Source organism: Amborella trichopoda, chromosome 5, assembly GCF_054954075.1.
Source record: "Amborella trichopoda isolate Santa Cruz 75 chromosome 5, AtrichopodaSantaCruz75HAP2 v2.0, whole genome shotgun sequence".
In the NCBI taxonomy this organism is placed as follows: Eukaryota; Viridiplantae; Streptophyta; class Magnoliopsida; order Amborellales; family Amborellaceae; genus Amborella; species Amborella trichopoda.
The window spans coordinates 39674699-39804962 of NC_142340.1; the positions used below are offsets into that span (position 1 = coordinate 39674699).

At 35.3% G+C, this 130264-nt stretch overlaps 2 protein-coding genes, 1 long non-coding RNA gene and 2 pseudogenes across 27 annotated transcripts; 2 read left to right on the top strand and 3 right to left on the bottom strand.

Moving 5' to 3' along the window:
• Positions 1–11943: 11943 nt before the first annotated feature.
• Positions 11944–44558, bottom strand: LOC18433037 (uncharacterized; annotated as a pseudogene). Of its 18 annotated transcripts, none has more exons than XR_016056264.1 (5): positions 44209–44558; positions 30608–31529; positions 13235–13385; positions 12972–13015; positions 11944–12424 (listed from the first exon to the last, which is right to left on the bottom strand). The product of XR_016056264.1 is annotated as an uncharacterized LOC18433037, transcript variant X10 (transcript). The 18 variants fall into 18 exon arrangements; XR_016056261.1 differs by lacking the exon at positions 13235–13385 and adding an exon at positions 33324–33367 and having other exon boundaries at positions 44209–44432; XR_016056263.1 differs by lacking the exons at positions 13235–13385; positions 44209–44558 and adding exons at positions 12722–12860; positions 38031–38232.
• A 7140-nt stretch (positions 44559–51698) lies between these two features.
• Positions 51699–55896, top strand: LOC148782087 (uncharacterized). Its single transcript, XR_016056679.1, has 5 exons — positions 51699–51821; positions 53107–53274; positions 54985–55074; positions 55191–55257; positions 55497–55896. It is a non-coding gene; the product is annotated as an uncharacterized LOC148782087 (long non-coding RNA).
• Positions 55897–67070: 11174 nt separating this feature from the next.
• Positions 67071–87946, top strand: LOC18433041 (U-box domain-containing protein 34). 5 transcript variants are annotated; one of them, XR_016056274.1, is made up of 10 exons: positions 67094–67480; positions 68773–68894; positions 69011–69126; positions 69537–69658; positions 69954–70351; positions 84127–84216; positions 84503–84976; positions 86168–86316; positions 86463–86917; positions 87429–87946. XR_016056274.1 is itself a non-coding variant. In XM_011624612.3 (9 exons), the coding sequence occupies exons 1-9, from the start codon at positions 67303–67305 to the stop codon at positions 87618–87620; spliced, it is 2397 nt and encodes a 798-aa protein (XP_011622914.1). In that variant the 5' UTR covers positions 67071–67302; the 3' UTR covers positions 87621–87946. The 5 variants fall into 5 exon arrangements, 3 of the variants coding, with proteins under 3 accessions (XP_011622914.1, XP_088723998.1, XP_088723999.1); XR_016056273.1 differs by having other exon boundaries at positions 84548–84976; XM_011624612.3 differs by having other exon boundaries at positions 67071–67480; positions 84548–84976; positions 86168–86917.
• LOC148782088 (putative indole-3-pyruvate monooxygenase YUCCA5 pseudogene) lies at positions 82440–83050 on the bottom strand (annotated as a pseudogene).
• A 2154-nt stretch (positions 87947–90100) lies between the features above and the next one.
• Positions 90101–100352, bottom strand: LOC18433043 (U-box domain-containing protein 34). 3 transcript variants are annotated; one of them, XM_020666477.2, is made up of 9 exons: positions 100128–100352; positions 97184–97290; positions 96841–96962; positions 94629–94850; positions 94175–94556; positions 93771–93872; positions 93241–93669; positions 91304–92023; positions 90101–90515 (listed from the first exon to the last, which is right to left on the bottom strand). In XM_020666477.2, the coding sequence occupies exons 1-9, from the start codon at positions 100315–100317 to the stop codon at positions 90342–90344; spliced, it is 2448 nt and encodes an 815-aa protein (XP_020522136.2). In that variant the 5' UTR covers positions 100318–100352; the 3' UTR covers positions 90101–90341. The 3 variants fall into 3 exon arrangements, with proteins under 3 accessions (XP_020522136.2, XP_020522137.2, XP_088723997.1); XM_020666478.2 differs by lacking the exons at positions 96841–96962; positions 97184–97290; positions 100128–100352 and adding an exon at positions 95014–95158; XM_088867871.1 differs by lacking the exons at positions 96841–96962; positions 97184–97290; positions 100128–100352 and adding an exon at positions 94972–95153.
• Between the last annotated feature and the right edge of the window lie 29912 nt (positions 100353–130264).

Below are 130264 nucleotides of genomic sequence, written 5' to 3' on the forward strand. Positions count from 1 at the left end.
TTTTAAAACCCTTCATCAACATATATTGCACGTATAAATTCTTAGACACGAGGTGATCGACTCTCGTGTCAACTCAAACGAGTCCGTTGCAACTCGTCGATATTTAAAACCCTGCATCAACGTGTATTACAAGTATAAATGTAACGAGATAGAAGAATGACAACAACACTTCATAGAGAAAAATAAATCCATAATAGATTTTAATATAAAAAATAAGCCGATGAAAAAAAATAATAATTAAAGAATAGAGGAAATAAATAGCCTATAAAGTCAATACCATTTACTTTGGGATCAGATGATTTGTCAAATTAATATCATCCCCAATGGAACATGAAATACATATCATCCCCAATGGAACATGAAATACCCGACTGTGATGATTATGCATGATATTTCGAATTTTGACTCTGAATCACCAAGCAGCATGCCTTTCTCATATAACAATATCATTTACTTTCGGGTCAGAAGATTTGTCAAATTAATATCATCCCCAGTGGAACATGAAATACATATCATCCCCAATCGAACATGAAATACACGACTGTAATGATTATGCATGATATTTCGAATTTTGACATAACAATGTTTCATGTACTTAGTGTTATCTTCTTTATACGCATTATGAATGTATATCATGCTAAAATCTCTATGTATCAATCTCTATTTCCATTTTATCTTTGTTCTCGATCTAAATATATCTTTCAGATCCCATGTATACTATTAAGAGTCGAATTTGAATCCAGTATTCTGGATCTGACAGGTTCTAGATCCAAATCCTAATCCCTGTATATTTTTCAGATCCAAATCCTAATTGATTCGGACCCAATCCGACCCATTCTCAGTCCTACCCTAGCCGAACCGCTCGGGCCATTATTTGTAGCTCAGGCCCTACTTTTTTTTTAAGAACCCGGCCAAACCGTTGCAGGCCCAGGCCCAAGCCCAGGCCCTATGACTAGTTTCTTTATAACTTCACCGACCAACGCCGAACCCGGGAAAATGTGATTTCCGTGGCTGTCAGAGAGAAACAAAACTAAGCGCCGGAGAAAATGACGTTTATGCCCTTACAAAAAATAGTTGGTACTATCAACACATGTTCCGATATTATTGGTTGAATCTCCAATCGTTGTTACCGGAGTAACCATTCGGCACCGTCTAAACCATCTCATCGCCGCCACGTGTCACAGAAGACCGACGAGGAGCTTCGATTGTTTGACACGTGTCACGAGCACAACTCATCTGGCACCCTCGAGAATCCGTGTTGTAATGGAGTGACTTAGGGCCGTTGATTTCGACGGTACGTTGAGATAGTAATGATTGGGAAAAAATGTCTATTATACCCTTCAATGTATCCGTCATTTACCATGGGGTCCGAAAACCGGTACTTGGGAAATTACGTTTTTGACCTTAATTTAGGAGTGAATTACTAAAGCAAGAAAAATTTCAGTTGAGAGTGACGGAAATGGCCCCACGAATTCACCTCTCTCTCAATAAAGAGTTAATCTCTCTCCGGCAACGGGACGGGCTTCGATTGGCCAGATTCGGCCCTGACCCGGCCCTTGTCAGCATAGGTCAGGTCCAACCCTTAAGGATGGGTTGGGTCAAAAATATATAATGCAAAAAACCAATAAAATAAAAAATAAAAAAAATAAGAGCATGGGGTTGGGCTGAACCGGGTTGACACTGGCTCAAGCCCACCCCTCATGCCACACTATGTGACCTAGGCCATAGTATTCTAAGGCCGGGCCAGCCTAACGACGCCATGGGCAAGAGAGAGATATCAAAGAAACTTCTCTCTCTCTCAAAAGCTGGAACCTTGTCAAATATTAACTGTGCTTACATAGGATGCTTTGACCCCTTTCTCACTCAAGCATCTTTCTCTCTCTAAAAAAGATGGATTATTAAAATTTTGATCAAGTCCCTTTCCTATAAAAGAAAGTTATATAGAGTCGAGGCTCTAAACGGTCAAAATTAGGGGTCACGGCAAATTTATTATCTCGACATCAAGATGCTTTGACATTAGAAAAAAAATAGATTTCAAGTTTTAAAAATAATATATATTGTAGCATATTTTTGAACTGTCAATTTTAAAGATTTTCAAGTTTTCATAATATGTTCGATCCACACTACTCTTTAGGCTTTAAATTTTATAATAATGATAAAATTTTATTTTAAGGTTATCACAAATATTTTTAATATTAAAACAATATTTTTCGATACTATTTGAAAGTGTGCATACTTTGACTGTTTAAAGCAGTGGCTCTATACAAAACGCACCCTTTCCACTAAGCATATCCTCTGCTTTCTCTTACATGCTAAACGCACATATATTGTTTTCCCCTTTTCTTTTGTCATGATTTGTGCATTCACCATGATTTATCATGACCACAACTTTCCTTTCCTAAGTTTGGAATGTATTTTATCCATTTTCCCTTAAGTTCTAATATTATATAGCTCCACACACGTGTAGACAAATGAAAATGGTTGACATTGGAATAGAAACGCGTTTTAAATGATCATCAAGTCTACTATATAAATCCCTTTAATCATGCTCCCATAGAATTGCAGATTGTCCAAATACAAAAGAAAAAAGTATATATAAGGTCTCAACCTTATTTTGTATGAACCCAAAAAACCCCACTAGTGAAGGTTGTTCTTGTGCCGGAAAGCCCTCAATACGATCATCTCGACCTCAAGATTTATAGATATGAAAAAAAGAGGATTTTTGGTCTTAAAAATAGTTCATTTTCTAACACATTATCTAGACAGTCCATTTTCAAGAATTTGAAATGTATATGGACATGCTTGATGGTCATTATTTTTGGAACTTTAAGTTTCATAATTGGGAACAATAATAGACTTTCATATCATCGCAAGACTTTATGGCATTGAAACTGTATTTTTTAACATAATTTTGAGGTGCACCTTACTCAATAATATGAGGCTGACACCTTATACAAACCTCATCCAACACAAAAATGTAACCTTTGTGAGGGCCATACTTTTTACAGTATTAGGAGAGAAGTTCGAAGCTCCGCTCCATGATGGCTGCAACAATGGTAAACAAAGTCACACCACTTATGTGCTATTTGCATTGGATGTCAAAATTTATAAATTTGTCGAATTAGTTGAATCAGATTTTTTTTAATAAAAATAAAGAAATAAAAATTAAACTATAAAATATATTACTAAAAAGGTTTCTCAACTTTGTTTAGTGGATTTAAGAGGTTAAAACTAACAGGTCAAATTAGCCAAACCAATCAAAGCATTAATTATGATTACTTTTCAATCAAATTTTATTTTTACTTTGAACCAGACTAGTAAAAATACCGATCAGCAGGCCTACAGGTTAGATTGACCGGTCATATTTAGTCTTCATAACTTTGGTATATATGTCATACCTCCATGTATCTTTTATTAGTTTTTCTTTGTCTTTATCAAAAAATAAAAAGATTTATATGTGCTCTATCTATATATTATATCAACATTTATAAAAGTAAATCATTTATTTTACGATGTGGTTTGTATATGGTTGATGCATTAAACAATCAAAATAATGCACACTTCCAAATGACGATGAAAAATCTTGTTTTAGTGCTAGAAATCCTTATAATGGCTTGAAAATCTATTGGATCTATGAAACTGAAAGCTTAAAAAATAGTGTAGATCTAATAAATCTACGAACATTTGAAAATATTGAAAATAAACGGTTGATCAATTGGAACGTTTTGAATCATTTCTTTTCTCACACCCATATAACTCGAGATTGAGATGATCAATTGAATGGTTTTCAATGAGAAAATGAGCTTTTCCGATAAGTTTTTGGGGTGTGCTTTACTTCTGTAGTATAAGGCTGAAATCTTATATGAAACCTTTTCCTTTTTTTTTTTTTATTGTATATATGTATGCATTTATCTACGTGTCTTAACTTATGTTACCAGTATAGCAAATAGATTGAGTCACGAACATTTTGAGTGACAAATGAAATGCTTGAACTTAACATTAAGATATGTGTGTGTATGTATGTGTGTGGCTTGCATAAGGTTGCAACCTTAAACAATCCAATTAAGGCGTACCTCTTAATTTTGATATAAAATTTTTTTAGGATGGCTTGAGAATCTATTTTCATCTCTAATTATAAAATTTAAAACTCTAACAGTGGTTTAAATCAAGTAGATTTATAAACACATGAAAATCTTGAAAATGGACGGTCCAAATATTATGTTGCAAGATACACTGTTTTTCTTATTTGAAATATATATATATATATATATATATATATATATATATATATATATATATATATATTTTTTTTTTATATTCATACATCTTGATGTTGGGATAATTAATTAGAGGGTTTCCAACATCCAAACAACCTTTTATGATGGGTTTTTGAGGTGCATCTTTATTTATACATTTTAAGGTTGCACTCATATTTAAACTTTTTCATATATATATATATATATATATAAAGACAAACTACCTTGGACTGAAAATGTTGGGACTTATATATAATAAAAAAGTTCATATTAGCTACGAACCTTATACTATAGAAATAAGCACACCTAAAAAAATCATTGGAAAATGTTGGTTTTTTTTTTTGACCAACATTCAAATTTTTATTGATAACTTAAAATGAAATTACATCGTAAGAAATAGTAAAAGAACCAAGAGAAATGCCACCCTTAGCTAATGTATCTGCAATAACATTAACTTCATGATAGACATACGAAAAAGATACATAAATAGATATAGATGCAAAAGCATCCATAACCTGTAACCATAAAGATCGAAGTTCCCACTAGGAAAGATTGTTCTGAAGCCCGAAAATCCTCAAGTTGATCATCTCGACCTCAAGATGTATGGATGCGAAAAAAAAAAAAAAGATTATGAGTCTTGAAAATAGTACATCTTGCAATGTATTATCTAGACCATCCATTTCCAAGATTTTTAAAGTGTTTGATCGGCTCAATCTACACTACTTTTGAAGCTTTCAATTTCATAATTAGATATAAAAATATATTTACAAAACATCTAGGAATTTCCGACTCTTGAACCGCATCTTTTAACATCATTTTGGGCTGCATCTTACTTTGATTAAAGGCGCCAAACCTTGTACAAACCTCACCCTATATATAAAATAAAAGATAGTAGTTTCTATAAGGCCTAGGCTTTATGAAAACAAAGTAAAATCTCACTTCAAATCTCATCCAAAAAGCATTTTGGGTTTCAAAAAACTCCATGATAGCTTTGAGATCAATTTCCAATACTGACTATGAAACTTGAGCCGTAAAAATGGTATAGATCTTGCAAATATGTGAGCACTTATTTTTAAGATGAAATGGATAGTCTAATGAATGTGTTGAAATATTCACTTTTTGAGAATTTGAAATCCAACTTTCTTTTAACAATCATAATGATCATGGCCGAGATGATTGATTTAAAGGTTTTCTAATACCAGAATTGCAATTTTCAGTGATTTTGAAGGAATGCTTTACTTATTTTAAAAGGCTGCAACCCTCTCAAAACATTTTCCACTGTATAAATGGCTGTTTTTTTTTTTTAGCTAAAAATCCATGTTAAAAAGGTCCAAAATCATGCTTTGGATATTGGGTCTGTCTGAGCACCTAAAAATACACTAATAGTAGCTGGTCTCCAAAATGCATTGCCAATAGGAACTCCCAAGTTTTCAATATTCAAACGAGTCATCCTAATCCCTCAATGACTCGGTCAAAAGTTGGTCCGAGTTTGTGAAATTTAGCATGGTCATAATTTAATCACAAGTTCACTAGAGCCAACTTACTTTTGACCATATGAGCTCTAAAAGATTTAGAAACACCATTAGCCCAGACACTTTCCTGTCAAAATCACCGTCAACATCTTAACTTTCTTTTCTTTTATTTTTTGTTTGATCTGATTGATTTGCTCATTCAACCCACTCAACTGATTAAACCATGGATAAATTACAAGTCCAATGTTGAACTATGAAGACCATAAATTTTAAACTCAATATTGATTGATTGTGTGCTATCAATTTGAGTACGCTAGTTTCAAGCTCCAATGGCCTTTGAGGATCAACTGTCCATATCAATTTTTTGACGTTTTCAGATTGACTGGATTTGAATGTCGAACCTCCCCAATTCCTACAAATTTAAAAACAATTATCCTTTTTTTAACTTTGTGGCCCTTGGAATTCCTTTTTAAGTTTGAAAAATAACATGGTCAATGTACATAAATTATTTGTAATTTTTATGTCGCGAGGGACGTGTGATGCATGTTTTTGTAATTGTAATTAGGACTTCGAGGTGACAAAAAACACAAGGATTTTTAGAGAAGTAAAATCTCCAAATTTCAAGAACAAGGATCAAGTTTCAAATGAAGCTTATCTATTATCTTTTTTTATTATCTATCTATTATATATTATTGTTGGGTGAGTATGATCAGCTTTATGAGTGCTTGTAAAATAAAATGATATAGTGAAACATAAATTCAGTAGACGTGTGGTCCCTCGTGGACGATACTAAACAAACGATATTTGCTGATACCGGACTGAGCTTGACGAGCTAGGCTGAAAAAAACCTATGTTACCTGGGTCATTAGGTCATTTTCGTAATAAGTTTAGAGAGGAACTTTTTAGTTAACATGCTCATGTGAACTCATGCCCCAACCATTAAAGGCACATAAATTTATTTCACATGCCTTTGACAAATAAAGATCTGCAGTTGAGTAATTAGTCCCTGGAAATTACAAAAGATCACATATTTCTTTTGCTCTTTTCTGATCACCCTCTATCCTAATTGCCCTCATATGGTACCAAGTTAGGCATTGATTCACATTGTGTAAAGCGAGAAAAATGGTTCCTTTAAATAGAAGGAAACATCTAGGATTTTATATATCGAGTTCCATATGATTGGAACATAAATGACACACAGTTGGAGATAGAAACCTTTAAAATGATTCCTAAGTGAGTGCATAAACGTTCGATACAATAATTACTCGATCATCTTGGAAGAAAGAAGGTGGTTTAATGAATTTTAAATTTGACCACAAGAGAAGTAGAAATGAACTTACAAAAATGACACCCTCCATGAGTAGCTTTGTGATAGTAGAACAAATGAGTTTTAGAACTCTTGGAAGAAATCTTTATAACTATTATTTGTGGAAATTTAAAATGGCAAAAGAAAATAAATGATGAATTAAAGAGATAAAATATATGATTTGGAGAGAATTCCTGACTGAATAAGCGTGATCACTGACATATGCTTTATGTCGTAATCAAGAGTATTATGCTTGATTGCAAATTATATTGATGAGGCATGACAATTACAAAAAGCTAAAGATAATTGTTTGGTGCATCCAAGCGCTCATTTGTTATTATGCGGGCTTGGAGATCTACACCGTCCATATAATTGGACGGTGTAATTCGTTCCCTGTCATCAAGGCAGGGAAACGTGACTTGCAGCCCCTGTCTCTCTCTCTCTCACCCAAAAAATCAACCTTGTATTCTTCTCTCTCTGTAAAACCCCCATACCCTCTTTTGTAGGGTTTTGTTTGATGGAGAAGGTTTTGGAGGGTGAGTCTAGTTCAGCCATGGCAAACTGTTCAGAGAAGACGGTAGTTATGGTGGTATTGGCACGATGAAGCTTGCTAGATATGTGATCGCATCTCTTAGCAGATACTCTGTAGGCCCTATAAGACTCCTCCACCAAGTTCACAAGGTTAGGCCTCTTTTTGTAAAACATCTCTGCCCTCTTTGCAAATGAAATTGCATCTTCTTCTATCAGTTTCACCTCCATGTCTAGGAGGTTCTGCTCCACCCATTTTGGCTTCCTTGTTCAGATTTGGCTCGCCCACATGTTGGCCTAAATACAGTGGTTTTTTAATATTTTCGGAAGTAAATAGAGTTATATCAAAGATGCAAGTTGGGTTTTGAACTCAATAAAAAATATCCACAAACATATGGCATGTAATTCTTATCAAAATACCCATTAAAAGTTGTTTGGAAATTTTTTTGGAACTCAAGAGGATGTACAAATGTCGCTTATGGGTGCGGTTTGTATAGAACCGAGGCTTTAACCAATCAAAGTAAAGGGTACCTTCAAATAGAGTGTCGAGAAATGTAGTTTCAATACTAGAAATCTTTGTGTTAGCCTTAAAATATATTTTTATTTTTAATTATAAAATTTAAAATTTCAAAAATAGTACAGGTCGATTAGATCTATAAAAACTTGAAAATTTACCGTCCAAAAAAGCATTACCAGAAGCATTATTTTCATAACTTAAAAATTTTCATGTCCCCCCAATTAAAAAAGTAATTTTTTTAATAAGTGTTACCTTCTCCAAATATACATAAGGGAATGATCATATGTGTATTTTAAATACTTAGTGTTGTGGTGTAAAGATTTTTTTTTTTTTAGCCTTTTTTTTGAAAAGTCTCTTTTTCCTAACCTACAAACTCCCAATCGGATTTTGCTCTCTCTACCAGTCCCCGATCTCTCACTTAGCTCTTTCTCTATGGCCCCCAATCACTCTCATTGCATCATTCCATCTCTCCCCCCTTTCTTTCTCTCTAAAGGTATCACGTCACAGACCATGTTTGTTACTTTATCAGTGCGAGAGATAATTACTTTAACCAAAAAAAAAAAAAAAGTGCAGGGAGATAATACATCTAAAGAGAGAATTATGCCCATCCAATCCAATAGAGGTGTTGCTTTGCTTTTCTCTCTCTAAACAGGAGCTCATATAACCAGCAATGCCCAAGGGAGAAAGAGAGAGTATCATGTTCTATCTTCTATCACGAATCCCACCACCCACTTATTCCTCTCTCTTCTTTTAGGAAACCATTCATGGGATCCCAACTCACTTTCTAGGATCTAAAACCTAAAAACAATCAAAACAAGGATGACCATTTTTCTGAAAATCTCAAGAAATTTTTTTTTCCTTCATGCCAACTACAAGCCCATTGTTATGAGAATTTGCTAGCAACGAACTTCCAAAAGAAAGGGAATTTAGTCCAAGATAATTTAATGGAAGAATCCTTTCACGGGCTATCAAGTAAGAAGCCTCCTAGATTTGTAGCTCTTCATAATCTATGGTCTATAGTTTAGATACACTCCAACAGCGTGTATTCAAAATACACACCATCATTCCCCATATACATATTCTTGTATTATTTTTTTTTATCTTTAGGCCAATTCGGCACACAAATAGGGACCAGCTTCAAAAGGGATTTTAAAAAAAAAACAAACAAAGGAAACATGCATTTAGAGGGGTATTTTCATAAATAAAAAAAAATGTCGGGCACGGGAGGAGGGGGGTTGGGATCGGGGGTCAGGGGTGGTTGTTTACCTTTGCATTAGTTGTTTAAGGCAAGGGCTATCTACTTTTAAATAAGTTATACATGATCTTGCAATAGCAGGTAGAATGATATCATGAATGAAGTAATGTATTAGTCTCTTCCTAAAAATGGCACGTGGGATCTCATAAAGTTGCCCAAAGGTAAGAGAGTCATTAAATGTGAATAGGTGCATAAGAAGAAAAAAGATTCACATGATTGATTTAAGGCACAGTTGATTGCAAAATGCTATGCACAAATGGAAGGTATTGAATATAATAATATCCCTCAAGTTGTGAAGTACACATCCATTAAGGTATTGCTATTGTATCATTTGGAGTTGGTGCATCTTGATGTCAAGGTTGCATTTTTGCATAGAGAGTTAGAGAAACAAATTCATACGAGTAGGCCAAAAGAGTTTGTAGTTAAAGGCAAAGAGGTCATACCTGCAAATGAAGAAGTCATTGTATGGCTTATGGTACACACACTTTGGTACATACATGATCAGACACGAGTATTTTATAACTAAGTATGATAAGTATGTCTAATTTAAGAGATTTACTGATGGTTAGCTCATCTTTATTGCTTCACATAAATATTGTTGTGGAGATTTTTTTAAAAATCAATAAATTGAATCTTAGCTTGATAGAGAATTTGAGAAGAAACATTTAGGTTTAGCAAATAACTTTTTTCCTATGGAGATATGTCGAGATGGAAAGTTGGGAAAATTGTGGCCATCTCAGGGGTACATTAAGAAGGGCCTCACCGTATTCAGAGCGGAAAATTCAAAGCCTGTAGATACTATTCTTGCTACATATTTCATATTGTCAGCAATATTTCTTCTAATATAGATGCTAAAAAAAAAATACATGTCCCGTGTTTCCAATACCAATATAGTTGAAAGCTTCACGTATATAATAGTTTGCACTCGTCAAGATATTTCTTATATTATTAGTGCTATTAGCTAGTATGTGACCAAACCAAGAAATGAGCATTCACATGCGATGAAATAGATATTGTGTTACATGAGAGTTACAGAGATGTGGGTCCAAAGTTCAACAATAGTAGCAAATTGACAAGTAGTGTTGATGCTGATTTTACAATTTATTTGATCTGCATAATATCTATTGCAGATTATATGTTTACACTTGCTAGAACTTCGACTACTTAGAGGTCAATGCTCCAGCCCATTTTTTCTTTGTCCAAGACCAAAGCAGAGTCTATGCTTGTTACCAAAAAAGTGAGTAAGTTATTTCCCTTAGAGGGCTTGTAAGTGCTTTGGTTTTACAATAAAAAGAGACTATTGGTTATTGTAATAGTCAAGCACAAACATTTGGAGAAAAATCAAGTATATCATGCAAGGATAAAACATATTGATAATGTGTATTTATTGCTGAATATTGACACCATTAAGAATGTTAATCGACGCTGACAAAACTCATTCTATTATAGAAGTTCAAGTTGTATTTGGACTCGATCAAGGTATTGCAAAGCGCTTGTGGGAGTACATGTGGAGAAGATGGTTGATAAAAAATTTCTTTTAGAATTCAAATCAAGGTGGAGATTTGTTAGGATGTCTTAAATCCGGAGTTAGTATCACTATGGTTTATTATTTTTGGGGTAGATTACTTTAGGTTTCCTAATTTTCTACATGGTGAATCTTAAATTAAAAAAAGTGCTATCTTATTTTTGTGGGCATGGGAATCCTACATTTAAGGAATAATTATTGTATCATATTTAACTTATCAAAAATAAGATACTGATAGATTGTGTTTATCCTTCTTATAAACAAATAAGGCAGGTGATTATCTTTTTGAGTTTACTTCTCTCTATATCAATAGGTCGAAATAAGGCAGGTGATTATCTTTTTGAGTTTACTTCTCTTTCTATCAATAGGTCGTGTAGAGAGAGATACCTTGGGCGTGGAAAGAGCGTAGCAAAACTATTTGAAAGATAAAGAGTTTGAGAGAGTAGCAAACTAATTGAAAGATAAAAGAGTTTTTCTCTAATTCTTTTAGGAAAGAGTCTTTTTTCATATTCTTTTATGTCCATTGATAGTGAAAAAGAATCGATTGTCTTCCCCATTGATGTTGTTGTTCTTCTTTGCATTATTTCTTTCTTGTTTGCCACTTTATTGCGACCGGCTATGCTTATCCCTCTTTATTTTGCCAAAATCAACTAATCCGGTTTTAAAGTTCTCACTTGACCATCTACTTCCATTTCAAAATGTTTATAAATTTGAAACATTTGCATTATTTAAGGTTAAAGAGAGAGAACCCGTAGGCTTTCAATAGCAAACAGACTAAACATTTGCATTATTTAAGGTTAAAGAGAGAACTCATAGGCTTTCAATAGCAAACACACTCTGCACTATTTAAGGTTAAAGAGAGAGAACTCATAGGCTTTCAATAGCTAACACAATTTTATTACACCTATATGCATTCAATAACAATGAGTACATGTGGAGAATAGATCACAGGTTCATTGGAGCCCAAGGAGATAAGACGTTCTACACCATTGATTTTCACAATTACCATGTTAAAATTCTAATTTCATTAATAATCTCAAATATGTCAATAACTTTTCTTCCTGATGCGTGTAAAAGATTGATCTAGCAAGTAAATGCAAAACAATACCATTACAAACAAGCTGATTTCAATCCACAATTTTTTAGTTGGTAATTTACATGTGCGAAATACCCTAAGTTACAAAGTAGAACCAAAGAAATGTAATTACAAGGAAGAGTTTTGTCAAAGATGAACCATCACCACATGTTTTTTGCTTTACATTTAGAAAAATCATTGCCTCTTACAATTTCAAGAATCCCTACATATTCTTTAATTTCCTCCCTGCAATCATTTTCAGCCTTTTCAAAGGATTTGGCTTTGAACTTCAAGATCCCCAGATAATGTAGGGAAAACTAGAGGGGAATCAAAGACGAATTGCCATTTGCAGTGCTCAGGCCTGTATCAGTGAAAATGTTTTCTTCTATTTGAATAGCCAGAATCTGATTTGGTTTAAGGAGCATTTTTATCGCTCACGAGGTGATCATGTCATCTTAGTCATCAATTATCCAAAAATTGATCCACAAATCTGAAACATAGAAACATGGTTCACTCAGCATCTAATGGCCAAAACATTGTGAGGATGGACAACATAGATAGTACTCAATTTTGCTAATGCCTAAAGCCTCCAAAATCATCAATAAAAGAAATGCAAAGACCAAAATAGTTTTAAAAGAAAGAAAAAGTAGAAATAGATGCCATGGAAAAGATCAAATAGACCACAGTAAAACTGGGACTCATCAAATATTAAGTTTAAAGCATGACTCTTTCTCCTGGCACCATTTGTTCATTATTTCCTGCCTAGTGCACATAGGGTACAATATACCACCTGAAGCTCTGAACACATATTTTGAGCTCTTACTCCACAGCCGCAAAGCCAAGAGATTGAGATGTATGAAGTGAAGACTATTATATTGCACATTGAGGGATGAGTCCAAGGTTCAAACCAGACACAGGATACACATCTACATCCATATATAGAAAAATTGAAACAAAAACCAGTTAAGAAATTAGAGGGAAAGCAATAACCAGCTTCAACAAGACTACTGACAAAATAAATAAATAAATTGACTTACCATCCCAAATATGCATAACCCACAAGCATACCCTTATCCAGTCCCTGTCAACCCCACAAAAGGAAGTAAACCGAATTATAAAACCAACACAAAACATCACAGATCAGCATACACATATAAACAATCGCTTAGAGACCAAATGATACAAAGAGGTTGCAGAGCCACCATCACAAAATCAAGTCATTTCACATGAGCATAAAACTAATAAGTTGGGGGACACACCCACACACGGACACACCCACACACACACACAAAGCATTAACCTGAATAGTTCATGTAGGCAAGAGCAGCATAAGCACCAGGTTTAGTACTTAGTGGAGGAGGGCTTGGGGTGAGGGGACTTGGCTATTACTACTCTGTCATCATCATTAGCCTGGGATTTTTTTAGGCTACCCATCCTTTGATCCAGAGCTCCTGAAAATCCGAGAACAGAACAGGGAAATTAGGGAAGTATCACCTTCCTTTGTATTAAAATGCCCCCGACTCTAGGTGGCCTAATCTCTAATAGGAACCAGTGATTCTCCAACAATCAGTTCAGTTACCCTAGAATAGGTAGCCTATCCATCGTTAATGGCGATTAAGGGAAAAACTAATAGCTTGTGAGGGTTTTTGTGAGGTTTTGAGGTGGGAAAAAGAGGAGAATCATTCCATGGAAAGTGGAGATGATCTCAAGTAGAATAGGATGAAAAAAGCAGATCACATAGCTCTTTAACAGATATATCGAATCATTAGACTTTACACTCTTTTGGAAGTGGTTTCATTTCTTCCCTCTCCACCTGCCACTCATCTCTCTCTCTCTGGAAGTGCTTTCATTTCATCCTCCTGCTAGTCTCTCTCTCTCTCTCTCTCTCAAAACCAAATCCTCCAAGATTGCAAGATGGAGAAAAATTAGCATTGCTCCATATCGCCTAAAATTCAAGTCCAACTTGATTTTATGAGGATCTTGATATAAAAGTCTTATCCAAAACTTCTGTGCCATGGATTGGTGCTATCATGAACATTTTTTAGCATGTTGACTTATAAAAAAATTGAATCTCAAAATATATTTTGATATCCAGATATTCAGGGGTCATCAAACATACCCTAATTATCATGTATAATCAAGATATTGAAAAATACTACTATCTCACAAGGCCTCAATAAGACTGTGTTTGAATATACAAATATCTCACATGGTAAGATATCGGTGTTTGAACATAAAAATATCTCACATGGGGTGTCATATTCTTACGTTATCTTACCACGTGAGAAAATTTGAAAAGGTGTCATATTCTTTACTTTTTTACTTGAAAATAAAAATTAACAAACCCAAAAAAGAACAATTTATCTTATTCCTCTGTATGCAAGAAAATCTTATTTACTTGGACTCTATTTTGTAACAATAAATTATTTTTCGAATCGACAGAGTATAATCATCATTATTTTTTAAATCAATATAAATTTTAATAAAATACACAAAAATGAAATGATCACAATCATTGCTTTTATGAAGATAATTTAGGAAGTCATGTCATTCACACAAGCAAATCATGTCATTCACTATCTCGCACAAAAAGAGATTTCCAATCAGCAAGGAGAGCAATAAAAAACCAAGGTTGTCATTAAATCAAACAAATTGGATAGTCATTAATGTGTGGTGAAGACTGACATACATACACAACAAAATGTGATACTTAATGTAGTAAAAATAAAAGATGACTAACACATAAATTCTAGTATGTGTTGCATAGATCATTTTTAGAGGGAGAGTTCCTCTTTTTGGCTTACCCAGCTAAGAGCAAAAGTGCACCAGCAGCATGTCCACAACCTTTTCAAAGTTTTAAGATGTTTCATAATACAAAAAGTAACAGCTTATCGACTCTTTTCTGTACGGACACCCAAAACTTCACTTGGTTATGTAGGGTTTTTGAGGATCCCTCACTTGTGGATTAAGAAATCCCAAATACTTGGATCCCAATCAAGATCGTGTACATAGTTGATTTCTTCTATAATAAAATACGAGCTGATCAAGAAAATGTTTTCAAGGTTAAGAGCTTGGTTCGGATAAACATACATTGATATTTATTACGTATATAGTTGTGATGATATATGGGAAAACATTGTATCCAAACATAAAACTATTTGTGTTCCCTCAGGTATATTCTATTTCGATTGAAAAATAAATATATAATTTATAAAAAATAAAAATTTAATTTTTTAAATTAAAAGTATTCATTTGCGATTAAAAATGAATTTCTAAATATTAGATCTAAAAAATAATTATCAATTACGATAGAATAATACTATTAGTATGCTCCCATCATAGCATGCCATACAAATTTAAACAACCAAAAAGAGTATAGCATTTATTGCCACATGACGTGGTAAAAGCAACAATAATTACTTTCGATTTTTTACAAAATGACCAACATCTTTAAAAAAAAAGACAATTGAGTCATTGACTATATAACAAAAATAATGGATGAAGCCTAGGCTTTATGAAAACAAAATAAAGCCTCACTTGAAATCCTCATTCCGAAAAGCACTTTCGTCATAAAAAATATCCATGATGCGCTGAAATCAATTTCCGACACCAACAACAAAACTTGAAACTCAAAAAATGCCATAGATCTAGCGGATCTGTAAACACTTATTTTTAGGGGACAATGGACGGTCTAGATGAATTATTGCAATATACACTTTTTTTAGAATTTGAAATGTACACAATGTTTTTAGAATTTGATGCGCTAATTTTTTATCACAACCATAGTGCTCAAGCCGATATTATCGATTTAAAGGCTTTCTAATTTTTTTATCACAACCATAATGTTCAAACCGATATTATCGATTTAAAGGCTTTCCAATGCTTGAATTACAATTTTTGATGAATTATGAGGTGAGAGTTTACATGTTTTGATAGGACTGCAGCGCTATCAAACCATTACATCATAAAATAAAAACTGATATCTAATTTCGTCAATTTACATTTATAACATTTCCTAATATTTGTTTAAAAATATATACTTATATACACAAGGTAAAATTTATTAATTATCGTCATTAGAAGGAAAAGATAATAAAATATCTAATTATTTGGAACAAAGTATTTCACTGATCTATAATTTCTCGAGTGAAAATTCTCTAAAACAAAATTCATTTTTATATAAAGCAAATATGCTACAAGTAATTTTAATTTGCACATTACTCTCATATTACAAGTTAAATGATGAATATTTAGAATATAAAATAATTTCATTTTATGAGCAATTTCACTTTAGGAGCAATTTTGAAAGATAAAAAATTAAAATCTTAATTAATAAACAAAAAGTGAATTTAAATTTATAATTATACAATATGATGAATTGGGGGAGCTCAGGTATGATTGCTTCTTTTTTTAATTACCATTGTTTATTTGAAAATACAAGAACTTTTATCATTTTAAAAAAAATTCTTTTACATGTTATAATTTTCTTAAGCGAACTTCTCTAAAATAAACATGGGTTTTATAATAAATTTCCACGAATACTAAGAAAATTATACTTTTTTATATTTATTTTAAAAACTATAAATTTCTTATAACAATGATTTCAAATTTAATTAAAAAAAAGTTTAAAGTTATGAATATAAGTTAAATTTTATAGTTGGGCAATGTCATACTTAATAAACAAAAATATATTTAAATAAATTTTTATTCATAAATCGAATTATTTTTTGTAAATAATATACAAAAAGATCACACATTTTCTTTATTTACTTTGCACTTTAGCAATGAAATAAATAGGTGTATATATCTACCCAACTCAATGTATCAAAAAGCATTAGGTGGGTCCTAGGCGGCCTGGGGGGTCCAGGCCGCCCAGCGCCTAGGCGAGAGCCCAAAACCTGGGCGGTTGCCAGTTGAAATTTAAAAAAAGTAAAAACCGTAGCAAATTATTACCAATATAATACCATATTCCAAGTTCAAAAAAAAAAAAGATAGACGTTGAGAAGAGAATTTTGATAATCTATATTGTTAAAACAGTAAATTGTAAAACCATACAAGTGTAGATAGGATATAAAAGTCAACACTCAACACAACAGACAATTAGAAAATATACAATATAACAAAAGTCAACACTCATGACTCAAAACAACAGTCAACAACAGACTCAACACTCCACACTAAGAGGCAAGAGTCTTCAGTCGTCGTCATCGTTGTCGTCGTCGTCATCATCATCATCATCATCATCATCATCATCATCATCACCATCATCATCATCATCTTCATCATCATCATCATCATCGGAAGGAATATCAATAGGACAAGCCTCATCATATGCATCAAAGTCGAGGTCATCATCATCAGAGTCATCTCCCTCTTCAATATAACACTCGTCCTCTTCTGTTTCTTCTGAATCTGCCTCTTCCACCTCCTCTACTTCTACCTTCCTCTTACTAGTCTATCCAGATAAGGCCCTAGGAGTCTTGGCTGCTCTACCCTTTTCTTTGTGCTTCTCTGAACTCAAATATTGTATAATTTTCTCCTTGATAGCCTTATAAACATTTTTACAATAGGCAACATTCCACTTAGTACCAGCAAGTTGTTTTTAAACCGATAACTACCTCCCATTAGTATCCTTTCCACAATAATTACATTTAATAGGATTTTTATCACTTGGATTCAGGTTATAACCATACTTCCAACCCGGATCACCACTCCATCTAGAACCTGGAGAAAATACTTCCATAGAACAAGGCTTATTTTCATTCTTTTCTGGTTCTTCAAAATTCAAAAGATGTCTAATCTCATCCCGAACTGCTTTAGGAACCTTTGTACAAGAAACAACATTACCTCTGACACCAACAAGATGTTTTTTTGAATCGGCTAATACTCCCATTGATATCTTTTTCACAAAAATTACATCTTATACAATTTTTATTGGGTTGTACCCATACTTCCAACCCAGATCACTTTTTCTAGGAGTAGCAGAAATAGATCTATGATAAGGATTTTGTTCTTGTTTTTGTTTTACATAACTTATAAATTGCTTAATCTCTTCTCTGATAGCTTCAGGAACATTTTTTACAAGAGGCAACATCCCCCTAATACGGGTAATATGTTTCTTAAACCGGTTTATGCCTCCTTTTGTATCTTTTTCACAAAAATTGCATCAAACGCAATTTTTGTCATTTGGATTCAAATTGTATCCATATTTCCAACCCAGCTATCCACTCCGACTAACTCCTGAAGAAGATATCTAGAAGTAAAACAAGCAATCTAAAGTTGCACTTACTTTGGTTGCTCGAACTCCGAACTTTGAGAAACACTTCGATGATTCGATCCAATGAAATGTAGTTTTTTGGAGGTTTCTTTCTCTCTAAAATGGTTTCTTGGGGTGTTCAGGTTTCAAATGAACCTAAAACTCATCTTTCTAAACTTTTATATCTTTAAAAAAAAGAAAAAAAAAAAAAATACTTTTCCACCTTTGAGCGGGGCGCAGGCCTTGGGCAGCCCCAAGGCTGGGCGCTGGGTGGCCGCCTAGGCAGCCGCCCAAGGACCACCGCCCAGTAGTTTGGCCACCTAGGCCTGGGCGTTGCTCCCAGGCCTTCTGGACCGCCTAGGCACTGGGCGGTCCGCTTTTTTGAACAACGACCCAACTTTACAATGTCAATGTATAAGACTTTACAAGTATTCATAAATAGAATTATTTTTTTATAAATAGTATACAAAAAGATCACACATTTTCTTTTATTTACTTTGCACTTTAGTAATGAAATAAATAGGTGCATATACCTACCCAAATTTTCCAATATAGATGTATAAGACTTTAGAAGCTCATATATAACTTAAATAATAATAATATCATTATAAAATGTCAATAGGTCATGTATTTCCTCATATATGTGATCCCTCAACTAAAAATCCTATGTCTAATTTTTAAACAACTAAAATTTCAATTCTTTTCTTTAAAATATTCATTGGATGATAGATCCTTAAATTTTAGAACTATGAAATGCTATTAAGAGAAAAAGTATTTATCAAATTAGAAGATTAAAATCATAATTTTTAAACCAGTTTTAAATAAATTTACATTCTTGATAACTTTTTTAAAATAAATTTGGCACAAGCTGAGTGGGTAACACAACATAGTGCCATCACATAAATGACACATTGTACTAATGTAAAATTAATTAAAGTCAAGACCTACAAGGGAATCTAGCAAAACCAAAATAAAGAACTTCCATTGTTTAACTTCTAGGCAATACAACACACATGCCCATTTAAACGCTGTAATGAGAAAATTCTATGAAGTTTAAATAAATTCTACATTTATTTTAACTTCTTAAAAATAAATTTTATAAAAGTTGAATGGGTAACACAACATAGTGCTACTAAAAAAATAACGCATTACACTGTTCTAAGTAGAATTTTACTTAAAATTACTGAACAAACGCACCTTCAATCTTTGATGAGCGGCCAAATTATTGTAAAATAAAATTCTTTTAAAACAATAGAATGTATACTTTTATTATGAAATTATTGTATTGTAAATTATATTCCTATTAGGTTATTCATTTATCATTTTTCATATATTGTAGTTGAATAAATCTATAACATCAAAATAGTAAACTTCTCATTTATATGTAATTTATAAATATAGAACAAAAAATATATAAGTTTATAAATATATATTTGTAAATTATAACTAATAACTTATAAATTTAAATTTATTTTTTATAAGTTATAATTTATAAATTACTACTTATAATTAGAATAAACTCTTAAAAAAGTTGATTAATAAATCTAAATGGTTTAAAAAATACAACATTAATTATAGATAGACCTGCAATATAGTATGCGAAAACCACAATAAAAAACTTCTAATCTTCTGAGCAATTAAAGCATAAAGCCCCTACGTCAGAGTACAATGTACATGTCCTTTTAAAATTTATAATGAAATAGTAAGTTTATTTTAAATAATTCTACATTCATATTAACTTCTTTAAAATAAACTTCACACAAGTCAAGCGGCTAGCACAACATAGTGCCAACGCAAAAATGACACATTACACTGCTATGAAATTAATTAAATATAAAACCTAGATTAACTTCTACATTTAAATTCTACAATAAAATAATGTGTCCACTTTAAATAAATGCTACATTTATGTTAATTTCTTGAAAAAGTTGTGGGTTGTACCAAATAATGGCATCATAAAAATGACGCATTTAACTGCTTTAGGCAATAGTTTACCTAAGACTAATACTTTTTAAAAATAATTCAATACAAGTCAAGAGGGTCGCACAACATAGTGCCACCACAAAAAAAGACATGTTCCACTATTCTAAATAGTAGTTTACTTCAGATTAATATTAGTTGAATGTTGACTTTAAATCTTAATAAATTATTTATCTTTTTATAAGTATAATATCAATTTATCAGTCAAATTATAAAATTTTAGTTTTTAAGTTTCATTTATTCTAATTCAATATAAGTTACATAGGTTATTCTTATATGTTCTTACAATAGAAAATTTTAACTATTGCTTTCCACTTGGTATCTCTACAGCCACTTAGCGTTGATATCTGAACTCATCACACAAGTTAAGCTGGCAACGCAACATATCACCACAACAAACATCTCTTAGGACATCTTATGATTTTTTACCCAAAATTTACATCCTATGATAAAATTTGACAGTGCACCGTACTTTGATTGTTTAAGGTTGCAACCTCATGTAAACCAAACCCTTATTGAAAACCTTCAAATTTCAGCAGATTGGCGAGCTCATTGGACGTCCTCCAATATGCTTCTAAGAGACATCCATATCCCTGCAAATGCATGCAATTTCATCAAAGATCGAAGCTAAGTACCAAGGAGGTGCTGAAGTCCCCGATGCCCAAGAAATAATGTTATGTGCATCTCCTTCCACTATCAATTGTGAACCCCAGGAAAGATTAAAGTTTTTGAGACCCAACAGCAAGGCCATGGCTTCAGCAAATTGGGAATCCTTATGGCTGAGGTGCTCAACATAAGTAAAGAGGACCTTGCAATGATGGTCCCTAAAGACACCTCCGGCTCCTGCTGGGCCGGGATTTCCCATGAACAACCATCAAAATTGAGTTTGACGATACCCTCAAGAGGTGGCAGCCAGTTGTATGGTATTTGCCTCTTTTGGGGTTGGTGATGAGAATTTATTCCCAATGAGTAACAAGGTGTTCACCGCGATGCCCGAGAAGGCCTTATGGTTGGAGGCCCAGAAGGTTACCATAGAGGTAAACTTGTGAACGAGGGTGTCAATGGATTTGCCACATCATTTCTCTCTCTTCAAAGCCTATGCAAGCTTAGAAATGCTTTGAGGACCATGTTTCCTTCAGAGCAGTGGAGTAAACGTCAATGGTCAAAGCATCAAGATGGGAGAAAGACTTAACATACTATTCTCATCTTTTTGGGATCAGGTATATCATACATTGGAAGTGGCTAGCCCTTTAGTGAGAGTGCTTAGATTGATCTATGGTGAAGCGAAGCCCACCATGGGCTACATACATGAGGAAATGACTAGGGCAAGAGAAGAGGTAAAAAATGTTTGAAAGGATTATGAAAAGAAATGCAAGACTATACTTGAAAATATTAATAGGAGATGGGATAACTAGCTTCACAGGTACCTCCATTTAGTCGGTTACTTTCTAAATCCATCTCTTCACTGCAAGCACCCATCCATTAAGTAAGCTCATATAATAAATGGTAGGTTCTTAGATGTGCTTGAGAGGTTGGTCCTTGACAAAGATATCCAAGATGAGATCCACAACCATGAATTGATCAAGTTCAAGTTAGCATTGAGAAACTTTATGAGAGAGATTGTTGCTCGAAACATGGACATTACATATCCAAGTAAAGGCCAAAAAGTGCCCTTTCTAGTTTGTTTACTTTACAGTCTTTTACTTGTATAGTTCCATTGTTATAACTAATTAAATATTTATCTAAATTATTACATGTTATATAGCTGCATTGTGGGAATTATATGAAAGCGAGACACCAAATCTACAATGTCTAGCTATTCGAGTATTGAGTCTCACATGTAGCTCATCTGGTTGCGAACGCAATTGGAGTGCATTTCAGCATGTAAATCCTTAATCCTTATTTTAGGGATTTCAAATTTCAATTTTTTAATAAGAAGAGTAAAATGTAGAAACAAGAAATAACATGTTACTTTTGCTTGTTTCCTTGTTCTGTACCACATCTCCATACCACAAAAAGAAATAGGTTAGAGAAAACAAAGTTGAATGATTTAGTTTACGTGAGATATAACAAGCGGCTTAGGGAGAGGTATAAAAAGCACATGGATCTCAACCCAATTCGATTGTATGAACCTAATGGTGAGTGCACAAGTGAGTGAACCATAGATCCACGAGCAGAGCGCGTGTTCGAGGGTGAGAATCTTACTTAGCTTGATATCGAGCTAGCTGCAGCGGCAAATGAAGAAGTATGGATCCAGCCGCATATCAGTTCCAGAGGTCAAGGAGTAGGAGGCTAACTTAGAGGAGACCGCGGAAAAAGAAGAATATGTGGAGGCTGCGCAGATGATAATGATGATGATAATGCGCATGGAGACTCTCTTAATAACTTGTCTTATTAAGATTTGAGATTTAGAGTCTCAGGACTTGAGAAAAGACGATGATTTGTCTTGACTTGCAAACTCTTAAATCTTTATAGACCTTTAGTTAGTAACTTTAAAGTTTGCAGTTGCAACTTTGTGATTGTAGTTTTTGAATGTTTACGAATTATGATAATATGATGTCTTCTAAGTTCTATTGTCTTCTATAAAGTTAGATTTAGGTTTCAAGTTTCAAGTTTCTACTTTCCAAAGTTTTATATGATCTATCAGGGGATAGTGGATACAGAATCCCCTATAGCTGATACCCTTGGAGTTAGTGAATAAATAAAATACCTATTATCACATAAATCACCCCCTATATTTTTTATACATTAGCATATTTTTTGAAATTTTTAGGAATCTTTTATATTTATTGATTGCAACGGGTTAATGCACCTACATATGGACCGCATCGGTCCCCTAACCACATCGGGACCGCATCCCACATTCTAAAACACTGGTATCCATTGAACTTTGTTATTTATTGTTTTCTTAAGATAAATCTTAGCCCTGTACACACCTTGTGCTCAGATTCCAATTGTAGGGTTCTTAGGAGCCCCTCACTTACAAAACCAAAAATCCCAAATACCAGGATCCCACCTAAGATCATGTACATAGTTGGCCAAATGCAATATAGATGAATACAACCATAAATCCGAAGAAATAAGGCAAAAACAAAATCAAACCACACCGACACACGATATATGTAATTCACCTCGTAGGGCTACGTCTACAAACTCGGCAAGTAGAAAGCCACTTTCACAATGAACATTACCATTTTGGGTTACAAGAGAAAATACCTCTCTCGAAACATTGGTAAAAACCTCACTGACCTTCCCTTCTAAACCCACTCTCTCAATCAAGCAACATCGTCGATCACCCACAACTTTCCCACTGCTAACCGCTACTGGAAAGAGCACCTTGAGAGCAACTCGAGAGACTCTCTCTCTAGAAGTGGAAATTAAACCAACCCAAAATCTCATGCGAATATTGCATCTCTCTAGGATGTCATTTCTCTCACTCTTGAAGACCCATCTCTTTCTTGAAGATCCCTCCCATGAAACTCAAAGGGGTGACCCTCAAAAGGATAAATCAGTGTTCTAAAAGGCAGACTGCTTAGTGCCTAGGCGGCCGCCTAAGCGGTCCAGAGGGTTGAGCGAGGCAGCCCAAATAGACAGCCTGCCCTTGGGCCGCCTAGGCACTAGGGAACCTGCCTAGATGAGCGTCCACCCCTGAGCGGCCATCTAAGGCTTCACGCCGGCCCAAGGGAGGAAATGCCCCTAGTTGAGGGGCATTTTTGGGGTTTTTTTTTTTTTTAAAAAAGGGATAAGGGTGGGATTTAGGTTCATTTGAAGCCTAAACCCCATTAGAGCCTATTTTAGAGAGAGAAAAACCTAAAAAAACTAATTTCTGGGCATCCAACTTTTCTTTCTACTAAGCCTATTTCGTAAGTTCCCTGCATTAAAACCTCTTTTAGGTAATACAACTTTTCTTTCTACTAGGCTGCCCAGGTTTTGGGCATCCTCTAGGCACCGCCCAGTGCTTTTTGAAACACTGGGATAAGTATTATATCTTTCTTGACTCCTTAAATAGAGATCACTTTCTTGCTTCTCAAGAAAGCCCCTTTTTCTAACTATAACACCCTTAATCTTTACAAGAAAATATAGATATGGGGATTTGGCTATCACCAAACGCAACAATATCTTCCTTGATAGCAAAATCACTATAATTGCCTTGTCGACCTCCATTGAATTAATTTCTTCTCACTTGCCTCTATTACAAAATTTTCATAAACACTTTGCCTTCAAATTTCTCCACCTCAAACCTGATATCTGTCAAACTTTGCTATTCATCTTTTTCTTCATATAAGCCTAGCCCATATACACCATATGCTCGAATACCAATATTAGGGTTCTCAAGAACCCCTCACTTGTGGAACCAAAAATCCCAAATATTGGGATCCCACCCAAGATCATGTATATAGATGGCCAAATGTAATATAGATAAATACAATCATAAACAGAAGAAATACAGCTAAAAACCACACCATGATACAGGATATACGTGGTTGACCCTATAGAGCTACGTCCACAATCTTGCTAAGTAGAAATCCACAATCACAATGAAGATTACCTATTTTGGTTACAAGAGATAATTCATCTCTCTAAACGTTGGTAAAAACCTCACCAAACTTCCCTTCTAAACCTGCTCTCTCTACCAAGCGTCGATCACCCACATCTTTCCCATCGCTATATCGCTACCGGAAAGAGCACCTTGAGAGAAACCCGAGAGACTATCACTCACTAGAAGTAGAAACCAAACCAACCCAAAATCCCATGGGAATATCGTCTCTTTAGGAGACTTCTCTCTCTTCTAGAGACCCATCTCTTTCTTGGAGATCCCTTCCCATGAATCCCAAAGGGGTTATCTTCAAAAGCATAAGTATTATGTCTTCCATGACTCTCATATAAAGATCACTTTCTTGCTTCCCAAGACAGCCCCTATTATTTTTTTTAAGACATGTTAACTTTTATATATATATAAGATTTATATAAGTATCCAAAAATGGCATCCCACAAGTTGGGTGCTCTGTATCTATCAAAAAATGGCAGCCCACAAGTTGGGTGCTCGGTATACAGTCATCAAAAAAGACAAGGGGGAGAGGAGAGAAGTGTGGGGAAAGCGTGATACAACAGAAAGACAGAGAGAGAGAGAGAGAAAGAGGGAAAGAAATGAAAAGAAAATGCCCCTCAAATGCTTTACAAATACTAACAGAAAAACAAGTAAAAATACAAGGGTGATTCCTCTTGAGCATCTCGGCACCAAAATTTGCTAGCAAAGCCTTTTTCCGCAACAAAACAATTCCAAGTGAGGTAAGGATTAGGGCTTCAGCAACAGAAGCTCAAGATGTTTCGAATTGTAGCTGCATCTTCTAGTCTGACTTGAAAAGTTACCAAGACCCACAGAGATCAATTGCTGCGACCTTAGAGGATTGAGCATAGAGGGGAGAGAGAGAGAGCTAGAGGTAGTCCTAAAACCAATATGGTTAAAAGATTAGAACTACAATAATACCCTTAATCTTTAGAAGTAGTCCGAAAAGATATGGGAACTTATGGCCTCACTGCAGGTATGGCGTTTAATAGAGTAGAATGGCAGACCAGGATTCATAAAACTAACCCACCCAATCAATTGGGAAAAAGCTATGATGCTGATGCTGATGATGATGATGACGACCTTTAATCTTTAGAAGGAAATATAGGTATGGTGATTTGGTTATCACCAACCCAACAAATGCAAGACTCTGACACGTCAAGCCATTTATGAAATGATATAAGATTTTAGTAATGAATACAAAGATAAATTTATAGTCCCCCATCTCCAACCAAGTACGTACTCTCTAGAAATGTTTTGTGCAACGTGCACAACGCAATCCACAGTGTACAGTGTACATTGAAAATATATATCTATCCTAAATAATATATTTATCATCTTCATATCATAAATATAAAAAAAAATCTCTTTGCGATAGATATATATATATATATATATATATATATATATATATATATATATATATATATATATATATATATTAAAGATTTTAAACAATTTAAAAAAAATTCAAGTAGATGAGTTCCCCTAGGCTACTCGGACCGACTCCTTCCTGAGTCCGATAACTCAAGAGAGTTTTCAAAAGTTTACACTCAGAAGCCCACTTGTCTGCTCTACTTCGGTTTCCCACTTAAAATTCTTCATATTTTACTATGAATTGTTTATTATGAAATGCATCCATTTAAAAAGAGAACATTAGGAAATGCATTCAATATTCTTACTCTTCCTCACCGTTTTCCCCTTCCAGATATTTGTTCACCACTTCCCTCTTGTTTCGATGCCACACTCTCTCTACTATTAGCATGGCTTGGCAAAAGCAACAATGCATCGATTTTTTTTCTCATGTTCTTTATTTCATTTTTTATCATCCGTCAATGTGCAGATAATTCCCAAATGCTTGTCAAGCTCAAGCATGGTTTGATATTAGAAACAGAGAAATTTCATGCTTAAAGACTTGAGGTACAAGCAATTTGTTCATGGAGTGGCCTCACTTGTAATGAAGATGCCCTGAGTAGTTTCCCTCAATGTTTTCTTCCTCCCTCTCCATGCCCGCCACCTCAGGGACCTTGGTCTCGTCAACAAACTCATCAATCTCAACCTTTCTGACAGTAATCTCACCAAAAACACTCCCACCCAAAATTGGAACCTCACTTCTCTCTTCTTTTTTTTTATGAAGACCTCACTTCTCTCTGTTATCTAAACATCTCCAACAATTGTTTCTCTAGTGACTTTCTGGTGAACTTTTTGGAGTTGCATGAGCTCAAGGTTCTTGACGCCTACAACAACAATTTCTCAGGCCCTCTTCCTCTCAAGCCAACTTTGCTCAAAAAATTGTCACCTCCATCTTGGTGGAAGCTACTTAAGCGATGAGATTCCAACCAGTTCTTCAAGAATACAGAGCTTGGAGGTCACTCAATGAATAGTGATTTTCTGTACCCCAAGCTTTTAAGCATGAGGGTTTCTCTTGTTCTAATATCAAGCCATGCGTGGGCTAGACAAGAACTCAAAAATCATCTGTACATTGACAGATGATGAGACATGAAGCAAAAAACAGGGGAGAGAAAGAAAACCGATGCATTGCCACATTCAGCTTTAACTTGTAGAGTCGTTCCAGAAAATTGTTCTTTTGTTTTTCAACTTCATCTTCTTTCTGTTTCCGTTTGTCATGGCTAATTCATCTGACTTTGAACAGTCTCATAGTCCTTGGCATGAGAAGAATGAACCAGGCTTTTGAGGATCCTAGTAAAGATGTTTCGAAGGAACCTATCCCTAGTGACAATTATGAGTACAACAATGAGGTTCCATAGAGGAACCAATTTCCAAACACCGGTCTCCACTATATACACATATCAATGTCTTTGTGCATTCCTTAACATCTCTTGAACGAGGATCCCAACTTCATGAATACCGTATCTAACATAACAGAAACCCCGCTTCTGAAACCAGGGATATTAGATATTTCAATCAACAATATCAAATCTAACATTATTAAGACCATGTTCCCATACTCTGGGAACCTCCGGTCATGATCCTAAAGGATGTTATTTTTCATCATGATGGACCTTGTTTCCTAAAGGATTTCGATCAAGATCCCTATTAAATGAGATCTTAAATATTTGAGCAAGCTCCCTGAAATTTCGAACCGTGTTCATTGGCTATCCTTGTTTGGCATCATAGGACCGTGATCCTGGATCGGGACAATGGACTAGTCCACACAATCCTAGTTTCTAGGACCAAGACTAAGAATGGGCTCTCCATATGTATTTGATGAAGGAAAGGACAACTTATATCTATCTGCAGAATGGGCTCTCCATATGCACTGGTAAAGGAAAGGACAACTTATATCTATATGCTTCCCATAATAGGGAAAATCCTCAGTACATATTATACAAGGCACGAAAACAATCAATGGAAAAACATAACACAAATGTCAAACTTAATTGATAGAGTAATGACACAAAAAGAAGACTGATGGAGAAAGAAAACTGACGTGGTACACACTCTACACTAGTGCTCCCCTTTCAAAGACACGATGAATCGACAAATGAAACCATCATCTAGTTATTTTAAAGTTCATTACTTCAGGGGGGAAAAAAAACAAAAAAAAAAGGAAACACAAAAATATGTATCATAGTATTTCATTGTAGAAGATCCAAAACTGTCTACATTTTAACAATAGAAGTTAAGAACAACATTGGACTGTGAGTCAGGAGTGAAGACCAAGAGCATTCTTGCAATATTCTAGAAAAAAAGAAGTGCTCTCAATCACACGTGCCATGTCCGCAATTACACCAATTTTCTATGCTTGCTTTGACATTGTCACACCAATTTCTGCCACTGTAAAAGATTGGATAATCAACACTCCATCCATGACCTCCTGTTCCTTTGCAATAAGGAAGTCATTCACATTCAGCTCTTGAAATGCCCCAAGGTTGAAACAATCACACTGTCAGTACGAGAGTATTCTATTTCAGTCTTGGAGGGAAGATATTCATTCTAAAAGGTTTCCTAATTGAGCCCATTAACCAAACAAACCCAATGACTTTCCACAATGACCAACTATTGTTCCCCTTGGAATCTACAAAAGTCCTTCCAAGTTCATGTAAGTGTCAATGACGTTGAAATAACTTCAGTAGTAGAGTTCAGTTAGGATTGTAGGTAGGGGGTGGATAATGTCCCATTAGACAGTTTGAATGCGGGGTTGAAGGTTGCGTTTTTTTTTTGTTTTTTCTTTTTTGAGAATGAGGTTGAAGGTTGCATTAACTCATAATTGAAAATCAATACAAGTAGATTGCAAACAGACCAAAATATTTGTTGGTTGCAATAATAGCCACAAATTTTAAAATAACTGCATTTCATGAAATCTTAAGCATCAAAACATAAATCCAATCCATCATTATATTCTTCTTTCCCTTTGATATGGCAATCCAGTGCTATACTGTCAACCACCTAAAAGCAGCATCATGAAAATCAGGCGTGTCACATATAAAAGAAATGCTTCAAATCCAACCCAGGAAAGCACACAAATTAGTCAAGTCAAACATAATGAACCACAAAAAATTTACGGATATCTATAAATATATAGGAGCCAACATGAGGCAGCCAGATTTTTCGTCAGAGAAACTGTCCTTGCTCCCAGGTTTTGCATGTTTTATCTTGATAACGCATTTAACTTCTTACTTTTATGTTTTGACATGAAAGTAGAAAGATTTACTACTCTAGGATCTTTGTTGTTCATAATGGATGAAAACTCTGTTATTCAAAGATTTCAGGAACATAGTCTATTTTCCTTTATCATAAGCACTGATTTCCAAAGGTAATTTTGAAGGTCTTTTGTTTCTAGAACTTCCTTCCATCTCTGACTTAATTGACATGGGTATATGAAAAGTCCTGCCTACCTGCTTGAAGATTTTTGTGCTGTAGAATCCTAGTGGAAGTATATGAAATCTGCAAAAGCCCTCTCTTTTTCTGAATGCAAGTTGACTAAAATCCGCAAGTACTTCCCCATTATGATATGGTTGGTTCACATTAACTAAGAGAAAAACCGCATATTAACATTCCCTCAAAAAAAATTGGCTCGCTAACTGTGTATAAGTTTTCTTTTTTTTGGGTCCTTTTTTCATGTTATTAGTTTTCTGTTATATTTGAAAAAGTGACGTATAATTATTTCTGTAGATGATTCTTAACTGGATCTTAGTTTTCTTTATGTCATAAGCGCACATCTAGTTTCATTTGTGAGGTCAATAGGTGGATAATTAAGTGGTTAAATGTGTTTGAGGACATAATTTTTTGAAGATGTTTTTAGTTTCAATTTTACCCAAGTATTCACATGCCATTAATTATTCAAAAAGAGTTTGGGATCTCACATCAAATGACCAAAAGGCCAAAGAACTTCATTTCACTAAAATGGAGTTTCTTCATTTTACCAAACCATATCTACAGATTCAAAATGTCACATTAAAATTGAACATCGAAAAGAAGCTCAAATAGCACTTCCATGGCATAGCTCTATATATTGTTATAAAGCTCAAACATTGTTTTCCCATTCATTTTCAAGTCACAAAAAGGGGAAAAAATAACTCAAATTAGAGCAAAAGATGGATTTATGCCGAAGAAGTATGGTGATCAAAAGAGAAATGAAGCACGATACCTACACAAGAGTCCAAAAAAAATGATTTCCTTTTCCTAATAAGAGAAGAAATAAACTAACGTTGTGCATAGTAAAAAATGAATGAGAAATGGACTTTCACAAACATCTGATGCCAAAACGCTATAATGGATTTTGTTTTTCTTCGAATTACTTATTAAAATAATGGTTTCTTCGAACAAATGACAATCAGTAACTCAATATTTCACATGTAAAGTTAATTAAAAAATATTTTCACAAAATGTGCATTTGTATCTCTTACCTCCCAAAAGAAAGCAGCATTTATTGCTTAACATTAAGCATGGCCTTTGCTTCAATCTGCTCCTCCAAAAGCCCCTCACTTGTGTACTTGCTCAAAAGCTCCATCTTCTTCTTATTCAAAACCATCCTCTCAATCTCCTTTTCATCAGGAAGAGGCACATGAACAATAAACTCCGTTTGCTCCTTACTCTTCTCTTTCTCTCTAGCCTTCCTCTCCTCCTCAACAATCTCCTCCTCCTCTTCAAACAAAATGGGTGTCACATTAACAACTTCCCCACTCTTAACCAACCTCCTTGCCTCTCTCTTCACTTCTTCAATGCTCTCCCATTCTTTCAATGCATTCATCCTCATCTCCTCTTCAGCTGGTTTCTCCAGCTTCTCAAGAATCCCATCTTCATCGTCTCTATACCCATAATAACTAGCGTCAATTCTCTTAAAAATTTCATACCTAGACCTCCTCTTCTTAGTTTCAGGTGGCTTCTCAAACAACTCTTTAACACCAGGCAAATGTTTTGCAGCCCCAAAATAACGATAACCAGGGCCCCTACCACTAGGGTTTGGAACATCAACAATGTTTCCTTCCAAATCAGTCATTTTAGCACCTGTTTTTGCATAATTGGGGCCACCAAGCTCGATGATTCTGTGTTCCCAATGGCCTTTCTCTCTGATCAATTTGTTGATTTCATCATTGAGGTCTCTTAATCTATGTTCTCCCAATCCAGGGTTTTGAATTTCCATGACTTTGCGACCGATTTCTCGAATTATCTGCTGCCTCCATTTGTCAGCTTCAGCAAGGTCTCGACACTCGGAGGCTAGGTAAGGGCGACGCTCTTTTGGTTTCTTCTTCTCTTCGTTCTTGAATGTGAGGAATCGATTGAGCATTGACTGAGCCTTTTCCTCATTTCGAGCCATCTTTTCTTTATCTGAAGAGGGAAAAGGAAACCATAGCTTATCAGGTAAAAAGGGAAACCCTAGTTTATCAAGTCATTTCAAGTATTACAGTTTTTTATTATTATTACTATTTTCGGCTATCCTAGATTTTTCTATCACCCCCTTAGCCATCCAATGAAAACAACGCGAGAAGTTGGATCTCACTCCTATGATAAAAATCTGCCAAAAACAATCTATGAACCTTAAGCAGGGAATGACACACCATGACAGTCCTTTGTCGGCATCGGACAAGCTGGGAAGTTGATAGGAAGAAGGAAATCGAAGTGCCAGCATTTTACACAAACATCCTATCTCATAAAACCCAAACACTAATAACACCATCTAACAGACTTAAGGGCTTGTTTGGGACAGTGTTACCTGGACACTTCCCCTCCCATTTGGTGTCGTGTGTCGACACTTAAATGGGATGGGAGGACACTTAATTGAATGTGTCTGCTGATGTCATCACATTTTGAGAATGTATTAACATTTTATTTAAGTGCCGTCCTATTTATAGCGCGTAAGTCATGATGCCTGTGTGATAGCGCAAACAATTTTATCTCACATTGTGAGGTCCAAGGTTCCATTTGCAAGAACCTCCCTTTTCTTTAGAGGTCAACGACGTCAACCACTTTAACAAAAATTAATAAATGCAAGATGTAAAAAGAAGTAAGATGCTCGTGCGGCTTGAACCTTGATCATGCTGCCACTATACTCCCCCAACTACTCGTTTACAAATCACAAGTACATGAAAAAGCTTATAAATATTAATATATGTTTAAAAAAATTGTGTAAATCATAAAATGGAACCCATGGGATTGGAACCTCGTACATAGGCATTAGAAGCAGTACAACCTACCAAAACGACACTCACAACTGATGTGATTAATGCCTATAAATAAGGGTATTTATCGTACGGATGTATCGGACAAGTACTAGCTTTTTTACTTAACGTTCTAGACACTCTAATACATACTAGATACTAACACTCGTGCCGATATCCATGTAATATTGGTTTCGACATACTCGTTATCAATTTCACCGTTCGAAAAATTGACATGCGAGCAATATGAGTTGACTTGTTTATGAATTTCAAAAGTTGTTTTGCAGGCAATATTGTTAACATGTTTATAAAAAATTTGTATGATATAAGAAACCCAGTTTTGCAGGCAATGTCAGTTAACTCGTTTATAAATTTGCAAAGATTTAGAGATAAAAAAAAAGCCGAAGTTCTTCAAGCAGAAAAGGGAAAATTATAAGGCAAAGTCGAGAAAAATATTTCAAGTGATACGTCCTTTCTTTATATGAAGGGTTAGGGAAGCCTAGTTTTGCAGGCATTCTCAGTGTAACTTGCAGAGATACAAAACCAAAGTTTCGCAGGCAACACTGAGAAATTTGTTCCAATTTAAGTTCTTTTCTCAAGATGAAAGGGGTGAGAAAAAAGAAACCCTAGTTTGCTGGCAACATCAAAAAAATTGATTCAATTTACTTCACTTCTTGATATGAAGATATAAAAGAACCCCAGTCGCAAGCAATAAAAAACCCTAATTTCACAGGCACTACTATTCTCTTGCCGATTTTCTAGACCAAAAACAATAACATGTTAAAGAAACGGTAAAATAAAAACATCAACTATCATACTAAAAAACCAAAGGAGTTAAAAGGGAGAAATTCTAAATATGTCAGAACTTATGAATATTGTTTGGTATCATGTGAGAAAGATCCATTTTAGTTTGTATGTATGTACAAAATAGATAGAAGAGGAAAGCAAAGCAAGGAGCACCTACCTCGTCCTGGCTCTGGTTCATAAAGTGAGGAGATTGTCAAACTCCTGAAGTGTCAACAAAGAGGAGGGGATTTTAGAGAGAAACAGAGAGGCCAAATGGTATCCTTGCTACTCAGACTAGAGACATCCTAAATACAATTTGAGAAAGAGAGGGAGAGGTTGGGGAAAAAGCCTAGTCTCCAAATGGGGAATGTGCTACTCATGTAAGACTTGGGAACGATATGTCAATGGCACGTCGTTCGTGACCATTATATACAAAGGGAAAAAGTTTATATGAGAATGCAACTATACACTATTGAAGTAAAGTGCACCTTAGAAATCAGCTACAAGAGAGTATTTTGATGCTGGAGAATCCCCCCATCGATCATCTTGACCTCAAGATGTATGGATATGAAAAAGAAAAAGAATTTCAAGTCTTAAATTAGTGCATCTTGTAACAAGTTATCTGGACCGTCTACTTTCAAGATTTTCAAGTGTTTATAGATCAAATCGATCTATTACCATTTTTAAGATAAAAATAGATTATCAAGTTATCATAAGGTTTCTGACACCAAATCTAAATCTCGCAACAAAATTTTAGAGGTGCACCCTACTTCTATAGTATAAGGAATGCGCCTCATTCAAACCTCACCCTTTACTAAGAGATATACTCTTCAAACCTCACCCTTTACTAAGAGATATATTGTTATCTTATGCAATTTAATTGTTATAAATCCATTTTAGATTAACTTGGTCAGCTCTTTGGTTTCTGTGTTTTTCTTTTTCTTTTTTTTCTTGAAAGCATAGCTCTTTGGGTTTCTCAGCAACGTTTTTCGTTTTTTTTTTCTTATTAGCTCTTTGGGTTTCTCAGCAACTTTCACTGGCAAATTTGAGCCAGGAAATGTCAATTCCTCCTTCATATTAAATGCAATGAATATATCAAATCAAAACTCGAAAACCTAATATCTCTATAAACAAAATGAAACAGCCTTGTTTATTTCCAAACTAAATTCCTTCCATTCAGCAAGTTCTCAAATCAAAACATTTCCAAAAATATGCTTCCAAACAAATTCCCAAAATCAAAACATCTCCAAAATGTATCCCCAATTCAAAATGTCTATAGCAAAGAAACTCATGCATAAGTCACAAGAACAACCTCGGACTTCAAAAAGACTGCAACTTTGTGCTTCAAAGAAAATTCATCAATAAAAATTTACAGAATTCCTCAAATTAGAATATCTTATTAGAGCTCCAAAGGTCCTATGTTCTGACAAAGAGAGCGTCCAAAGGTCTGTATTTCATGCAATACAATATAATGAGAAATATTGTGTATGTTGCTCTTCAAGTAGAACTAGGTCAATCCAAGAACCAACCTATTTCATTTGGATCCTTAAAAGATTGTATGAAAAATCTGTTTCCTGTGAAATGTATCTCTTAGGAAAAGCTTCACACATAAATTAGATTTATGTTGTTTGGATAGCCTATGGAAGAAACCTCAAAGATACATTTCCACCAGTTGGATCATTTGGAAGAAACATTTCTCAAATAAATTCTTAGCATTAGATTTACCTGTACTTATCCTCAAACTTATTTATTAGGGTAAATTGCTCACACTTTATCATAACATTTTAATGTAATTTTATTTTTTTTACTTTTTGGTTAATTTCTTTCAGTTGTTTTGTTTTCATTGTAATGCTTTTCCTTTTTTTAACTTGGATGAGTAGATTTTAGTGTACACGATACAATGTTGTCCAAATATTTCTTTCATCCCATAGGTGCCAAAAATAAAAAATAAAATATCAACTCACATGCAGAGAAGCTATTATTTCTTACGTTCTTAATTGTTATTGATCTCACAACAAAAAAAAACTGCAACTCAGATGGCCTATACATCTCAAGTTCTTAATATCACTATATCATCATGAAAGGCTATATAATTAGGCCAAAGGAATCATCAAACACTCATCTGAATTTTCCAATCGAATTTCATTAACAAAGATTTCATGGCTTTGATGCTGCGACAAAAACAGCAGGATATGCGATCTTTGTTCAATCAATATCTTCATCAGATCTTATTCCTAATTGTTCAAAATATTTATTAACAAACTCCCAAAGGATTAAAGAAACATCTCAAGTCGGATCGTGAACAAAATCATATGGACAAACAATCTGAAAATAAACTTTTGCTGCTGATTTCTCTGTTTAAGATGCTGATACGAAATAAGTAACATCATGATCAATTTTTATCTCACAAATTATACATGTACAAGTTATAAATTCATCCAATTTGCCATAAATCAAGCGAATAGGATATTAGTAGAGGCTTGAAGTGGTTAGAGCAATCAGCACCACTGTGAAAAACCCAAAGCATGACAGATAAAAAGAAGAATCGGACTAAACATACAAAAAGAAGGTGCCTCCTTTCATTTCAGATACAAAAAATTCAAAATAAAAAATAAAAATTAGCAAAAAACTCAAAGAAACAAATTTGTTGCCTTTGCCGTTCCAAGAAAAAATAAACTCTTACCTAGTTGGCTAGTTGGCCCTCTGCTACACTTTTGTTGCCCTCTTCTGAAACGCAAATATCAAAAACCCTAAATTTTGTTTGAGAGAGAGATAGAGAGCAAGTAGTTTTCGGGTGAGATGGAGAGAGGAGCAGAGGAAGAAAGAAGGGCGCTTGTGCTTGATGAGAGATAAAGTAGTTTTGGGTTAGGACCAGAGGGCAACAGATGAGAGAGAGAGAGATTTCGGGGGCGTTGGGTTTGCAGAGAGATTCATGAGCAAGTGAGGGTGTAGGTAGCAGCAGAAGGAGAGAGAGATGCGAACAAGAGAGAAAGGGCTTGGTTTGTTCGTGCGCCATCCACATTAGATCCAATTTAATTTTTATTTAGCGGGAAAACATACATTTAGGGCTCGTTTAGTTTACGCATAACAGTTTGCATATGTAAAACAATTTTCATACGTAAACTGTGCAAGAATTTTCTAATAGTGTTTTTTCCCATGTTTGTTTCGCATGTCTAGGATTCCTAGCTACCTAGATGCTTATGTTTGGTAACCCATTAGAAAACTCTCTCCCAGAATTTGGATTAATACCTTTTCAACTGTTCTATTGCAACATAGATGATTTGATATTGACGTCCATCCAATTAAGACGATTTTTTAAAAACATTCAATCTATATTATGTTTAAAAAAATGGATAATTTAGATCATAAGTTTGGTTCACTTTATTAAATAAAATAACGGTGGGGTATGATATAAGGTATAAGCCATGACTACAAATGCATTGAAAAGAAAAGAAAGGTTTCCAGGCATCCAACAACAATGGCAACCATTATTATTAACAAGAATCATGCCAACTAAGTTCAGCATCCCGCATTCTCACAAAAAAAAGCTCAGCATCCCTTTTCAAATATTACAAAAGTAACCTACATAGGATGGGGCCCTAACACCTCCCCAAGGAACAAGAAGGACGAACTAGAACATACTGGATGAAAGACATAAACTAAGTTCAGCATCCCTTTTCAAATATTACCAAAGTAACCTACATAGGATGGGCCCTAACACCTCCCCCAGGAACAACAAGGATGAAGTAGAACATACTGGATGAAAGATATACTTCCTCCTAGTGCAAGCTATTAACAATACTCAAAATGGAACCTACAATGTCTAAATATATATCTAACAGCTGTCATCAGAGGTATAATCAGTGCGACCAAAAGATAGCTGCATGAACTTTCTCCCAACACTAATCGTAGATACCCTATAACATACATAATGTCTAAGAAATCAATCACAAATAACAAGGAAGAGTGTGAACTTAATCTGAAATACAATTTCATTTACTTTTTCTATTGGAGAACATGATATCAATCAAAAGAAAATATTGAAAGTCAAATTTAACATAATAATTAAATTTTATCAAAAAAAGAGAGCATTTTAGACTCATCAAATTTTCAAACTTCAAATACTGAGAGCATTTTAAACTCTCTGCTTTCGTATCAAAACTCATCAAATTTTCAAACTTCAAAATTAATAAATTTTCTGAAATCCCTCAAATAAAAAAAATCAAATCAAGGCTACAATTATCAGAAATCCCTTAAAAATAGAAAGACAGAAAACTAATTAGTTTATGACAATTTTCTCTACACAAAATGAGGATCTCACTGATATTGCTGAAAACGATCGACTGCACTAAAATTTCAAAAGTAAAAGTTTTAAGGTATAAAATTCATAACCAAAAGGACATGAATTGACCTGTAAGCTTTGGAACAAAGGTTATGGCGAAGAAAACATAGCTTTGAGCTTCAAAAAAATGGCGGGCCTGGAATGAGCATTTGTTCCATAAATTGCAGAAACCATGGGAGTCGCTCTCTCTCTCTCTCTGTGTCTTTGTCTCTCTCTCTCACTAAAAAGGGACTCTCCCTCTCTCAACTATAGGCTTTCACATGGGTATTATATAACGCAAATTGTGCTTCTATACAACACAAAAAACCAGTAAGAAATATATATATCAAAAAAAGCAGAAAAAATACAACAAAAGGAAACCCATACCCACATTTTTCTACAGAGCAAATTGTGCTCCTATACTCCATAAAATAAGCCAAATATAAAAAAGCAGCAAATTTCCATGGGAAAATCACATAAAAAAACATGCTTGTATTGGTAATTAAACAAATCAGCACCATCTAGAGGGAAAAAACAGCAAAATCACAATATTAAAACCCATACCCTTGATGAAGAAGATGAGGTATTGGCCCTCTTAACCATTTGTAGGCTATTGGCCCTCTTTGTGATCTTGAATCATGGCAACATCGACCATGCCCGAGTGCTCAGAACTAGTAAAAGCTAGTCAAACCTTCAACCAAATGCTCAGTAGTGGCCTTTATCCTGATAATTTCATCTACCAATTTATGATCAGGTCTTATGCAATCCTATCTCACTTTCAATTGGAGTTTTGCAGAGATCTGAGTGCTGATATTGCAGAGTTCTCGATGAACAATGGCAGTGAATGGTAGAGAGAGAGCGAGGAGAGGGAGAGAGAAGGCAGGTAGAGAGAGAGAGATAGAGAGCAGGTAGAGAGAGTTTGGGCACAAAGAGAGAAATGGGTTTTTTTGGGGGAGAGAGAGTGGAGTTTCTAAGAAAAGAGAGTGTGGGTAGAGAGAGAGAGAGTTCGAGCACAGGGGGAGAGTAGAGATGTCTAACACGTGACCACAAACATAGAGAAGGGAGAAGGTATGGGCAATTTTGTCTGCGATAAGGGGTAAATACAAAATGCTTAGTATTAGGGTTTAGGATGTATAAAAAAGTTGATTTTGAATGGGAGGGGTTATTATAATTTTCCCTTATGTGGCATTTGATAGCCTCGGAAAAGAGGGGAAACTTTTTAATTTTCACCCATTTTTAGGCTTTCACCCGTTTGTTTGGGTGATAGCGGACTAAATCATGAAAAGTTTTTTGTTGAAAGGGATTGCTCTTTTTTTATCTTTGCATTATGGGGTGATTCATCTTATACTTCACGTTTTTATTCTTTTTGTTGGGAGCCCATGCTTGACTATGTAACTCTATGTACTTGCTATTACGATTGTGCAAACATTATGAAATAGTATTCAATGGATCAAAACACTTACCCATTTACCATGTAAAAGCTTTGAGGCTAGGTTAGCTGCTAAGCTCTTGCTAATTATATATAGTGGGCGTGACCCTGTATTGAAACAATGGTCACTTGAGCTTCTCAAGCTTTGGCCACCATTTCTATTTCCAAAAACCTTGAAGAAGCTCACCAAATTACCAAGTCGTCACTCTACTGAATTGTCCTAGTGAGCTTACACTTGGAAATAGAAATGGTGGTCAAAGCTTGAGAAGCTCGAGTGACCATTGTTTCAATACAAGGTCACACCCACTATATATAATTAGCAAGAGCTTAGCAGCTAACCCAGCCTCAAAGCTCCTGCATGGTAAATGGGTAAGTGTTTTGATCCATTGAAAACTATTTCATAATGTTTGCACAATCGTAATAGCAAGTACATAGAGTTACATAGTCAAGCATGGGCTCCAAAGAAAAGGAATAAAAATGTGAAGTATAAGATGAATCACCACATAATGCGAAGATAAAAAAAAAGCAATCCCTTTCAACAAAAAACTTTTAATGATTTAGTCCACTATCACCCAAACAAACGGGTGAAAGCTTAAAAAATGTGAAATTAAAAAGTTTCCCCTCTTTTCCGAGGCTATCAAATGCCGCATAATGGAAAGTTATAATAACCCCTCCCATTTAAAATCAATTTTTTTATACATCCTACCCTGTAATACTTTTTCTCTCACACCCTAAATCCTAATACTAAGCATTTTGTATTTACCCCCTATCGTATACAAAATTGCCCATACCTTCTCCCTTCTCCTATGTTTATGGTCACATGTTAGACATCTCTTCTCTCCCCCTATGCCCAAAGTCTCTCTCTCTCTACCCACACTCTTTTCTTAGAAACTCCATTTTGCTCTCTCTCCCCCAAAAAAACCCATTTCTCTCTTTGTGCCCAAACTCTCTCTATCTCTCTCTCTCTACCCGCCTTCTCTCTCACTCTCCTCTCTCTCTCTACCATTCATTGCCATTGTTCATAGAGAACTCTGCAATATCAGCACTCAGATCTCTGCAAAACCCCAATTGAAAGTGAGATAGGCTTGCATAATACCTGATCATAAAATGGTATGTGAAATTATCTGGATAAAGGCCACTACTGAGCATTTGGTTGAAGGTTTGAATAGCTTTTACTGGTTCTGAGCACTGAGAAAAAAGCCTCTATTCATAATGTCATATATTAATGGAGTAACGTTTTTGAAATGGGCGAAAATGGCTCAGGCATGATCAATGTTGAAATGGCTCAGGCATGATCGATGTTGCCATGATTCGAGATCACAAAGAGGGCCAATAGCCTACAAATGGTGAAGAGGGCCAATACCTCATCTTCTTCAACAAGGTAGCTACAACATTCATAATTGGAGCTAAGAAAAATTCAACAAACCCAAACATAAAAAATAACAAAAAAAGTAATATTCCTATAGTTATCTACTCATGAAAAAAACTCCCACACCATATGCATTGAGAAACTCTTGTAGTTTTTCAAAAAAATAAAAAATAGCCACAAGTTGCATTCATTTGCTGCTTTTTCAGTATTTTTATCTCTTTGTTTTGTTAACACTTTGCTGAAGTCATTGTTGGAACGACTCAAAAAAGCAAATTCCAGAAGTTGAAAAGCAAAAGAACGAATATGATAAACTCTAGCCAAAAAGGATCAAATCAAATAACCATAGATCAGTAACAAAAATATTAAATAAGATGGAATTGAAATAACAAAAATGGCTCAAATAACCAAGAATCAAGAAACACAAACCTTGTAGAAACCAATTAAAAATATATCAGGCTGCCATCTTCCTGAAACCAATCGTATATTCAATCTATTTATTCAAAACATGCGAACTAAAGTCACCGCAAGTAGAATCCTTATTTGGCCACTTTACAAGAATGAAAACGAAAAAGAAAAAAAAAAAAAGGATGAAAGTGAACACCAAGAACCTCTAATTACCCAGTAAGATGCAATCATGCTAAGAAGGAACTCAAAATAACAGTAAGATGCAATCATGCCAATCATGCCAAGAACCTTTAATTTTAATATGCCAAGAAGAAAAACATGAAATTCCCAAATCAAGTACGATGCAATCTATTAACAAATTTCACAAGACCGAATCACTTTGCTTTACCCAATGTTTGAAAATGGGGCGACGGAGAAGGAACTCACCCCCTTGCAACTCGGAAAAATCTTAATCAACTCATCAAAGTCTATGCTGAGTAACCCAATGAATCAAATAAACACAAAAAAAAAGGACTCCGATTTTAGTACAAACTGTTTGAGTAATCAGTTTGCAACTGAGCTCTATTTTTTTTGTAACTAAGCTCTAATCTATTGGGCTATTGTGAAAAATCTGTAAAATCGCCAAATAAACACGCAAGAAACAGGACTCAGATTTTATTACAAACTGTTTGAATAAACAGTTTGTAACTGACCTCCATTTTTTTTGTAACTGAGCTCTATTTTTTTTGTAACTGAGCTCTGATGTATTGACCTCTTGCGAAAAATCTGTAAAATCACCAAATAAACACAAAAAAAAGGACTCAGATTTTATTACAAACTGTTTGAATAATCAGTTTGTTTTCAAACAGTTTGTAACTGAGCTCTATGTTTTTGTAACTGAGATCTGACCTATTGGGCTGTTGCGAAAAATTTGTAAAATCGCCAAATAAACACAAAAAAAAAAGGACTCAAATTTTATTACAAACTGTTTGAATAATCAATTTGTAATGGAGCTCTACTTTTTTGTAACTGAGCTCAGATCTATTGGGTTGTTGCGAAAAATCTGCAAAATCGCCAAATACACACAAAAAAAAAAAAAAGACTCAGATTTTATTAATAACTGTTTAAATAATCAGTTTGTAACTGAGCTCTATTTTTTTTGTAACTGAGCTCAGATGTATTGGGCTGTTGCAAAAATTCTGTAAAATCGCCAAATAAACACAAAAATAAAGGATTCAGATTTTATTACAAACTGTTTGAATAACCAGTTTGTAACTGAGCTCTATTTTTTTGTTACTGAGCTCTGACCTATTGGGCTGTTGCGAAAAATTTGTAAAATCGCCAAATAAACACACAAAAAAGAGGACTCAGATTTTATTACAAACTGTTTAACTAATCAGTTTGTAACTTAGCACTATTTTTTTGCAACAGAGCTCTGATCTATTGGGTTGTTGCGAAAAATCTGTAAAATCGCCAAATAAACACAAAAAAAAAAAGAACTCAGATTTTAATACAGACTGTTTGAATAATTAGTTTCTAACTGAGCTCTATTTTTTTTGTAACTGAGCTTGATGATCTATTGGGCAGTTGCAAAAAATCTGTAAAATCTCCAAATAAACACAAAAAAAAAGAGACTCAGATTTTATTACAAACTATTTGAATAATCAGTTTGTAACTGAGCTCTATTTTTTTAGTAACTGGGCTCTAATCTATTGGGCTGTTGTGAAAAACCTGTTAAATCGCTAAATAAACACACAAAAATAAAGGACTCAGATTTTATTACAAACTATTTGAATAATCAGTTTGTAACTGAGCTCTATTTTTTTTGTAACTGAGCTCTGATCTATTGGGCTGTTGCGAAAAATCTGTAAAATCGCCAAATAAACACAAAAAAAAAGACTCAAATTTTATTACAAACTGTTTGAATAATCAGTTTGTAACGCTCTATTTTTTTTTTGTAACTTATCTATTGGGCTGTTGCGAAAAATCTGTAAAATCGTCAAATAAGCACAAAAAAAAGGACTCAGATTTTAATACAAACTGTTTGAATAATCAGTTTGTAAAAGAGCTCTACTTTTTTTTTGTAACTGAGCTCTGATCTATTGGGCTGTTGCGAAAAATCTGTAAAATCGCCAAATAAACACAAAAAAAAAAAGACTCTGGATTTTATTACAAACTGTTTAAATAATCAGTGTGTAACTAAACACTAATTTTTTTGTAACTGAGCTCTGATCTATTGGGCTGTTTACGAAAAATCTGTAAAATCGTCAAATAAACACAAAAAAAAAAGGACTCGGATTTTATTACAAACTGTTTGAATAATCAGTTTGTAACTGACCTCTTTTTTTTTTTTTGTAACTGAGCTCTGATCTATTGGACTGTTGCGAAAAATCTGTAAAATCGCCAAATAAACACAAAAAAAAAAGGACTCAGATTTTATTACAAACTGTTTGAATAATCAGTTTGTAACTGAGCTCTATTTTTTTTGTAACTGAGCTCTGATCTATTGGGCTGTTGTGAAGTCTGTAAAATTGCCAAATAAGCACGAAAAAAAGGACTCAGATTTTGTTACAAACTGTTTGAATAATCAGTTTATAACTGAGCTCTTTTTTTTTTTTTGTAACTGAGCTCTGATCAATTGGGCTGTTGCGAAAAATCTGTAAAATTGCTAAATAAACACAAAAAAAAAAAGGACTCGGATTTTATTACAAATTGTTTAAATAATCAATGTGTAACTGAGCTCTATTTTTTTTGTAAGTGAGCTCTGTCTATTGGGCTGTTTGCGAAAAATCTGTAAAATTGCCAAATAAACACAAAGCAAAAAGGACTCAGATTTTATTACAAACTGTTTGAATAATCAGTTTGTAACCGAGCTCTATTTTTTTTGTAACTGAGCTCTGATCTATTGGGCTGTTGCGAAAATCTGTAAAATCACCAAATAAACACAAAAAAAAAGAGGACTCAGATGTTATTACGAACTGTTTGAATAATCAGTTTATAACTGCGCTCTATTTTTTTTTGTAAAAATGAGCTCTGATCTATTGGGCTGTTGCGAAAAATATGTAAAATCTCCAAATAAGCACAAAAAAAAGGACTCAGATTTTATTACAAACTGTTTGAATAATCAGTTTGTAAATGAGCTCTATTTTTTTTTTTGTAACTGAGCTCTGATCTATTGGGCTGTTGCGAAAAGTCTGTAAAATCACCAAATAAACACAAAAAAAAAAAAAAGGCCTCGGATTTTATTACAAACAGTTTAAATAATCTGTGTAACTGAGCTCTATTGTTTTTTGTACCTGAGCTGAGATCTATTGGACAGTTGCGAAAAATCTGTAAAATCGCCAAATAAATACCTCCAGAAAGATGAAGAACACAGATCAGAGCTCAATAGGAAGGTTCAGAGCTCAAAGAAGAGATAGAGAGAGAAAGACGAAGACAATCAGAGCCAATAACATACCTCAAGATCAATAACACAGAGAGAATAAGAGCTCTTTGCTTCAAGAGGTCAAGAACAAACACAGAGATCAATAACACAGAGAGAATAAGAGTCAATAGCATACCTCAAGATCAAGGATCAGAGCTCAAGAGCAGCTGAGTAAACGCTAGCGAGGGAGGAGTCTGCCTGAGATAGTGGCGGGCTGCGAAGAGGGGGGTGGCTGAGAGGCTGAACGCGGAGAACAGAAGAGAGGGGTCGTGCCGCGAAGAGAGGGGTGCTCAGCGGCCGAAGATGGGAAGAGAAGGGAAGATGAACAGTACCTTGAAGTTCCGATTTGAACTTCCATTTTTTTTATCAAACAGCAAACATGAATAGTTTTAATAAGTTCCCACGTCACACGTCCCGGTATCAAACACGCCCTTATACTAATACTAGAAGCAAATTCATGAATTGTAAATCGCTTTGTGTATGTATGTCAGTCACGTAAATTGCGTTTTGTATGTACGTCAGTAATGACCACACATTAATGACTATCCAATTTGTTTGATTTAATGATGACTTTAGTTTTTTATTGCTCTCCTTACCAATTGGAAATCTCTTTTTGTGCGAGATAGTTAATGACAAGGTTTGCTTGTGTGCATAGGATGAAAGAAAAGTTCGACTTATGTGGACTTCCTAAATTATCTTCATAAAAGCAATGATGGTAATCATTTCATTTGACGGAGGAGAGCTATTGAGAATTATATGTGATTATGTGTTTTCTTTTTTTTGTTTTTTGTTCTTTGTTTTCAAAAGAAAGCTTATCTATTTTTTTTTTTAAAACAATCTAATGCATCATTCCCATATATAGTCATAAATTACTATTCGAGGGGGGAAATCATCCAATCCAACTCATTGGTGCCAAAAATAAGGTGGTGTGTATGTAGGTAGACTAATATAGGTAGGTGTATAATTTTTATAATAGACCCGCATGAGTAATTTTTTGGAGTGAAACTTGCTTAAATAACTGTTGAATTGAATTTTCTCATGAACTAAAATACCATGGATAAGTGATCTTTGGGAGAGCTCGACATACCGCAATTCCATTTAGTTTAGCATTAGCTCCTGAGCAGTTATGCAACGTGTTTCCTTGATTTCAGGAAACTCGGTCCCTCAACTACGGATGCCATCCCCTCAACTACATATCTTCGACTTGCATTCCATGAAACAAAGTTAAAATGGAGAGGCATAGGCCCCTCTTTTTCAATCAGATGAAAAGGTCTATTATTTATTCTAAGGTGCGCTCTCTAAACAATCAAATTAGAGCTTACCTTCAAAAAGTGTCGAGAAATGTGGTTTTAATATTAAAAATCTTTGTGATAGCTTTAAAATATATTTTTATTTTTATTTATAAAGTTTAAAGCTTCAAAAATAATGTAGATCGACATATCAATGAAAACATGAAAATATTGAAAATTGACGGTCAAAGAATACGTTACAAAATAAACTATTTCCACAACTTGAAATCTATTTTTTTCTCATGTCCATGCATCTTGATGTCAAGATGATCAATTTGAGGATATTTGGACATCGAAATAACCTCTTCAAATGAAATTTTTGTGGTAGGCTCTTATTTGATTATTTAGAGCCTTGGCTCTATAAAAACTTTTCCCTTTATTCTAAATCTCATAAAGCATGAAATTTGCTTCCATATTTTTTTCTTTTGATATCTAAACAGACTATATTATAGTTTGAGAGGTGAGTACCAAAATTCAAAAGAGAGCCTGGTGTGGCCTGAACTCCCTAAGTCCCATGGATTCCTTGGCTACACCACTTCCACTTCATTGGCATCTCTTGGAGCATATGAAATTAATAATATTAAAATTTGCCAATATACTCGAAATATTTTTTGAAAATTTTGTCTAGTCTGCAAGGTACTTGTGAGGCACTTGTTAATCAGTTTACAAAATTTAACAAATTTTCTTCAATTTTAACTGGTCGTTTGAAGCCCCGGCCAAGATTTTTACTCCTTCAAGAACTGCATTGGTTTTGAATCTTTCTTCTTTTATGGTTACGGAAAAAGTATGCTCACTAGTGGATAAGGATTATTATGGGTTCTTTTTTTAGTCAATTTATTTTGATGGATTTATGAAGCCCCGTAGTTTATGATCAGTCAGTCATTTCTTACTCAAATTATGATTGGTTTTTATAATTTCAGTAAGTTACAGCTTGCAAATGCTCTATGAAGAGATGCCATTACCTCTTTTTGTTTGTTTTCAAGCATTTTTTGTATTTTTTTTTTTTTGACCGATCTCATTCTTCTAATATCCTTGCCCTAAAAGGTCAACTTTGTTACTGATTAGAGTTCTATTTCAGTGATTATTTTATTTAATTTTCTATTTTTTGTGGGGAAAAAATTGGCTCATCAGAGCTTTTTTTTCCAATTATTTGGGGTTGGCCACAATCGGCTGTTATTTTTAACCATTGTGAAAATCTGACTCATCCATTTGATAGAAGTCTTTTTCCCAGTATAATCATTGTGAAAATCTGACTTATCCATTTGATAGAAGCCTTTTCCCTGTATAATCTCTTTAAAAAAAAGAAAAAAAACTTCAGAATCAAAACTGAAAAGGCCCAACGGTTTAAGTTGCGGTGGATATGGTGCCCAGAAAAAATATCTTGTTCAATCAGCATGCTAATAATTTGTTACTAGCTGATCCTTTTGAAAATAGAAATCGGCAACTGATCCTAAGCTTTCCTAAAAAGGATTCACATTGCATCAGAGTGCATGAATAACAAAAAGCGATTTTGCTTGCTTGTAATATTTTGCAGTGTTAGTATGATTCTGTAATACATGAAAAACAAGTTCTGTTGTCCTCTTGCTATTCTCGTTTGGGGTGTTATTTGCAGTGTTTTTCACACAAGGAGGGTTCAACATGGGATCAGCACAAATGTGTTCTGGATAAATTCCTGTACGAGCATGTTAAAAAATTAGTGGAATCTTAGTACCCGGATCTCTTAAAATGGGTGGTGATCCTGATCCGGAAACGCGATTCCCCACTGTCAAAGCAAGAACACGATCTGGCAGTGATCACATGTTCGAGAGAGTGCAGTCCCAATCCAGCAAGGGCTGGTCAATATGTCAGCACACCCTTATTTTTTATATTTTTTAAAATAAATGCATGTAAAAAAAAAGGCACAATGCATATCCATGAAAAAGAATGCGATAAATGCCTTTCAATAAAAGAATAACAAACATTATCAAATCCATATTGTGTAAATTGTTCAAATGGAAGTATATTATTAATCTGCATCTTTCAAAAAGTGAAAGTGTAGAATTTAAGGCTCCCAAAATTGCATTTAATGTAGGGAATGGTGGATCCTACTTTTTAATCTGAACTCATGGTCATTGTATCAACCATTAGTCAGGTTGCAACCTTGCCCATAGGGTTGGTCGTGTTGGCTTACTGCTTACCCCACCTGTGGAACATGATGGTCGAAAGAGCTCAGAATATGCAACTAGTTTGAAAGCCTGGCAGGAAAAACATAGAATGCATTTACAAGCATATGATCATTGCGCTTCAACCGGGTTATTCTATTGCGCGTCTTATAGAGAAAAGTACTTAAATCAAAATACTTCACAAATTTCATCTTATAGATTGGGACATCGTGTGCAGCTTGGAAAGAAGTTGGTTTTGGAAATAAGAATCTTTGGGATAGTAACTTAGCATTGCTCGACCGATGGAGGTGGTGCTTCGCAACACATCCAGACCATCTATGGGCTGTTGTTCTTTGAAAAAATGGTATCATTTGGGCCTCAGGGTGCCAACCATGCTCCTAGAGACCATAACACCTATTTGACTACATATTCTTCTGATGTGGGCGTTTCCAAGTGGTGTTCATTCACATTCCATGGGAGGCCAATCAAGTGGCCGATCCGCTAGCAAATGAAAGGATGGCTATGGGGCCACTGGGTTGGGTAGTGTCATCAACAGCCCACTGCCGCAATCGAGGACTTCGCCCACATTTTGGTCACTGCATCTCACTTTGGATACCACCCTCTCTTTTCCCCTTCTTTTCTTGTCATAGTTATGGCCATCCTTTTTCATAAAGTAGGTATCATGTAGCTAACCTCAATTAATGAGCAGAATGAAGAACCAAGATTCATGTAGCCGACCTCAATTAATTGGAAAAAAGCTAAAATGATGCAGATGATGATGAGGTTTCTATAGTTCCTCCTCTTGAAGATCCATGTATAAAGAACTCGACTTGTGGGTTGCACCATGTTTTGATTTGTGTTTTATAATCTATATTATACATATATTGTTTTATAGTCTATATTATACATATACACTAACTTCTTTTTAAAAAACATAAATAAATATTTTTTTCTCCATTTTTATATATTGTATTATGGGGGTTCTGAAACTAGGAAACTCGTAGCACGACGATCCCCTGCTTCTGCTCTTGCTTCCAATAACTAATTAGAATTCCCATTAAATGATCTATATCCTAAATTATAGTGTCAGCAACTTCAAAGCTAGGGTTGGTTATAGGCTATTGAAGATTGTTCTAAATCTAAATGCTTGCAGCCTATCTCACATATATGGTTCTTAGTTATTCATGAAAACATTCCTGATAGCATATGCCCAGCACTGTATATTTGAGGACCAAGGATATGTATCAAAGTTGGTCGTGATATAAATGGAACACACAAATAATGTTTGAAACACAATTTTAATAGAGGGACTTGGATTGGCAATCGGCATAGTTTCACTATGAGTTAACTTGGTCATGAGCCTAAGAGAATTAGGCGATTCCGCAACTTGGTGGATGTGGAAAATGAGATTTGGAGAGAGAGAGGGGCTCCAAGTTGTTTCGCACATGTTTCCGATTGGTGGGATGATCTATTCATTTCCTATTGTATATTATAGTCGAGGTCTGATATATTATAATCAGGGTGTATTATTACATTAATACCTTTACAAACAGAATATACTACATAGACTCCTTACAATTATGAAATTACAACACTGGCACCATACTGCCCATGCACATCAAAATTCCAAGACATGACTTCCTAACAACCCTCCCAAGCTTACTTGTTTGATTAGTGGCCACCTTGGCCTGAAGAAACCAATGCCTGATCTTCGTCAATTCCCTAGTAAAGACCTCAGCAATCTGATTTTCAGTCCCAACAAACTTGGCTTGAATGTCTTGGTCTTCTCACTTCCTTGGTCAAAATATCTCGAGTTCTACTGGAGCAGTAGAACATAGATCAAGTGCTAAAGTATAATATAGTTCTACTCAAGCTTGAAATAATCCTTAGTTTTCTACTGCTCCAAGAGATAAGATTCATAAGAAGAGGTACACAGTGAACTCGGTAAAGATCCAACGGAGTTGACTTAGATGAGTCCCTAGTAGTCTCATCCATTTGTTAAAATTGTGATTCAATGAAGTGAAGGAGTAGGAAGCTAAACAAACATTTCACAATAAGTTTTGATTAAAGCAGTTGTTATAAAATTGTTAGTTAGGTGATTCTCGGTTACAATACCCTAAGATCACATGCTTGGGTCTTTTCAAGTTTCTACACTTTATATATGTAAAATTGCATGGTTCGACTTTATCTAATTGCCAGTATATGCTATATTCCTTTCCTCCCATTCCAAATCTATTTGCTAACCATTTACAAAGACTAAAATTTGTGAGAAATTTTCTCTGGAATGGCTCATTTGAAAACAAAGGAATACATCTAGTGAGCTGGGAGAGGATTTGCAAGTCAAGAAAAAGAAACATACTTCTTCTTTTTTTAATTATAGAAGAGGATATTGGGCCTTGGTCTGAGTTGTAATCTTGATTTGTTTTTCTCTGTTTCATGCTTTTATTCTCAAAAAAAGAAAACCCTTTTCTGGGTAAGTAGGAAAAAATTGTTGATCATTCATTTTTTTTGTTTCTTTGAAAAGCATTTGTATAATGATTCTATGAATATATTTGATATGTCCTAAAAGAGATCCCAAAGTTTGACACCATTAATGGCTATTGCTTCCTTTCAGGTGAAGAATTTCAGAGCAGATGAACTCATGGACTTTTACAAGGTAAGTATAGTATAAGATTTACTATGTCAATTAAACAGGGCATTCTTGCATTTTTGTTTTGTGCACTGAATCTGTAGTTGGTGCCGGCAAAGTTTATCTTTGTCTATTGTTTAGTACTATTGTTGTTAGTCTTGTTGTTGTGTTCCTTCTTTTAGGATAAGTGTATATTAAAGTAGATGAATGAGAATGAACCTTGTACATTTGAGTCCAAGGTTTAATGTTTAACCATGACATGCAATTTTCTGGGAAATAGCTAAATTATTTTCGGGTAGTTCCCATGGTTGTCTTGAAAAGCTTTAGTTGATTGCTTACTTCAGGTCTTTTTCTTTTCTTTTCTTTTTTTGCCATTTTTAATCAATTGTCTCCTTTGAGTTTTATAGTTTCCTGGTCTCTAATGTACAGTTTTTTATATTTCTTGGCAGTCGGATATGAAACTAAAGAAGTTTCTACATATAATTGAGAATTCTCCTGTATATCCTATCATATATGATGCGAACAGGTATGTTGTGTTTCGTAAGGTATTGATAAACCTCATTTTCTTTTCCATAATTTAAGATATTTATTGATCATTTTTTATTTTCTACTTCAAGAGAGAGAGTGAATGAGTTGCAATGAGAGTATAGAGCCCTTGTGAGTGTAGAGAGCTAGAGTCTTCCTATGGGAATCTGTTTCTCAAAACAAAAAAGTCTCCCTATGGGAATACTTTACAGTTGAAGTGAGACCCAAATCGATAGACTCTTTCAGTCTTCCCCTCTCTACTATCTAGTTTGGTTATTGTTTGTTCTCTCGGCTGCTCTCCCACCGAAACCTCTTAGAATTGCAATCTCACCAAGCCCACCAGCACTCTCTACTATCTAGATTGGTAACTGTCCGTTCTCTCGGCTGCTCTCCCACCGAAACCTCTTAGAATTGCAATGTCCGTTCTCTCGGCTGCTCTCCCACCGAAACCTCTTAGAATTGCAATCTCACCAAGCCCAACAGCAATTACTCTACCACTTTTTTGACAGGTTAACGAGTGGGAATGGAACCACCAGCCATTACTCTACCACATTTTTGACATGTTAACTAGTAGGAATGGAACCCTTGATGTCATGGCTCTACCACCCTACTCATCTAAGCCAAGAGCCGATTCTTTGTTCTATCGATCCTTTGGCCCTAACCTAACCTCCCAAATTTTTATGACTTTACTCCCAGTTTATCCATCCTTAACCTTCTCAAACACTTGATAGCCTTAACCTTAAAATCGGTGTGTATATGTCCGAACCTCTTCCTCATTTGGGACACAAAAGCTTAACCCCAATAATCTATTTAGCCAATTCAACTTAGGTACTTTTCAAAATCCCAAGTGTCTAAAAACCTCATTTTTTTAAATAGCCAGTCTTACAAATTCTCTTAATCCCTTACTCCTCCCCCACAATCTCAAGATCCCTTAACCATAGAACCTTTTGCCCACCCGACGCCAAACTAGCGCCTAAAGAGAACCTTTGAGACAATATTGTTTTTTGAAACGGTACATCTTTTTTTTTTGAAACAGCACCCTTTGAGACAAGATTAGAGAGGAAAGGAGTCCTCTACTTAAAGTGACACTATGGTACCTTCCACCACGCACAACAGAACTAGGGGAATCGTCACATGGGTTCGAGCTCAATGGAAATCTTCTTTGGTGAGTTGCAGAATTAGGGAAGGGGGAAAATGGAAAATTTTTTGTTTTTTGAAGAATGAGAAATGGCTATTCTCATTCTTATCGTAACTTTAGGCTTAGCAGGCTCTCATGAATACCAAGCTAGATTTCAAGGGAGCTTTGCTAAAACTGAATCTGGGTGTTTGTTTTTCGAAGCTTTGAAAATTCATAAGATATAGGTTATGGTCTATGGAATTCCAATTTGCACATGCCATTAAGAGGTTTTAAAAGAAATGGATAAATGCATGTCGAGGTTGTGTTGCAGTGGATTGGAAGTCACTTGGATCTCTAAAGCTGGGAGTGGTGCAAATCCACTAGGAGCGTTGCAAATATTGGTCCAAACCGTAGTTATTGGGATTTCCAACCAAGGGGTTGATTCCGCTCTGGATCTCGCTATTTTGCTCCAGGGAAAGGAATCTTGCTTCTCGAATTAAACTTTGGAATCTTGATCCTTCCTTTACAAGTGGCGCAGATTCCCTAGCACTGCGTTATAATATATCAGTATATAGTTTATCATTCAATCCCAATTACGTTTGGATTGAGCTCCCTGCATATTTGAAATCGAGATCCCTAAATTTCAAGTTCTACGGACCACGATCCTTACTGCAGGGAGTTTCTTGCAAGTCGCGATCCTGATCAGATCCTGGTAATTATAGTTGGAACCATTGACCCACTTGTTCGGGCTTGGGATGGGTTAAGAAAAAGTTTAGGTCCTCAACCAGAAGGGAGAAGAGAATGAAAGTATGAAACGTCAATTCCAAACTGATATATTTGGAGAAAAGTAGAAAATCCATAATCCCAATTTTCACAAGAGAACTAACGAGTTATGAATGAAATAAGTAAATATTTGAAGAAGACAAATTATGAAGGGAAAAGACAAATCTTTGAAAAAGACCCAAACTACTGCCACAAAAGATGTGAAAATGATGTACACACCTTTTTATGCAAAACTGATGATAGATGCTTGATTTTTGTTCTTAGATTCACGTATTTAAAAATGCAGTGTATCATATGCAATTATTTGCACAGCTGTGTTTTAATGCGATCATGTAATAAAAGATACATATAATTAGCATCTGAAGAATTCAAGTTTGTATATGCCATTGGTAATGTTTCCTTGTTGTTTGCAAGGTTCGTTGGTTAACTAGATTCCTAGAGATATTCAAGTAGCTTGACTTAATTATATCTTGTGCTTGTATGTGTTTATGTATTGATATATTTGTCTTTTTCATGACAAAATATTTGGTTCTCTTTTCCCTTGTGACAGATTTTTACCATCTAAGTTTATGCATTCTCGTACTTCATGGCATGCTATTATTGATCACAGATATTTTAAGTAGGTGAAGTTGTGTTCTTAGATGGTGAAAAAGATGTTGGTGCAGCTAACTGTCACCAACTTGCTGCATTATACTGCAATACTAATTCTGGGTTTGAGGTAGGGTTTTAAGTGGCATGGATTTGCATTTCTTTTATACAAGAACACACAAAATCAGAACTGTTACATATTTCATTCGTAAGTTTTTATAAACATTTAAGTATTGAGTAAGAAAAATTGCATATGTAGTTTCTCATTATCCAAGGTTCCTTTTACCTTCGTATCTGTCAGCATTTGATTTTTTTAAGTAACTGTGAGTTTAATGAAGTATCTGAACTGACATTGATAGGCTGCCTTGGCTTTAGTATTCAATTTCTTTATTATTGTAGATGTTGGATGTAGGAATATTAAATACTTTGGTATTGTTGGAGATGATATTGGGATTTCTGCTGGATATGGGAATAAAGATTTGATAATCATCATCATCATCATAGCCTTTTCCCAATTAGGTCGGCTACACGAATCCTGGTTCGCTATTCTACTCTATTAAGGCCATACCCTTAGTGAGGCCATAAGCCCCCATATCTTTTTGGACTACTTCCAATCACATCCTTTTGGGCTTACCCTTGGCCCTTTTCAATCATTTCACTTGAACTAACTCGTACCTCCTAATAGGTGTTGTACTGGGTTGATGCCACACATGACCAGCGTACCTAAGTCTACTCTCTCTCATCTTATCGTCTCTTGGTACCACACCTAAACTTTTCCAATTGGATTCATTTCGGATTCTATCCCTTCTTGTCTTGCCACTCATCCGTCTCAACATCATCATATCCACTACACTCATTTTATGGATATATTGTTTTTTGTCCGCCCAACATTTCGCCCAACATTCTGCCTCATAAAGCAAAGCATGTCTCACAGTTATCCTATAGAACTTACCCTTTAGCTTCATTGGTATGCGGACATCACATAAAGTTCCAGTTGCACATCTCTACTTCACCCACTCAGTTCTAATTGTATGTACGACATCATCCTCAATCCCTCTATTTTCTTGGATTATCGACCCAAGGTATCGAAAGTGCGAACTTGTTTGTACTTCCTGGCCGTTAATCTTAACTACTTCCTTGTTTCTACTAGTATTATTATTAAACTTGTATTCCATATATTTTGTCTTAGTAAGGCAGAATAAAGATTTGATATGAAGAGTATTTCGTAATTTATAAGAATTACATTTCCTTGATATTTGTATGCATCACAGTTTTGTATAATTATGGAATCGTGAGTATTAATTTTTGATAATAATTATTTGACATGGTGAAATAATCTCTCTGCAGTTGACCCTATTGCATGTAGGATTCAAATATTGATGCTAAATAATGAACTTATTTACCCTATTAAGCCCAGGAAGTTGGTCTCTAAGCTAATGATTTCATTTGTTGTCTCACTATTTCGTGCACTCTGCCATGCAACAGGAAAAAAACAATGTTTTGCCATGCATTTGAAGATTTTATTTTATTTTCCCTGTAGTGATCAGATCATTTATTTTCTATACCTCTTTCCTGCACTCGCTTGTAGTGCTGTGCCACAACAAAGCAAAATATTATTTTAGATGGCTTTGTTATGCTTGTGCGCCATTACTGGGAACTTTCTCCATTGAAACTGTTTCCAATATATCAGTTGGTTACTGATTTTTCATTTTCAAAGTGGCACTATTTCCTTTATGGTTATGATATGCTTTCCTGTGGTTCATATATTATCGGGCTCTTAATCAGAATCACCTTCATTTGAGATGCATGTAGCCTGAAGTTTGTATTTCTGTGATTTCAGGTTATCCTATCCACATGGATAATGGAAGTACTTGGGATACATTTTGTTCCAGTTGGGGATGATACGGGATATTACATCAGACCTTCTCGTGTATTTGTTTTTACAGTTGATCAATTAATAAAATTTTCTGAAATTTTTTATAATTCTAGTCAATTCTATAGGTAATTTTAATATATTGTACTTAATCTCATTTATCTCTTTTGAAGGATCCGGAGTTTTTTCCAGGGAGACAAGCTGGAATCTTTTATAGAGGAAAGCAAATTGGGCTCTTTGGTAAGGTACATCCAGATGTGTGATAACTAGTCTTAGTTTCATAGTAAGTGAGGTCTATTACCTCACTGTCAAGCCATGTTTTTCTCTACTCTTTGCCTAATAGGTCTAGCTTTCAGATTTTGTTTTTGTCAGGTCTAATCTATAAACTTGCATTTATTGATGTGTTAGTTTCTCTTGCTATGTAACTGTTTATGGCGTGCGAAACAAAGGTAATTATTGTTTCTGCTTTCTATTTCTAGGTTTTGGCCAACTTTGACATCCCAGACCCTTGTTCTCTGGTCGAGCTCAACATCGAGACATTACTATGAACACTCCATGCATTGATATCCTGTAATGTAAGCATTTCATTTCCTTTTGCTGCTGCTCTTTCTTCTCTCCCCTCCTTTGATCTTTTGATTCATCAAAGTCATTTCATATGTATATTAAAGTGGGTTTTGTAGTTTTCCCTTGGGGCCACGGGTTTTGTGGCTTGCGTAGATGGGAATACCTAAGTTTCAATTCATGAGAAAGAGATATCACAAAAGACAGACCAGAGCTGAATATCAAGCCCATGGTTTTTTAGCAGGAACTGATGGTTAACGTGGACCATGTGCAATGTAATTCTTAATATTTATTTGAAACTTTGGTTTGAATAGATTATTGAGTTGCTTTCTTATAGCTCTCAGATGCTGGTCTTAACAATGTACTTCTTATAGGTTATTGGGTGCTTGGCAATTCAGTCAATTTTTAAAAAACTTAAAGTAAGTTAATTTAAATATTGTGAATTTTTTTTATTTTTTTATTTTTTTTTGCCGGTGGCGGAGAAGTGATAGTTCCTGATGATGAGTGTTGTGTTTTTTTATTTTTTATTTTTTAGGGATTGTATACAATAAGACCATTTACCTGTGATACAAGAAGTTCACAGTTATTTGTAACTACCCGATGTGAAATCTGAGAGCTAGGGTTTGTCACAAAGTTCGATTTTTTTTTTTTTTTTTAAGTTTGCACATGGTTGATGGAATAAATGCAACCATCCAATTTTACATCCAATGGTCAAACTTAATTGTTATCACCTTGTAAATAGTGCCATTGTATACTTTTTCTTTTTATTTTAAGGAGTTCTTGATGATCAAGATTGATCCATGAAGCCTTTGGCCATCATTAGTTAATGATATAGGGTTTGGTGCACAAATAAAAAAGGAAATAGCATTTTATGGGTCACTGCAGATTAGAAGCATGTTTTTTTCACCGAAGAAAAAAAGGCCCTGGAACAACTAAACTATGAGAAAAAGCCCTCACTTGCCTACCAAAGTTAAGAGCTAGTTAGATTTCACAAATCTATAATATTATTTAAGGAAATTCATCTAAATACTCACGAGAGATGAACAATTTAACGGTTGCCCATCTACAACCATTCCAACTCATTTCTTCAAGGGTATTTTGAAATGGGAAATGACCTTGTGAGACCATCCCACACCCATATATGTAGGACGCCAAAAGATCACCATTAAATTTGTGACGGATCTTTAGAAACTTCAAGTCCCACACCTATGTGATAAAATTTCTAGAGATTTGTGTCAAATTTAATGCTGATGTTTTGGGGTCCTACACAAATGGGTGTGAGAAGGTCTCATAGGATCATTACTGTTTTGAAATTAAATCAGGAGATACATGCAAAGTGTTCAATTGGTGGGAAAATTATATACACCCTCTCAATTTGTATTTTGGAGGCATCCACCCCCAACACTTCTAAAACCACACTACTAACCCTAATGTTAATTTTTTAAAAATATTTTTTATCTAATATTAATGTTGTAACTTCAAGTTTGGGGTTAAAGATAGCCACATTATCTGTATTTAATTTGTTATACAATTGAAGGAATTGATAGGTAATTCTTAAGATGCATTAATTTTTTTTAAAATTGTTATGGATATTGTCAATGTGTCTCTATTATCATTTTAAGGTATGAATGTTATTGGTGGTACTAATTTTTGGGATTTTGTTTTTACTGTATTTTTTCGATCTTATAGATGTTGATGCATACTATTTCTTTTGTTGAAATTTAGTAGCAATTCTTGTTTACGATATTCTTTTATTTGTGTAGCTCTTGTTAAAATTTAATTTGCCAATAAGAATTGAAGGAATGGATTGATAATGGCTTAAGATGTATTGATTTTTGTTCTTAATTTATTATGGATATTGTCGTTGTATCTGTATTTGTCATTTTAAGGAATAGATGTGATTGATGGTGATAATGTTTTCCTTATTTTTATTGTATTTTGTTGAATTTGTATATGATCATTCATCATTTTTATTTTGTTAAACTTTAGTACAAATTCTTGTTACAAAAAGCTTTCTTAAAATTTGTTGAGCTATTTTTAAAAAATAATTTTTAATGTATGGATGTCATTGATAGTAATAATTTTTTAGTTATTTTTACTGTATTTTGTTGAACTTGTAAATAATGACTCATCATCTTTCTTTTGTTAAAATTTAGTACAAATTCTTGTTACAAAAAGCTTTTTGAATAAGCATAGGGCAAGTTCAAGGCTGGTATATTGGTGATGAAGTTACTACAAATATTGTGCTGGGACAAAAGAAAATGGGTGATAACAGACTAATTTATTGTATTTTTGGTAGAGAACTTCGAACAAGTGGCGATGGGACTTTAGATTATATCGGTGGTGATGCATTTATCTTTTTCACTGATTGTAGAACTAAGTTAGTGACACACGAAAATACGTAGCAGAGCGTTTCTCACTTGACATGCACTTGCTATCACTATGGTATTTTGTCTCGGGAAATAGAAAATTTGATGATATTGTTAGGATGTTGAACGCCCATGAAGGCGAGAATCAAGTGCTTGTAAATGTACTTCATGGGAGTGAATGTAGGGGTAGAAGTACTTCAAATAATACTATGGCAGTCGAAAAGGTCAGACCCGCAAAACCCTCTAATGTTTTAGTATCTGGTTTTGATCAAAGCAATGCACCAAGGTTGCTTAACACATGGGAGGATGCACTTGTTGGGGTAAGACAATAGTCCGAATCTTTAGAAGATTTTTGAGATGCCCTTAGCAAATTTGCTATTACAAACCATTTCACATTCCGTCTTATTAAAAATGAGGGGTATCGCATAAGGGAAAAATGCAAGGGCGATGGATGCAAATGGGAGATATATTGTGCGAAGCTTGGTAGGACGAATGTCTTTCAAATCAAAACATGGACAAAAGATCACTCATGCAATTTAGGGACAAACAATGATGTACAGAGAAGAGCGTCACGATAATTTTGTTGCATCCTTAATCAAGGATAAATTAAGTGATACCGCACATTACAAGGCTAGAGAAATCATAAGTAATTTATCTCAAGATTATGGGTTAGAAGTACCCTATTGGAAGGCCTGACGAGGAAAAGAAACGGCCAGCAAGACATACATGGTGTGCAAGAGGAGGCATACAACCAGTTACCAACATATGTAAACCTTGTGATGGAGACGGATCTTAGTAGTTATGCGACAGGACAAGTATGATCAGGAGGTAGATTTTGTTGATTGTTCTTAAGCTTTCATGGGTCAATACATGGCTTAAAAAATGGATGTCATCCACTTTTATTTCTCGATGGGACATCACTAAAGGCACGATACTTAAGGACTCCACTTGCTGCAAACTCACTTGATGGGGATGGTCAAATGTTTCCCGTTGCATTCGCAATTGTGGATGTCGAAAGTACCGATAACTGTTTATGGTTTATGAAATCTCTAAAAATTGCTATTGGGACGGATCGTAAAATCACTTTTTTGTCAGATAGACACCCTGGATTAGTTGATATAGTTTGTCAAGTTTTTTATAATGCTCATCATGCCTTGTGTGAGCGTCATTTAGCGAAAAATTTCAAGAAGGAATGCAAACACATACCTAATGACATTAAGAAGGCAGTTGTATGTAACTTTATTGGAGCATATAGAACATATACACAACAAGAGTTTTTTGATAAGATGGTGGAAATTAGATCACTTTCTGAGGATGCTTTCAAGTGGTTCATGGATGCATCACCAAATCATTAGGCCACATCACAGTTCAGAGGTAATCGATATGACCAAGTAACAACTAATGTGGCTGAGTCATATAATAAGTGGATATTAGAAGCACGAGATATGCCAATGTGTCGACTTGATTAAGAGATAAATCATGGAACTAATGGTCACTTGAAGTTTGAAAGCTGAAACCTAGAGTACAACACTTACCCCGAAAGCTCAAAACGAATTAAAAAAAATCATTAAGGAATCCCTTTTCGTGAGAGCAACTGTGGCATCAAATGGAGCAGTGTATGAAGCAAGGGGTGATCTCATGAATTATACGGTAAATATTATTGCACGAGAATGTGAATGTCGGGGTTGGCAAATAACAAGTTTGCCTTGTAAGAATGCTTGTAAAGCCCTTCAAGTAATGAATAGGGACATTATTGACTATTGTCAAGAATATTTCACAGTTACAAAATTTCGTGAAACATATTTTGTAGCTATCATGCCAGTTACCTTGATCGACTTGTTTGAGCGTAGGTCATGTGGACAACTTCCTTCATAAGAAGTAAGAGTACTTCCACCTCACTCAAGATGCCCCCTGGCCGACCTAAAAAGAAGCTCATTGAGTCACAAGAATTACCAATGCGACCTATGCACTGTAGTCATTGCAACGGAACTGGTCATAACAGGGCAACATGTAAAGCACCCACTTGAAGGTATGTGCTTGTACTTATTTTTTTTTATTTGGTATTTTTTAATTTGTAGCAACCATTTTATGGGAAATACTGGAATTTGTTCTATTTATGTAAATTTTGTACTTGTGGGGCACATATATAATTCTCTTTTTTGCACTATTGGGCCACATATATTATTCTCTTTTTTGTTATTGTGTTCATTTGGGTCACATTTATTAATCCCTTTTGAAAGAAGTCATTTACTAAACTTATTTGTTATTCTCTTTTTTGCGCTATTGCATTCATTTGGGGCACAACTTCCTCTAGAGGAAGCAGGGATGATTTTAATTCTTGTTGAAAGAAGTCATTTACTAAACTTTAAAGTGGTTTAAAACCAAAAATAATTTAAGCTTTGCATCTATATTTGGATATGGAGATAGATGGTAACTTTTGTTGATAGACTTCTTATTGTTCATAGACTTCTTCGTAACACCTATCTATTTATGTAAATTTTGCGATTGTGGGGAACATATATAATTTTCTTTTTCGTTATTCTTTTTTTTTTTGCGCTATTGGGCCACATATATTATTTTCTTTTTTGTTATTGCATTCATTATTCTCTTTTTTTATATTACAATCATTATTTTAATATTATTTTTTGTTGTTATTGCATTCATTATTCTCTTTTTTGTTTTTATTGCCAATGCATATGTACATATCCTCTTAATTGATGCGATGTACACATGTAAAACTCTGATAATATAAATAGATTTAATGATGCAAGACTCGGAACAGTCAATAGGAACAAGGGACCCTTCCACTTCGTTCGATCAAAGGGAAAAAGTACAATAGTTTATTTACTTTACTTCATGATTTATATTATTTAGATAATTCTTATATTGTTTATAACTAATATGTGTCATTTATTGTTGAACTTCATTTCAGAAGAAGAAAAATTTTCGTATTAATGAATCAACTAATACCCTAGAAAAATGGGAGCTAGATCCACGATAGGTAGCTTTGGTCGAGAAGACCAAATTGAGCTCATTGGTAGACATTGGGGTCTCCAATATCGATTGTAGTTTATTAAGGGACTTTATAGGAAAATGATGCAAGATGACAAATACTGCACGTTTGACTGTTGGTGAGATGACTCCAACGTTGTATGACGTGTGGCATATATTGAGGATACCTGTGACAGGAGAGCCTGTAATTGGCATCAGACCTACAGACTACATGGCTTTCATAGTGGAGTATTTGGAAGATTGCCCTAAAGGTGATAAATTAAGCCATCTTAAACATACCTGGTTGATAACGAAATTCGGTCAACTACCAAAATAGCCTACCAAATTAAAACTCATTCAACACACTCGAGCATATCTCCTATATTTAATCGACACAACGATATTTGTCAATGCATCTCAATGGTCCATGCTTACAAGTTACCTACAACTGTTTCGAGATCTCGATGAGGCTGGAAAGTAGCATGGGGTGCAGCAGCACTTGCCTTCTTGCATCGTTCATTGTTTAACGTCGTGGACGGGGATACCCATTTTAGTGGGTTAGCAACAATACTACAAGTAATTTACACATTTCTTAATTTACATATTTGCAGTCTTTTTGGCTTCAAACTAATACTTCTACTCTTTTTTTATGCAGTGTTGGATCTATGAGCATTTCCCAGCTATAGGCACTAAACCTAAAACTATCACCATAGAAATGCCTAAAACTTGCAAGTGGAAGAAACAACCACGCTGCAAAGACCCATTATCAACATTTGATGACATCTTAATTGATATGGTTAGTCTTATGTTTTTGTTGTAAGTGACACGATTAGTATTATGTTTTTTATAAAACATCTCAATGTACTTATGCTTCTTTTTGTAGGTGAATTGGCAACCATTTGAGAATTACAACCCATTAGATAAACTCAGTATAGAAAGCTCATTGTGCCGATCATATTTGATAAGCTTCCACATTGCAGAGTATTATATGTCGGACCGTGTACCGCGACAATTTGGGAAGTTGCAAGTTATACCTGTTGGGCCACCCAAGTGAGAGAGGAGGGAGAAGGTCGGTCTACACCCCACTAGTTGGATTGATGAGTTGGCTATTGAGATAAGTGACTGGCGACAACGAGAACGTAATGTTGTCAAGGCAGTTGCAGATAAATATGGCGGCATGCCTACAAATGAATATATGGCCTGGTACAACATGTTCACCCATAGATATGGAAATACTCCCCTGAGCCCCCCTCACAGTCGCAGCCCCCCCTCGCAGGCCATGATGACGAGAGGAGCTTGGTATATATTTTTAATTAGTTTATTTTAGTTTTTATTGATTTAAAATAATTGTCTATTCATTGTCTACTTGGAGAGATTTATATTATTTTTATTGTCTACTTGCAGCGATTAACTTAGGGGTGCAACAAGCTGCACTTTGTGGTGAAGTAATAGCAGGGGAATCCAAACGTTTAGTACAGGCAACCCACGATTTGTTAATGCAGAACATTCCTACAGATAATACCGAGGAGATGGTGGACGAAGACAGTGGAAGTGATGACGAGGACATAGAAGGTGGAGATGACGACAACGAGAGCGAGGATGGAGATAGTAGAGATGAGGAAATCAATACTGAAGAGGGAGATGGTGGAGATGAGGAAAGCAATACTGAAGAGGGAGATTGTAGAGATGATGCAAGAAAAAGCGAGGTTGATGAGGAGAACAAAGAGAAAAAATGACAAGAAAAGAGAGAGCACGACTGATGAGGAAAATGAGAGGAGAATAAATAGCAAAAATGATAAGGGCAAGGCTATTGCAAGTTGGCCAAAGAGATGGTTGAGGCCAAGAAAGTAAAAATTATGTATTTTTTTGAGTCAAATGTAAATTGAAGCTCCTATATCATAGTAGACAATTAATGCAATGTATATTCTTTTTGTTGCCATTATGTTAATGAAAGCATTATGTTAATGTGTTTTTTATCAATACCCTTTTAAGTACTCAATGTGTTGTTCTTTATCAATGTGTTCTTTATCAATACCTTTTTAAATACTCCATGTGTTGTTCTTTATTAATGTAGTTCCTGCTTTGAAAGCTAACGAGTTTGTAACTTTATCAATACAGTTCCTGTTTTGTAAAGGTTGTTAGAAATGACTTTGTAAAGGTTGATATGAATGAGTTTTTAAAGATTGATATGATAAAATTGTTGACGGATTCAATTTTCTTGGATCATTGCATAAGCACTTGTTCATAGGCCAATACATAGGCCAAATCCATTACGTTGATGGATTCAATTTTCTTGGATCATTGCATAAGCACTTGTTCATAGGCCAAATCCCTTGGGTTGATGGATTCAGTTTTCTTGGACAAATCCATTGGGTTGATGGATTCAATTTTCTTGGATCATTGCATAAGCACTTGTTCATAGGCCAATACATAGGTCAAATACATTGGAAATTACATGTTCATATTTCTTGTAACATATATGGGCGCTTCGACACTAATGCAAAACGCTTCGACACTTATACAAAGCACTCCGGCACTTGCAGAACGTGCTCCGACACATGACGAAGCAACTCTGACACTTCATTATACCAAACCGGCACTCAACTTGCTGGATGAAAGATCAATCTGGCACTTCACTTGCTCGATCCGGTGAAAAGCTCATTGGATTCATTGTCAATCGGGTGTTTGAAGCACACCGGACCGGCACTCTCTCCCTGGAAAATTATCGGTTCAGTGTTAAAGCAAAGCGGTCCGGCGAAGTATATAAGCACTCCGGCAAAATCGTGAAGAGGTCCGGCAAAGGTTTATAGGGCTAGGTCAGTTCGGCATTATATAGGAGCAGAGCGGCGATAATGTGAAGCAGTCCGGCGATTTGTGGCCTCGGTCCGGTGAAAAGCTCACTGAATTCATGGGCACTTTGGCATTTTGAGCACACCAGACCGGTGTTTTGCTCCTTGGAAAATTATATGTTTGATGATTAACTAAAGCAATCAGGCGATAGACAAAAGGCACTCCGGCAAAATCTTTAATCATTATGGCAGAAAGAATCAGTTCGGCATTCCAGAGGAGCAGACCGGCGATACATTCAATCAGTCCGATGATTTTGATCTTCAGTCCGATGAATAGCTCACTGGATTCATGGCACTCCGGCGGTTGAAGAACAGTGGCCCGACACTATGTCCTCTAGAAAATTATCAAGCCAGTACTACTGCAAAGCGCTCTGGCGTTATACACAATCACTCCGATGCAATCACTCATTAGTCCGGTGGAGTTGTAACATGCTGGGTTAGTCCGACATTAGATACAATCAAGTCGACGATATCGTCAGGTAGTCCGGCGTTTGTAAGCCTCGGTCCAGCGAGTAGCTCTCTAGATACATGGGCTCTCTCGCATGTGAAGAACAGTGGACCGACAATTTTTTCCCTAGAGCTAGAGGAGTATGTTCAAATCGGCGATTTATGAGCACGGTCTAGCAAATTTGTACTAGGTTAACTCCGACATTGTTACTACTGGAGTAGGTTCAATCCGGTGTTATAGATGTGTGTTCCGGCGTATCAATGTCTACTAAGCACTCCACTAGTTGTGAAAAGCAGTCCAGTAGTTGTGAAAAGCAGTCCAGTATGTAGTATTTGTCCGGCAACTAATAACTGCAGTCCAGTGATGTTATATATTGGTCCGTCCAAAGGATGTGGTCGTACAGCGATAGTATGGTAAGGGGTATTTTGGTAAAAAAAGTAACTTTTTGAGTTGGAGGGTATTAGTAAGAAAAATTGGTTTTTTATAAAAAGAAGTAAGAAAAGTAAGAAAAATTGGTTTTTTATAAAAAGAAGTAAGAAAAGATTATGGTGCGGTAGAGTGTTTAGAAAGTACAAATTGTGGTGGTTTTAGTAATTTTTTCTGAAAACTAACCCATGTTATATGGGACTCAAAATACTGTAAACTTTTTTCTACTGTTTATATTTATTTGTTTCATCTCTCTAATTATTTTTATGTTTATCTCTTCTTTTCCTCTCTAATTGTTTTTAATATTGATATCTTCTTTCTCTTTTTAATTCTTTTTAATATTCATCTCTTCTTTCTCTCTCTAATTCTTTTTAATATTTATCTCTTCTTACTATCTCAAATTCTTTTTTATATCTTCTTTCTCTCTCTAAATCTTTTCTCTCTCTAACTTTCTTTCTTTGTCCAAGGAGATTTGTATAATAAATTGTTCGTGCCTTACCATCCCCTATAAAAACTCCTTTCAAGCCCATCCCCTATGAAAATTAGACTGAATCGGATTTGTACCATACCATCCCTTATAAAAACTCCCTTCAACCCCCATCTCCTATGAAAATTAGGCCGAATCAGATTTGTGGCGCGTTGGAATCGTGTTTGTTGAGTTGATGATGTAAGTAGAGATAGGAAGAGAGTTAGTGGGACGAAAAGAAGAGATAAAATATAAAAAGAAATAGAAAGAGAAAGAGAGATCAACATAAAAAAATAGAGAGATAAAATAGTAAGTAGAGAGAGAAAAAGAGTTAGTGAGACAAAAAGAAGAGATAAATATTAAAAAAATTAGAGAGAAAAAAAAGAGATAAACATAAAAAAATAGATAGATATGAACAGGAGAAAAAAGTTTACGACATTTTGAGTGCCTTATAATATGTGTTAGTTTTTACGGTACATAAAATGCCGGACGCTTAAAATTAAAAAAAAAGAGTTGTAGGCGAGGTTTATGAGAGCAATTTTTTTTTAAATAGACCAAAAGTAAGATATATTTATGATAATTTCTCAAAAAATAAAAATACCCACAAAGGACCTCTGTCTCTCCTCCGTCTACAAAGACCACTGTTTTTATTTTTTGTCCTATTCACATCAAGCTTCATTCAACCGTTACAATATATTATCTTTTATACTACTTTCCCTTCCCATTTTTTTCCTATTCACATCAAGCTTCACCCAACCGTTACAGTATATTATCTTTGGTAAAAGTTTATATAGAGCCGAGGCTCTAAATAATCAAATTAGAGCCTGCCTCAAAAATTTCATTAGAATAGGTTATTTTGATGCTCAAATATCCTCAAATTGATCATCTTGACATCAAAATGTATGGACATGAGAAAAAAAATGGATTTCAAGTTTTGGAAATAGTTTATTTTGTAATGCATTTTTGGACCGTCAATTTTCAAATTTTCATAGATCTGTTGATCTATACTATTTTTGAAACTTTAAACTTTATAAATAAAGTTGAAAATATATTTTAAGGCTATCACAAAGATTTCCAGTATTGAAACCATATTTCTCGATACTATTTGAAGGGAGGCTCGAATTTGATTGTTAGAGCCTAGGCTCTATACAAACCACACCCATTATCTTTTATACTACTTTCATATGTATCTTTCACTCTTGAAAATGTAAATGGATTTATAGGTTTCTCTATCTAAAGCTCTCTCCAAAAATGTGAATAGATTTTTTTTAGTTTCTCTCTCCAAAGCTCTCTCTCTAAAAAGCAAAAGATTTATTGGTTTCTCTTTTTAAAAATATAAATGATTTTATTGGTTTTTTTCTCTTTCTTTCCCATTTGTCATTTTTAGAAATATATATGAATACGAAGAAGAAATTAAGCCTAGAGATAGGGAAAAGAAAAAAGAAAAAGAGAGAGGAATAATGGTTTATCATAAATAAAGGTCAATGACAAAAAAAAAAAAAAAAAAAAAGATAAAATGGTTTATCATAAATAAAGGTCAATGACAAAAAAAAAGATATTAGAGTAATGGATAAGGGACCTTTCAGCCAAGAACATTACAAGGAGAACATCCAACTTGGGTGGATTTTAGTGATTTTCCCCATTCAAAACATCTTTGAATCGCTACGTTGTCAATAATTCTAGAAAAAACCAGAAAAATAAATTATTTTATACATAAAACTCTCAGTCGTGAATTGATCCTCCCTCAAATGGAAGGCTCAGGGTGATGACTGTATAACCGTCATCTCAAAGTTTTCGGATCAAAGAGAGGATTGATTCCTCTTCTGTTTTTGGGCGAGAAACAATGTGTTAACGGTGGTCTCTTAGGATCACCTAATCTAATCCAGATATTTACTGTGGTCGATTGAATTAGGTACAGGGCCGTAAACGCCCCATGTTTTGTTAAAATAAGGAAGTCAACTCATACGTTGACTGGCAATAGAATACAAGTTGGAGTTGGGTTGAGAGCAAAACGACATGAATCACCTTTCGTGGTGCTTCCTCTAATTCTTCTTCCCCATGGCCAAACCCATTGCCAGTTTACCACCATTAAGGCCATGACCAAACTCTCAACACCAACTTCACTACCTTCATAGTTATCAGACCCTCATACCATCCTCTTCATTCTGAGCTCTCATGGCGATGCTTCAGGGACCAGAAACAGGGGAAAAGAGGGCAGTTGTGGCAGTTGGGGTCTGCAAAAGCTCAACAAGCATGGCGGCGGTTCGATGGGCCATGGAGAATTTGGTGAACCACCATGATAGAATTCTCCTTATTCATGTCATACCTGTCATAAAGGCCATACCCACTCCTAGTGAGTTCCTCTACGGCTGTCCTTCTTGACTTATTTCTCTGGTTTTTCTGCTTTGTATTGGAAAACTGAGATGCTTTTTGGTTGAGAATAGTTTATATGGGATATAATTGAGAGTGCTATGGTTGAGGGGAGTTTGTATTTGATTCAAGTGGGATGGTATTTGAATCTTAGCTTGTAGGAGCATTTGTTTGTACTCCTGTAGTTTGTTATGATACCCATTTTTCCCATTGAATTGATTCCGATCCATTCTGTTTTATTTTTTTGGAAAATATTCTGATTCATTTTCCCTGCATTCTGTGGTCTTATATTGGATAAACTGCGGTGGGTTTTGATTGATATGCGCTTATAATTTGCATAATAGATATGAGTTTATATCTATGAGATGCCTATGAGATGGTTCTAACTGAGTTAGGTTTTGACTTTGGATCTTGTAGAAACATTTAGTTCCAATTTTTTTCGATATTTAATTCTAACCATGTTGTTAGTTCTCTTTCTCTCTTTGTTTTGTTTTCAGCTAATTTTGTTTTATATTTTTGTGTATAGGTTTGGAAGTCTCTTCGGAAATGATTGTTTTTTATTTTTCTTGAGGTGAAACACTTAGAAGGCCTTAGAATTAGGTAAGGTGTGAGAATTAACAAGAGAGAAATCCACAGATGATGCTGAGGGAAAAGCTGTTCATGTATGCATGATTTTTAGTATGACTTCCTATTTTAATTTAGTTTTTGTTTTCCTAAATGGAAGAAGCACACTGATCAATTCCACTCCAATTAGCGAGAATTAGCAATTTTATTAATTGAAAAATGAGGGCATCAGACTATTCTTGGAGTTCATGTCTGAATTATGCTCAGACGTATTGGATTTGAATGTGAATTGATTCTGCTAGGAGGAGGAGTTTCCCAAAGGCATGCTTCAAGGGTTCTAACCTTTGATCTCTTGCTAACTACCGGAGTTTCCTACGGCGAGGCTAAATCCTAAGGGGTTGACTTGGCTCTGTAATTGCTCCCAAATTTGGTTCTCTTACACTTGTTCGATTGGGCAGTCTAGTGATTTCTAGAATGCTTTCGGAATTTTTACATTTCCATTATTTTTGAACATTTTAGTGAAAACTAATGATTCTTCGAATATTTTTCGTAGTTTTGCCAGAACCTATTTGTTTCTGTAACATGTCATTTAGTGCCAAAGTCATAACCATTGTTGAAATCTTACGTTCTCTAATCTCAAAGAAGTTTGAATGTGATAACTGCGTATTAATCATAGCTGGTGATGTCCTGATAGTTTGGATTTCTTAACAGAGGGCAAGTACATCCCCATCGCACAAATTCAAGATGATGTGGTGGCTATGTATATGCAGGACACAAAATCAAAATCTGATGAAATTTTCCTGCCATTCAAGAGATTATTCAAACATACACAGGTAATGCTATTGCATATATGTACACACACATTGAAACTGGCACTATATATTATCTAATCTAATTTGCATCCAAATTTAAATAATAACTGACTCCAGTAAGGATTTCTGACCTCTAGATGGACACCTTGGTGCTGGAAGATGACAATCCTTCGACTGCACTATTGAGATATGTAACTGATCATGGCATCGCAAATCTGGTTTTGCAGTCATCCTCTAGAACCTTTCTTATGAGGTATGCATTATCTCCTAGTGCCAGTCAATCACAAGACTAATCAACAATACATTGTCTTCCCTATTAGAAAGGATTTGCGCTTTTGTGGCTCAAAAATCATACTTATTGTGGTTGAATTTGTCTGGAGCCATGCATAGCCATGATTTGGCTGCATAATCTAGTTTCCATTGGATGTTTGGTTATTAGGAGTGAATAACAGGTTACGTATCTATATATAGAACGGAAATGAAAAGAAAAGAAAGCCTATGTATTTGTTCTGATGCACCTTCAAACTGTGACTCGTTACAAGTTGATTGTGTATATATCTGTTTGCATATCTTTGGCATTTTTAAGAAGTGCCTTGACCATTGGAAAGTAAAGTACATCCTGAACCAAATCTTCTATGAAACTCCATTTTTCTTATTATGTAGGAAGTGGACAGGTGAAGATCTACCTTTTCTTGTTCTGAAAACAGCTCCAAGCATCTGCAATATTTATGTAGTATCTCGAAATAGAGTCATTTCAAGACTTGCAGAATCATCAAAGGATGAAGGTAGCCAGGAGATTCTCAAGAATATAATATGGTATATTCAATCCATTGGGATCATTACAGTCCAATAAAACGATGGATGGTAATGGGAGTGAGGGACCCTTCAGAATAGGACATAACCAATTGCGGATCCAACTGTCTCCCAAATCTCAATCACCTTCCATCATTTGGCCTGTGATGCCCGCAATGGTCACGATTTTTCACACTACTTTGGATAATGTATGTTTTCCTGAATTCATATTTTCTATCTGTATCCATTTGTGATATTCTTCCCTTTGGCTATGGTTTTCTCTTGTAGAGCTCATTGACACCATATCACACAGTTCACTGCAAACTGTCCAGACAACTACACTCAACAAACAAAGAAAGAATAGCTGGGGTCTCTGTAGAAGTGCCTCTAAGATTTTTAAATCCTACAGGCACTCGAAAGAAAAGAAAACATGTTTTCCTTGCTCAAGTGAGGCATCAATTTTTCAAGACCATAGGCACCAAAATTCTATAGGAAGCATGTCTGATATGAGTAGAGAGTCCAAAGTTGTGTTAGTGGTCCCTGGTAATGGAGAGTGCCAGGTAGGAAGTTTCAGGACCTGTGATGGCTCAAATTGTGGAACTGAAGAAGGTTTGGCGTATTCTGAGCATGGTGGTGAGGTATTTTTAAATGACACGGCTTTAGGTCTTCAACAACCTGGAGAGTTGGTAAGAGCCTGTAATGTTTCTCAAATAGACTATGTTGACTTCTAAAAAGAAAAAGATAGACTATCTTATAAGACACCGATTCCTGATTCATTTGCGTGCTATTTATGGTAGATGGAATGCATCTCACAAACAGTATGTATTGCAGATCCTAGTATATGCCTTCTTTTCTTATTAAATTATAGCAGATTTAATGGGAATATGACGAACATACACACATTTACATACATACATATGTGTGTGTGTATATTATTTTAGAATACACCATCTTATAAGACACTGATTCTTGATTCGTTGTGTGCAATTTATGGTAGATGGAATGCATCACACAAACAATATGGTATGGCAGATCCTAGTATATGCCTTTTTTTCTTATTAAATTATGGCAGATTTGATGTGAATATGACACACATACTCACGTATGCATAAATACATACATACATATGTGTTTGTGTATTATTCTAGAATACACCATCATAATGATGATTTCAAAGTACCCTATTAAATTTTGAACTGCCGATGCATGAAAATACTGTAAAGAGGCAAAAACAATTTAATAAACCAACAAATAGGCCATATTTGAGTAGATCTGACTTTCCTTGCACAAAAAAAATACCCCTCATGCCCTGTTTTTGTTATGCATGCCCCAAAAGCCTTGAAAACTCTAACACCCCAGCCCTTTTATTAAATTATAATAAAAGAGGACCAAAACTACCTCCATTTAAGTTAAAACATTATTAAAAAAATATCCCATTGGATCCTTTTTTTAAATTAAAAACAAAAAACAATCCATAAACTGCCCCTACCTTTAATTAAAACAATGTAAATTACTAAGAGACTGTAGAAAAAGCAACAAACTAAAAATAAACTCCTTCCAATTGTTGGCCTTCCCCTGTTGGATCATAAAGCGGGTCATCAAAGAATGGATTGATTGGGTCAAAAGGCCCATGGGAACGGTCTTGACTAATTAAAGGACTGTGGGCTACATCATTCTCCCTCGGTTGGGAGGAACTCGACTCTTCTTGTATTGCTAATTCGGGCCCATGGTACTCGAAAAGATCAGCACATCGAACATATTTGAGGTATCAAACAAGGCATTACAACCCACCTTCTTTAGCACCCGAAACAGTCTGATCATCCTGTTATCCTGCTTGTTGTATTTGTCCACAAGATACCATCTTTGCGTGGATAAATAATCACCAAATCTCCTACATTAACGGTACTTTAGATCAAGGCGTGTCATGTTACTGCACCCCCCATAAACATTGGATCAACGCTGTTTGAGCCCAATGGGAACTGCCATACTTGCAGTACATAAGCACACATACTTGGTCCTAAATGCATCAGAGAATACTCTGCCATGAATTTCGAAACTGCTTAAGATTAATGTTGCATTACCTCCATGATTTCCTTCAGCTCGTACATAATAGTTAGATATAGGGGTGCCCCACTCAAAACAAAACAAATGGCTGAAGCTGAACCCTAACATCAAGAATCACATAACCAATCATTTGATGGCCACCTTCTATGTTTACTGCTAAGAAAAATATCATCAAGCCCTTGGGCTGCACCTCACATGATACCGTATATTCATGCAAGACATAAAGAGAAACATCCTTACTGCTTCCATCCTCTCCTTGATTTTCATTACCTTCACTTTGTTGTTCTCCATATCACGTATCAAATCATCCTCAAAGATAGGACCCTCATTAAAGATGAGATCTGATGTATCTTATTTTTAATTTTTATTCAATTTCAAAGCATGTATATTTTAATTTTAATTTTAGGGTTTATTTTTGGGTCTTTAAGGGTTTTAGGGATTTTAGGATCTTTATATTTTTATTTATTATTCATTGGTTACTATTCAAGGGTACTGTTCACAATTACTATTCATGGGTACTGTTTATGGGCTACTGTTTATAGGGGTAAAATTGTGTTACTATAAAGTTTGTGTTTAAGTTAGGACTTTTTGGGTCATTTTAATTATTCTATGGACCTATAATGCCTTTGAACTTGACAATATAATATATAAGAGGTGTGTGGGGCTTTGTCATTCCACATGATATTTAGAAATTGAAAGAGGACGAAAAATTTACGATTCTGGAACCCTATCTTGGTGTATAGAGAAGAAACCATAGGTTTTTTTGATTTGTGCTTGTGTTGGTCTTGTTCTTTGCTGATTTTACTTTTATTTTCAAATTTTCCTGCATCAATTTGGTATGAGAGCTCAAGGTCCCTTCAATAACAAAGCTAAAAAACTACATAAGGTTTGTTGATTTTGGGCCAAGTTTTGCCAAATCAGCAAGAATTTGTTGTTTTCAGTGAGTTTTTGATAATTATTTGCCTAGCTTTTGTGATTTCAATGAACTCATGGGAGCGAGAAGAGGCTATAGAAGAGGGGTTTTCACATAACTACTATGTGATCCCAAATATGAAGAAATTGAGGAACTCAAAAAGCAATTTCAACAGCTAGCGTAGCAGTTTATGGGCATCATTCATGGGCAAGATGGTGATCTTTCCACCCAAAAAATTTCAAGTACAACCCTTTTCACATCCATGCTCCACATGAAGAGTCAAGTAGAAAGGAAAGCAATAGAAGACCCAGACGTAGGGCACATCAATCTAGGGTTTTCGATTTGAAGGATGACACTTTCATTTTTACTCAAGTTGTATAAAAATCAACAGGTTGTAAATTGGGATTTACCACCGATCTTCAATATATTCTCAAATGAACAACAAGATCTCTTAGGATATCCAATTTATGATACGGTTCAAGATGAAGATGATGTTTTGGAAGAGGGTCTTGCTAGTCAAGAATATGGAAAGAAGGCAGCAAGGGGGCTGATCAAATTCATGGCCTTTGAAGATCTCAAGGATATCGACGAGGTGAAGCATTCAACCGATTTAAAGCAGCGTGCATTGCGTGATTCCATCGTGTTTGTACTTGACTGAGTGGACAGTTGACTGGAAGAGAACTTTGATTCGCCCGGCCTGGCGTGCTTATCTTGTGTGACAACACCACAATGTGAGCGGCTCTTCTAGGTGGGCAGCTGTGTGACAACACTTCAGAGAAAGTGGCACTTTCGTGTAACATGCTGATGCAAATCACATTCAAGATATTTATTTATTTATTGTTGGGATTGAGTTTTAGGGATATTCATATAGGGGTTAAAAATGGATTTTTACTTTATTTAGGATGGGCTTGGATGAATTTCTTACTTTGTAGGATTCCATGACCTATTTTGGTATGATTGTTAGATAATTAAAGAGAGAATGATGGGAGAGGGGTGATCACATGTGGGGTAGAGAAATTTCCTAGAAAAGAGGATCTATGAGAGAAAATAGGAAGGTTTGGAAATGAGTTGATTTGCTTGATCTAGAGATGTTTATGTGGGATATGGATGGGGAGTTAAAGATTTAAAAGAGAGATTTTTATGGGAGATTTTCATGGGAGTGAAGATTTAAAAAAAGAGATTTATGTAGGGGAGAGAGAGATAGACGTGGTGGAGAGAGAGACAGACAAAGATTGGTGTGGGAGAGAGAGAGAGTCTATTCTTTTGGGTTTTCTTATTCATTTTTTAATTGGCTTGTATTTAAGGTAGAACTTTCCCTTTAGAAAAGGGACTTGATATTTTTCCAGAGAGAGCTTGTTTATGAAGGAATAAAGATAGCTGCGTCTTCTCCATGGCTTGATTTACAGCCATACTTTCGCCTCCATTATTGTTGAATCCTTTTGCATCAATTGGTATCAGAGCAAAAGGAGTTCGTGAAATTAAATCCGGTCTTCTTTTGATCTTAAACAAGCAAAAATTCAACAATAATGGAGGGAAAAAATGGTTGTAAATCAAGCCATGGAGAAGAAGAAGCTATCTTTCTTCCTTTATAAACAAACTCTCTCTGGAAAAAAATCAACTCCCTTTTCTAAGGGGAAAGTTCCACTTTAAATACAAGCCAATTAAAAAAAGAATAATAAAATCCCAAAGAATAGCCTCAGTCTCCCACACCAATCTCTCTCTGCCTCTCTCTCCACCATGTCTATCTCTCTCCCCCACGTTAATCTCTTTCTTTAAATCTCTACTCATGAAAATCTCCCATAAATATCTTTCTTTTAAATATTTAACTCCCCATCTATATCCAATATAAATCTCTCTAGACTAAGCAAATCAACCCCTTTCCAAACTTTCTTATTTCTCTTATAGATTCTCTTTTCTAGGAAATTTCTCTACCCCACACGTGATCACCCCTCTCCCATCGTTCTCTTTCTAATTATCTAGCAATCATACCAAAATAGGATCATTGAATCCTACAAACTAAGAAATTTATTCAAGCCCATCCTAAATAAAATAAAAATCACTTTTTAACCCCTATATGAATATCCCTAAAACTCAGTCCCAACAATAAATAAAAATAAAAGTAAATATCTTGGACGCAATTTGCATCTGCTATAGTCTCAACGCCCTTGCGAGGTAGTGATGAGTTTAACGTGCTCTGGCATTGGAATCATAGTAGCGCAGAGGAAGAATGTTGACCCACAAACTGCAAATTCTGGTTTTGGTTTTAGAGTAATGAAATAGATGTCGAGAAACCCTCTAAGGGCCAGAAAGTTGAGTTTGAATTTTCTTATTCAATTTTTAATGCGAGTTCAGAGATAGCAAAATTTGATAAGTTTCTATAAATTCTTGACTATACATACTAGGATCCATTTCTTAGGGATTTCTTCTTACCACAAACAACATTTGAGCCAACAAAGAAGGAGAAGGTTGAAGAAGGTGGTTTGGATGATAAATTCATCTTGCCACACTTCAAAATTTGATGAAGTTTTCTCCACTGAATTTAGCACACTTCAAAATTTGATGACGAGTTTTCTCCATCTAGGGGAGAATGATGCAGGACAAAATTATTTTTATTTTTTGTTTTTTTTTAGTTTTAGAAGGTTAACGAACCCCAAATAATTGGGATTAGGCTTGGATGATGATGATTTAATTTCGAAGGATGTATATTTTAATTTTAATTTTAAGATTTATTTTTAGGTTCTTTAAGTTTTTTGAGGGATTCTAAGATTTTTTATATTTTATTTTACCATTCACTAGTACTGTTCATGGGTATTAGTTTTATTTACTATTTTTTTATTTTTTTAATTACTAATTTTATCTATTGTTCATGGGTACTGTTCACAAGTTCTATTGATGGGTCAGTATTCAAAATTATCATTATAAATTTTATGTTCAAGTTAGAACTTTTTAGGTCATTTTAATTGAAGATATAATGTCTTTGAACTTGGCATAATATAGGAGATGTATGGGGCCTTGATGGGGTCATTCCACAGGATTTCTAGAAATTGAAAGAGAAAGAAAAGCTTAGGCAGCTTAGGCTTTTGAAACCTTAGCTTCGGGTTGTTCGAGTTGTGTTTGTATTTGGCTTATTCCTTGTTTATTTTACTGTTTTTTACATGTTTTTCTGTATTAGGATCACTATAAAAAATTGGATGGCCACCTCCATAAAAATATTTTTTATCAAAGATTGGATCCCACATGAAATCACACCAAAGATGTGGGGAAGAAAGTCTCTTCTCAGCTCCTCGTCTACTATTTGTTGAATCACTATCATGATTATTGGGGTCCTCTTTATCAACGGGCTCATCATAGATGGGATTACCTTCTAAAGAGTGACAAAATTGCGTTTTGGGAAGTGTATGAGGCATGCTTGATGCCTGAACTATTGTAGCTCTTGATGTCGTTACTGGCACCGCTTTTGGGTCGCATGACTCCTGGAACAACCCCTTTTTGGTCCAGGGGACCTTGTTGGTTGGTCGTTCCAGCAATGCGAGTTGTTGAACCAGAATCATCATGCTGCCTTTTCTTCTAAAATCACCACCATGGGCTGCTGGTCTATTTTCCCCATCACTTGCATCAACACCCGACTTGTTTGATGGTCATTTGTGCTGAGTTTCAACCCTCTTTGCAAGGTTGTAGACCTCAAATACCGCTACAAAACTACCACACCTTAAATTAGCTAGTGCAGTCCATTCACATATTGGCAACGGATTGCTTCTGCCGCTCGATCACATCACTATGGATAGTCAAAATGTGAAACTCATTTATGTATTCATCTACCAACCTATCTCCTTGGTGCAACACTTGCATCTTTTGATATAAAGACTGTATAGATTTTCAGGTAGGAATGGATGTAGGAAATTGATGAAGACAGGAAAAATAACAAAAAATTAGGCCATACACGAGCAATAACTTGGAGAAACCCAGGTTTTCCTCCTCACCCCAAACTAGGGTTCCAAAGGCCAAATCTTTTCTTTCTTTTTCAATTATAAAAATCAGGTGGAATGACCCCCTCAAAGCTCCACACATCTCTTATAAATTATAATTTAATGTTTAAAAACATTAAATGTCTATAGAGTAGTTAAAATGAAGCAAAAAGTCTTAACTTAGATACAAAATTTGCAATGACAATTTTAACCTAGTGAGCAGTGATTTGTGAATAGTACCCATGAATGGTACCAATGAACAATATCCCATGAATAGTAACCAATGAATGGTAAATAAAGATATAAAAAAAACCTTAGAATTCCTAGAATGCTTTAAAACCTTAAAAATAAATCCTAAAACTAAAATTAAAATATACACCTTATGCTAAGACGAATTTCATATTAATTCTACAATCTTCTTCAACCCGAACTTTATGCTTTGAGTCCTTGGACCTGTAGTTTATTTGCGCAATCAAAATACAACGATTATGCATTGAGGCTGAGGCTTTCAAATCAATTGATACATGCATAAACACTTTTGAAAAATCTTCGAGGAAAGGGTCATTGTATGTCGATAGATTCTGTTTAGCCACATAAACTTGTTGCAATTGCATCAGTTTAGCCGTATAATCCTTTTGAAATTGCCTAGGCTCAATCCACAAACATACCACAAGTGCATCTTCAAGATGAACGTTGAATTAAGTGACTAAACCAATAACTTTGCCAATTGATTCTCCTTGAAGTCCTTCATTTTTTATTCGTCAAAAATCGGTTCAGCTATAGAATTTCATCATACAAGTATGCATCAAAGATTGGTGATATATCCGAATCTACAACCTATTGATTTTGGATATAAACTGCACTAAAATTAAGAATGACCTCCATCAAATCGAAAACCCTAGAGTGATGTCCCCCACATCTAGATCTTCTATCACTTTTATTATTACTTGAATCCTCATGCGGAGGACGGAAGTTAAGAGGGTTGTAGTCGACATCTTTTTGGCCAAAAAGATCAACATCGTGCCCATGAATGATGCTAATAAACTGTTGTGCTAGCTGATGAACTTGTTGTTTCAGTTGCTCAATCATCTTTCAGATCATGAAGTGGATCTACAGAATTCCCCATTCCACAAGCCCTTCTCCCTATCATAGGGTCACCCAAATCACAAAACTTAGGCAGATAATTAACAAAAACTCGCTGAAATTAGCAAGATCTAGGTTGATCCGGCTAAACTTGGCCCAAAATCAGCAAGCGTTGGCTTGGCTCTACTTTCCCAACTTTGTTGTTGTAGATCCTGAGCTCTAATACTAAATTGATATAGAAAATTAATGAAAACAGGAAAACAAAAATAATTTAGGCCATATACAAGCAATAGCTTGGAGAAACCTAGGGTTTCCTCCTCACCCCACGCACCTCTTAATTGTTATAATTTGATGTTCAAAGACAATAAATGTCCATATAATAATTATAATGAGCCAAAAGGTCATAACTTAAACACAAAATTTGTAATGACAACTTTACCCCTATGAGCAGTAATCCATGAACCCTCATTGGGTAACCTTGGCCCTGCTGATATATGACTCTTTAGAAATCACTTTGGTAAGACCTCTACTCCTTCTCTATCCCTATCGGCTAGGCTAACTCTACCACGTGGTCAGTCGGCCTCCACGTCGTGAGTCCTGCCCTACTTCAAGTGTGCCTGTGTGTGACCTCAAAGGCCCAAAGGCGTGCTATGTGTGTGTGGATAATGCATGCTGTGCGGTGTGATGGTAAATCAACAAATTAAAACGTTATGAGGTTGGAATTACCTCAATAGTTGGGTTGAGATCCCGGCTTAGAATCATCGTGAAAAGCCTTCCGACATCCATCAGCCGCTATGGCGCGTGGGTGTATAAGTCGCAGAGATTCTCCCAAAAGGGTGGGTCTTGTGAGCCAAGCACCTTGGGGTGAGCCTCCTACGCCAAGCTCCCCGAAGTGAGCCAAGCACCGCAATAAGAGTGGAGCCGGACCTACGCCTTCATGACCCACAAGCTTGGGACGTGGTTTGATTCCACTCCCTCGCACGTCCTACCGCGCTAGGGTCTTTGAGTTGTACGCATGTGGTTGCTTATGGGTCTATGTAATCTTTGAGGTTTGGTTCGTGAAAGACCTAGTATAGACTAGGTCCGGATTAGGTTGGTTGGGGTTGAGGTTGGTTCGGTTTAGTTGGGTTAGGTTTGGTTGGGTAGGTCCTAGTTGGTTCGCGTTAGGTTGGGCTTGAATGGGTTAAGTGGGTTGAGGAGGGCTCAAATGGTCTGGGAGGGGTCTGAATGGGCCGAGGTGGATGGGGCGTGTAGGTTAAGGCAGGCTCGGGTTAGGACGTGTAAGCCTAGAGGGGATTAGATGGTTTGAGTTGACCAAGACTAGGTGGTATGAATTGGATTGGATGGGGGTGTAGGCAAGTAGGGATGAGGGATGAGGGATGAGGGATGAGAGAGGGTTAACCATAATCCGACAACTTCTCCCTGATGGGGTGTGGACGATAAGAGAAAAGGTACTCGGTGATTAGCTGAAACACCTTGGAGGAGTAGACTCCTACGGGGTGCTTCGGCTAATGCTTAGTTGGGCTATAATCGACGGGTGTAGCCCGACTAGGTGCCACCTTGGAAAAGCCTCCTTGAGGGCTAACCTAGGCTAAGTGGCTAGGTTGGATTGTGGAGTTCAATAAGGTGCAAGGTATGTAGTGGGGTAGAGTATGGAGTATGGAGTATAGTGAGGTGTGGGGTGTGGTGTATGATGGGATATGGACTAGGGAGTATGATAAGGTATGGGGTGTGGCGTATGATGGGATGTGGAGTATGGTGTAGGATGGGTATGAGGTGTGGTGTATGGTAGGTTATGGGATGTGTGGTTACGTTATGGGAGTGTGGTTAGGTTAGGGTTTGGATAACCCTTGGTCAAGTGTAGAGATTTAGCCAAGGTAGGTTGAAGTTGGGCAAGCTAACTAAAGGATGGTTGACCTAGGGTTGGGTTTAGGATAAGGGCAAGAACTCTTATGCACAAAAATCTTCTCTCCTCTTTCAAAGTGATAGAATTCGTTAATCAAAAAGCAAAAAGATTCCTCTTTAGTTACACGAGTGCTGGAGTTTATATAGAGCTCCCCTTTAACAAGGGTGGGATCTCAAAACCTTAGAGAATTGAGTAAAAAGAAAAAAGATAGACAATCCAACAAAATTCAAGTAAATGAAAAATTGACCAAAAAGGGCATGAGCAATGTCCAAAATTGACGATTAGGTCCCTCAAAGAGGGCCCCTCCCCAACCACATGGTATGGGGAATTGTTTTCCTTACGATCGTTTTGATATATATTTTGCATGAAACCATAAGAACTTGGTGAAGTTTTTGGTAATTTTGGGTTTTATGGTTTTCATGGAGATCTTCCTTGATATTCTTCGATCAATTACTTCAAAAATGCCAGGTTTATCAGGGATTTTTTGGTGGCAAATTGAGGGAGACCTCATCACAAACACTTTGCATCAAAAAGTGTGTAGAAAGACCTCTGATCGGCCAAGTTGTGGTTTCGGCAATTTGCCGGAAACTCTAAATTCTGTTTCACCTAAACTTATGCCCACTTTCGAGCCTCGGATGGTCCTCGATCGTGATTTGCCTTTGGTTATTTCGAAGACAATCGATTTAAGATGGAAATGCGTCAAATTTGAGCTCAATTTGATGGTTGGATGTCGAGTTATGATTGAAGAACTATGAAGAGGTTACACAAACTGATTTTTGCATGAACTTCAAAACTTGCAGACTTCTCTCTTCATGTACAAGGCCTATATCAAAAGAATGTGCTTGTCGAGAAGCGTGACATATCCAAATTTCAGCTTGAGAGATCCAAGGGCATGCGTGACATATCCAAATTTCAGCTTGAGAGATCCAAGGGCATGCGTGACATATCCAAATTTCAGCTTGAGAGATCCAAGGGCATAAAGCTTGCCCAATTTTGAAGAAGTGTTGTAGGGTTTTACTATATTTGGTAACTGATATAAGCTGTAAAATCCTGAATAGTATGAAACGTCATTTTCTTGAAAAGTAGGGCTTAGGAAAGTTTGCTTGGCCTTGCGGTCTTCAGAATTCATCCGTGATGGTTCCAAGGCCATTTGAGGTCAAATTTTAGGAGTTTTACTGTATTATTTATCTTTGTCTGCCCGTACACTTGTAATGTATGGTACTCCTTTAGCTCGTCTTCCTCGTTTCTACTTGTCACACCCGATTGGACTGAAATTTGGGGAGTATAGTTGGGGTAGTAGGGCCCATCTTTGTGCTCTTTCTCAAGACCAGATAAGGTCATACAAGGCTGTTCAAAGTACGAGTTTCATTACACACGTGCTTATGTGGCTTTTTGGACGTATTTGGTGCTTGAAAGCCACAGACAATCTCCTCTGTTATTCGAATTGCGAGGGGGGGGGGGGGGGGGGGGGGGAGTGCGTAAAAAATGCATACATATAACACAGTCGAAGCCTTGACCCTTCTTGAGGGACTCAAGAATTTTAACTCGGATTGAGGACAAAATGCGGTTGTTGAACGAGACTCTAGGAATATAATTTCCTGAGAAGCTGACTCTTCACAATGCCTGTGGAGGTTCCTCCACTGTTTTTACCAAATCCATCACCTCTGCAGTGACTTGAATGTCTCATGGAAACACATCTGGCAGGAAGCTAACTCCGAAGCAGATCACCTAGCCAGAGCTGGAGCTTCTTTAAACGGATCGACAGGATTCAAATAGGCGTAACCCTCATCAGCATCACTGACAGGACATACCTTTTCGTACCTGATACGTGTATACACAGTATAACATTTTTTGGGTAGCCCACATTTTTGGACAGCGGGCTGCTTTGTATTTTTTGCATTAGCTATTGCCATTTTTTGTACTTCCCTTCTCTCAATACAGAGTTGCCATTTTAAAAAATAATAATAATCCATGAACAATACCAATGAATAGTACCTCCGAACAATATCCCATGAATGGTAACCAATGGACAGTGAATAAAAATATGAAGATCCTAGAATCCTGAAAAACTTAAAAACGCTAAAAATAAAGTCTAAAACTAAAATTAAAATACATATCCTTTCAAATTGAATAAAAATTAAAAAGAAGAATACTTTTGTCCCACCCTTATAATAATTGTATGAATCTATTAACTTTTGGTGAATTTAGTAGAGGCCATAGGGTGTTGTGAATCCACCACAATTTTAAATTTAAAATAGGCAATTTAAATTGAATTTCACCTTGCCCAAATCCTCTCTCAACTGCTCTCTACCCTCTCTCTCTCATACGCACTGAACCCCCAAAACTTGCTCTCTCGCTCTCTGTAAACCCCCAAAACGTGGTCTGTCATAACTTCTTGGTTTCTTCAACAAGCTCTGAAAAATGTTGAATCCCCAAAACTTGGTGTTTCCCAACTTCCTGGTCTCTGCCCTAGCGCACCCCTTTCACTACACCATATTAAACTATTATCTCTGATTTAAGGATCAATAACCAGAGCATGGTGAACCAATTCTCGAAGCCAACTACACTGGTCTGAGTAAATAGTTCTTCCCATATAGCAAGCCTGAAAAATTCAAATGATGGTGGCATATACCAAGCTACACCATTAGTGATTCTTCGCCATTTGGGTATTTTAAATTATTGTTGTCATGGTTACCGGTTATGCATCATTGGGACCAAAATTTAGGGGTTCACTAAGAGAGAGAGAGAGAGAGAGAGAGAGAGTGAGAGAGAGAGATTGAGATCACTATGTTCCTAGCAACCATGAAAGCCTTAGCACCATCACTGCACAAATCAACACATGCCTACTTGCCCAAATTCCCACACATTACCACCAAAACCAAAACCCTTTGTTCTCTGAAGTCTTTCCCTTTATCTGTACACTTGTGTATATCACAGGGCCCAAAAAACTTACTCAAATCGTCGATCTCATGAACCAAGGGCTCTGGATTCTCACCAGTAGCTACCACTAACCATTTCCCAATATATTTGACAAAATTCCCCAAAAGCCCATTTGATAATCCTGTCTTCACCCTCCAAAACCCACAAATTTGATCATAAGAAGCTGAGTTAGCTAGTTGGTTAAATTCAGGCTTGATTTCAAAGTTTTCGGCATATAATTACATCTAACAAGTGCATTGTTATTTTATTTGATCTAATGGAAAATTGGAACAAAAACCCATTAATGGGAGCTTACAAGAATGTTCAGGAAGTGAAGTTTTAGCCCATGGCATGTTCTGCATCGCCATAGAGAGACAATGCAATTTGATTTTTCAAGAGTAATGGAGGGGACATCATGGATTCTGAAACAAGCAGAGGTTGCAAGGCCAGAAGGGCCTGCTCCTATGATTATGGGGCCATTAATCCTCACGCACCTGTGACTGTGGCCCTGTAAATCAGTGTCTTGAGACCCATTTTAAGTTCTCTCTCTCTCTTTCCTGTCTTGTCTCTCAGTGCTTGTTTCTCTCTCCTCCATTTACTTGATCTCTTAATAAAAATCATCCATAGATTATATTCTGGTTAAGAGGATCTGTTAAGAGAGAGAGAGAGAGAGAGTTTGCTGAGGGAGAACTCAAGAGAGAACAGGGGGGCAAATATCTCACAGTTTGACAGTGTTAGAGGGCACTTTTAGTACTTTGTTCTTTCAAAAATGGGGAGAGGGTATCTTTCCGTTTATCTCAAAATTAAAAGGCGTTTATGTACACCCAAGGGTCTATGTGGGCCTGACAATCATATTCAATCTGCAAGAACTGAATGGCCGACATGTACAGTCACCACTTCATTTTCAGTAATTCTTTTTTCCAAATCCTTTTGTCTTAAAATTTTGAGAAAAGGTGTGCCTGACCTTGAAACATCCACACATATACACGTACGCACACATACACGTGCACACGCACACATACAAGGACATGCACACACACACATGTATGTATCAAACTCACAAAAAAGTTGAACAACCCAGTGCCCCCACCTCTATTGGTAAATGAACCCAGTGCCCCCACCTCTATTGGTAAATGATAGCCATCCAATGGTTCAATCTAGGCCATCGGGCTCACAACTGTTATGTAGGCCATCTACTTTTTGTTTCCTCTTATGGATGGTAGGAGATTAACTGAAAGAGGGGCATTCTCCTGAGGACAGTTAATCTCCAACCATCAGCCAGTCAAAGTGGATGGTGGGTGTAGCCTTGGAGTACAATAGACCAATATCCATTAGAGCATGGTGCACTTTCCTTCTCTCTATTTTTTCTTTTCTCATAGTTGTTTCTTTCTCATTTTCTGGGAAAGCAAAAGATGTTTTCCCCGATTCTGATAAATAATTGAAGCATTTCACTTGCCCCCACAAACCAAAACACTGAATATGACAATGTCAATGCTTACCTCTTTAATGGATATTTCATGATCTAAGACTGCTGTGAAAATGAGAAAATATTAGTTATTTCATCTACATTACTTTATTATTATGTTATGTCACTAGTGAAATTTTATACAGGCTGAAATAGAAAAGTTGAGGAAAGAACTACACAATACCCATGCCTTGTACAATCGAGCATGTGAGGATTTGGTCATTGCCAGGAAGAAGGTCAGTGAACTTGCTGCCTCAATTATTTCTAATGCAACTATTTTTTATATTTTTATTTTAATTTTAGCAAAAATTTACTAAAACCCAAGCATTATTGAATGAAATGATGGATGGGGATGCAGAGAGTGAGGGCTACCATTGGGTCATGTGTTTTTCTTGTGAGTTCCTCTCTCTTTCCATCACCTTTCATCATTTCATTGATGGTCATGACCCCAATGGACCGTGGTTTTGCATAATCATCTGAATTATGATATACTTATACCTTAATTTTTAACATCTATTCCAGTGATGTGTTCATAAGACACTGTTCATTGTTGAATGAGATTGGCAGGTGCAAGTCCTCTCTATTGGGTGCTCTGAGGAGGCAAAGAAGATTAAGCTTGCGATGGAAAGAGAAGAAGTTGCAAAAAAAGTTGCTGAAGAAGAAAGAGCTAAGCATCTTTTGGCCCTTAAGGAAGTTGAGGTGGCTAGGGAACTGCAGGAAAAAGAGGCTAAAGCAAGAGTGATGGCTGAGTTGATGGCCGTTAAGGAGTCATCTGAGAGAGAGAAAATGGAAGTGGCTCTTTTATCTAGTGACCTAAGATATAGGAGGTACTCCAGAGATGAAATAGTGGCAGCTACCGATTCCTTCTCTGAGGTTCACTTAATTGGAGAGGGAGGTTACGGGAAGGTATACAAATGCTTCCTGGACCATACACTGGTTGCCATCAAAGTCCTTCATCAAGATGCATTGGAAAAGAAGGAAGAGTTTTTGAGAGAGGTAGACGATAATTAGTGGCATTTACAATAATTGCAATCCTATAAGTAGTATATAGTGCTTTAATCCATGCTTTGCGAGAGCGGTCTAAACCATGTGGCATTTATAAAGCTACAGACACATGGAGGACTTGTTTTGGAAAGCATAAGCAATCCAGTGGACTATGGAGAAACATAGTCCATTAGGGTCACCACTGTCCAGTGAAATGATGGATGGTGATGGAGAAAGGGACCCACCAGAACAAAGGACCTAACCCAATGGTGGTTTCTATTTTGTTCATAATGATCTACCAGTCCATTGGATATTGACAATCCCAATGGCCTGGTTTCCATTATTCATTAGTTTAGAGTATACTTTGCCTTTCTGAATAAATAAAATTGCACATTGATGAAATTTCTAAAACTTGAAAATGTGAGTGCAAAGTTTAATCGAAGTCGGCTAAATTTTAGCCAGACTAAAGGGTGTGACTCCTGCACTCAAAAATTTCTAATTAATACCAAATTAGTTATTTGGAAAGATTCAAGTTAAATGAACAAATATAGTTCATCATTATTATCATTAGAGCCTTATTCCAGCTATTTGGGGTCGGCTACACGAATTTTGTTCAACCATTGTGCTCTATCAAGGGTCATATCCTCAGTGAGGCAATGAGTCTCCATATCTTTTCTCAGTACTTCTATCTAGTCCTTTTGGGCTTTTCCCTTACCTTTTTAGAGCCTTCCACTTGAATCAAAGGCTTTTCGCTGCACATGGCCCACCCACCTAAGTCTACTTTCCCTCATTTTATCACGTATTTAAGCCACACCTAAGTTCCCTTGAATGTATTTATTTCTAGTTCTATCTTTTCTTGTCTTGCTACTCATCCATCTTAACATCCTCATCTCAGCTGCACTCATCCTAATAAGATGTAGTTTCTTGACTGCCTAACATTCCCCATCCCATAAAGCAAAGCTGGTCACATAGCTGTTCTATAAAACTTCCCCGTTAGCTTCATTGGTAATTTGGCAATCACATAATATTCCAGATGTGCATTTTTACTTTGCCCACCCAGCTCTAATTCTATGTGTAACATCTTCCCCAATCTCTCCATTTTCTTGGATTATCGACCCAAGGTATCATAAATACTATGAACAGATACAAAGATCAAAATTTTAGATTGTAATCCATGACTTTTCTCTTTCCAATAATTTGCAGGTTGAAGTTCTAAGCCAGATACATCACCCACACATACTATTACTTCTTGGTGCATGTCCTGAAAGTGGATGCTTAGTGTATGAATACATGGCAAATGGTAGCCTTGAAGATCGGCTCTTTCGCAGAGGAAACACATCACCCCTCCCCTGGTATGTTCGCTTTCGAATAATCTTTGAGGTGGCTTCTGGTCTTTTGTTCTTGCACAGCTCTAAGCCAGACACAATAGTTCACCGAGACCTCAAACCTGGCAACATCTTACTAGATAATAACTATGTGAGCAAAATTGGCGATGTAGGTCTTGCTCATCTCATCTCAAATGCAGTGCCTGATAGTGTTACAGAGTATAGAGATACTATTCTTGTAGGTACATTGAGTTATATGGATCCGGAGTACCATCGCACAGGAACAATCAGGCCTAAGTCTGATGTGTATGCGTTTGGGATTATCATACTTCAGCTTTTGACTGCCATGCACCCATTTGGTCTAATAGAGCTCATAAGGGAGGCCATTGACAAACAGTGTTTCAGAGACATGCTTGATGAAGCGATAACCGATTGGCCTATGAGAGAAGCAGAGGAGCTTGCCCAGCTGGCTTTGAAGTGTGCCCAACTAAGATGCAGAGATAGGCCGGACTTGGAATTGGATATTTTACCAAAGCTTCAGAGAATCAAAGAAATGGCGGACACATATTTTAAGCTATGCCAGCATGATAATGGTGCACCAAGCCACTATCTTTGTCCAATACTTCAGGTGCAAATCCTTAATTGATGCTGTACTTCATCTTCTGCTTCTCTTCTTTCATTTTGGTTTTCATAATGATTTGAACCATGGATAAATTTTTTTTTTTTTTTTACCTTTTTTTTTTCTCCATTTCTGGATTAAATTTCAGCTGGAATTGCCCTAAAAGGCTATAACTTATGTATTTTACTCATTAAAAAAATGATATGTGACATATTTTCAGTGGATCTCAGCTGATACTTGGAAAAGGAGTTTAGCCCAACTCTCATATAAAAATAAGCAACATAAAATATTGCATCTTTGGGCTAAACTCCTTTTCCAATTTATATGTTTTGTATATTATCACCACACAAATGTTACTTGGAATTGGTGGGCACACACACACACGTGTGTGTAGCATCTGATACTATTTAACCAATATGTGTGTCATGGGCAAGGGCAGTAAAATGAGCGCAAAAATTTCCAAAATAAAAATCTCCATCTGACCTTTGGATGAATCACATTGTTGATATATTTTGTACAGGAAGTTATGGATAATCCATATATTGCTGCTGATGGCTTAACATATGAGTACAGAGCAATTAAGGCATGGCTCGAAAATAACAATACCTCTCCTGTGCTCCAGCTTGTGCTTCCTCACTCTCAGATCATCCCTAATTATTCACTACGCTCTGCAATTCAAGAGTGGAAGCTTAAAACTTCTATTGGTGCTTGATTGTGAAAGCCAACTTAACTCTTACTATGCAGTAATAAAGTACAGTGTGGATCAAATTTTGCAAAAAATTGCAATTCAAAAGAAAAGATTATTTCAAAGATTTATTTGCAGACTCAGTTTGCAGTTTGCTAGGATAATGTGAAATAGGGAAGAGTGGCTAGCCAACTTTGGTTATGGTTTTTACATAGTTAATTGTATGCAGTCTGTATAAATATGCGCATCTAGTGTTTGTAATGATGTTTAGTACTGGTACAGCCATACTTTTGTTCATATTTGAGGTGGCTACTTTTATATGAATCACTTGGCGCATGCCGAATTTGTGTGCAGTAATTCTATATTTGTAGTCTTCTTTAGTGAGTGATCATAGGTATTTTTGTCATTTAGGTTTTTTAGTATTCTTGTCATTTGGGAGCATGGCAAATGCGTGCGGTATGTGTATATATGTAACATCGAGTAGTGTCGTGTGGGGATTTTTGTCATTTGGGTTGTGTTTTATATTTTGATCATCTTGTGCAAGCCAAACATGCATCTGTAGTGTGATATTAGGAGGTTGAATCAATGATTTTTTTATTTCATGAACTTATCTCAAACTAACACGCCTCGGTCCATGAGACCAGCATGGTGATCACATAAACCATCTTTCATACGGTTGGATATCAGGTGATTGTTTAATTTCGTTGAGAACTTTCAGAATTTTCAACCTAATTGTGATAATATACAAAACACCAAACCTCACATGCGTCCAAAACTTCAAATCAATGACAAGGGAGGATTTTTTAGGTTTGACTAGTCCTAGAAGACATTTCTAAACCTATTTTATAATTTCCAAAATCTGCAAATTCAGTAACATTTGAGGAGAAAGAAGGTAATATTGTTTCAATTTATTTTTAAAATCATAATCATTATCATCCAAGCTTTATTCTAATTATTTGGGATCGGTTATATGAATCATGTTCTTCCATTTTTATCTATCAAGGATCATACCTTCAGTAAAACCAATAACATAGATTCAGGATTCATGATAAGATGTGGTAAAGTTTTACATTGGTTTCCTATCTAATGCAACCCACCTCCTTTTAAAATATTTAAAAAATATGGAATATCAAAATTGATACATTAGCAATTTAACTGTGATAGTTTATACGAGAAATTGTGGTGTTTTGGTCTTGTATGTTGAAACTTATAATATAACATCAAGAAAATTATTGTTAATGGGAATGTAGACATCCAACACTTATTGCCTCCATATGGGTGTTTGAACTCATATTTGTGGACAAACTTTCGTACTTGTTAATGATTACATTGTTGAAAAGAGCTGATGCAGTAATCATAGTTTGCAAGAAATAATTTGCGTTCAGAATGTTAGATGAAAGATCTTGCTTATATTTGGCTCATCATGAGGTGTTTTGGCGGATTGAAACATGGCAAACATGTCTTTGAAATTTAACATTTTGATAATCAAGTCAACGAGGCAGCTTTTCTCTTGCAAATTGTTCTTAGATCAACATGTGTATGTGCAAGGCGAACTTCCCTGGAGAAAATATGACTTAAGGAGGTAAGATATGTATATTCTGCATGAAGTGTGGTTTTGTTTCATATGTCTTGCTACACTTTCGATCTACTAGTAAACAAGACTTCAATAAGATGCCCCCTTTAACCCAATAAACAAAAGACAATCCCTCATGTTCTGCCTAATTTGTGTTCAGAATTCTGATTAGTCTTTTTGATACTCGTCTCTGGTTAAAGCGTCTAGTTTGGTCATGACAAAATGTAGGGGTTTTGCTGATATTTTCTAGGAACAATCAGGTCTTTGAGTTTATTAGATTTGTATTTTAATATGTATTTAGAGATTTTTCTGTTGAAAGCTACATTCAGAGGCCTCTCCACACTAGAATCTTGCTAAAAATTTATCAGCTAGGAAACTTCTAAAACTGGCACAGCTCAAGGAGATTAGTTTTCTTACTGATGCTTCATAAGCAGTCATTATATGTTCTCTTTAAGATGTTTTCAAGATAAAAGACAGGTTCTGGAATCCAGTTTATTATGTAGAACCATTTTGAGCAATCAGTTTGGATCAGAAAAGCTAGAGATCAGGGTTGAATTGTGCAGTTTTAAGTAGCCGATATGGCCGGCTACACTGGTTTGAACTGATCAAAATGTTCATGTTTCCTAGCTGCTCTGAAGAGAGGTCCTGGTTTGGAACCCAGCATACCTGCCAAAACAAGAAAAGAATCCAATCCGACCAGAGGAACCTTTACTCTGATTGCATCTTTCCTAGTTCAATGGCTGGTCCAGTTTCTATAGCAGTACCAAAATTTTCTGAGGTGAATTAGGAAAACTGGAAAACTAATCTTCATTGTTTCCCATGATTTAGGCACACAGTATTGTAGTTAGAGCTTCCTACTTGTGTGTTCGTGTTTGTGTGTAAGAGAGAGAGAGAGAGAGAGAGAGAGATGATTTATTTCCTCATCTGCTTCTTGTTGATGCAAGAGAGGATTTATTTACTCATCTGCTTCTTGTTGATGCAACATTGGGTATCTCGAAAGGAAGATGAAGCCCATGAAAACCTTCTGAATACAAACTCTCAAAATTAACAGAAATCAGGGTTGCAAGCACGCTTGCTGCCATATCCTTCCACCAATTCATTCCCAACCAATCTCTACCACATGTTACCAAAGAGACATCCCTTTTCAATTCCATGCACATCATTCGCCAACATCATCAGTGTTTCAATCCTGTGTTCTCATAAGGGGTCATATTCCCTGGCATCACTCTTGATCCTTGAGGGGACATGGGTGCCTCACCACTCCCACTGCTGACAACCGTTGGTCTTGAGCTTGTACCATAGTCTATGCTAGATCTCCATTGTGCCATTCCTGGGAAGCTCATTACCTCCTGCATGGAGGCATCAACTTACATGTTATAAGGCATCTGTCATCAAAGCATGCACTTAAGTGCATGTGACCATTAGTATGCATGTGGTTAATAGGCATATGCATTGCATATCTGATTCCCATGTCCGTTTAGATTTTGGCAAAAAGCAATTTATTTGCAAGATAAGTTTTTTAGTATGGTTCAGTAACCTTTACAATAAATTTAAACACTAAAGAAATGAAGTTTTTTATTTACATTAGGCTTTGAAATATTTGTCCAGTAACTACTGTATAAAGAAATTAAGACCCTTAAAACTGGCCTAATCATCAAAGTCCATCTTAAGTATTGGACTAGGCTTAGTATCTGAATTAATTTGATGGTAATAATAACTGCTAACCATATATTGTCAGTCTATTGCGAAGTGTGGTTACCAAAAGAGATGCCAGGATTAAAAGTAGAACCGCATTAGAATTTCCTGTCCATTACTTGGAAAATAAAAAACTGATGAGATATAATATTGAAAGAGATGGTCAACTGTGTGTGGAACTCGATGAAAGTGGTGGTCAAAGATTGACAATTTTGTTGTTTTCACGTTTAAGAGATCGACCACAAATATGAAAGAAATTCCAAGTGTCAAACAATGGTTGCAACTGTCACCAATATTTTGTCAAAATTTTGTAAATGTCAAAACTCATCATCCTGAAATCTCTAAAACGTGGTGAAGTTTGCATTCTTTTAGTATTTAACTTGTCACATCTCTGCGACAAACTTGGAAAAACTCATATGACCATGGTTCAGAGATCACCAACCTGACTCCTTGGGGAGTATGCATTGGCGGCATATGCGTTCCCAAGATTTCTCAACCGGTTAAGCTCTGGCAAAATCACGGTCCCAAGATCTGGCCTATCCTTCCTTCTCAACTCAGCACAACGCAATGCAAGCTTCGCAAAGCTCAATGCCTCCTCAACAGGCCAGTCGGGCACTGTCTGGTCAAGCATCTCAGAAAATGTTCCCCTATCAATGGCCCTCTCAACATGGTGTGTAAGCCCCATAGGTGGCTTTGCTGTGATAACCTGAAGCAACATCACCCCCAATGAATATATATCCGACTTTATTCCAAGCATCCCAGTTTGTTGGTATTCCGGGTCAATATAGCAAAAGGTCCCAGCTGTTGAGGTCATTCGATACTGGGTTACACTGTCAGCGACGGAGGGTGGGACAAGGCGAGCTAAGCCGACATCGCTTATTTTGCTGTTGTAGTTGCGATCGAGAAGAATATTTGCGGGTTTGAGGTCCCTGTGGACAAGGGGCTCAGGTTTGGTTTGGTGGAGGAAGAGGAGGCCAGTTGCTACCTCAGCTGCTATTTTGAAGCGTAGGGGCCATGGAAGGCTTGGGCTGTTGCCACGGCGGAAGAGGCGGTCGTCGAGGCTGCCATTGGCCATATACTCGTACACAAGGCACCCGTACTCAGGGCACGCCCCTAGGAGGAGCACCATGTTTGGGTGCCTTATGCAGCTTAATACCTCCACCTACATGAAGGTTCTTGTGCCTTAGAACACTGGCATGAAGATATCACTATGAATGAATTTTTCTTTTTTTTCCTCTGAAAGACATCACAACAGAGGATTGGTTGACCAGAACCAGTTTTACCTGATCTTTGACAAGTCTATCGATAACACCATCCAATTGGTGGATGGATGGTGTTGGAGACAAAGTGGGACCTACCACTTTGCTCATGTTTTGGTGGGTCGCCACTCTATTCATTGCCGTCCATTCATTGATAAGGTGGAACTCAGTCCTATGATCTTATCTGATTGTTTCTCATCATAAAAGTATGAAAAAATGATCCAGTAGAACCAGGATCCACCTGAAGTAATGTAAATCTAGCCAACACCGTCAAATTGATGGATGGAAGGCATTGGAGCTAAAGTGAGGCCACCAGAACATCACATGGCCCAATTGGTAGGTCCCATAACTCTCTCAACACCATACGTCCATCACTTTGACAATGTTAGGCTGGGATCTACAACATACCTGATTATCCTCTTTGAAAAATCATAGAAATAGGAGAACTTATCAGCTAGATCCAGGTTCGTGGTAGATCCCAGCCCATTGCACCATCCAATCGGTAGATGCAAGGCGCTGGATTAAGAATAGCCCAACAGTGCTTGCATGACTAACTGGTAGGTCCCTCTCTCTCTAACACCGTCCATCCACCAATTGGATGGTGTTGTTGTCCTGGAATCTATAACGTAACAAGTAGAACCTTCCTCATCAATCCTCTAAAAATGCAAGTTTTCTTTTTGGGTGGAGGCAAGGATTGGAATTTATGACTTTAGTGATCTAGCCCCTTCCGTATATAATAGATAAGGCATGAAATTTCACAGTTTCTTTTTCGAAAGTTAAATTTCACAATGCCAATGTAATTTTCCATGAGATTCTTGTTTAAGTTCATGGAAAATAATGGTTAAGGTCTTACCATAACTCAATATAGTAATGTTACATGCCTATATGGCATTCCAAGGGGATATCCACTGTTGATTCCTAGTGACTGATCATGGAGATTTTTTTTTTTTTGGTAAGTGTGATCATGGAGATTTACTATCGTAGGCGACACTAGAACATTCACCCATGTGCAGTTAATGTCCATCGTTCTTCATCAGGATCAAACATTGGTTGTCCCTTTCTGGAATACTGTATGCCATACTCCATTGGATTATTATATATTTTCCCCTTTGTTTATTACCTCTTGCTGGAACTGCATCCTTCCTTGAGCTGCATCAGGGCGAAGAACCTTGATGGCCACTGGTGTATGGTCCAGAGTCGATTTATACACTGGTCCATACCCACCCTCACCAATCTTGAGGGATTCTGAGAAGTATTCAGTGGCCAGCTCGATCTCCTCAATTGTATACTTGCGATATCGGACGTCAGAATGTGCTAGAGCATCCAAAGCCTTTTTCTTCTCTTCTGCCTCTCTCTTGGCCTTCATCTCAGCAGACATTCTCTTTTGAGCTTCCTTTTCGGCGAGCCTTTGAGCCGCGCCAGCTGCCTCCAAGGCTGCCCTGCACTTGGCCTTCTCCATCTCTGCAATGGCCAATGCAGTTTCCTCTGCGTGTCGAGCGTCTTCGAATTTTCTTGCTTCTTCCAACTTCCATTGATTAAGCTCCCTTGCCTATTAGGTCCAAAAAGAATGATCGTTTCACTGGCTCAATTGAGGAATCTCTCTCTCTCTCTCTCTCTCTCTGACACGGACAGACACAGAGACAAACAAACCTTCTGTTTTGCTGTGATTGCTTCCTTGCAAGCTGAACTATACATGTCCATGGTTTGCTTCAGTTCCAGTTTTAGCCTCCTGACTTCCGCTTCCACATCTTTCTGCCAAGATTGAAACCAAAATCAGAGAGTTTTGGATACCTATTACCATTGCGCTTTGATTACGACTATGTTGCATCGAGTTCATGAAAAATGAAACAAACATGGCAAGTAAAAAAAAGAGAGAACAAAGCTTAAAATTACACAAACAAAAAGAGTGCATGCATTCATAAATAGAAATTATATTGTTAATCTGATGGACCTCATCAGAGCAGAGCATGACTTGGTGGATCACTCAAAATTGGGCAGAAGGATTGATGGTAACTGAGAGAGAGAGAGAGAGAGAGAGAGAGAGAGAGAGATACTGGGTTTTGTGCTGAGAAGGAGCTTCTTGGACTATCAATGGAGGTGGCAGAGAACTCGAGCTGGTCGGAGGTGAAGTCGATCGATTGATGATAACCCCCCATTCCCATTCCCATACCCATACCCATGCCCATGCCCATGCCCATGCCCATGCCCATGCTGCTTTGAGGGGAATCGAAAGATTGCCTGGCCATTCCCAAGAGTTTGTCAGAGCAATTGGAAGACCTTGGTGTCTCAAGTTGGTCAGGGGGCAAAAGGCAGGGGGGTGCGCTCTTTGTGGAGGCGAGGGGCCTGTTGAGGGTGGCTCTGTTCTCGTTTGTCCTCTCAAATGAGCCTCGAGGGCCTGGGGACGGGGGTGCTCTCCATCCCCTTCCAAAAGGTGTCCTGTTTACAAATGGATACTTGGTGAGAGAGAGAGAGAGAGAGAGAGAGAGAGAGATGAGCTGTGAGACTCACCTGATGGCATCGTCAGTCTCGATGACGACTGGTTCAGGCTTAGGAGCAGGAGGGGTGGGTACCGCTGCGGATTGGGATTGGGGGGCTTGCTTGCTGCTGCCAGGTGCAGGCCTCGAAGCAGATCGGAGGGATTGCACCTTCCCTTTGCATATCACATATACTGTGCAGAACTCAGGTGCTCCCTTTGTGAGGCAGCTCGGAACATCTGGTGGCTTGAATTTCCTGTGTCATTGCACCATGCACAATGAGAGAGAGAATGATTAGACCAACATGAACAGAGAGAGATATGATCACATGCACAATGAGAGAAGGAATGCTTGCACCAAGATGAACAGAGAGAGACATGATCACATGCACAATGAGAGAGAGGAATGCTTGCACCAACATGAAGAGAGAGAGACATGATCATTGTTAAAAAAAACAGACTTCCCAATGCTTAGGGGATCCAGAAGGCGTGGGCGTGGTCCTTGGGCAGCCACCTAGAGCCCAAACCTAGGCAGCCACCCAAGGCTTGCGCCCCGCCAAGAAACAGAAATATATATATATATATATATATATATATATATATATATATATATATATATAATAATTATTATTATTATTTTCATTGTTTTCAACATATAAAAGTTTAGAATGATGAATTTTAGGTTCATTTGAAGCCTAAACCTACTAGAACCCTTTTTAGAGATAAAAAAAGCTCTAAAAAACTACATTTCATTGGATCGAATCATCGAAATGTTTTTCAAAGTTTGGAGTTCAAGCAACCAAAGTAAGTACATTTTTTAGATTGTTTGTTTTATTTTGAGATGTCTTCTTCAGAAGTTAGTTGGAGTGGTGATCCGGGTTGGAAATATGGATACAACCTGAATCCAATGACAACAATTGCGTTAGATGCAATTTTTGTGAAAAAGTTACAAAATGAGGCATAAACCGGTTTAAGAAAACATCTTGCCGGTATTAAAGGGATGTTGCCCCGTATAAAAATGTTCATGAAGCTATCAGAGAGTAGATTAAGCAATTTATAAGTTATGTAAAACAAAAACAATAACAAAATTCTTGTCATAGGTCTATTTTTATTTCTGCTACTTCTAGAAGAAGTAATTCGAGTTGGAAGTATGGGTACAACCCAAATGATAAAAATTGTATAAGGTGTAATTTTTGTAAAAAAGATACCAAAAGGGGTATTAGCCAATTCAAAACACACTTTGTTGATGTTGCTTCTTATACAAATGTTCCTGAAGCAGTCCGGAATGAGATTAGACATTTTTTGAATTTTGAAGAACAAAAAAATGATGAAAATAAGCCTTGTTCTATGGAAGTAACTTCTCCAGGTTTTAGTCGGAGTGGTGATCAGGGTTGGAAGTATGGTTATAACTCGAATCCAAGTTATAACTCGAATCCAAGTGATAAAATCATATTAAATATAATTATTGTAGAAATGATACTAATGGAGGCATTTATCGATTTAAAAAACACCTTGCCGATATTAAGGGGGATGTTGCCCCATGTAAAAATGTTTCTGAGGCTATCAAGCAGGAAATTATACAATATTTGAGTTCAGAGAAGCACAAAGAAAATGGTAAAGCAGCCAAAACTCCTAGGACCTCATCTGCTTAGACTGCACAGTGCACATAGTAGTAAGAGGTAGGTAGAAGAAGATGAGGAGGAAGAGGCAGATTCAGAATAAACAGAGGAGGACGAGCATTATATTGAAGAGGGAGATGACTTTGATGATGATGGCCTCGACTCTGATGCATATGATGAGGCTTGCCCTATTGATATTCCCTTTGATGATGATGATGATGAGGATTGAAGACTCTTGCCTCTTGGTGCCGAGTGTTGAGTGTTGAGTCTGTTAACTGTTGTGTTGAGTCATGAGTGTTGACTTTTGTTAGACTGTATAATTTCTAAATTTCTGTATATTTTTGTTGTGTTGAGTGTTGACTTTTATATCCTACGCTTGTATGGTTTTACAGTTAACTGTTTTAACAATATGAATTATGAAAATTCTCTTCTCGACGTCTATTTTTTTTTTTTCAACTTGAAATATGATATATTGGTAATTTAGCATGTTGTTTACTTTTTTTCAATTGGGCAGCCGCCCAGGTTCTGAGCACCTTCCTAGACGTTGGGCGCCTAGCACTTTTTGATACATTGGATATGATTAGAGAGAGAGGGAGAGAGAGAGAGGGAGAGAGAGAGAGGGAGATACTTTGTTAAGGCATTCCTGGACGAGGAACCCACTACGATGCTGTCGACGCAGCTGTTTGTTAAGTATTCAATAATAGACTTGGACACTTCATAGTCCTCTAAGACCACCTCCTTGTGCTGCATCTGAAATACAGAAAGAGCCACAAGGTGAGCAATAATTGAATTACCTTAAAGAATCTGGCCCGGGCTTGAGTGGTTAGTAGTTGACGTCAGGCAACGTTACATCTCAAATTCAATTCCTACCATTAAACTTCCGAAAAACAAAAATTGAACTGCTTTAGCTTTCCACGAATTAAGTCATCTAGTAGTTCACATGATGTATATGAGACAGTGAAAGAGAGAACCTGTCTTCGAGAACAGAAACCGCGATAGGGAAGGAAGAGCTGTTGCATGTCAGCCTCAACCTGTTCAAGGTGTGTGTCTTGGACGGCTTCACTGATGGAGAAGCTGTCTGAGTGAGAGAGACAGAAAGAGAGAGAGAGAGAGGGAGGTTTAGGATCCCCAGCAAAGCAGACTAATGAAAACCACTGAAATGAATAATAAGTATGGCTGTCAAGCAAAAGCACAACGTATGGACCTACTATTAGTGCTCATACAGAAATGCTGATACATCATTCACTTAGCTATCATAATAATACTTTATAAGAAACAGAATTGAAGACATGATTCATGTAACTGACTTCAATTAATTGGAAAAAAGCTTTAATAATGATGAAAAAACAAGAGCTAAGAAGTTCTAGTTAAAAGGCTCCTCTATATCCATTGTAAAGTTTCACTCCCAAACATAAGAAGGTTGCTAGAGCATTACTCCTTTCTGTGTTTCCAAATTCGAATAATAAAAATTTAACAAACACAAAAAGAATTCATCCAAGAAAAAAAAGCCAAAAGATTTTGTGCTCCTAAATCTTAACAAAACCAACATGTTTTGTATCACTCCAAAAGAAACTAAAGACGAATAAGGAAATATTTAACATATTAGTGTAATAATAAACAATGCATAATAATAAGGATCTGGTTTCTATGTGGCCAAACCCATATATGTAGAAATGCAAGCCTCTTAATAAATCTATTTTTTGAGATAGATTTTAAGACTTAAATTTTAAGGACATGTAATCGAACATGGAGACCACGAATATGAAGAAATAAATAATTTTGGAAAAAATAGAAATTATAATTCTAGTAAAAAACATTTGGACCATTACTTTCCATTGTTTTTAGATGGAACACCTGCTTACATCCATCTTTAAGATGGATGCTTTACACTTTCTGAACTGCATATGTAGAAATGCGGTCTAGCCCGCATGATTCAATTTTCCTAATAATAAGGGGGTCTATGAATTCATATGTTGATTTAAACCGTGGGGTCCCTTTCTCCATATCTTCAAGTTTGCAACATGAGAAAGAGAGAGAGAGTGAGGGATAAATTCTCGCCTATCATTTAGGTTGTAAAGTGGATAAATTCCCTATATAATATATTATAATTCCTATTTCGGTATGGGATCTTATAATTTAAAGGATTCATACGAAGTTGGATTTGTGGAAGTCAAAAAATTTATTAGTAGGAAGAAGAACTATTCTAATTAAACATCTTTATCAAATCTTCCAATCTACCAAATGTCATTACTAGTGATGCCGTCTTCAGTTTCTAAGAATATCGAAAAGCTTATGCATAACTTTTCGTGGGGTTCTAGAGAGCATGAGAAGAAGTATCATCGAGTATGTTGGGATAGAGTATGCACCCCGAAAATAAAAGTGTATTGGGCATTCGAAGGCTCAAGTTTACTCATCAGATCCATCTGGCAAAATGGTGGCGGAGGTCGATGACAAAAGAAGAATATGTGTGGAAGGAGTTATGCAATCTAGAGACTTTGTGATTCACTATAATAGATGGATTGTTGGGGAAGGGAATAAAGTATCCTTTTGGCATGGTAAGTGGTCGGGAGAATCCATACTAAAAATAACTTGTCCCCTTATTTTCATTGCAGAAGTTAGTTTGTTGGTGGTGGTGGAGGAAGCGTATGATTTGTCAGGCCATTTAGAAGTGCTGAGAAGTATCCAAGGAGTGGAGGATGATCTAATGTTTTACCATTTCATGACAGGATTAGATGAAGTCGATTAAAAAAGATACGGTGTTGGTGCATCCCTCATAAAGTTAAGGTTTTTATGGGTATTGTTTCAAGGTAAGATGCTAACGATTGATAATCTTATAAAAAAAAGGAAAAACTCTTGCTAATATTTGTCTTTTGGCTAAAGGAAGTGATGAAAATGAGGACAATTTGTTTCTCCATTGCCCATTTACTTTTCAAATCTGGAGTTGGTGTTTTCAGAAGATGGGCATTTCTATTACTTTGCCTTGTTGCCACACTCAAATAATAGACCACCTAAGCCTTGATGGCCTGCCAAAGATTGGAGGGATGGTTTTGCAGATTAGTAGGGCAGCAATGTTGCGGGAGGCTCGGTTGGAGTTGAGTGGACGGGTGTTTGAAGGGGAATTGATAGAGTGTGATACGGTCCAAAGGAGAATTCCGCATACAATGTGGAGATGGTTTTCGATAACTAAAAAAGATTTTGGAATATTAAAAGTGGATGTGGAAGTAAATCTTTCAAACGTCATGATACAAAGAATGATAAGGACAAGACCTAAAGGAGGACAAGAACCACGAGCGGTGGGAAATTTGAAGTTAAACTTTGATGGCCGTTCGTTAGACAATCCAGGGCAAGTAGAGTTTAGTGGTGCAGTTAGAAATTCAGATGAAGAAATTGTCTTTTGTTACGCATGGCCATTTAAAGAAAAAACAATGAATGAAGTGGACCTGATGGCACTACTGCAAGGTCTAAATATTTTGAAGCAAAAGAGAGAGAAGTATCGGTGCATAATAAAAGGGGACTCCTTAAACGTCATTAATTGGAGTAACATAGTTTCTAAACCCCGTGGGTATTGAGGACTCAATGGATGATGATGGATCTTGGTAATCAATTGTGTATCTCGTTTAGACATGTTTATTGGGAGGCTAACAAGAAGGGTGCTGAGCTTCAATTCCTTCAAGTTTCGAATGATTTATTTCTTTGATTTTGATGTACTCGACATTACCCAAAAATAAAATATACTTATCATTTAAGCCATAAAATTACAATACCCTTGTGAAAAAGAAGAGAGAGAAAGAGAGAGGGTTCTTTTTGGCTAGTTAAGAGAGAGAGAGAGCTGGTTGGTTTTTTGGCTGGTTAGAAGATAGAGATAGAACTGTTAAGAGAGAGAGAGAATTGTTAAGAGAGAGAGAGTTTTCTTACGGTGCACAGGGATGGCCTTGTTCCGGACATGGAGGAGGAGGAGGATCTGATTCTTTCGGAGGAGGTGTTCAACAGCCCACTTTACTGCATACTGGCTGCTCTTGTCTTTGTCAATGGCCACCGCGACGAAATGGGACTGAGATCCACCTCTCTCTCTCTCTCCGTCTCCCTCACCTCCTGCACCTGTCATTCTCTCTCCTCCCCCTCCCAATCCTCTTCTTCCTCTTCTTTTTTTCTCTCTTTCTCTATCGCTCTTTCTCTCTTCCTTTTTCACAGACTAAAATTGCGCCAGACCTTTGGCTTGGCAATGCACGTATAAATCTCTGCACCCTCAATATAGAAATTGGTTATTGTGAGCGGGAGAAACTAGAGATGTCTGGGGAGAGAGAGAGAGAGGTATGAGAGAGATAGAGTCACATTTGACCATCCAGCAACACCTCTTTTATTATCGCCCCACGTGTTTTTTTTTTTCATTTAATTTTTACTTTTTTTTTCGGCCTAGATTTTTACACCCTCTCCATTTTATTTCTCTTAATTTACTCTTTTTTCCATCTCTCCCAAGTTTTTCCATTATCTCTCTCTCCACATTCTACATGTATGCAAATACATATAAATATGTAACGGCACCTCCTCTTTTTTCTTCTCAATTAAAGTAAATTTAATTTATTCATCTTTTTTTTCCCCGTATTTTTACATTTTCTTTCTCTCAACCTACATGCAGGCAAAAACATAAAAATAAGTAACTGTTTTTTTTAATATGATGACACTTCATCATCTAAGTAACTTTTTATTTTTAATGTGGTGATACATCATCTTGTATCTTCTCAATTTAAGTAAATTTCTCTCTCTTCCCAATTTAAGTAAATTACTCTCTCTCTCTCACTTCATGCACTCATCTCCCTACATGCAGGCAAAAACATAAAAATAAGTAACTGTTTTTTTTAATATGATGACACTTCATCATCTAAGTAACTTTTTATTTTTAATGTGGTGATACATCATCTTGTATCTTCTCAATTTAAGTAAATTTCTCTCTCTTCCCAATTTAAGTAAATTACTCTCTCTCTCTCACTTCATGCACTCATCTCTCTCTCAACTTTTAACATGTGCTTCACACACATGCTATTTCTCTTTAAGGCAATCTTGTTTTTTTTTTTCTACATAGGTACGTTGATTTCTATTTTCTTTTGATATTGTATATTGTCTAGATTTTTGTTTTTTTATTTTTATTTTTTTTTTGTTTTTCTTTTCGAGAAATGTATTGATGAATCCCAGCTACACGTCATGAACAAAAAAAAGTGTATATAAGCCCATTGGATATTAGAGTTACACAAGCTTCCCTTCCCATAAACGCGCCTTAAATGTCAAAACCATGATTTGTGCGTATCATATTAAGGAAGCACTTAGATATGAGCTTGCCAAAACTTCCATCTTATGAGATAAAACAAAAAAAGGACCTCTCTAAAAGTAATTTATGTGTTTGTGGCTTTACATATATTATATTTATTAATCTTGGTAATTTCCTGTTGATTGTACGTATGCTGTGCTTTTATTATAATTATTATTTTCTTTTTTGCTTCTTTTTTAAGTTAGCGCAACACGGCCGGCCGTGCACGATGAAGTTTGACCGAGACCATAGAGTCTCTCCATGAGAGACCTTCGGTTAGTATATCCTTATTTGTTTCTTCTGCTATCTCCTATTTTCTTTCACATTTGTTTTGCATCCATCTCTAGGTTGTCTTATCTCAAGCTCAAGCTCTTATGCTATTACTCCGCCTAAGAGCTTATCTAAAAGGTCCAACTTTTTTTTTTTTTTTTCTTTTTTTTTTGGCCTCCGGTTGGTTCTTTATTCAACTTTATGCAAGTCAAAGTAAAATTGATGGAAGGGTTTAAGGGTCTTTGAGTTTTTTGGTATTACTTTTATTTAGAAGTATGTAGTGTTTAACGTAAGAACTAAATAATTTTTATTGTTTATGTGGATCTTAGGTGTATGTAAATATTGATATAATGTTTGATTTTAATAATTGGTTGTATTTCTATATGTGCAATAAAGTTATGCTAGGTGCTTATAGAGAAGATAAAATACACCCTAATAAAATGTATCATCTGCCATGTGTGGATCCCATGCAAAATTTCATAAAAATGAATGAATGTTGCATCATCATTTTTGCATTAAGCAAACTTTCATTTTTATGTGATATTGTTTAATTGCAGCAATTTATTTTTTGGATATATGAATCATATAAGTATAATTTCTTTTTAAGAAAATAATATTTTATTGGTAATAAATATATTTAATACTACAATTGTAACTATTTACTTATAAATTATAACAAAAATAAATTAATTTTATTATAATTTTCAATAATGATTATTTTATTATTGTAAAGTATATAATAATATAATTATTACATAAATATCATTATACAACAATGGTAATTTTATATATAAGAAAATTAATACCTAAATGAATTGAATCCTATTTTTTTTAATACATGTTGAATACTCAACTCTAAAATTGATAATTCTTTCACTTCACATCCAGGCTACTTTGCTCCAAGAAATTATTGCCGATTAGTTACTAATCATCAAGGAACTCGCAAGCCCCAAGAAACTCCTGCACAAGTTGAAGTTTGTATTCCCAATGGGGCTAGTCAATATATCTGCCTCAATATGGATTTTCTGTAATAAAACTCTATCATCTTCTACAGCTTCACAAATAAAGTAATGTTGAACATCAATACGCTCAATCATATCATGGAAAGTTGGATTATTTTCTAAGAACAAATCACTCTTCTTACCAAAATGAAGTAGTATTCATTGTTGCAAAACTAGAAACTCACTAAGGAGGGTTGGAGGATTTCACAAACATATGTTATGTTGAATTTACCAAATTTGTTTTTGATGGGTAGAGTAAAGATGAGACCCACGAGTATTTGGGTGACACTAAAGAGTGGGGGTTTTAAGTTAAATTTTGACAGGATTTTTTTTGGGTAATCCAGGTTTGGCGGGCATTGGGGGTGTGTTGTGTGACTGTTTTGGAGAGGTCATCTTTTTATATACTGGCCCTATTGGTTTAGTCGCGGCTAATCAATCAGAGTTATTGGCTTTGCTCTAAGGAATTAAAATTTTAATCCCTAAAAACCTTGGGAGTAGCTGCATTATTGTAGGGGACTCTTTGAATGCAATTAGATGGTGCAAGGAGGAGCTGCGTATTCCTTGAAAACTGAAGTCCAGTTGGCTACAGGTTATGGATCTGGTGGCTCCACTCTCAGTTTCGTTTTGCCATGTTTATCGTGAGGCGAATTCCTTGGCTGAATCTCTTGTTAAAAGAGGGGTTTCATTGGCCGCTCTAGCTATTTGTAATTTCTTTTGAGTAGATTTGTTTAATAAAGTAAGTAATATTTGTCCCAAAAAAAAAACCTAGAAACTCACTAACTTTTTTAGCCAAATTCCTTTTTTAAATGCATGAGTAAGTGACATGTATTCATCCTTTGTAGAACACAAAGCCCCCACATAGTACAACATCGATAACCAACTAATTACACCACTTCCAAAAACGTATATATGGGTTGTAGACCTTTTATCTAAGTGACATGCTAAATCTGCATCAATAGAACTAGCAACTTTCAAATCTATCTTACTATAAGAAATATTAGCATTACAAATTTCCATTAAATAACAAAGGACTCACTGCACAACAATCTAGTAATTATTTCTAGGATTTTTCATGTATCTCAAAACTCTGGCTACTTGTGGTATGTTAGATTTGGTGCTAACCATAGTAAATATGAAGCTCTCTAATGTTGATGAATATAGTACTCAAGACATATGTGTCTTCTCCACTTTAGTGCATGGATATTATTTCGAAGGCAATTTCATATACATAAGAAATAGGGTATTAAATGGTTTGGTATTCAAAATATTGAAGATTTGAAGATTTTCCTGTTCTTCTTATCTCTAGTTATACTCATTCCAAAAATTCAACTAATGGCTTTCAAATATTTCATTTGAGATTCCCTGTCCAACTAAGCTTTAAGCGTTGCAATATTTTTTAATATGGTCTTGCAACAATCATGTTATTTACATATAATAACAAGACAATAAAACTTTATCACCAGAACCATGAAAATAAGCACAATGGTTAACTTCATATCTATGAAAATTCAAGCTCAACATAAAATATTTAAATCATTCCACCCACAATTTAGTACTCGTTTTAACCCATATAGTGATTTCTTGAGTCTACAAACTATTTTTTTATATATATTCCACAATAGAACCCTTCTATTTGCTCATAAAAAATAGGGAAATTATCAAAAGTATCCCTTTTTTCAAAAATTTCAAAAAACCCAACTTTTTGGAAACCGCATTCTTACCCCCTTTTTCTATTTTACTTTTCAACTTTTTTGGCCTAAAAATACCCTTCACAATCCCTTCACAATCCTATAAGGACTATGAAGGTCTATACACACATGAAATCGAACTAGCCAAACAAAGAGAAGTTTGATCCACCTAAGATCGTGCACAAACTTAGATATTCAAACGAGTTGAGAGAGGTAGGTCTCATCAAATTCAGATCTATAAAGAAATCAATACTAAAAGACATTCTTTGCATATATGTGGTAGAGCTAGCTTAAATAGTGTAAAATATAAAACAAAAGAATTTCCTTTTGTTGGGTTTTAGGGGTAATCAGCTGAATTTTTCATGGGGTTTTATGAATGTCTATGGGCCAAATGCTTCATCCTTGAAAGATGGTTTTATTTCTGATATGCACTTTGTTATACAATTTGATCCATATCCTGTTGTTATTGGGGGGGATTTTAATCTCATTAGGTGGCTTGATGAATGTTTAGCAGACCACTTCATAAATCTTTTTATGCGGTTTAACAATTTTATTGAAGCAAATGCTTTTTTGGACTTACCTATTATTGGTGCTAAGTTTACTTGGTTCAATAATAGTGTAAGTAATCTTGCTATGTCCAAGTTGAACAGATTTCTTGTGTCTGCTGACTGGCTTGAAGTTTTCCCATTGGCCTCTGTGAAAGCGGTGGTACGGCTCTTCTCAGACCATAATCCCATTCTTCTTAATACAGGTAGTCTGAGGGAAGGGCCTAAGCCATTTCAATTTGAGGTGGGGTGGTTGGAAGAAAAAGAGGCAGTGGAAATCATTAAAAGAACATGGCTGAACACGGTAGCGGTTGGTCAGATGGATTTCCAAATCCATAAAAAGCTACTGTGTGTTAAACAAAAATTGATAGAGTGGAAAAAAGTTAACAAGGTCGACATTAAAGCAAAGATTGACGTCGTCATTGCGGATATTGAAGGCTTGGAGTCTGACCTTCAAAACAGTGGAGAATTATCTAAGGCCTTGATTATTGATCGAAATATGAAGTTGAAAGAGCTTGAGGAGCTATGCAGGACTGAATAAATTTATTAGAAGCAGAGGTCTAGAAATAAATGGTTGAAAGAAGGTGACCTAAATACCAAATATTTTCATGCTATGGCCTCCTCTAGAAGAAGGCAGAATGATGTTTAAGATTTGACGATTCTTGGAGTCGATGTTGAGAATCCTATGGCCATGGAAGAGGGAGTTGTGTAATATTTTAAGAAAGCCTTTTCTAGGGTGGTTTTCTTGAGCCCCAGGTTTCTCAATGTGCCATTTAAGTCTCTACAAGGGGATCAAGCCCGCCACCTAGGGGGACCTGTTTGTATGGAGGAATTAAAAAATGTTGTGTTTGCTTTGGCTAGGGATAAGGCACCGCGTCTAGATGGTTTCCCAATGCTGTTTTTTCATAAGTTTTGGGATATTCTGAATGAAGATTTAATCGCCTTTGTGAGGGAGTTCTTCATTAGGAGTCAGATCTTTAAAGGTATAAACTCCACCTTTTTTACTCTAATTCCCAAAAAATCAAATATCAGTGAGTTATCTGATAACAGACCCATTAGCTTGCTTAAGAGTGCTTATAAAATTATTGCCAAAATTCTTGCTGAGAGACTAAAAGACTTTCATCAGTCAGCTTTCATCAGGGATAGGCAGATAACAGATAGTGTTCTGGTTGCACATGAATGCATTCACTCTCGTGTTCTCTGCAAAGTGGAAGGTGTAATGCTGAAGTTGGATATGGAGAAGGCTTATGATAGGGTGGAGTGGGGGGTGCTACTAGAGATTATGAAGCTCATGGGTTTTGGTGATAGATGGAGAAGCTGGATATATGGATGCCTTTGTTCTACCCATTTTTCCATTCTGTTAAAAGGGAGTCCTATTGGTTTTTTCAATGCCTCTAGGGGATTTCGCCAAGGAGACCCGCTATCACATTTTCTTTATATTATTTATGCATAATGTTTTAGTCTCATGCTCAGTAATATTGAGAGGAGCGGAGCCTTCAAAGGATTCCATATTGCTAACCCGGATATCACTATATCTCATCTTCAATATGCGGATGATACGCTAGTGTTTTGTGATGCTAAAACTGAGCAATTGGAGAATATTGCCAGATTCTTTGAAATTTGTGAAGTGGTTATGGGGATTAAAGTAAACTTCCACAAGCCTTCTCAGTTGACTATTAACTGTGGGGAAATAGTGGCTACGAACATTGCACGAGTGGTGGGTTGTAAGGTGGGCTCTTTTCCTACTTTCTATTTGGGCCTACCAATTTCAGACTCTAAATTCCCTATTGTTGTGTGGGATAAGGTAATTGAAAGAATACAAGCAAAGCTAGATTTGTGGAAGCATAAGTATTTATCTTTTGGTGGTAGGGTCACTCTACTTTGATCTTGCCTAAATAACTTACCTATATACCAGATGTCTTTGATCCAAATTCCCACCTTGGTGGAGAGAAGAATAGAGAAAATGATTAGAGATTTCCTCTGGGGAACAAGAGAAGAGCATAAAAAATTTCATTTAATCAGATGGGATAAGGTGTGCACTCCAAAACGTAAGGGTAGCCTTGGGATACGAAATATAAGGAAATTTAATGAGGCCCTACTGTGTAAATGGTGGTGGAGAAGTATCTATTTTAAAGAACACCTTTGGTACAAGGTGCTGTGTAATAATCTTAAAATTTCAAAAAAAAAAGAAAAGAGAAAAGAAACTTTTAATAAGTGATGGTCCCTATGAGTATGATGGTCCTTAAGGACCATCACTACTTTCAAAAGCTTTTACCTGGTTTAAGCTTTTGCTCTTGCCACGTCCTTTAGTGGACGTGGGCTTTAAGCATTTAAGATGTAATTTAACTGTTACGCTTCATGTGTGAGGTGTAACTTAATAAAAGATTATAATAAGGTGTCGTAAGAATTTAAATAGGAGAAGTGAGGACTCCCACCCTAGAAAATTTTGAGATATCTCTCTCTCTAGTCGAAACGCAGTGAGTTCTTTCTCTCTCTAGCCGAATTTTTATTGGAAGCTCCCTCTTAAATATTTTAGGTAAGTGACTTAATTATCTTGAAAAATAATCCGTTCTTTTTAAAAATGAAATGAAATAATTATTTCTGCTTATTATCATGAATTTTAGGCGCGATAAAGCGACCTCATTATTTTGAAAAATAATATTTTTAATAAAATTGTGATATTTTATCGATGTTAGAAATTTTAAATGCTATAAATTCTTAGAAAAATAAATTTATGTATTTTTCTTGTCTATTGTTAGAAAATTTTAGATACTGTAAAATTATTAGAAATAAATGTGATATTTCTGCTTTTAGTAAAATTGTGAGATTTCTTTCTAATGTTTTTGAATAATTAGACATGATAAATTTCATGTGCAAATGATTGCCTTATTATTTGAAAACTGATATTTTTACAATTGATTATAGCAATGTCTGTGAAATATTTATTTGCGAATTGACATCCTATAAATTGTGATAATTCTGTATTCTTGAATTTCTATAAGAGTTTTTCTATACATATTAGATTGGCAATTGTGCTAGAATGTCTTTACGAACTGCTACCTTTCTAAATTTGAGCCCAAAATATTTGATTGGCTATTTTTGAAATGTTATTGAAAGTGACTGTTATTAATGGTTTCAGTGAAATTCATATTAATGATTTCAGTGATACGTTGAGTACATGATATTGCTGTTTTCGAATGTTTAAAGAGCTTTAGAAATACTTTAAGTATGCAAGTAGACTCATCCGGTTCGCCGGTGAGGTATAAGTGGACCTATCCGGTACGCCGATAGGGATTAAGTGGACTCATCCGGTATGCCGGTGAGGTATAAGTGGACCTACAGGGATTAAGTGGACATATCTGGGACGCCGATAGGGATTAAGTGGACCCATCACGACGCTGATGGGGTATATAGGTGACCTACTTGGGACGCCAGTAGGGTATTTTGTGAAATCTTTTGAATTATGCATTGATGTTAAAATGTTATATGCATTTCAATTATTCGGATTACACTTAATTATGCATTTTTGAAGGTGAAACTGTTAATGAATTCCTGTTAATAGATCTCATTTTTGAAAATATTGATATCTTTCAATCATGATTATTTTTAGGATTATGATGATCACTTATTGAGTAGCCAAACTGATCAAACTATGGTAAACGTTTTTTCAGGATAACTACGGTTTCATTTTGAGTGCTCGTCAGGATCAACTTTGGAAGATATTGTAGTTGTGCTTAAACTTTCTTTTGTTACTTTGTAAGAATTCGCTACTGTAAATTTGTCCTATCAAGAGATGTATATATGTTTTGATTGTCACATATCAGGAATATCAGTATTGTAAATTCTTGGGGCCTGACAATTATGGTATCCGAGCAATAGGTTTAAGATTCTTAAGAAATTTAAAAAGAATGTACTTAAAATCACATTTATTGTGTGTATAGACCGGGACGAAGTCAAGATCCAGAATAGCTGAAGCTAATATGGAAGGAATTCACAAAGCCTTGAAAAATGTAGTTGCTCTAATGCAACACAGATGAAAAACAACAATCCACCCAGGCAGTCAGTTACGGGAAATGGTGGGAGTAATATCGAACAATTTAAGAAATTGAACCCACCTTCTTTTAAGGGTGCTGTAAATCCACTGGAAGCCGAAGGATGGATTATGTAATTGGATAAAATATTCGAGGTAATGGGATGTCCTGATGATAGGAAGGTGAAGCTCAACATTAGTGGCGAATGGCAAAATGAGTATTGGTCAAAGAAAATAAACCCTTGACTTGGGAAGTATTTCTAGATGCATTTAATGAAAAGTATGTCCCAGATTTTATTCGAGACAAAAAAGAACTAGAATTTCTGGAATTAATCTAAGGAAATCGGACAGTAGCACAGTGCGAGGCCAAGTTTACTGAATTGGTTAGGTTTTCACCACATATGATTAACAATGAGGCAAGAAAGGTGAAAAAATTTGAAAGGGGTCTCAGGCCAGCTATTAGAAGCAGAATATCAGTCTTAAAATTGAGAACTTATGTTGAAATAGTGGATCGAGCCCAAATTGTCGAAAAAGATTTCGAAAATTACTAAACGACAAAAAATCAGAAAAGTCAAGTTAGACCCACACCATCTAATCGACAACAGTTTGAAAGGGTAAACAAGAAGCCAAGGCTCTTGCCACTTCTAAGCCCAATAGAACCTTGTAAAAAATGTGGGAAAAACCATGGATCGAGCCCTTGTTATTGGAATACTGGAGCTTGTTTTAAATGTGGAAAATTGGGGCACCAGATTAGAGAATGTCATAGCTTACAGATGCAATAGCAGATGAAGGGAAGAGTATTTGCGATCACCCAGCAAGACGCTCAGGCCTCAAAATCAGTGATCCAAGGTACTCTTATTATCTTCCAAAAAGTAGCTCATGTTTTGATTGATCATGGATTTACTCCTTCATTTGTGTCATCACACTTTGCATACCACTTAAAGGTAGAACCAGAACAATTATAATACATTCTAGAGGTAGCCACACCAATGGGAAATTCAAGTGACACCAATATAGTGTACAAATCTTGTTTAATAAAGATAGAAGAAAATGAATTGTTGGTTGATTTAATACTCCTAGAAATTCAAGATTTTGATGTAATATTAGGTATGTATTGGCTTTCTGCATACCAAGCAAGTATTGATTATTACAAGAAAATGGTTACCTTTAGTATTCCGAATCAACCAGTATTTTACTTCGATGGTATCAAAGAAGACTCCCTATCATATTTAATCTCCTGTATTCGAGCTAATCGCATCCTTCGAAAAGGGTGTCAAGGCTTTCTTGCCTATATCAAAGAAGATATGAAGGAATAGATAAATTTGGATACCACTCCAGTTATCCGAGAATTTCCCGACGTTTTCTTTGAAGAATTGCAAGGATTACTGCCTGACAGGGAAATTGAATTCTCTATTGAATTATTGCCAGGGGTAGCCCCAATTTTTAAGGCATCTTACAGAATAGCACCTGTAGAACTTAAAGAACTTAAACAACAATTGGAAGAATTATTAGATAAAGGTTTTATCAGGCCCAGTGTGTCACCTTGGGGTGCTTCAGTATTGTTTGTTAAAAAGAAAGATGGGACCATGAGATTGTGTATCGACTATAGACAGTTGAACCAAGTGACAGTTAAAAATAAGTATCCATTACCTAGAATTGATGATTTATTTGATCAATTACAAAGATCACAAGTATTTTCAAAAATTGATCTTAGATCTGGATACCATCAGCTTAAGATTAAAAGTGAAGATGTTCCCAAGACAGCTTTCAGGACAATGTATGACCATTATAAATTTTTAGTCATGCCTTTTGGATTAACCAATGCACCGGCTGCATTTATGGATTTGATGAATCGGGTCTTTAAGCCCTTTTTGGATAAATTTATTGTGGTATTCATCGATGATATTTTAATTTATTCCAAGAATCAAAAGGATCATGAGCAGCATGTAAGAATGATATTGCAAATATTAAGAGAAAAGAAATTATATGCCAAACTTAGTAAATGTGAATTTTGGCTTGAACAAGTGACATTTTTAGGACATGTCATATCAAAGGAAGGTCTATCAGTTGATCTTTTAAAGGTTGAAGCCGTTGTTAATTGAAAACAACCAAGTAATGTGACTGAAGTTTGAAGCTTTTTGGGATTGACATGATATTACAGAAAATTTGCAGAAGGATTTTCTCGAATCGCAACCCCATTGACTTGATTGACACAGAAAAATGTCAAATTTGAGTGGACAAGTGAATGTGAGGAGAGTTTTCAAGAACTAAAAGTTCGATTAACTTCAGCACCTATTTTAACTATTCCTGAGGGGAGTGGAGGATTTGTGATTTATAGTGATGCTTCACATAAAGGCTGGGGTTGTGTATTAATGTAATATGGGAAGGTAGTGGCATATGCATCAGTTGAAAGAATATGAGAAAAAATATCAAATTCATCGCTTGGAGCTGGCTGCAATAGTATTCGCTTTGAAAATGTGGAGGCATTATCTATATAGTGAGCAATTTGAAATATACACGGATCATAAGAGCTTGAAATACCTCTTCTCTCAGAAGGATTTAAATATGTGACAAATAAGATGGATGGATTTCTTAAAAGATTATGATTGTACAATCCATTATCATTCAAGAAAAGCTAATGTTGTGGCCGACGCTCTAAGTAAAAAATCTACGGGAGTCTTAGCTCATATAATGATCCAAGAAATGAGATTGTTAGAAGAAATAATGGATTGGCATCCGACTCCGTCTATTAATGGTGTGGTAAGTATGATTGCCAACATTAAGGCAGAACCCCAATTAATCAAACAGATTCGATCGACACAAAAGAAAGACCCTCAACTTATAACAATTATAGAAAAGGTAAAGCTGGGAAAGAGAGACGAATTCTCTATATGTAATGAAGATTTGCTAAGACTCAAAGGTCTTATTTGTGTCCTGCATGATGTGAGTGTGAAGAATGGTATCTTGGAAGAAGCACATCACTCTCGTTATACGATACATCCCGGAAGTATTAAAATGTATCAGGACCTGAAGAAAACCTTTTGGTGGAATAATATAAAAAAAGAGGTGGCACTATTTGTGTCTAGGTGTCTAACATGCCAGCAAGTAAAAGCTGAGCATCAAAGGCCCGCTGAGTTATTGCAGCCTTTACCCGTGCCAGAATGGAAGTGAGAGCACATCTCTATAGATTTTGTCTCTAGCTTGCCTAGGACAAATTCAGGACATGATAGTATTTGGGTTATTGTAGACCGGTTGACTAAAGCTGCCCACTTTCTACCGATTCGCACGACGTACACTTTGGATCGACTGGCCCAGTTGTACATTAAGGAAATAGTGCGGTTGCATGGAGTTCCGGTCAATATTGTATCTGATAGGGATACTCGATTTACTTCTAAATTTTAGGCTAGGCTACAGTCAGCCATGGGGACGAGACTCACCTTTAGCACTGCCTTTCAAACTGATGGACAATCGGAGAGGACCATCCAAACCTTGGAAGATACATTGAGTGCCTGTGTCATTGACTTTACAGGAAGTTGGGATGACCATTTACCCCTGATTGAGTTTGCTTTCCCTATGAGCATGATGGTCCTTAGGGACCATCACTACTTTCAAAAGCTTTTACCTGGTTTAAGCTTTTACTCTTGCCACGTCCTTTAGTGGACGTGGGCTTTAAGCATTTAAGATGTAATTTAACTGTTACACCTCATGTGTGAGGTGTAAATTAATAAAAGATTATAATAAGGTGTCGTAAGAATTTAAATAGGAGAAGTGAGGACTCCGACCCTAGAAAATTTTGAGATCTCTCTCTCTTTAGTCGAAACGCAGTGAGCTCTTTCTCTCTCTAGCTGAATTTTTATTGGAAGCTCCTTCTCAAATATTTTAGGTAAGTGACTTCATTATCTTGAAAAATAATCCGTTCTTTTTAAAAATGAAATGAAATAATTATTTCTGTTTATTATTGTGAATTTTAGGCACGATAAATTTTATGCCCAAGCGACCTCATTATTTTGAAAAATAATCTTTTTAATAAAATTTTGATATTTTATCTATGTTAGAAATTTTAAATACTGTAAATTCTTAGAAAAATAAATTTATTTATTTTTCTTGTCTATCGTTAGAAAATTTTAGATACTGTAAAATTATTAGAAATAATTGTGATATTTCTGCTTTTAGTAAAATTGTGAGATTTCTTTCTACTGCTTTTGAATAATTAGACATGATAAATTTTATGTGCAAATGACTGCCTTATTATTTGAAAACTGATATTTTTGCAATTGATTATAGCATTGTCTGTGAAATGTTTATTTGCAAATTGACATCCTATAAATTGTGATAATTCCGTATTCTTGAATTTCTATAAGAGTTTTTCTATACATATTAGATTGGCAATTATGCTAGAATGTCTTTACAAACTGCTACCTTTCTAAATTTGAGCCCAAAATATTTGATTGGTTATTTTTGAAATGTTATTGAAAGTGACTGTTATTAATGGTTTCAGTGAAATTCATATTAATGATTTCAGTGATATGTTGAGTACATGCTATTGCTGTTTTCGAGTGTTTAGAGAGCTTTAGAAATACTTTACGTATGCAAGTGGACTCATTCGGTTCGTCGGTGAGGTATAAGTGGACCTATTCGGTACGCCGGTAGGGATTAAGTGGACTCATCCGGTACGCCGGTGAGGTATAAGTGGACTTGCAGGGATTAAGTAGATCTATCTGGGACGTCGATAGGGATTAAGTGGACCCATCAGAGCGTTGATGGGGTATATAGGGGACCTACTTGGGACGTCAGTAGGGTATTTTGTGAAATCTTTTGAATTATGCATTGATGTTAAAATGTTATATGCATTTCAATTATTCGGATTATACTTAATTATGCATTTTTTAAAGTGAAACTGTTAATGCATTCCTGTTAATAGATCTCCTTTGTGAAAATATTGATATCTTTCAATCATGATTATTTTTAGGATTAGGTGATCACTTACTGAGTAGCTAAACTCATCAAACTATGGTAAACGTTTTTTCAGGATAACTGTGGTTTCATTTTGAGTGCTCGTCAAGATCAACTTTGGAAGATATTGTAGTTGTGCTTAAACTTTCTTTTGTTACTTTGTAAGAATTCGTCACTGTAAATTTGTCCTATCAAGAGATGTATATATGTTTTGACTGTCACATCTCAGAAATATTAGTATTGTAAATTCTTGGGGCGTGTCATGCTGCTTTCTAAATATTGGATGGACAATCACAACTTATTGCTCCGTGGAGGTAGAGGAAAGGATATATCTTTCACTTGGAAGGCCATTTATAATTGTAGGCCTATGGTCTCTGGGTATTTTAAATGGAATGTTGGAAATGGCAGCTAGGTATTATTTTGGTTTTATAAGTGGATTGGAATGTTCCCCCTTAAAAGTCACTTTCCCTGACCTCTTCTGTGTAGTTTCTAAGCCAGACTTGCTTGTGGGTGATATGGTAGAGAGAAGAGGTGAGAGGTTCTCTTGGAACATCAATCTTAGATATAGAAGGTTGAGTAATGCTATTTTCTCCTAGTGGTGCGCGTTGATGGAACTATTGGAATCAGTTTATATCTCACTAGATGTTGAAGATGTAGTGATTTGGGAGATAGAAAGTGATGGTATTTTCTGTGTGAAGTTTTGCTACAATATGTTCTTCCATGATCGCTATCAGTGGTCCTTTCCAGAAATTGTTCATATATGGAAGTGGCCTATTCCCCATAAAGTTCAGTTATTCGTCTGGTTAGCGGCACAACATAAGATTTTGACTATAGATAACCTTATCAAGTGGGGTAAAATTTTACCTAATGTTTGCTAACTTTGCAAACAAGACGGTGAATCTGTTGCACATTTGTTGATGCATTGCCCTTTCTCTTCTCGAATCTGGCATTGGCTCTTTAGCTTGGTTGGTGTCTATGGTAATGCCACAGAAGGTTTATGAGATGCTCACGCAATCCTCTCTGACCTTTCTTCCTAAGATTGGGAGAATAGTTTGGAAGATTGCAATTGGCATGCTGTTGTGGGAAATATGAAAAGAAAGTAATAGAAGGACCTTTGAAGGTGTGGTTTTTACCATATCAAAAGGTTATTCTAATAATTCAGCATTCAATTTGATCATGTCTTTCTATGACTAAGGAGGAATGGGGAATTACGAAAATAGATGTCATGACCAATCTTTCCAATATTTTCTCACTTGGGGTTAGAAAGTTACGGCCCAAGGCTTTATGGTGTGCTCCTCCTTTTGGATGTCTTAAGATTAATTTTGATGGTAACTTAATGGGTAACCTAGGTCCTGCGGGTATTGGGGGTATTATTCGTGATTGTTTCGGGAACACTATTCTCTCATATGCAGGACCTATCCGTAGGGCAACATCGAATCTTACTGAGATGAATGTCTTACTCAGACGTTTACTTATTTTTAAGCACCGTAACTTAGGAATTAATTGCATTGTTGAAGGAGATTCTTTGAACGTAATAAAATGGTGCAGGAAAGAGCTGTCAATTCCTTGGGAACTTTGATCTCAATAGCTACAAGTCCTGGATATTTCAGCTTCCTTACACATTTCTTTCTCCCATGTTTTTCGGGAGGCTAATGGAATTGCTGATGCTTTGGCTAAAGGAGGTGTTGGCCTAGACTCTCTTATTGTCTCTTCCGATGTAATCTCCTTTTGGAATATCAATAAAGTTATGAACATTAGTCAAACAAAAAATAAAATAAAACAAAAGAACATAAGTAAACAAAATAGGAAGAATAAATCTATTGAAGCAAATAAAGATAAATAATAACAAAACTAAAGAAAATAGTAAGGCAAATGAAATAATAAAAGAAAATAAGAACTAACTAAAAGAAGTAAAGAAAATAACAAAGAAAAACAAGAATAACAAATCTAAAAAAAATAACAATAAAGAAGAGTTTAATAAAAAAATAAAAGAATCTAGAAGGCAGGGAAATGAAGCCCAACACCCAGAGTTGGGCGTGAAACTGACTATAAAGATTGAATCCTTACTCCTAAATCTTCAAGTTGATGATCCCGATTGAATGAAAGTACTCCGAAGAAGGGAGAGATGCCTAGGAAAATTTACATCTAGGGCTTTTGCTGATTGAATACGACTTATTTTGAATTTTAAAGGTGATGGAGTAACGTTCCTAGATCTAGGGTTTGGATGGCCTAAAGCCAGTGTTTGAGATTTATCGGGTTTCTATGACGGGAACTAGGGTTAGGATTCTATTTAAGTCTTGGTCTACTGAAAAACTGACTCTTCTAGGCAAAAAAAACTCCAAATCATGAAGGCAATGGTTTGAACCAATACGGTGGAGACATGTGTCCCGCACCACAGCTTGCAATGTAGATTTTCTCTCCTCCATGCCACTTATTCTGCGGTAATCCATCTCTTCCATGTTTCTTGACAGTTTTGATCAAAGTGTCGTGTTGAGTCTAATGGTGGTGATTTGATCGAATTCAAACACTTCTAAAAAGTTGGGATGTGTGATTGCTCATTTTCAGGATATAGAAAGTACCTAATCTGGAATCCAGTTTCTTTAAGGGAAGATTCTGAAGTAATGACTAGTCTGTCTTGGGTGTTTGAGAATATCTGACTTCTCAAATGGGATAATTTGGGATATCTAGAAGACATTGGGAATATTTAACGAAGATTTGGATTTCCTAAGTTTTGGGATTTATGGGATTTGGGATATTTGGAATTAAGTAATTTTTAAAAAGTCTTCCCAACACCTATAAGCGAAAATGAATAGTGATTTCGTCTACCCTCATCACCGTCCAAATTTGATTGTGCGGTCACAATTGTATGATAGTGTTTTATTTTTCATTTGTTTACTACAAATCGAAATGACTTGAAATTTGGAGGGTAGGTGCATCTTACTAAGGCGCATCTAACAAAAATATAAAAAAAATTATCCACAAAAAATAAATTGATAAAATACCTCTGAAAGGTTTTGGGGGTATTTTGGTCAATAGTTTTCATGTAAAATATTTTTTTTATATTTTTTGAAGATTCTCCTATTTTTTATGAATATATATTCCAAATTTCAGATCATTCCGATTTGTAAAAAAAAAATGAAATACTACCAGACAATCATGACCACGCAATAAACTTTGGACGGTGATGAGGGTAGGCGAAATCACTATTCATTTTCGCCTATAGGTGTTACGTAGTGTTTTCCATATATATATATATATATATATAGGAAAGCTTGAGGTTAGCCCCTTAACTTAGAGCTAAAGTAAATGCTCAATAGTCCAGATTGAATATTAGTCAATCCAATAGTCACAATTGCATTTTGTATTTGAATTTTAATTTGTTTTCTACAAGTCCAAATCATTTGAAATTTGGAATTTATATTATCTAAAAATATTATAATATAATAAAAATATCAAAAAATAAGTCAAAAAATAAATTAATCAAAATATCAATTTATATTTTATGAATTGTTTTTTATATTTTTATTAGATGCACCTTGATGAGAAGAGTGAATGCCACAAATTTTATGTGATTTAGATTTGTATAAAAACATTAAATTATAAAATACAGTTGTGACTGTCAAATCGACCCAAATTCAATCTGGGTTATTGGCTTTATACTATTCCTCACCCTTTGGACTGATAAGATCTTTTTTTTATATCTATCTATCATATATTAAACGAGAGCAACACCCTCCCTATTTGTACGCTTTATTAATTACTCTTGCTTCCCTATCTCTCTCCATACATGTATCTGCCTCTCATTCTCTTCTGCTCGTATCTTTCTCTCTTCCACTATGAACATGCATGCAATTAATGTCCTTAGTTTCTCTCTATTTTAATTAATTTTCATTTGCTTTTTTTCCCTCTCTACCTCCCACGTATCTCTCTCCTACATATATGGATAGGCAAAGTCTCTCTGTCCTACATATAGATAGACATAAACATGTGTACCTCATTTTTTACAGTAAGGCCCCCACGTCTTATTTCTCTCATCAATTTAAGTAACTTCTATTGGTATATTTTATTAGAAGTTATCTTTTATTCCTCTCTCTTTTTTTATAATTTTACATTTATTATTTCTGAGAATATATTTAATTTTAAGTAACTTCCTTTAATATCTCATTTTTTATTAGGAAGTCACATCATATTCTTTCTCTCCTCAATCTAAGTAAGTCTATTCATCTCTCTCTATTCATAATTTTCCTGTCTCTTCCCCCGTTTGTCTCCCCTCCCACGTTCCTCTCCCTCCAACGATCCTTCCTCTCTCTCTCTACACTCCTTCCCTCTCATATCCGTATTCTCTCTCTCTTTCTCTCCATAGAAATTGATGCATTAGAAGGTAAAGAGGCAACACAAAGACACGTTGAATTTAGCTTGGATGGTATTATCTTCTAACAAATATATTATTCATTTTAGATTATTTTTAGAAAAATAATATGTTATTTTGTAAGCCTCTATATTTTGTTTTACATTATTTTTTTATCTGGATTAATCTTTGGCTTTTAGTTGAGATGGTGATAGTTCCTTGACCCAATATATTTTGAGGATTACCTAACAATTGTGCATGAAAATCTTGGAGCTCCCCTTCTGGATTTTTCACAAAAGATGAGATCGAATTATTGCAAGGATCATTGGACTTTTTTAGGCCCAATCACTGCATGTTGGAGAGGTGTCCAATGGAATATTTTCTATGATGAGCAAGAGTTGGAGAGAATAGGAAACAATTTTTCAAGATCAATTTGAGAATTTATCTCAATTTTTTTTATGGCAGTTATTTAACTTATGTGATTGCCTTGTAACTAAGTGGGATGAAGATGCAATTGGAGAGAGGGTAAACCTCTCTCTCTCATCTTGATATGTATACATTATTAACATGTATGGCTATGAGACCTGACGTGTCTGAGCCTACATTTGTGGAAATCCAATATATCTAATGTTCATATGCTTCAACGTCCATATGAATATTGGATATCTCTGAGATCAGGGAACCTCTTTTTTCCTCAAATACTCATTGGAGAAATACAACGGTTAGCCCTTCTTCTTCCTATAAAATGGGAAGCCAAAGATAGGATGAGAACAACAAGGAAAATGCGTGCATACAGTTCTTCTCTTGCTCTAAAAGATGAAAGAATAAAAAATCCGGGCTCTGCGATCACCAGCCTCACGGTACTTCTATCTGATCTCGGGTTTGATCTCATCTACGCTCCATTAATATTTACTATCATTGGTATTAGAGCATCCATGTTCCATCTTTTCTATTTTTTTACTCTGAATTGTTTTTAACGATAGAGCTTAAGTGATTTGTTTGTTACGATCTATGCCCAATTTATTTTTTGTGTATAAATCGGGCTTCAAATATGACCTGCTGCTATCTTGTATCAGTTCACAGTGTTAATTAATTAAAGGGTAACTATGTGTGCACTCCCTTTGTATTAATCAATTTCAAATCACCTATGTTCCTTTTTTTATGGGTTTGGTTTAGTATTTGAATTGTGAGGATGATTTCGCTCCAATTATGGTTGTGTTGTTTGCTTTGTCTGATAAGTTGTTATATAGATATATTATACTGTGTGATATAGGATTGACTACCAAATTTTTTTTAGTTGATCACTTTGATTTACTCTCTGCAATATCCACAAAAATATAGGTAGTTGATCACTTTGATTTACTTTTTGTAGCATCCATAAAATTAGGGGTTTAGGATTGGAACTATTTGCAACATCCATAAAAATAGGGGTTTGGAATTGGAACTCTCTAGAACATCCACAAAAATAAAGGTTTGAGATTGGATCCCAAGTCGCATTGATGATAACAATGGTGGATAGTTGTTTTTTTTAAACGTGTTTGAAGGGGCTAAAGAGAGTTTTCGATAACTCAACGTTAAGGCCCATACCACAAAACACTCATTCTCTCTCTTTGATCAATATCGAGAAGAGGAACAAACATTGTTGCCTACCTACGAAGTGCTCTCTTCAATAAATAAATAAATAAAACGCAAAAGATAGAGAAAGCTCCGCTGCCTGCTAGTTGTTGTGCATATCTTCATTAAAAAGCAAAAGATAGAGAAAGCTCCGCTGCCTGCTAGTTGTTGTGCATATCTTCATTAAAAATAGATAACAGCCATGTTAATCTTTATTTTACATTGTCTTTGTCCGGTGGTCTCTAATGAGACAACAAATGACCTAAAGAATTTGATTTTGCTCTTTTTTTTTGTATTGCTGATATTTTTGTTACAAAATAATATATATATATATATATATATATATGAAGAATGATCCTATGAGACCCTCTCACACCCATATGTGTAGGACCCCAAAAGATTTTTAGCATATATATCTAGAAAAGATCCCTAGAAAAGTTATCACATGGGCGTGAGACTTGACAAGTTATCACATGGGCGTGGGACTTGATTTTTCTAGAGATCTGTGCCAAATTTAATGGTGATCCTTTGGGGTCCTACACACATGGGTGTGAGAGGGTATCACAAGATCATTTTCCTTCATATGAAAATATGAGCCCAACGGCCCAGATTGAATCTGGGTCGATCTGACGGTCACGGATGTCTAGTAGTGTTTTAATTTTAATTTTTTTTCTACAAATCCAAATCACTTGAAATTTTAGAAGTGTGTTCATAAAAAATAGTTGAATCTTTAAAATATATTAAAAAACTATTTTACATGAAATAAATTGATCAAAACACCCCCAAATATTTTGGGGGTATTTCGGCCATTTTTTTGTAAATAATTTTTTTTATATTTTTATTAAGTACACATTGATGAGAAGAACACATGTCTAAAATTTCAAGTAATTTGGATTTATAAAAAAAATTTAAATTAAAATTCAAGCACAAAATGAGGTTGCGACCGTCAGATAGGCTTAGATTCAATCTGGGCCGCTGGGCTCATATATTCATATGAGCTAGTGGGCTAATCCCATCTTTTTCCATATATATATATATATATATATATATATATATATATATATATATATATATATATATATATATATATATATATATATATATATATATATATATATATATACAAATACATATATATATAGTTGCAAGCTTAAAATGTAGACCCTCGAAAAAGGCTATTTTAATGCTGAAAAAACTCGAATTGATCATCTCGACATCGAGATGTATGAATATGAAAAAAAAATAAAAAATTGAGTCACAGAAATAGTGCATCTTGCAATACATTATATAGACCGTCTGTTTTTAATATTTTCATACGTTTATAGATCTACTTGATTTTAACTATTTTTTAAATTTAAAATTTTGTAATTAGATGTAAAAATAGATTTTGAGATAATCTTAGGAATTGTTTTTTACCAAAATTACATGTTATGATAAAATTTGGAGGTGCACCTTAATTGGATTGTTTAAGGTTGCAACCTTATAGAAATCACACCATCTATATATATATATATATATATATATATATATATATATATATATATATATATATATAAAAGGGAAAGAAGAAGAAGGGGGCTGAATACATAGTTTGCTATTTTGTTGCCTTATGTCTTATTGATATTTCTATTAAGAAAAATTTTTTTTTATGGAAGACTTATTTTGCTGATATTTGAATACAATTAATGCACTTACAATCTTGGTGTGACAATCGAAATTGATTTGTCTTCTCAAGTGAATCACATACTTGATATTTGCTCTTTTATTATAAGGGCTCTTGCACCCTTGATAAATAATATAAGGAGAATTTTATATTATCTTTGATAATTGTAGTACTTACTTATAGATTGAGAGATTTCCTATTTCATTTTTTTTTTTTTTAAGGCATCACTTAATAACTGATATTGTTTATGAAATAATTACAACTCTCTCTGTACAAGTATTGACCACATATTAAATTTTTGGTGCCTTATTTAGCTTCTTTAGAACTTAAAAAGTATTAGGTTGCTCACACAAAATTTAGCAAATGGCTTGTAGAATTGTAATGGGTTAACTTTCTAAAGTTAAAAAATTCAGTGGAAACAATTTTGAGATGTGGATGAGGAAGATGAAATATCTCCTCATCTAAGATTGAATAATATATGTACTAAGAGAAGATCCACCAGTGGTTTGTGATGAGCTAACTGAATAAGAAAAGAAAATGTTAAATTTTTTTTAGAAAATGACCTCATAGCAAAAACTTCTATGTTAACTTTTATAGAAGATGACCTTATTAAGGTTTTCGAGCATCATGAAACATCAAAGAGTATGCTTGAGGAAATAAAAACTAAATATGACTCAACCTCTGAAACATGCCTCCAATTGCTATTAGAGCAGTATAACTCATTTAAGATGAATGTGTGTAATAATGTAGTAGAACATGTAAACAAAATGCTTGTTATGACTAAGGACTTAGCCATTGTGGGGAATGAAGTCCTTGAGCGTATGCAAGTTTCCACAATCTTAAATGCCCTTCCGCATACATGGACGATAGTAACAATTGCAATTAGGTTGAATGCAAAATCTCTTACTTTAGGAGACCTACTTATGCAACTAGCCTTAGGGCAAGAGCACATGAATAAAGATAAAATGAATGAGCTCATGCTTGCTCAAGGACTTCCCAAATCTAGCCAATCCAAGCCTAACGACCATAAATTTCAAAAGAAGTTTAATAAAAGGAACAATATGTTAAAAAACAGAGAAACTAAGCCCTACAACCAATAATCTAAACTAGAACCACCAAAATTCTTCTTATGTGATCAACCAGGTCACTTCAAGAACCGCTGCCCACTTAATAGAAATCTGTAAAATCTAAAGAATAACGAAAATAGAAGCAAGAGACGTGAAGTTGTTTGTGTGGTTTCTGAGTGCCTGATGGCAGACCATGACATCAAAGGATGAATGGGTAGACTCAGGTGCTAATCGGCATATCGCAAGCTCAAAGAGCCTATTTGAGGACTTTACAGAAATAAAAGCTGGGGAGAAACACATTTACATGAGAAACAACACCTATTTTGATGTATTAGGTGCAGAAACTTGTAGGTTGTAAGAATAGACAATCCACCTTATATTAACTGATGTATACTTTGTCCCTTGTATGAGACGAAATATTATATCTGTCCCCTTGCTTATTAGAAAGGGTTTTGAAATCCACTGCCGATCATTGAAAGTATCAATCGGAAAGCGTGGACAAATTTATGCTTGGGGACACTTGGTTGATGACCGCAACTTGTTCATTCTTTATGTAAATGAGAAAGTTGATAATAAAATATCAATTTATTTTGGTTATGTTGATTGTGAAATGATTGCTGATGCATATACTTAGTATCCTAGGCTTCGTCACATAGAAAAAGACAAAATAAATAGACTAATAAAGAAATGTCTTATTCCAAATCTAATTAATGTTGAATTTCCAACCTGTCAGCACTGCTTGTCCAGAAAAATGACGAGAAAATCATTCAATAAAGGGGAGAGAGCTAATTAATTATTGAATGTGATCCACTCAGACATTTGTAGGTCCCTCAATATTAAAACTCATAGCGGAATATCATACTTCATTACTTTTATTGATGATTTTTCTAGATTTGGATATGTTTATCTAATCCACCATAAATCAGAAGCTTTAGAATAATTTAAAATATATAAAAATGAAGTAGAAAACCAATTGGGTAGGAACATCAAAGTTCTTAAAACTGATAGGAGATGTGAATATACATATGAAGCTTTCAATACTTATTGCCAAGAATATAGTATTCACAGATACTATTATACCTTATATGCCACAACAAAATGGAATAGTTGAAAGGTGTAATAGAACTTTATTAGAAATGACTAGATCCATGATGACTCATGCTAATCTGCCCAAGACCTTTTGGAGAGAAACAATAAGCACATCCATATATATTCTTAATAGGGTTCTAACTAGGGCAATAGATTTGATCCTTGATGAACCGTGGACAGGTAAAAACCCTGATTTATCTAACTTAAAAAAGTGGGGGTCAACTGTTCATGTCCTAATTCCATATCAACATAGAATTAAGTTAGAAAATAAAACTCTAATTTATAATTTTATAGGATACCCCGAATGATCAAAATGATATTAATTTTATCATAAAGATAAGGGATTCATTACAAGTAGAGATACTAAGTTCCTAGAAGATTTATTAAAGAAAACCTACTTGTAGTGGATAATGATAATCCACTTAATATCATAAGTGACTTAGAACCACTACCTACAGTGGATATAAATAGCCCTGACCAACATGATGATGTTGAAGTACCCATACACCCACTAGTAAGTGGTCAAAAGAGATCTAGAGTTCCTCCATCATACCTTGATGATTTCTATGTCTATATGAGTGAGGAGATAGTTAACCTTATTGACCTAAATGAAATCCATGACTCTTTTAACTTTAATGATGCTATAAAGTCATAATAATCTCAAGAATGACTTAATGCCATGAGAGAAGAATTAGATTCTATACAGAAAATAAGGTTTGGGATCTATGTGATTTGCCATCAGATAGAAAACCTATAGGTTCTAAATGAGTATTTAAAAGGAAATTAAAATCTGATGGATCACTTGATAAATTTAAAGCTAGGTTAGTAGTAAAGGGTTTTACCCAAAGAAAGGGAGTCGACTATGTCGACACTTATTCCCCAGCTGCAACATTTATATCCATTAAAATAATTTTGGCAATCATTGCATATTATGACTTAGAACTTTATCAAATGGATGTCAAGACAGTAATCTTGATTGATGAACTGAAGGAAACCATTTACATGAAACAATCTGAGGGCTTCATAATTAAAGGCCAAGAAAATAAAGTATACAAATTAAATAAGTCTTTATATGGTTTAAAACAATCTTCAAGGCAATGATACTTAACATTTCATGATGTCATCCTACAGATAGGATATGAAGTAAATAAATTGGATCATTGTGTGTATGTCTTGAAGTATGAGAGTAAATTCACAATATTTTCATTATATGTAGATGATATCCTAATAGCTGGAAATGACTTAGAAATGATTGATAAGACTAAGTCATGACTTTCTTCTTGATTTGATATGAAGGATATGGGAGAAACATCTTATGTCATAGGTATAAAAATAACTAGAAATAGAAAATAAAAAATGTTGTGCTTGAGCTAAGAGAGATATCTTGACTCTATTATCAAAAGATTTAAAATGAAAAATTATAAGCCATTGTCTACTCCTATTTAAAAGGGAACAAAGTTGTCTAGGAAAGATTGTCCAGTCGAATGACAAGAAAAGCATGATGTTCCCTATGTAGAAGCTATTGGTAGCTTGGTATATGCAGTAAGATGTACCATACCAGATTTGAGTTATGTCGTAGGACTTGTTATTAGATATCAAAGTAATCCAAGCATAGCTCATTGGAAAGCAGTAAAAAGAATTAGAAGGTACATTAAGGGAACAAAGCATCTAAAATTGTGTTTTCTAGCAGATAAGCTTGAAGTTATAGGATATTCAAATGCAAATTTTGCTGGGGTAAGGATGATAGTAAGTCCACCTTAAGACATATTTTCATCTTTAAAGAGGCAGTTGTTTCTTGGTCTAGCAAGAAGCAAGGGTGTGTAGCTAGATACCCACAGGAAGCTGAATATATTGCACGTATCACTGCTTGTACTTTTGTCGTCTGGACAAACCGCTTCATAGATGACTTGAAGCTGCAAAGAATTGACGGATCGATCCAAATATTTTACGATAATCAAGTTGCAATTAAAATAATTCAAAGTGGAGCAAATAGCTCCAAAGGAAGACATATAGATGTGCAATATCACTACATTCAGGATGTAGTTGAGAAAGGTGAAGTAACTGTCAGTTATTTGCCCTTATCAGATATGATCGTTGATCCATTAACAAAGGGTCTAAGTGTTGAACTAATATCTAAGTACACTAGCTTAATGGGACTTAAAAATGTTTAAGTCAATCATTTTTCATGAGTGATAAATCCATATTAGTGTGAAAATCCGTATGATGGACATTTGTTATGAGAGGCATATCCGCAAAAGCGTGAGAAAAACTTCATGACAAGATATTTTCTTAAAAGTCATACTTAAAAGTGAGAGTATGCATGTGACTTATTATGGTCGACCGTCATAGCTAAGTGGGAGATGTTGACACATATGGCTATGAGGCCTTACGTGTCTAAGCCTACATTTGTGAAAATCCAATATATCCAACGGTCATATGATCCAATGTCTGTATGAATGTTGGATATCCTTGAGATCAGGGAACCCCTCTTTTTTCTTAGAGACCCATTGACAAAATACAACGGTTACCCATTCTTCTCCCTATAAAATAGGAAGCTAGAGAGAGGATGAGAACAACAAGGAAAAGGCATACACGCAGTTCTTCTCTTTCTCTCTCTAAAAGGTGAAGGGATTAAAAATCCGGGCTATGCGATCACCAGCCTCACAACACTCCTTTCTGATATCGAGTTTGATCTCATCCATGCTTCATCAATATTTACTATTATACATGGCCGTGCATGCATTCTTAGCATGTTATTAAGCTTGCATATCTTGAAATTCTTTCTATATTTTTGCAGGATTCACTTATGTGGCTTTGCATAGTTCCTTGGGGCATTAGAAGATCTCTCAAATAATGGCCGAGAAATATGGTATACCACCAATATATGTGACTGAAAATGGTGAGCCTCCATTTCATTTCTTTAGCTATTTTCTACAAATTGATTTTTTGGAGAACCGTAATTAGTATTATTTGATTATGTTCATTATATATGGAGAATATCCACATTGAAACCAATGGCTTCTATGTATTTTTTAATTTAAACATTTGTTTTGTATTCAATTTACTATCTATAATAAATTTTTTCCTGTTTATATATATATATATATATATATATATATATAGGAAGATACTACAAAACGCCTATAGGCGAAAATGAACAGTGATTTCGCCTACCCTCATCACCGTCTAAAGTTCATCGCACGGTCACGAATGTCCGATAGTGTTTTATTTTTCATTTTTTTTTACAAATCGGAATGATCTGAAATTTGGTACGTGTGTTCATAAAATATAGTAGAATCTACGAAAAAATATCAAAAACATATTTTATATGAAAACAATTGAATAAAATACCACCGAAAAGTTTCGAGGGTATTTTGATCAATTTGTTTTAAGAATTCTTTTTTATATATTTTTATTAGGTGTATCTCACTAATATGTACACACGCTCCAAATTTCAAATCATTCTAATTTGTAAAAAAAAATATGAAAAAAAAAATACTACATGACAATCGTGACCGTGCGATGAACTTTGGATAGTGATGAGGATATGCAAAATCACTGTTCATTTTCCCCTATGGGTGTTTTGTAGTATCATCTATATATATATATATATATATATATATATATATATATATATATATATATATAGATGGTGCTGTTTCTATAAGGTTGCAACCCGTAAAGAATCCAATTAAGGCGCACCTTAAAATTTTATCATAACACGTAATTTTGTTGTACAAAATTATTAGTATTATCTTAAAATCTTTTTTCATACCTAATTAGAAAATTTTAAATTCCAAAAATGGTTAAAATCAAGTAGATCTATAAATATAGGAAAATGTTGAAAATGGATGGTCTAGATAATGTGTTGCAAGATGCATTATTTTCGGGACTAAAAAACTTTTTTTTTCATATTCATACATTTTGATGTCGAGATGATTAGTTAGAGGTTTTTTCAACATTAAAACAATATGTCCGATAGATTTTTGAGGTGCATCTATGATTCTACATTTTAAGGTTGCAACCTTATATAAACTTTTCCTATATATATATATATATATATATATATATATATATATATATATATATATATATATATATATATATATATATATATATATATATATATATATATATATATAAGATAATTATTTATCAATTTTTCTTTTAATACTTAATATAAAGAAATGATATATTTATTAATATAAGTAAAAATATTTTAATTTATATCTTTCTATCTTATTAAATGCTTTTTATTTTTCAAATTTTTTATTTTCTTTCTTAACATATGCTCTCTCTCTCCTCTCTCTCGCTGATATATTTCTCCATATTTTCATGTACCCTCTATCTAATTTTCTATCTTAAATGCTTCCATATTGTTTAGAATTTTCTCTTAATATGCATTCTCATTGTACTCTCTTTATAGATTGATACAAATAATTATTAACCATAAATGCAAGTTATAAATAGAATAATAATCATGTTTTATAGTGGATGAGACATGTTTTAACATTTTTATTCTTTGTAATTTTTTACAATAATATTTACGTATAGTTAAATAATATACTACTGAGGTAATTAAGGTCAGAAAATAATATAAATCAAATGCTTTAAAAAAAAGAAAAATTATTAAGAATAAATGTGAATTATATATGGCAATAAAATAATATTATATAGGTTAAAAAAATCTGAGAATCATATAAGTCAATAATATTTTACTATAAAAAAAGAAAGGTACAAAGTTAATACTTATATTGGTACATGCAAAAAAAGAAAAAGATAATTCCTTCATTGTTTCTCTTCTTCTTTTTCTTTTTTCCGGTTTTGTCTTTATTTTTTAATTTTTATAAGAATAATAATAAATGATAATTCCTTTATTGTTTTCCTTTTTTGCATCACTTATAAGTAAATAATAGATTTACTAATACAAATAAAAATAATTCAGCGAATGATATTAAAAATATGAAAGAGAACTAATGGGATAAATAAGGAAGCATTTTGGCTTTAGTTCTGACTCAAAAATCTCAATTGTACAACAATAGAATGCCTTAAATTAGAAGAAAACTGACATCTTCATATTTTTGTATATTTAGTAACTATTTCACAATTGCTTCTATAAAAAAAGACCTACAAATTAGGTTTTATTCTCTCTTCGTATTATGTGAAGATGGATCTATTAAAATATTGTTTTTTGTCTTTATTTTAGTTATATATATAATTATTGTTTAATTTCACGTGCGACGCACATACACATCACTAGTGTGTGTGTATATATATGGAAATGACATTGTGAGACCCTGCCACATTTAATGGCATGGGACCCCTACTCTAGGCCATTGGATCAATCTCTAATCTCAACACAAGATTAAGGTGTGATTGGGTGCGGTTTGTATAGAGCCTAGGCTCAAAATAATCAAATTAGAGCCTACCTTCAAATAGTGTCGAGAAATGTGTTTTCACTAGTGAAAATCTTTGTGATAGCCTTAAAATATATTTTTATATCTATTCATAACATTTAAAGCTTCAAAAATATTGTAGATCGACATATCTATGAAAACTTGAAAATTGACGGTCCAAAAATACGTTACAAAATACACTATTTTCAAAACTTGAAATCTTTTTTTTTCTCATGTCCATGCATCTTGATGTCGAGATGATCAATTGGAAGATATTTGGGCATCAAAACAACCTCTTCTAGTAAAATTTTTGAGGTAGGTTCAAATTTGATTGTTTAGAGCCTCAGCTCTATATAAACTTATATATATATATATATATATATATATATATATATATATATATATATATATATATATATATATATATATAGCTAGCCAGCTAACAACTAATAAACACCCAATGGCCTAGATTGCATCTAGGATGATCTAATAGTCATGATTTCATTTCGTACTTTAATTTTACTTTTTTTATACAAATCTAAATCACTTGATATTTGGAGCGCAATGGATCCAAATACCCCTAAATATTTTAGGGGTATTTTGATCAATTTATTATTTATGAATAATTATTTTAATATTTTTATTCGATGCACCTTGGTGAGAATAATGGATGTCTTACATTTTATGTAATTTTCATTTGTAGAAAAAACATTAAAATTCAAATAAGAAATGCAATCATGGCCGTCTGATCAACACAAATTCAATCTAGACTGTTGAACTTATACTATTCTATCAACCCATGGGCTATGTGTATGGGTTTTCTACACTTAACAACCCCCAAAATAACATAGGTTAATGTTAAAACCAGTTGTGAATATTAATTTTACCATTTATACCCTTATATAACTATCATTTAAACTAAAATAAAAAACAATATAGCCTTTCGACATGACAGATAAAAAATAAAGGTGTTTCTTTCTTAGCCACATCATTTCCCTCCCAAAGTAAAAAAAAAGTTATTTTCCTTCTCTCTTATCCACCTCATTTCCCTCCCAAGTTAAAACAATCAGGGCATGAGAAGTCCCG

What these genes read in the sequence shown, in the direction of transcription:
- LOC18433043 (XM_020666477.2), bottom strand. Translation starts at nt 100,317, where the DNA reads ATGACAGGTGCAGGAGGTGAGGGAGACGGAGAGAGAGAGAGAGGTGGA. An exon ending in CAAGGCCATCCCTGTGCACC is followed by an intron (nt 97,291 to 100,127) that starts GTAAGAAAACTC and finishes TCTCTCACTCAG; the next exon opens with ACAGCTTCTCCATCAGTGAA. An exon ending in CATACTCCCCAAGGAGTCAG is followed by an intron (nt 90,516 to 91,303) that starts GTTGGTGATCTC and finishes GCCTCCATGCAG; the next exon opens with GAGGTAATGAGCTTCCCAGG.
- LOC18433041 (XM_011624612.3), top strand. Translation starts at nt 67,303, where the DNA reads ATGGCGATGCTTCAGGGACCAGAAACAGGGGAAAAGAGGGCAGTTGTG. An exon ending in TTCAACAACCTGGAGAGTTG is followed by an intron (nt 70,352 to 84,126) that starts GTAAGAGCCTGT and finishes AATTTTATACAG; the next exon opens with GCTGAAATAGAAAAGTTGAG. An exon ending in AGGAAGAGTTTTTGAGAGAG is followed by an intron (nt 84,977 to 86,167) that starts GTAGACGATAAT and finishes AATAATTTGCAG; the next exon opens with GTTGAAGTTCTAAGCCAGAT.